A 109,707-nucleotide genomic window follows, 5' to 3' on the forward strand; every position below is an offset into this window, starting at 1 on the left:
GCTGAATCTGTGTCGCTCACCCATGTTTTGTTTACCAGTAAAGCCAACTTTCCATTGCTCTCCCTTCTAGCCACTTAAAAGCAGAGGCAGGCCAAGCAGAAATGGTCCATTAGAGAATATGGAAACTCTTGCTGCCTGGTGTATTGGTGGCTACAGGTCACAAACATCCCTTCCTAGCCTGCTTCATTTTACATCATAGCATGACATACTGGATGGCAACAACACTGGTTAAGATATCATTAGGTGAGGTTCCCCTGGAAAAAAACCCCTCTCCGATATGAAACTGCATCAAATCAGATAGCAGCCATTTATTTTGCGTGAATGGACGATAACCATATGTTTGCTTTATTTATTTTTATTCCAAAGCAAGTCCATGTAGGCTTGAAGCCAGAAACGCACATCCACTAGCAAATGCGAGAAAGCACATTGTGTTTAGCAAGATGCACCCAGCGTCCATTTTCTTTTCTCATTTCATGCTTTATTCTCTTTTCCAAAAGAAAAGGTGAATCAAATACGTTCACCTTTAGTGATTTATGTGGCTGCATGGAAAGTGCAGGGCATTTATGGACTTCCTGTATCACTGCTTCCCAGCTCCAGCATTAGAAATTCCTCGGGCATTTGATGAGGATTCTTTTCTCCTTCTGAGTGCAGGTTGTATCACTGAGAAGTAGCATTAGAGAAGTTCCCTTTGGAACTCTCCCTAGAATGTCTTATTTTAAATGAGGCTGCCTTGTACATTACACCCGATAGGTAGGTCCCTATACACATCCTGAACCCTAAATCAGGCTTTGGTTCACCTATATATTCTCATCTTCTCACCCATTCTTCAGTGCTTCTCTTCATTTGGAAGTGGTGTTCACAATGGCCATCATTTTGGCTCTTTACACAAGAGACTTAGCAGCACTGCATTGCATTCTTCCTCATTGTCTTATCTTCCTTGCAGAGAAGGTGGTGCTTAGGTCTGGTCCTAATTTCCTCCCCAAAGAGATGTTATCTTTTCACAAGAGACAGGACATCACCCTTTTCAGTATCTGCTCTCATTTTAAGGCAGAAAAAGAAGCTACTCTAACCCTTTGGGAGTATATCAATCAGCTCCTGGAATGCTGGACTGAGCCTCAAAGGGTGTCTCTACACTGCAGTAGAACACCTGGGGCTGGCCCACGTCAGCTGACTTGGAATTGCAGGGCTTGGGCTGCAGGACTATAAAATTGCAGTGTAGGGCTCAGGGCTCAGGCTGGATCCCAGGCTTAGGGACCCTCCCCCATTGTGAAGTCCTGGAGCCCAGGCTTCAGCCCAAGCCAGAACATCTAGTCAGCTGACATAGGCCAGTCGCGGCTCTTTTATTGCCATGTAGACATATCCTAGGGGCCCTAGCCTATGGACCACAACAAAATTGGCTCCAGAGCCTCTGGACATCATTTTCCAGCATGTTTAGAATCCAGGGCAGGGCAGAGTAAATGGAAAGCTCCTGCATTAGGAAGGCTTTTGAACATGGGGTGATTTATACAGACAGTTTTCTGGGCCAACAAGGAGACAGGACTGCTCAACCCCCTCAGGGGGAGGGGACAGCCTGGTTCAGAGACAAAGGAACAAGGCTTTTTAGTAACAGTTTTGGCTTTTAACTTTGGAGCAGAGCAAGAAGCAGAACAGCTCAGGGAGTCTCTGCTTAGCTCCCAGTCCCCACAAAGGGTGTGAACTGCTGTGGGATCTAGTGCATGGATCAGGCAGTTCCAGGCTTGTGGAGATCAGTGGCCAGAGAGGCAGTGAACCAACCTGGTGCCAGCTACCTAGAGCCAGCTGGGATCTCCACAAGGCTCCAGACCAGAGAGAGAACCCTGCCCATTCAAGAGTGAAAAGACTGTCAGAGGGGTCCTTTTGTTCTCTAAACTGTCCGTTTGCAGTGCTGATACATAAGAACATAAGAATGGCCCTACTGGGTCAGACCAAATGTCCATCCAGCCCAGTATCCTGTCTGCCGACAGTGGCCAATGCCAGGTGCCCCAGAGGGAGTGAACCTAACAGGAAATGATCAAGTGATCTCTCTCCTGCCAGCCATCTCCACCCTCTGACAAACAGAGGCTAGGGACACCATTCCTCTCATCTCCATACACTCATCTCTGGACTCATCCTATGCATTCCGTCTGCCTGGGAAGATGCCAGGGGAGAGCTGAGGGCTGTGGTACATCTGTGAATGTTGAGAGGTGGGGAATATGTTGTATTATTAATATTTAAGTATATATTATTTAACCATAACACATTATAGGATCTAGGGACCTAATGGCTAGGCAGCAGTTCTGCAGAAAAGGACCTAGGGGTTACGGTGGACGAGAAGCTGGATATGAGTCAACAGTGTGCCCTTGTTGCCAAGAAGGCCAACGGCATTTTGGGCTGTATAAGTAGGGGCATTGCCAGCAGATCGAGGGATGTGATCGTTCCCCTCTATTCGACATTGGTGAGGCCTCATCTGGAGTACTGTGTCCAGTTTTGGGCCCCACACTACAAGAAGGTTGTGGAAAAATTGGAAAGCGTCCAGCGGAGGGCAACAAAAATAATTAGGGGACTGGAACACATGACTTATGAGGAAAGACTGAGGGAATTGGGATTGTTTAGTCTGCGGAAGAGAAGAATGAGGGGGATTTGATAGCTGCTTTCAACTACCTGAAAGGGGGTTCCAAAGAAGATGAATCTAGACTGTTCTCACTGGTAGCGGATGACAGAACAAGGAGTAATGGTGTCAAGTTCCAGTGGGGGAGGTTTAGGTTGGATATTAGGAAAACCTTTTTCACAAGGAGGGTGGTGAAGCACTGGAATGCGTTACCTAGGGAGATGGTGAAATCTCCTTCCTTAGAGGTTTCTAAGGTCAGGCTTGACAAAGCCTTGGCTGGGATGATTTAGTTGGGGATTGGTCCTGCTTTGAGCAGGGGGTTGGACTAGATGACCTCCTGAGGTCCCTTCCAACCCTGATATTCTATGATTCTATGATTCCCTCCCTAGAGCCTCTGTTTCCTGTCACCAGTCAAGACCCCTCTTTGTTACACTGTTATTTTGGGTGTGGCATTTTATTTGTTGGGATTTGTATGACTGTATTTTGTTTCTTGTGTACTGTATCATACTCCTTGTTAACAGTATAGTATTAACCCTGGTCTACACTTAAAATTTAGATTGACCTAAGTATGCCATTCAGGAGTGTGAAAAATTCACACCCCAAGCCACAGTTAAGCCAAACTAACCCCCATTGTAGATGTAGCTAGGTCTTCTATCAACCTAATTACTCCCACTCCAGGAGGAGGGTTAATTATTTCGATGGAAAAACACCTTCTGTCCGTGTACGGTGGCACTATGGCAACATAGCTATAGTGCTACAGCTGTGCCATTGTAGAATCCGTAGTGTTGGCGGAAAATCCAGCCTGGGATCTTTGCCAGTCTTTTAGAGTACCGAGTATAGCAGCTGGGTCACATTAGTCCATCCCAGGTTTTGGTATTGACTGGAGAGGGCAGTAAGCTACAAAGGAAGAAGCCACATGCTGTGTTCTGAAAGTTGCAAGATTAAACCAGTGGTCTGTGGAATCTTACTTTAAAATGATATACGGGGTCTTTGTGATTCATTCCAGAAGCTCCCAATCAGTTAGGAAACAAGTTTAGTGCAGATATCCCTTAGTTGTTTCCCTGAAACAGCATGCCTTGTGTCCCAGGCACAGAGAAGAGTCACCTTGGGTGGAGGCACCAGACATTGCAACAAAGAACTCGGGACCCAATCCATGCTGGGAGGGAAAAGCCACTCTGATTAGCAAGATCAGAGAGGCGGCTTGTGCTACACCTCTGAGGAGAAACTACACTCCATTGCCCGAAGCTGGGAGGGAGGGTTCCTAGGGCCAGAGCCCATGCAAAGACAAATTGTCTCTGCATGGATAGTTCTTGCCTCTACAATGATCCCTGGGGTTCCGCCCTGCACCATTTTCCATGGAGGACAAACCGTGCACCCTACCTCCCCTCAAAGGGACTATGATGGAGAGAGTCTGCAAGGGATTTCCCGCCGAAATTCCTTCCCCAAAAGCTCTCTCTTGGGAATTTTACCGCAGCAGGGGGAGAGCCAGCCCAAGGTGTGTATAGTTACTCAGGTACATAAGCGTTTGCAGGATCAAGCCCTACATCAGTCTCAAGAACCAAGACAAAATAATACAGCACACTCCACGTTGATTAAGGTGAACTACTTAAATTTTAGTTTATTAATTTTATCTGGATACAGAGCTGTTTCTAGAAACACTGTGTGAAAAGACAGGATAAGCTGTAACAAAACTGTAGGGGAAACAATTTTGATAATGTAACGTAGCAGTGTACCTACTGTTCTTTACACATACTGTACATTAAAAAACAAAATAAACAGAGTTTTCAGAAGAAGTAAACATTTTATTTTGAACTAGTAAATTTGGTTTATTAATATGTAAAAAAATAAATCTACAATAGCAACAGTGCAAACATATCTGGAGTTGCATGGCATACAGAACATACATGAAAACAATTAAATTATTATACAAAGGGCCAACTGTTCCTAAGGGTACTGACCGTGACACATGCACTGAACAACAGGTTAAGGAATAGACTGCAATGTAAATAGGAAGATGAGATACATATTACTGGCTCTGTCCTGTATGGTCTCTCAATTTCAGGAGGTATAGCTGTCATGCCTTGGATCTACAATTAAAAAAATATTGAAAATGGTCAGATTTTCTATCATATAAAAGATAGGTAGTTTCTGTTTCATTAAGTAGTCCAATGTTTCCATCAGAAACGTTATTATTTAATATTTATACTGCGGTAGTGCCTCCACCTCTGTAGTTGTCAAACTCAATCAACGCATCAATATATTCTGGACCAGATTCTCAGCTGGCATAAATCAGCATAACTCCTCTGCAGCCTGTCCATTAAGGGCAACTCCACACAGAAGGGCTGGGGGAGGGATATTCTAATGTAGGGCTTTCTCAGTCTCTCCTGTTGAAGTTGTTCCACTTTAATTACATACTAATTGGGCCAGAGAAAGAATAAAAGTCTCTCCATGTAGCCCAATGGTTAAAGCACTCACCTGAGAGGCGGCAGATCCCAGTTTAAACCCCTTCTTCTCATTGGGCAGAGGGGGCACTTGTACTGGACATCTCCCACATCCTAGGTGAGCACCCTAATCATGGGGCTAACGGTGATGAGGGAGGGGCCTCCTTTACGACTACCCCTCTTCCCCCCCCCGACTGTTTTGTATAGCGCTAGATAGCCTCTGAGCATGCCTACTGGATTGGTCCCTATAGGCAGAAGGATGTCGATCTTTCACTGATTCGTGGATCAAATTGGGGCTCAGGTGGAAGATAGTGCCTTGAGTGAGGCAGCTGTGCGCATGCCCAGAGGCAGAAACTTTGGTATCTTGGGAACTTCCAAAACAAAAAATTTAGGGCACAAAATGAGTTTAGGCACCTACAGAGTTAGGTGGCAGCTGAGTGGGGGCTTTGTAGATTGGCAGTGGTGCTTAAAACTGGGCTTTAGGTGCCTAAGTCCTCTTGGGGCTCTAGCTCAGGTTTCTTCAGGAGCAGCAGCTTTCATGCTGTCCTCACTTGCAGTTTTCTCTGCACATCCCCCTCAAAGAGTGAAATGGAAGGGACTATTGCACATAATAAAGATGATGGAGTATAATCTTCAGAGAGTCCTCCTCGTCACCTCAATGTCATTGTGATGCAGCTCCCACAACCCCCATCTGCCCCTGCTTTGACATAAGAGTGGGATGGTATACACTGTTTGGTTGTGTGTTTCCTGCAGTGGACTCCCCATTAAGATGAGCAACAACTTGAATTAAAAACAAACATGAATATGTTTGAGATAAATAAAGGAGTTCCATGAAAAATGAGACTCCAGCAGCTTAGGACACACGTTTTTTAGCCTTTGGAAATGCAACAGATGGGTTTGTGGCTTGATGGGCTGGTTTTGAAGTTGCTCTCTCCTTAGAGTACTAGAAATAAACAGTCACTTAATCTTAATAAACACAACATTTAAAATTAAGACAGACTGAGATGACAACCCTAAAGAGGGATTAAATATTTTCAATTAACACCCTCAGAATTAAGATTTTCTTCCTTTCTTGTATCAGATCACTGACCTCTTGGCCATTCAGCCCTCATCAGGATTAAGGAATCTGTTGATTTAGACCTAAATGGCACACAGGATCTGGTCCAAGAGGAAACTATAGCTAAACTGCTCAGTAAAGGGGATCATAATGTAAATTCAACATAATTGTAGGGAAGATAATTCCAAAAAACCACCCCCAATCCCCACCATAGTAACATTTAACTTTAAAAAGGGGAACTATACAAAAATGAGGATGCTTGTTAGACAGAAACCAAAAGGAGCTGTCACAAGGGTGAAATGTCTGCAAGCAGCATGGGGAGTATTTAAAAACACCATAATAGAGGCTTACACTAAATGTATACCCCAAATCAGAAAAGACAGTAAGAGGACCAAAAGAATGCCATCATTGCTTAACAGCAGAATAATGGAGATTGTTAGAGGAAAAAAAGGCATCATTTAAAATTTAGGAATCAAATCCTTCTAATAGGGATAATAGGATAGGTGTGCAAACTCTGGGAAGTGAAGAGTAAAAGTAAAATAAGGCAGGCCAAGAAAGAATTTAAGAAGCAACTTGCTAAAGATGCAAAAATTAATAGTAAGAATTTTTGTAAGTATATCAGAAGCGGGAAGCCTGCCGAACAGCAGTGGAGCCCTCTGGATGACCAGGGTGTTAAAGGTGCACTCAAGGAAGACAAGGCCTTTGCAGGGAAGCTAAAAGAATTCTTTCCATCGGTCTACATTGCAGAGGATGTGGGGGAGATATCCACATCAGAGCTACCCTGTTTGAGCGAGAAATCTGAAGTATTGTCCCATATTGATGAGTCAATAGAAGAGGTTTGAACAAATTGATAAATGAAACGGTAAGAAGTCACTAGGAGCAGATGGCATTCACCTATGAGTTCTGAAGGAACTCAAATATAAAATTGCAGAACTACTAATTGTAGTATGTAACCTATCGCTGAAATGAGCCTCTGTACCACGTGACTGGAAGGTAGCCAATGTAACACCATTTTTTAAAAAAGGACTCCATACACAATTCTGGCAATTACTGGCTGATAAGCCTAACTTCAGTACTGGGAAAATTGGTAGAAACTATCGTAAAGAACAGAATGATCAGGCACATAGATAACATGATTTGTGGGAAAGAGTCAACACTGCTTTTGTAAAGGGAAATCATGCTTCACCAATCTATTAGAATTCTTTGAGGGAGTCAATGAGTATGTGGATATGGGTGATCCAGTGGATACAATATAGTTGGATTTTCAGAAGTCTTTGACAAGACTCTTGATGAAACTAAGTAGTCAAGGAATAACAGGGAAGGTCCTCTCATGGATCAGTATCTGGATGAAAGATAGGAAACAATGGGTAGGAACAAATGGTCAGTTTTCACAATGGAGAAAGGTAAACAGCAGGCTCCCTCAAGGATCTGTACCAGGACCTGTGCTGTTCAACAAATTCTTTAATGATCTGGAAAAGGGAGCAAACAATTAAAAAAAGTCTGTAGATGATACAAAATTATTCAAGACAGTTAAATCCAAAGATGACTATGAAGAGTTACAGGTGAATCTCACAAAACTGCGTGACCAGGCAATAAAAAGCAGATGAAATTCAACACTGATAAGTGCCAAGTAATGCACATTGGCAAACACAATCCTAACTATACATATATAATGATGGGTTTTAAATTAGCTGTTACCACTCAAGAAAGAGATCTTGGCATCATCATGGATAGTTCTCTGACAACTTCAACTCAATGAGCAGCAGTGGTCAAAAAGGCTAACAGAACGTTAGGAACTATTAGGCAGGGGACAGAAAATAAGATAGAAAATATCATAATGCAACTATATAAATCCATAGTACACCAACACCTTAAATACTGTGTCCAGTTCTGGTCACTCCATCTCAAAAAGAATATAGTTAGGAAGGATGTGGACAAATTGGAGAACGTCCAGAGGAGAGCAACAAAAATGATTAAAGGGCTAGAAAACATGACCTATGAAGGAAGATTGAAAACACTGGGTTTGTTTAGTCTGGAGAACAGAAGGGTGGAGGTGAGGACATAACAGTTTTCAAGTACACCTCTACCCTGATATAACGCGACCTGATATAACATTAATTCCGATATAACGCGGTAAAGCAGTGCTCTGCGGGGGGCAGGGGGGAAGGCTGCGCGCTCTGGTGGATCAAAGCAACTTCGATATAACGTGGTTTCACCTATAACATGGTAAGATTTTTTGGCTCCCGAGGACAGTGTTATATCGGGGTAGAGGTGTACATTAAAGGTTGTTATAAGGAGGAGGTGAAAAACTGTTCTTAACTTCTGAGGACAGGATAAGAAGCAATGGGTTAAATTGCAGTAAGGGAGGTTTAGGTTTGGAAAAACTTAACCTAACTTCCTAACTGTTAGGGCAGTTAAGCAGTGGAACAAATTGCCTATGTAGGTTTCAGAGTAACAGCCGTGTTAGTCTGTATTCGCAAAAAGAAAAGGAGTACTTGTGGCACCTTAGAGACTAACCAATTTATTTGAGCATAAGCTTTCGTGTGTGAGCTGTAGCTCACGAAAGCTTATGCTCAAATAAATTGGTTAGTCTCTAAGGTGCCACAAGTACTCCTTTCCTATGTAGGTTGTGGAGGTTTTTAAGAACTGGTTAGACAAACACCAGTCAGGAATGGTCTAGTTATTACTTAGCCCTGCCTTGAATTCAGGGGACTGGATTGGATGACATATTGAGATCTCTTCCAGTCTCACACTTCTGTGATTCTATGATCAAGGGTATGGAATGGCTCCATATGAGGAGAAACTAAAAAGATTAGGGCTCTTCATCTTAGAAAATAGATGATTAAGGGGGGATATGATATAAAATCATGAATGGTGTGGAAAAAGTGTACAGAGAAGTGTTATTTACCTTTTCCCACAATACAAAAACCAGGGGTTACCCAATGAAATTAATATGCAGCATGTTTAATATAAACAAGAGGAAGTATTTTTTCACACACTTCACAATTAACCTGTGGAACTCACTGCCATGCAATGTTGAGATGGCCAAAAGTATAACTGGATTCAAAAAAAGAACTAGAGATGTTAAATGGCTATTAATCAAGATGGGCATGGCTGCAACTCCATGCTTGGGGAGACCATAAACCTCTGACTATCAGAAGCCAGGAGAGGAAGAAAGGGATGGATCACTCCAGCTGCCCTGTTCTGTACACTCACCATGAAGTGCAGGTATGGGTTACTGTAGGGGACAAGATACTGGGATAGATGGACCATTGGTCTGACCCAGTATGGAGCTCTTACCTTCATCTTGTTGAAGGATGGCTAACTGCAATACTAGTTATGGAAAAGAAAGAAAGAAAGAAAGAAAGAAAGAAAGAAAGAAAGAAAGAAAGATATCCTGCTCTTAGCTTTAATGGATGTAACTTGGTGAAAAAAGAAACTAATGATAAAAATATAGAGTCAATCACCCTCAGATCCTACTGAGATCATCCTGACTTGGGTCTGTAATGCTGCAAATATTGCTGTCCAATAAGTGAAGAGTAGAGAAAATAGAAAATCCTCCCCATATCTGATATAATTTCCATATATGATTTCCAGTCTCTTTGCTAGAACCCCCAAAAAATAAATAATGAAATTATTTTGGCTGTGCATTTTGTGTTTACTATTGTTTTAAGTAAATTAAAGCAGCCAAGCTATTTAACCATGAACAGGGAACATTTTGCATGTAGTGTCTGTAATTACTTTTCATAGAATTTCAGTAGTACAGCAAACATTAGGATGAAATCAGAACTATTTTACAGACATCTCATAAAAATCTCTCACACACTATATAATTTCAATGAAGGTATCTCATAGTTCTAGTAATATCATACTATGCATAGTTAGAGCTGTACTGATAATGAACCATGAATTATTTCAGTTCCATCCTAAAGTCACGCCAATCTGATCAATGTTAGATTCTCTTATAATGTATGAATATGACAACTCTAAGAATTCTAGGGACATTGAAGGCTAGATTCTGCATTATACTCCTGCCCTTTTGAAACTCTCAGGAGGTATAAGGGGGTTGGATTTTAGTGAGTCGAGAATTCCCCTGGAGGATGGAAACTCCCCCAATGGCATAAATCTCCTATGCCAGTTGTCCCCACTCTTATTGGTGTGGGAGATGGAGGGAGCTATTCAGGGTTGGGGCGAGAGCACTGCTTTGCCAATCCACCACTGACAGCTCTGTGCTTACAGATCATATCATCAATGACACAGAACTGCATCTAGGCTTCTCTAACTCATGCCCATGCTGGGTAAGCACAGAATCAAGCACATAACTGGGTCCATGATGCACTCCCCTCTCATGCTCAGCAGAGCTCAGATACAGAGAAGAATTGATGCATGAATCTGTTTATAATGGAGTCAAATATGCAATAAAATGTCAAAGCACATTTATTTTTGCAATGTCTCCTCCACTGATGCTACATTGGTGTTCTAATGGTACTTTGTCAATGCAAGTTCAGGTAGCCATGCCATTCATTTTTTTCCCAGAGGGACTGTTAAACTGTCAATAGACATTTAGAGCTGCTATTAACTCAGTGGAGGATTACTTTTTACTTTACATTTCTAAGTGAATTTAGTGCTCAGGGAGAATCAGAAAGGAACATCCTTGGAGACTGAAATCCTGCAACAGGACACAGAGAAAATATGGCAAACAATGTGAATTTCCCTTCCCTGGCCTACTAACACACCTCATCACTGAGCTAGAAGACCAACTCCTAAGGTGAGAGATGTAGACTCCATAACCTATGGCCCAGAGGTGATGAAAGGCTCCTTATTCTATTACTAATTCCATGTACTGACTAGGGTCCTGATTTTTCAGTCATTTAATATCCTGTCAGTGCTCAAGAAAGGAAAATACAGATAGTATATTCCAACTTTTCCAAACTTTTTCAACTGTTTTTCAACAGCCATGAGTAGTTGGGGGAAAGGCATTTAACCAACTTCATATTCCCCATCAATTCAAGCACAGTAACTCCCATATGCTTCAATCAGAGAGAACCCCATTGTATTCATAGTATTGTTACGTCTTCAATAGCACTTGGACAGCTAATGCAGGATTAGACTTACCGACCATTCTGCATTGTCAGTCTTTGAGCATCTCACATTCACTGGCAGTCTAAGAACAAGCTCATTGTAGGAGAGACCTGCTGATCTGGACCATTTAAACTTGTTCATCGCATCCATGAAAGAGAGATTTTTATATTGCTTTGGACTCTTGATAATGAAAGGCCATGTCCTGAATAAAAGAAAAATTCCTCACTAAGTTATTAACATTCATAAGCAAAGGTATATACAGTACCCTTTTTACAAAAGCAAATTGATTATTAACCTTTTGTGCTATCATTATTTTTATTTAATTTTGAATGTGACTAATACTCAATTTATAGTCAATGGCAGAAAACTACATTAGCACAGAGTTAAGTTTGCTTGCTGGTATGTCATCCCGCTGCAGAATGTTGAGTTCAGAAAAACTCAAAACTTTTGAAAACCAGGAAACACTCAATTAGGGTTGCCCACACAACCTTAACTCTGCCCTCTTTCAGCAGTGCCCCAGTACAGTACACTGTTAACAAACACACCTTTTACTCTGCCAACCCCACAGTTGTTGAAATCATAAAATCGTAGAAATGTCGGGATGGAAGGGGCCCCGAGAAGTCATCAAGTCCAGCTCCCTGCACTGAGACAGGACGAAGTAAACCCAGACCATCTCAATTTGGGTCCCCAAAGATCTAGTGGGTGCCATGCACTACACTGGTTAAACTCAACAGGTTGAGACCATGTTGTCCTGCATCACGTCAACAGTTTTATCTCTAGTTCTAGGCAACAAAAAACACCTAGAAACGTTTTGAAGAATGGCTGTTTTTTTCAGATCTTACATCTCTGCAGTCTGCTAGCTTTGACCCCTAATTTGGGTCATTAATCTTACTCTGCATCCTCCTCAGGCACACCGAATTTCAAAGGAATCTCACTAAGAACGTGGATTTTAGAGGACTTAAAGAGGTCAACTTTTAAACAGAAGTCATGATACAACCTTAACTATAGTAGTGCTACTGCACCACTGTATTATGTTACCTGCAACCATGTGGAAACAGATCCTCAGATAATGTAAATTCTCAAAGCTCCATTGACTTCACTAGAGCTGTGACAGTTTATAGCAGTTGAGGATCTGCCCCATCAGGCTTTGGTAAAGGGAAGGAATTTTTCTCAAGTAAAAAACAAAAAGAAAATCACCACAGGTTCTAGATAAAATATCTGCAAACTGAAAAAAGGAGAAAACAAATCCAGTGCAAATCTTTCCACTGTTAATTCCTCAAAAGACAATGGGTCACATTTTCTGCTGCATGGAACAGACACTTGGCACAGAGGAGGAGAGGATGTGTGCTGTCAGAAAGCTAGTTACAGCTCCCTGATTCTCATCCTATTCCCAGCCTCAGAGGAAGTTAGAGCTGCATGGGGGCTGATTTAACATGTGCCAAAGGGCCCAAATGAGGACAGTCAGAGCACAGCAGGTTCTAGACACGTTTCCTTCCCTGCTCCTGATATGTTCCAAGAAGACCCCCAGCACACACTCTGCTCCAAGGACTGTGGGAAAGGATGGCGCAGAAGTTTGCTACGCTGGCTCTATGCCCTCTGAGGACTCTTCCATGCCAGGGGGATCCCCCCACAGAAGAGAAGGGCCTGATTCTGTCCTCTGTGCACAGTCTGAGATATGCAAAGGTGATAGAGTGGGATAGAAAATTTGGCCCCCAGTCAAACTGGATCTTCTGTGACTCTTCTAAGGAAGAGAGAGACAGGGTATAAGGAACTAAGAGGTAGGCATAAGGAAAACCTTTTCTATAACTTTAGCCTTCTTTAAAGGGATACGATCCCAGGTGCTGAGACAGAATGAGGGGAATGGAAAGTCATATATGGTGTATGGTATACTTTTAAACGGAAATCTGAATTTTGTTAGTGGAGAATTGATTGTGATTAAACTTTATTTAACACAGATTTATTAGTTCTTTGGATGAAGGCATGATTTCATCTGTTTAAAATATTTTAATCAGACCTATGCCTTCTACAATAAAGCTATATCCCATTTGTTATTAACACTGTACTGCCTCCTCTGCCGTACTCGCACCCCACTGCCATAGATGGAAGGTCACGATTCTGCTCTCACACCTCTTTTACAACAGTGTAACAGCTGATTTCACTTGAACTCCTCCTGATTTACACATATTAGGGACAAAGAGTTCTAATCTGAGCCATCAGAGGCTTGATTCTGATCTCAGTTTCACTGGCGTAAATCAGGAGTAACTTAACCAAGTCAGTGGAGTTATACTAGTAATACTGGTTTAAGTGAGATCAGCATCAGGCCACATATTCTTAGGCTGGTAATGCTTAATGCAATAAGAACTGTAGATTAGGTTATGAATACTAGGAGCATTAATAATCTCTTCTTTTAATGACTGTTCCATCTCAGGCAGAGAGTCTGCCTACTTACTTTATTCAAAACATCTTTCTTTCCTCAGGCCAAATGCGCATTTTCTTGTTAAGAACAGTGATATGAATGAACACTCAAGATAACACATCATTTATTAGAATATTTTGTTCATGAGATCAGAAAGCTGGTTGTGCTAGCACTAAATTAGAAAATGTGTTTGTTTAGCTGTCAAGGGAGATTGTGAATACTGACAGCGTGAGAGCAGCAGCTGGTATTGTATTGTGAGGTTCTTCTTATTCCTGTGCATCTGACAGAGTTTAGAACTGGGATCAGTAATTTTGTACATCAAAGCTCTCTGGAATAATAGTCTTAAAAGCCTTTGTGAGCGTTTACTGGATACTTTATATATAGTGAGATCACAAATTTTAAAATGTAAAGTTAATAGGACACTGTTGGGTTATTAATCATATTTTAAAATCCTTACCTGTATCTTAGATTATTGAAACTATTTTTTAATAATGGAAATTTACTTTTCACCATTTCATTATTTGTTTATTTTTCTGTAGTTCACTCAACTTGAGCAGTGTAACTAGACTGGACCATTCTCCCTTTTGGTTATAATCACTTTCAATTTCTGACCTTCAATTTTGCTTTTCAGATTTACACCACCACAAGGAACACTTAAATGTTAAAAAAACCTGTTTATTAATTTTTAAGAAATCTATTCATAGTAATTCTAGGAACCTTCCTTCCCTCTTCTTTTAATTACCAAAACCTAAAAGTTGTGTTGTGCTGGAAAACATATAACTTTAATTTCTGGAAGCCTAATTCTACCTTACTCCTAGAGAACAATGCTTTATCTTGCAAGTTGTCCCATTGAAATCAAAAGCTGTAGGAGTCAGGTCCAATGGGATTTTTAAAAATAGCTATTTTTATTTCAGTTTAAAAGTAATGTAGAAGTTTAGTCATGATGATGATTGGCTTTTTATAGAGAATTTCTTCCCAACACTAACAATATGTAGTGAAACTTTTTTGTTTTCTCTGATACAACCATAGTGAAGCAGGTAAGGGCCCTGCCATTTTAATGGCCAAACCACAATACATCATTTAACCTTACGAGTTCCACACCCACTGCAAATTCATGGGACAGGTGGTTTACTCCTCCCCCCCCCCCCCCCCCCCCCCCCCCACATATTCCAGCTGAGTCTTCAGTCTTGCAGGTTGTTTCTGTTAGGAGGAGAGACAGATTTCAGTTCACGCCAGGTATTTCTTTGGTTCAGTCCTTGTTTATTTACACAGAATATATGCAGAGGCCTGTTTCCCTGAACACAGGAGGAATCAAACATCAGGAAAACAGTTTCTTTGCTCACTGTTACAAGCCTCTTTTAGCCAACACTTTACCCAAAAAGCGCTCTCTCTAGCAGGGCCGTCCCTAGCTATTCTGGGGCCCTACGCAGCCCCCCCCCCAGCGGGGAGGGGGAGTGTGGGGCCCCAGGCCTCTGTGGGCGGGAGTGGGGGGGGAAGGCCTGCAGTGGACGGGGCTGGCTTGGGAGGCAGGGGGGAACCACCCCCAGCACTCACCAGCAGCGCAGCTGGGGCCAGGTCGCTGCACTTCCGGCGACCAGTCAGTGCATCCTCTGCCCTTGCGCAGAGCTCAGGGGAGTGGAGGCAGGGCTGGGGTAGAGCAGGGGCAGGAAGAGGTGGGGCGGGGCGGAGGTCCTGGAAAAGAGCTGGAGCAGGGGCTGGAGCAGCACGCAGCTGCGCAGGGCACCCCCTATGCAGCTGCGTACTTTGCGTATGGGTAAGGACACAGCCCTGCTTTCTAGGCTTTGTCTGAGGGCTATATTCCCAGTGTTTGTTCTTGCTTTCTCCTCGGCTGTCTGCTGTTTCTCTGCTTGCTTCTCTGGTGTTTCTGCTGCTTCTCACCCCACACAGTTCTAATCAAATCAATCCTCCGTCCCTGCATTTGTTATCAGACACCCAGGAAACTCCTTGCGCTGCATGGTTCAGACACTGCCCAGATTTGCATGCGATCTAGATCTTGGGTGATGATTTTCCATTGTTTCAAATGCCACTAAACAAAGGGGCATTTAGATGTTCCCTTATTTAGCCTGAATTGAAGGCATTTACTACTTCCAGCAGCTTCAATGTGGTGGTGGTGTACGTAACAGTATAACAGTAACAAATTGTGGCTTAGGGGAAACGTTATTGGCAACGTGACAAAAAATAACCTTTTCTTTCCTTTTTTCTTTTAATCTATTTTTATTCCTACAAACATTTTTGCTTTGCAACACTAAGTGTGCATTTTGGTAAATCAAGGCACAGTATATGCAGCACACACCCAAGCAAGTTTCATTTCAGAAATGGTTTGAAGAGGAACAATGTACACCAGCGACAAAAGGCAAGATTCTTGGAAGCAATATTTTGTCTTACGTCACTTGATTTGTCTCCTCCTTTTGCTCCTAAACTTCCTAATCCCTGAGTGGGCTGTTCTAGAGACAGTGCCACTTGGCGGTTTCTCTCAAGAGGCACTTTTTCTACTGGGATAAAAAAATACTGCTTTTTTTGTTTCTACCTCTCCTGTTTGCTGTTTTGTTTCATTCTCTTCCTGCTGTCTTTGATCTCTTTTCCTCTACCCTTTTCATTACTACTTCCCCTGCACTTCCTCTTACTACTTGCTACTGTCCTGCCCTCCTGAGCCTCTACCTTTTTTCCACATCTCTTTCCATCTCCATTTTATCCCCTGCTATGCACCACTCTCCTGTTCTATCACCTTTCTACCTTATTATCTTGTCCATCATCATCCTTTCTAGCCATTATTTCCAAATTGTTCTTAGCTTTTGGATGTAGCAGCAGTTCTAGGGCCTGATTCTCCTCTCTGTCAATGTAACTCAACTGACTTCAGTTTAACTTGACTTCTGATTTAATCCGAGGACAATCAGGTCCCCAATGCCTTACACTAGGGCCCCTAAACACTGTGAAAATGATCTGTGTTTTAATGGTTGTCAGCAAAAGGAGACCCTCAAACCCTTCTCAGCTAGTGTTGAAAACATTTTACCTGCTAGTGATAACTGACCTTACCATTGAATTAAGTGTAACGTGGTTCCATTAGGTTTTTTGTAATGACACTGAAAATGATTGTGTTCTGTCTACACTACCCGACAAACCTTTTTCAATACCAGTGGAGGAAGTGCCTCATGACTGACAAGCATGGTCAGCAATGTGTCATTTTTTCTACTCTAAACATACCTTAGAAGAAGTGCAACGATCATGAGACATCAAATGCTGGAAACACGTAGTAGCATTTCTTGTGTTTAATTCAAGTAGTGCCAGTGATACGAGATGAGACAACATACTGTGTTATTACAAGGGGTTAAAAAAATCATATGTGTGTGCAATAATCCCACAGACCAAAATGAATTAATGAATGAATACAAGGTGCACACCCCGTTATATTTCCCCTACTTACCTGACTGGTCTATATATTTCCTTCACTCCAATAAACTGGAGTTGCTCCATTATGTCTGGAATACTTGCACATCGGGTAAGATTGATTCTCGGGTAGTACAGTAGGTAAGACAGGCACATTTCGTTTCTGGTGCTCAGACCCCCCTGAAGATGAAGACATTTTAGCAATATAAGCTTATGATTTCTCAGAAAAAGCTAGTGATGATAATTAATATGTTAGCTAGTGAACCGTACATGAGAAAAGAAATAATGGACCAATATGGCAAGGTTACTCTGCATATTCAGTTATCAAGGAACAAAAGTCAGTAGTCCCTTTGTAACAAAATACATTAAAAGTCCACTCATTGCTCTGATCAGGTATAAAAATAAATGGCAGCAAAAGCAGCTATCAGTATGTTACTGACAGTGAAGTCAGAATAACCCTCCTGCTATTTCACACCTTTGTAGTCTTTCACGAACTCTTGTTTTGACACTATTTTCCAAAGTGAGATGGAAGTGAGGTAGGGTAAATTCACACTGGAGTGCAGTGAACCCTGCTGCACCAGGAAGAAGAGTTGGCAATGGGGATGATTCACGTGCAGCTGTGGATATTTTATATTAACACCCGTCCATTAGTTGCTTTTCCCATTGTCAACCACTTTTAACTCACTGATATGTAAGTCACACTTGTTATACTCAACCACTGAATGCCAAGTCAGTGGAACTACCGTTATAGCATCGCACTTGCCTCCTTTTCCTTCCCATACTATTTCTGTGACCAGAAAATCAAGAGAAGTAATCAAGATGTTGAAATAGAGAGTGCATATTGCCTGAATACAGGAAACAAAATGGAAGGGGTTGAAATCCATGAACATCAGTGAGGGTTACCAGATAATATATCATGAATCAGTAGCAAAGAAGATTGGAGTAGGAATAATGGTAGCAGAAATATTACAGGAGAAGGTACCTAGACATTCTAAAGAAGAGTGACCCGCTGATGAAAGTTAGAATAGCAGTGAGCAGAGAATACATATTTAATGTTATATGTGGATATGTACCACAGGTTGGTTGTACAATTCCGAGAAGGAGGAATTCCAGGTAGCACTAGATCAAGTGATAAGTGAAGTACCACAAGCTGCGTACTTGATTATTGGAGCGGATCTCAATGAACATGTGTGAGAACGCAGTGATGGCAACAACAGTTGTCATGGAGGATGAGGCTTTGAAACAAGAACTGAAGTTGGAGAGGATATCTTAAAGATAGCCAGAGCCTGTGGTCTGATTGTTGCCAATACAGGAGCCAACTTTCCAATGTGATTGGGGGTGCTCAACACCCAGCTCTGCCCCAGACCCCACACTGACTCCACCCCTTCCCCCAAGTCCCCACCCCTGCTCCACCTCTTCCTGCCCCCATCCTGCCTTCCTCCCACGAGTGCGCCACATCCTCGCTCTTCCCACCCTCCCCCCCCCAGAGTCTCCTGCATGCTGCAAAACAGCTGATTGTGGCGGGTGGGAGGCACAGAGAGGGAGGGGGAGGCGCTGATTGGCGGAGCCCACTGGCAGGAGGGAGGCGCTGGGGGAGGAGGGCTGATAGGGGGGCTGCCAGTGGGTGCTCAGCACCTACCATTTTTTCCCTATGGTTTTTTCCCTATGGTCAGCACCTATGGTTGTCAATATATACTTTGTAAAGAGGAAGGGGAACTTAATTACATACAAGCGTGGTGCCAGCAGGTCCCAGATTGATTACTTCCTGACAAGAAGAAGGGATTTAAAAAAACGTGAGAGACTGTTAAGTAATCCTGGGAGAGCAAATTGAGGAGCAACATAGACTGCGTGTAATGGACCTCTGGGTGAAAAGACTAGTGGGGGACAAAATATGAATTGAGGAACAAAAGATAAACTGATGGAGGCTTATGGATAGGAAAGTTAGTCTGAGATTTAAGGATGAGTTTCCATGGAGGCTGGACAATGACCAAACCTACTGTGATGATACCAATAAGGTTGGGGGGAAAATATCCAAACATATCACAGAAAGTGCACAAGCTGCTTGTGGCCAAACAAAAATAGGGAAATTTTACGGCAAGGAGACGTGGTGGTGGTCCAGTGATGTGCAGGAGGCACCAAAGAAGAAGAAAAGGCTTAAGCAATGGCAGAAAGTCAGAATGGAACAAAGTTATGAGGGATACAAGAAAACAGTAAAAAGAATGGTTGCAGAAGCTAAACATCAAGCATTTAAAGCCTTAGATGCAAGACAGAGGACTTCTAACAAAGGAAGGGGAAAAGGAATATATAAATTAGCCAAGACTAGGCAAAGAAACATAGAAGACTTGGGAGCTGTAGAAGTGTGTCAAAGATGAAAATGGAAAAGTACTGGTGGAAGGCAGTGAAATCATTAGGAGTTGGCAGCAGTTTTATGAGAAACTACTCAATGAAGAGAATGTGAAGAAACTGTTGAGGACAGTATGCGCAAACAACCGGTGGAGATCTCTCATCACGGTGGAGATGCAGACAGCACTAAAGATGATGAAATGTAGGAGGGCAGTGGGATCAGACTGTGTACCAACAGAGGCATTTAAAGTATTAGGCCAGAAGAACTAGTGATGATGATGAATTTTTTCAACTTAATTCTCAGTATTAGAAAAATGCCCAATGAGTGGAAGAAGAGCACATCAGTCTCTGTCTTCAAGCATAAAGGAGATGTGCAAGAATGTAGTAATTACAGCCCCATGAAGTTAATGAGTCACATGATGAAATGGATGGAAGGAATTACCGAGAAAAGAGTTTGGGAGGAGCTCGAGCTCATATAAGTGACAACCAATTTGGGTTTATGCCAGGAAGGCCAGCCATGGATGCAGTGTTTGCAACCCAAATATTGCAGAAGAACAGGGAGAAATACAAAGAATTGCACTTAGTGTTTGTGGATTTAGAGAAGGGTTAGGACAGAGTGCCTAAAGAATTGTGATGCTGGTGCCTACAGTCACACAGTCTGCTACAGATATATTTTCAGACGATCATGGACATGGATGAGGGTAGCACAATGGTAGTGGGAAGCAGCTGTGGCTACAGTGAGGGTAAGTCTACATCAAGGATCAGCCTTAAGCCCTTTCTTCTTTGTGTCTGTAATAGACACCCTGGGGTTGGGCATAGTGGTGCTCCTGTAATCCCTGCTACTTGGGAGGCTGAGGCTGGTGGATCATAAGGGGTTCTGTGTTGCGGTGCGCTATGCGGATCAGGTGTCCGGTGCCACTGACAGCCTGGCCAGCGGATGACTGAAGGACTGGCTAGAACAACATGAATGACACGTTGCGACTGGTGCTCTCTGTGAGGGCTGATGGACCAATGGACACCAACAGACTATTTCTGCTAAACAAGGTGTCAGCTCCCTGATATCCCCAGTCTTTTACCCACACATACAATCTCCACAGGACTCTGCCAGCCCTTACTTTGCCTTGCAGCTTAACACTTGGTGTATTCCAGTCCCTGAGCTCCTCTGAAGTGTACCCCACTAGTGTCCAGTCCCGGTCACTAAACACTCACAGTAATTACCAGGTCTGCTATTCTCAAGGAAAGAGTACACACACAGCTTCATTGATAAGGTCCTTTATACTACCAAAGCATGGAGATATAAATATAGTGAAACAATCGTAAGTTTATCATTAAAGATTAAGGTGTAAGAGATAGTTAGTAATAATAATGGAAACAGAAATGATTAAAGAAAACAAAACATGCTTCTTAGAGGCTAAACTTATCTGTAACAGGTTAAATTCCTTGTCTGAAGCAGTTTCCTTCCAATATTTCCAACAGGTCAACTTGGGATCCCATTTTCATAAATATAATTGTGCTGCCCAGCTAATTCCTTAAGTGCAGGATGACAGGGTGTTATCCCTGTCCCCATCTTATAGTCCAAGTAAACCTTTTAAGTGCACCCCCAAACAAGTCTTTTCCCCCTATTGTTCTCTTCTTCTTGTTAAATCTGCATTTAGCTCAGATTGGTGATTGTGAATGAAACAATGCTCAATTTACATTTCAACAGACAGACTGATTTCCTGACAGACCAAAGATGTTTATCAGTTTCTCACCTCTGCAGGGCAATATCAACTTGATACAAAATATAAGGACATATTCAGTATATAGACATAACTTTTTAAATATGATCCACAATTATATTAATGGCCAGCATGATCCTGGCTTTCATTTAAGATCTTACATGACACTCTATGGATAGATACTATGACAGCAATAGGTGTAGTGAGTTTGTCAACCTTGATAGGAGTTGCTGACAGGGAACAGGGAACCCTTTGCCAGATGGAACCAAAGGGCCTCTGTCTCTCATCTTGATGTGGGAGACGAGAGGAGAGGCTCCATGGAGCATGCTTTTCACCAATAACATTATATTGCATCATTAAGATTGTCAGGGTCCCCTCCCCACTCTGAACTCTAGGGTACAGATGTGGGGATCCGCATGAAAGACCCCCTAAGCTTATTTCTACCAGTTTAGGGTAAAACTTCCCCAAGGCACAAACTCTTTGCCCTTGGAGGGTACGCTGCCACCACCAAGTGATTTAACAAAGAATCCGGGAAAGGACCACTTTGAGTTCCTATTCCCCCAAAATATCCCCCAAGGCCCTTACACCTCCTTTCCTGGGGAGGCTTGAGAATAATAACTAACTAATTGGTTACAAAGCGATCACAGACCCAAACCCCTGGGTCTTAGGACAATAGAGAAATCAGTCAGGCTCTTAAAAGAAACAGAACTTTATTAGAAAGAAAAAGGGTAAAAGAAGCACTTCTGTAAAATTAGAAGGGAAGCTAATCTCACAGGGCAATCAGATTTAAAACACAGAGGATTTCCCTCTGGGCAAAAACTTTAAAGTTACAAAAAGAAAACCAGGAATACACCTTTCTCTCAGCACAGAGAAAATAACAAGCTAAAACGAAAGTAAACTAATGCATTTCCTTGCTAGTACTTACTAATTCTAATGGCGTTGGATTGCTTGCTTTCTTGATCTCTCTCTGGCAAGCACACAGAACAGACAGACAAAAGCATTCCCCGCCACCCCCATCCCCACCCTCCAAGGTCTGAAAGTATCTTGTCCCCTTATTGGTCCTTTTGGTCAGGTGCCAGACAGGTTATCTGAGCTTCTTAACCCTTTACAGGTAAAAAGATATAGTGCCTCTGGCCAGGAGGGATTTTATAGTACTGTATACAGGAAGGTTGTTACCCTTCCCTTTATTTTTATGACAAAAATAAATACGAATTAGAAAAGAATCTAGAACTATAAGAGGCTGCATTAGAAGAAAATGGCTAATGAATCAGCTGACAAAAGACAGAATACATGTGATGCTTCATTAAGAGGCACAACAAGAAGACAATAAAATTAGATGGTAAGAAAGTTAAAGGCTGTGCAACATTTAAATACCTTGGTTCATTGCTGAGCCATGATGGGAATGTGGATGTTAGGAGCCGCATGAAGAACACTTGATGTAAATGGAGGGAGTTGATGGGAACTCTCTGCGATAAGAATACGACACAAACTAAAAGCAATGTGTGTAAGATCATGATTAAGCCAGCCATGGTGTATGAGTCAGAATGCTGGCCAACAAGGAAGAGAGGAGAACTCCTACTTCACACAGCCGAAATGAGAATGTGCAGATGGATGCTGTGTAAGATGACAGCTGATAAGCTACTTACTGAAACAGTATGAGCCAGGATGCAGGAAGTCACCCTTATGGAAAAGAAGAAGGAGTATCGACTGAGATGATTGGGTCACGTGAGACAATAAGATGTGGAATATGTTGGCCAGACAGTACAAGAACTATAGTAGTCACAGGACAAAGACCACAAGGAAGACCTAGAAAAAAGGGTGGTTTGAGATGCTGAAGTAGGACATGAAGAAGGTTGGTATCTGCTTGGAAGAGGCACTCAACAAGAGCACCTGGAGACAAAGAACAAGAGCTACTGACCCTGATCGATGGGAGAAGGGGAAGACAAAGAAGACTATTTCTGTAACCTTTTGCATCATAGAGTTTGACCCAGAGACTTACATGGAAGTTGCCAGCACTTAGTTTAGGTTTACTCCAACTCGAATGTGCTCCAAATTGCATGTGCTCCCATGTGGCACTGTCATATCCAACCACTAACTTCAAATTATAAAGGACCCAATTGTACTTCCATTCTAAAAAACATTACTACATTTGAAAAGAACAGTTGAAAGTCTCTCTCTCTATATGGTCCCCCTTACAGTAGTATCTGAGCACCTTCCAAGTATTTGAAGATCTATCCTTAAAACACCCCTGCAAGGTAGGGTAGTAGTATTATCCCCATTTTCAGACACAGACAGAATTGAGATACAGAGAGATCAGTAATTCACGTGTGGCATTTAGCCCCAGGTTTGGCTTCGGATAGTGCAGAACTGATGGATTGGCACACAGCGGGACCACCAGAAGGCATTCAGTCTCAGTTGAACTGAAGTGGCAGCCGGGAGCACAATAATAATGTGTTAATTTGTTTTTTTTTTTAATTTCTTTTATTATTTTCTCAGGAGAAGTACAAAACTAAATAAGAAATGCCTCTTTAAGGCCTGCAAGATACTCCCCTATAGCCTGTCTGGCCAGCTCTGCTGTCCAGTGTATAAGTGGGGTAAAGCCACGGTTCCATCTATCTTCCTCCTGTATTTTTCTGCCAAGATCTACTGGGGGGACCATCTTGATAGTAGCCTCTGTGAACCCTAAGTTCAACCACTGCAATTCTGATCAGCCCTTACCCTGTCTGTTCAAGGGAGGGCGGGGTGTGCCTTACTCCCTCCCACCCCACTATGCAGCCATGTAAGGGACACCACAATCTAACTTCAAATGACTTGCTGAAGGTCACACAAGAAATCCCTATCAAAGCTGGAATTGAACTCAGCTATCCTAATCAGCAACAAGCAAAATCTACTTGGAATAACTAAATGTCAAATGCTGCTTGCAAGCACTTTCACGGAATCACAGAAGCTAGAGATGGAAAAGACGTAAAAGAGTATCTAGACTTCAGTGAAGTACACATGGGACTGAGTTAAACAGGAACTGGTCCTAAAACTGGTACATGAAGACAAACCTAAAAATATGTCCTAGGTGAATAATTTAATCTTGATTGGTTGCCTACAGCTGATAAACAACAAGATGATACTGACAGATTCAATTCTGTACAAAGATTAACAATGGTTTAGTAATTTTTCCATTTGACATTTTCTGTTCTTCTAGTCTTAAAGCCTTAAGCCATGTTTTGCTAAGACAAATTCAAATTGTGTAATTCCATACTAGCATTCCATTTCATATAGCTCCAGGTATGAATTATTACTATCTTGCTCTATGACATAATAGGGTGGAAGAATAGAATGCAAAATAAAATTGAAGTGTTCAGTCTAATGATGTATTTTCTCACCACAAAAGGGTATGTTAGTACCAGAGAGCATAGTTTAATCATTAAATAATTACATAATTATTAATTATTAAATTCTGAGTTAAGAGTGCAAAACCAAGGAATAGGTAACAGAGTGACTCATTACTTTCTAACCTTGGATGGTAGATATGGCTCAACTAAGGTATAGGCATCTTTGTAAAAGACGCAATTCTCACTTTTTTGTTTACTTCTCTTTCTACTGAAATATATTTATTTCACTTGTCACGGTAAACCATCATTCAATAGCCTAATGTCTACGTACTGCCTGGAGTGCCCTAACCAGGTTCCTAATTACCCTGCTCTACACACAGACATGCAGCTCCTCAGGTTTCAACTCTGGGAATTTCTGACTTACTTTACCCTCAGGGAGAGGGGCCAGTGCCAGAGCAGAAAAGGTCAGAGGTTGGCACCTGAGGATCTGTGGGTAGTCTCAGTCCTAATGCTGAAGATCTTAAGGCATCCATGTACAGTAGAAGCCCCTCTGGCACAACTCCAGGCCCCACACTTCCTTCATCTTGCCAATGATATCCCTGCCACCTTGTGTTCTGGGTCCCCCCTCTGATGGGACTCATAAAGCACAGGGAGACCTTCACTGGTGTAAAATCTTCTGGATTTGGAAGGCAGCATGCCCTCTGCAGTAGCTGCTCTTTGAGCTCAACCTCCATGACCCAACATGTCTCAAGAACTCATCCCCCTCCCGTCTACACAATAGTCTCATGTAGGAGTTTCCACAGGCTTTGCAGAAGGTTATCCAGGTGGTGCTCCCCACTTTTACATGCACTGGCCATATCTGGACCCAATCCTACAAAGACTTACTCAGGTGCTTAGGTCAATAGGATTATTTACAATGTGTAAAATTAATCATGTGAGTGAGTCTTTGCAGAATTAGATCCTTGGCCAGTATTTGCATGCTTTCACTCTCCTCCATATAGTGTATATTTGAGCCTAGGATGATACTTTATTACTAGGTTGAGCAGTAAACACAGACTCAAAATACAACAGTCTAACTACCAAGAATTTGTAGTACCGAAACATACATACACATTTAATTGTCTAATTACTATGAGTCAGACTCTGGCTTTGGAGTCCCTATTCAGTCTTTTTATTAGGCAAAACATCCAGATGAAATCAATGGGATTTTTGTCTGAGGACAGACTAAGTAAGGATTCCAGAATTTGACTCACATTAATTAGGCAGTTGCAAGCACACATATTTTCAAGCACTAAATAGACTTGGTAGTTAGGATTGCATATTTTAATTCTATATTTACTGCTCAACCTAATAATAAAATATTATGCCAATCCCCCAAATTTCTCACTTGTGTATTATATGGAGGAGACAAATGCATGTAAATATCATCCCACTGTGCTGATATATGGATGTTTTGCCTGGGGATAGATTTAGTAAGGGCATTAATTGTTTCTTATTTTAATGAGGAATAAAAAAGAGCCAGAACAAGCATTGTCCCATGAAAGATCAAACTTCCAAAGGGAAGACTGGTGCCTTAATTGCATGCTGTACAGTTACAATTAGAGAACGTTAAATTATATATAGTAATCGCTGCATAAATCCATAAGGAGCCTTGGTGCTATCACTTAATAATGCTTTACTCTTCACAATATCAAATTATTTTTGCTTACAAATGAGAACATATCACTTATGTATTTATTTCAAAGAAATATGCCTTCAGTGTCAACCCAAGCTTTCCTTACCCATGTCATACGTATTCGATCTATAGTGCTGTAGCGACATTCCGTGATTAAATTATCCCCCTGAAACATAAAATATAAGAAGTTCACAGTTATGAAGTTTTATAACATTTGGTTCAAGTGATGATTTACTATTGCAAAGGTTTAACAAATAATGGTCAGAACACTGGAATCCAGGGATTTGAATTTTTGAAGGAGCAGAGGATCAGTACATTAGCCCAGACTAAAACTTTGGTGGTTTAGTTAATTCATTATTCATTATCCTCAGCGGGTGTAAATTAGTGTAGCTACATTGACTTAAATGAAGGCATGTCAATTTACACCAGCTGAGAACCTAGTCCATTATTTGTACTGCATTACCACCCAAAAGCTCCAGTCACGACCAAGGCCCTCACACATAGGAAGATGTGGTTCTTGTTCCAAATTCCTTACACTCTATGAGTACGGATATTTTGTTTGTGATAAATCCTCTCACCAATTTCAATGGGACTATCCGTGTAAATAAGGAAAAGATTTTCCACATCATAAAAGCACCCTATTGTTTGCCATGATTGGCAGTCTCTCCTCAAGAGAACCCCGAGCTTGGTATGGCAAAAGGTGTGGCGAGATATGATTGAAATATTGACAGATTTATTTGGAGAAGGTTGCACATTTTTTGTCTTTAGTATGTTCAATTAATTCTTCATTTTCATGACTACTAAATTGCTCTACCGTGTTTTTAAATAATAAAAAGCAGTAGCTCACAGAGTAACTAATCTTCTATACCAAATCAAATACAGTCTACATGTCCCTATGCAAAGCAATATGGATCAGAAATTATAACACTGGATTTATGAGGGGTGCAGAAGTACTGACTGGACACATTTGTATTAGCCTTGTGGGCAATTCGTGTCTGACCTTTAATTAGAGGAGTTCAGGGCTCTCACGTGCTTGTTTATTCATTGACTGAGTTGTTTAATGATTACTAAAAAGAGGGAAGCCTACATTTTTTGAGAAATATTTTTTATCCCTTAAAGAAGATGGTGCCAGAGTGGCTGCAGCCACTGCCCCTCACAAAGTAGTCCTAAATTTGTGACTGAAAGATGTGAAGAATTCAGTGCCACACGGCATAGGCCTGCTACTTAAAGAGGTGTATTTTGTTAGACAGCAATAACCCCTCCCCCACCATCTCTCCCACCCCCAAAAAAGAGGGGAAGCTGAAGGGGTTGTAAATAGAATCATGGATTTATAAAACTCCTCTTCTGGCCTTAGTGATTTAAAAAACAAAACAAAAACAACAACAAAAGCCTACAACTTTCCCTGTAAGTGGAAGTAGAGAACAGGATTGAACTAGAAATATGATACTTTGGGGAATTTCAGAGCACACCAGTTCTGGGGATTTTTATGTTTATTTGCATATGGATAGCTGAGTTATTTAGCCCTTATCTGCTGATTTAATTTCTCTTGAAATGGTCAGGAGATTACCTACCTGAAGGTCTGAATCTCCCTCTCCCTATGTAGTTCTGATAGTGTGTACACCTTTACAGCTTTGTAATAAAATTATGTAATTAGTTGTGAAATGGAGAAAGTGGACTTATTGGTTCTAGGAGCAGTCATCATCTTAACTATACTCTGACTCTTTGAAGAAGATATATATATATATATATATACACACACACACACACACATACACACTTGTTCTTAGGTCCAGGAGGAAGTGGGAGGCAGACCTGTAGAGAGTCTCTGAATAAAGGGTAAAAAATAGGGGTGACGTCAGGGTAGGGATTTGCTATAGACCAAAGGTGGGCAAACCCCCGCTGTTCCCCCTCCCTCGCAGCCTCAGCTCACGGTGCCGCCGGTGCAATGCTCTGGGCAGTTGGGCAGCGAGCTCCTGGGGCAGCGTAGCTGCAGAGCCGGGGCCTGACCTGAGGCTGCATGGTGGCATGGCTGGCTCCAGCTGGGCAGCACAGTTGTAGCGCTGCCAGCCACTGGTGCTCCAGGCAGCGCGGTAAGAGGGCAGGGAGCAAGGAGGGTTGGATAGAGGGCAGGGGAGTTTGGGGTGGTGGTCAGGGTGTGGGGGTGCGGATAGGGGTCAGGCCGGTCAGAGGGCGGGAAACAGGGGTTGACTGGGGGCAGGGGTCCCAGGGGGCAGGCAGGAAGGAGATGGCGTGTTGGATGGAGCGGCAGGGGGCAGTCAGGGACAGGGGTTTCACGGGCAGTCAGGGGACAGGGAGAAGGGATTTGTCAAGAACAAAGCATGCCAGACCAACCTAATTTCCTTCTTTGGCCTAGTGCATAAGGGGGAAGCAGTTTACATGATATATCTTGATTTTAGTAAGACGTTTGACACAGTCCCACATGACAGTTTCTTAAACAAACTAGGGAAGTGTGGTCTGCATGAAATTACTATACGGTGGGTGCACAACTGGTTGAAAGGCCCTACTCAAAGAATAGCTGTCAATGGTTTGTTGTTTAAACTGGGAGGGTATATCTAGTGGGGTCCTGCAAGGGTCAGTTCTCAGTCCAGTACTATTCACCATTTTCATTAATGACTTGAATAATGGAAATTGGCAACGCTCCATTGATGTCAGTGGAACTATGCTGATTTACACTAGCTGAGTACCTGGCCCTTGGAGTACAAGTAGTTACAGAACATCCAGCAAAGCTTTCTTTGGTTGGTGATTAGCTCTTCAGGATTCAAATGCATGAGAAGCTTCTAATACTTGAGAACAAATAGTATGAACTCCACAACTCCAAGGAAAAGCACATGCAGGAACAGACAGAGAGACTGATAGGAATGTCTGAGGAGAATACTTTGAATTAATTGTTCTACCATACTGGCAATAAGCAGTATTATTAGTTATTATTATTATTATTTATATGTATTGTGGTAGCAGTAATATTGGAATCATTGGTAGCAAATTATGAGAATTTAGATGCAGCTGATTCATATTATAGCCGGCATAGGCCACTTTAGAGAAGGTTGAATTCCAACTTTCATTCCAGCCCTCTCTTTTTGAGTTGCTCATAATATACTCAAGCAAATGTGCTTTTCAGTCTCTTTCCTGTCTATTTCTGTTTATTCTTTAATCTAAAAGGGACTTTTCTCTATAATTTGCATACAAGCTTTTTTTAAAAAGGCATCCAAACCTCTAATCCTCTCTCAGCCTCCACTTTCTCCTTCCCAAACCCCTGTACTCCTTCTCTGGAGGTGGAAGTAGTGCTTTCTCTTTTGAAGTCCCACTGGATTGTTAGCAGTCAGACTTCAAAAGGAAAATGCTGCTCTCCCCTGCAAGCACAGCTCCACCTGAGAAGTGGCCAGGCTTTGCTGTAGAAATTGAACTGGAAGCTAGATAAAGGGTCCCATTTCAGTTTCTTACCTTAGAAGGGCAAGTATCAAAGAAGCCTGATGTGGGGGAGGAGAGATAGAGATGAAGAGAATTGTGAGGGGAAGACTGACAGTTTTAAGCTAACATTCAGTCACTTCTAGTGACCTTTTCTTGCCACTTTTAACTCACTTTCTGCAATAGGCTCATTCTGAAAAAATTACCAGGTGCTTAACTTTACCAATATGTGCCATCACATTGAAGTCAATGGGACTGCTCCCCCTGCATGAAGATAAGCACATGATGAAGTACTTTTCTGGATCATGACTGGAGTGCTCAGAGCCCTGCAGAATTGAGCCCTCAGTCTAGCCTCAATCGAGCCTCTCTGCCAAAAAAGGTGCCAGTCGGAGGTAACAAGAGCTGAGTGAATAATCTGTAATGAATTTAGACTCTTTCTTCTCGTGGAATGTCTGCAAATAGATGGTGATTGAATTGAATATATTTGTTATAAAAAAGTTGATGATTTTTGTATTTTTTTAAATTGTGCATTATTATTACTATTTATTTTACAATGTTCAGGAGTGTGCTAAGTGCCTCAGTGAAAATAAGACATCATGATTTCTTGCCCTAAGGAGATTCAGTTACTCAATGAAGGTCAATACAGAGCATGATGGAGTAATGAAGTTTTTCCCCTTTAGCAACAAATAAAAAATTTAAAATAAATGGAAGACTTAGTTGACTGATTTCCTGTCTGTGTGTGAGGTTGAACATAAACAGCTCTTTGCAAGTACTTGATAGTCAAGATGTGTTGTGTTAGTTACAATTGGTCAGAAAAGCCATATGGTATTGTTGCCTTTCCCTGACTGGATTAATGCGCAAAAAAACTGGCATACTCACATATGAGAGTTTAAAATGTGCTTTCCACAAACATTTGTGACAGTAAAATTCAATTGTTCAAATGTTTGTGGAAACCAAACACAAAAGAGATCAGAATATGGACAAAGAAAATTATTTAAAAATTTAGGTAAATATTCATGGGATATTGTTTAGAGTATTTTCCCAACTCTAATGTGATTTTGTGAAAGGCAGGAAGTGAGTAAGACAGCAAAGTCATTTCACAAGCAAAATTAGTCCTAACTATGAACAAAATATTAGTCACTGTGGCTCACAAACTATGGTAAGGGGAAGAATGAAAAGATTCATACAGGCAAGATAGTTCTTTCTTCCTTTAGATACTGAAACTCCTGAAAATTGAAGTCAAACTCATCGTCATAAGCAAGCAGCTTCTGTTCTTCACCCTTGCGGAAGTGACGCATCCTGATGGCTCTGCCAGCAAGATGGGCATGGAGAAGAACAGCAAACACATGAATCCCACTTGGCCTCTCAGCATCCAAGGCCTGACAAAGGGAAACCAACAAAACTGTCAGTACATCACAAGCACAAAAGGTAAAGAGATGTGTGAGAATGTTAAATATATAAATGCACTGTATGTTTCCTCAGTTTATAATAATATAAGCACTGTGCAATATGGAGAAACAGCAAATCTAAAACACCAAATGAAAACCAAATTGCCATTGTACAATAAAAACAATTATTTAAGCAATATTTATTAGTCTGATGTGCACTTGTACCTCTCATTAAAATTAACTGGAGTGCCACATCCAATGGAGTACACAGCCAATAGAATCTGACCTTTAAAAATACAGTTTTTTAAATGGTATGGTCATTTCATGGCTACGGGCTGCTGCTGCATATGAGTGTGTCTTTTTTGTGACAAATGATTTGCAGTGTTTTACCGCATTACTAGAAAGGACATGCATAGACAGGCAGTTTAAGATGAAAGTTTGGAAATACTGCTTAAGACGTTCTTCTGCCAAACTGCAGATGAGCTGATACCAGAATACTGCAGAATTAAGTCTAAAGTTTTCATTCCAAGCCAAAACAATTTTAAGGCATTCTTTGACAGATTAGCACAGAAGATAGGGCTGAATCAGATTTTACAAATCTGGCACACACATCCCCAAATTCCAAGTGGTGTGAGTGTTTCAAACACAGATCCAAACCTACCCTGTAGTTCTGATTTTGGTTTAGATCCAAAATTGGAAAGCACATGTTTTCCAGATTCATTTCACATGTGGCCTTAGATGGCAGCAACCTCTCAAGAACAGATCTTATCGTTTTTAGGCTGAAATTTGCTACAACCACCACCACCACCATCTTGGTACTGTCAGTTGCACACCCAAATCCTAGCTCTAGTTTGGCCTTAAACCCAAACCATAGCTTAAATTAACTATACATTCAAACTTGTCCCAACTTTAGATAGGACAAAATATCAACAAGAGTATGATATAATACCTTAATCACTGGTTTCATACCATATCTCAATAACACAAAGTGGAACAGAATCCTCTCCTCAAAACTACATTAAAGGTCTTTTAATGAAACTGAGACTGAACAATTTAATACTTTGGGACACACAGCAAAACCTCAGTACCTGCATCTTAACCAGTCTTCATTGATCAACCTAACACTGTTTTTCAGACTGTGACTTCAATACATAGAATCTTTAGCTTTTGCAAAGATCTTAGTTAATCTCTGTCTACAATTCTTCATGGTTAGCTTTCTATACAATGATGTCTTTGCTCTGCAGAGTGAAATGTTTTATCTAGTATTATATTAAAAAGTATATAAAATAATTTAATATTTTATATAATACTTCATTATATGTATCAATATATACAACTGGAATATTGAATATTACAATATCAACTTCATAGAATAATCTCAGCACAGAGAAAATCATAATTTAAAAAATACTAAAAATTATATTGTTTGAAAAGGAGGTACTAATGTCCAAAAAGATCCAAAGTTTTGGTGCCTAGTGCCTTTGCTCAAGTGACTTTAACTAATATTTGTTATTCTTCCCAAGAAGTTAATTTAAAAATGCCATCACAAATTAGTACTGAGACCGAAACCTAATAGTATTAGACAGGACACATACTTCTTCCAGACATTCCAGAGTGCAGTGACCTTCTGACATGAATTCAGGCATGCCTGGTGGGATATTGTGGAAGAGGCTAACCCAAAGACCGGCTTCAATAACACCAGCATCATATTTCCGTAAATCTGTAGTATAAAATAGCCTCAGTCCAGAGTTATCTATCAAACCTGCAACAAAAGAGCACTGTCAACTGTGGCTATAAATCAGGATTTAAAAAAAAGTCAATCACAGAGTTTCTCTCAGATTTGTTCATAATTTTTACATGAAAATCATGCAAGGGAGGTTTTAAATTGGAAATGGGTTAAATATTTTACAGGAATCAGGGAAGCAATAAATCAAGGTAACTTACAAGAAAGTTGTTAAATAAAGTATGTTGATATCTGAATCAAGTTAACCAGTATGAAAAATGTTTGTCATGCTCCTCTCAGTCGTTTACATGGAAATTGGAGGGCACAAAGGCAGATTATGGGCAATCTATGAAAGTGAATAATAAAATCTCAAAAGGCAGGATGTGTGATTTTAAAATAAAATATTTGAAAAGCAGTTAAACTCATTTTGGGTTTTTTTAGGTAACAGACATCTATTTTCCTCCAGTTATAAGTTTCTTTATCCCTTCACAACACCAGTGGTATTTTTCCTCTCTGTTGGTTTGACTGTAAAGAAGCCTTTTAAGATTGCAGCATGTCATTGGAGACCAAGCAAGCCTCTTTTGCAACCTCTCTGATCCCTGTCACCACAGGGAGCCTTTAATGATGAACGTGCTTATCCACTGTATAAATCCTAGAGAGAGGAGGGAGAACTAGATAAGGATTTTTTGGTGCTATAATCAGGGACATCTCTAGATTTTCGCTATACTCTGTGTACACCATTGTTTTCTGGTAGTGAATGTACTGTGTGTGTTGAGCTTTCTGTGGAAGTGCTAGGGACATGTTGTTTTTCTAGCCTAGCACATGTCTACATAAATATGAAGTCACGGAAGGAAGCTAAGCCTTATGTATAAAGACTGACAATTTATAAGAGTCAAACTGATATTTGTCCAAGGCCATTTCATACATCAAAATGTATAGTCACATTTATGTATTTTTTATGATCATTTCTGTCACTTCCTTCTTTGATTTCTCCCCCCTTTTGAAATATTTGCCTTAGAAAATTAAAAATCCAAGTAAATTAACAAGAATGTCAAAGAAGGCAAGAAACTTTCCAGGGACTTGTACAGTTCTTCTAAGAAACATAACAGACATGATGACTGCAACCATATATTACGTCAATACAATATTATTAGCGGGATATGTTAAGACAGATCTTTCCCTATCTCCCAATAGTTTTTCTAAAGTGCCCATTCACCAAAGTATGCAAGATCTAAACTGTGTAATTATTTGGGGACCTGGGGTATCATCTTGGGCACCAGTTCTGACAAGTTTGAGTTAGCAAACTGAGTATAAGATATGTACTGATTTCTCCATTTCTGTTATACATAACCAGTTACTATTGTTGATCTACAGTACAGTGCATGACTTACGACCTCATCAGAGGTGACAAGGGACCCAGCAACATATTGATTTTTAATACTTCTAGGACTTGGGACTCTAAATTGATTTTTCTTTCTGAGCTACTTGTAGGATCTCATCTCTTTGGAGCACCAATGTATTCTGGGTTTGGGTGGGTTTTTTTGGCCTCCTTCTTCTGAAGCATCAGAGATGGCTATGGCTGGAAATAGGACATTGGATAGGGTGGCCCAATGCTCAGAGGTGGGTCTGAGCATCCTCTCTCTCAGGGGCTTAGCTGGCTGGTTCTTGATCACATGCTCAGGGTCTAACTGATTGCCATATGTGGGGACAGGAAGGAATTTTCTCCCCAAGTCAGATTGGCAGTGACCTTTCGGAGGGTTGGGGGGCAGGTTCCCTTCCTCTGCTGCATAGAGTGCAAGTCACTTGCCAGGATTATCTGGGTATATCTTAGTTAATCATTTCCCTGCCACTGCAGGGGCCTCAATCACTCAGTGAAGGCATTGGCTAAGATTCTGTTCTGCAATGCCAGCAGGAACTGCACAGAAGATATAGTATAGAAAGAGGGAGGACAGATGTGACTTTATGACAACTCTGTGCCCTCAAGATTCTAGTCTGGTCCGGTAGCCAGGAGTTGTTCTAATTGACAGCATCCTTCCCATAGCATCGTGCACTATAGGCCCTCACCCCTTTGCTCTTTGCATGCCTCCTGCAGCAGGGCATGCAGTAGTGATGGGCAGGGGGCGGCGGTGGCAGCACAGGGCCACCTTTGGTGGTATCCATACTGTGCCTCCATTGGGCAAATTTTCCCTTGTCCCTTGCTGGCTGTTTATGGCAACATATAGGGGCCAAAGCAGGAGGCAAAATCCTTCCCATGGCTTCCAAAGTTAAATCATCAGTCCAGTCTGCCCATGTCCTTTTTTTTTTTTTTTTAACAAGTCATTTAGAATAAAAACATAAAATTACACAGTGTGGTTAATTAAAACAAAACAATGGTTCTGTGAGGAATAATTAACATTAAGTGCTCTCCTTGGAGCCTGAAATCTCTGATTTTCAGCTGATATTTAATGGAAAATCATTAAATGTCAATGATATTAATGTGGACTCTTGTATTCAGTGCAAACTGGTTTTCACAATATCTGAGAGATTTGCAGAGGTTTGCAGAATGGAGAAATTGCTCAGTTAAATAAATGTATTTTAGGTGGACTTGATTGTATTAATACAAAAATAGGAGAGAGAGGGTCTCTTAAGCTATGAGCAGAGGATTTAATGGGGACATGAGTTTACTAATGATGATTCATCTTTAGAGAATTAAAAGGGGCTGTGGTACATTTTACCCAGTTAGCATTTTGCCAGTTACAGTAAATTCTCAGGTAACTCAGCACATATTTGTTTAAGATCCAAAATGAATTACTAATCTTGTCAGAAGTTAGCTTTGAAATGTCTTAGATTATTCTGGAATGTCTCTGGTTTCACAGCAAAAATTCCCTTTGCTTCTATTTAACTTAAGTAACTTTCTTCAACTTTTTGAAAAAAATACAAAAAATAATACTACAAAAGGAGAGTAAATCTTTCAAGATATGCATCCTTTAATCTGTGATTTGTCTAGCACCCTGAATGTTCAGTTTTCAGAAACTGCCTTCAATTGTGGTTGCTGACTTATTCTTTTTTTAATCTTGTTCCCTGATTCCTCTACTGAATTTTTGTTTGCTTTTACATTATGTATGCTTCAAGGTCACTCGATGCAAGCGAATTAATGCTAGTCATCTTTCAGCAAGGCTAAAACTTATTAATGTAAGGAACAGGATACAAACAGACACAATATGAAGTATTTAGTGATAAAACAGTTATTTATCGGTCATGATGGGCCTGATTCAGAATTCTTTGTGCATCCAAAACTTCCATTAATTTCGATCGAGACTTCTGGTGTGCAAGGAATGAAGGATTGGATCTGATAATGAATAGGGACAATATCAGAGGAAAATGGATTTCTGTTTTGCTGTTAATTTGGTTTTCCTGTTCTGGTGAAAGGATGAGATATATCAACATGCAGTACATTCTGAAATCCTGAATATTATGGTTAGGGTGAATGAACATACCTTCTAGATATGATGGATTGTCATAATGGACTTCCATAAGCACATACTGAGGGTCTGTTGATGTGCCAATGGATAAACCAACATGAGGAGGATATGTAAAGGCCTGTAATTTGAAACATGCACATCTGGTTAATAGGGTTCCCGTTCTGACCACATGTCAGTTTTGTTTTGATCAATATACCTACTGATTTAAAAACAATGATATAACAATGTAAATAAGAATTATGTGAACTATGGACAAACAACAATTCTTTTTAAAAACTTACTGGACATGGCATCATGGAATGATATATCCCATTAAATAATAATGAATGCATAAACCAAACCACTAAACCTATATAAAATATTCAGCTCTGTTGCTCACTAGCAGATTATTCATCCTACATTTGTTGACTGAGCTGCAAAAGGAAATTAAATAAAAAAGTGTCAGTATTGCACGATCAAGCAGGTTAGTTGGAAAATACATTTTTTATGAACATTTGAATCTAAAGTAAAAATGTTCCCAATTTTTAAAAGCAACAATTTCCAGATAATATGCTGGCTATATGAGTTTAGACTGTTCTTAGACAAACTGCTGCATTCTCAGTAAAATTATTTGAGCCTTAAAACTGATCCTACACCAACTAGAAGAGGTCATTTATCAAACTTCAGACCTGTTGGAAGCCAAGTTACACTGTTTCTCATATACAAATAGTATTTTTGCACTTCGCATTCTAGGATCCCAGCATTCTAGTGGTTTACATTAATGAATTAAACCTCACAACACTTCTATGGGTAGCAATAAATATTATCATCCTTATGTTGCATATGAGGAAATTGAGGCACTAAGGGGTTCAGTGGCAAAGCCAGAATAGAACCCAGATCTTCCCTTTCCTACTCCAGTGCATTAACAACAGGATTATCCTTGCAAAGACTGTGATAAACCTTGTTAAACTAGATTTTATTTATATGGTCTTCTTACTTCACTTGGACCAAGGTAGAGGAAAGTTACAAATATGAGGCTAGAGTGTAGAGTTATGGCCAAAATGCACAAAGCACATGTCAGGGGTGATGTGCAAAAGTGGCCTAAAGTTGTCCATTGGACTGCCCTGATTCTGGTGCTAGACTGGGCTTGGTAGTTCCAGCTGCAGTGTGACAGTACCATTAGGACTGCCCTAACTTTAACATTTGCAAGGGGCTGAAAACATAGCCTAGGACTGGCATGACATCAGGATTGTGTCCTCTTTTCCATAGTCATAAGAACAAATGAACAGTCATATTGGGTCAGACTAATGGTCCATCTAGCCCACTATCTTGTCTTCCAATAGTGGCCAATTCCAGGTGCCCCAGAGAGAAGGAACAGAACAGGCAATCCTCAAGTGATCCATTCTCTGTCACTCATTCCCAGCTTCTGGCCAACAGAAGCTAGGGACACTCAGAGTATGGTGTTGCATCCCTGCGCATCCTGGCTAATAGCCATTGATGAACCTATCCTCCATGAACTTATCTAGTTCTTTTCTGAACCCTGTTATAGTTTTGGCCTTCACAACATCCCCTGGCAAGCAGTTTCACTGGTTGTGCATTGTTTAAAGAAGTACTTCCTTATGTTTGCTTTAAACCTGCTGCCTATTAATTTCATTGGGTTACCCCTAGTTCTTGGGTTAGGTGAAGGAGTAAATTACATTTCCTTATTCACTTTTTCTACCCCAGACCTCTATCATATCCCCCCTTAGTCATCTCTTTTCCAAGCTGAAAAGTCACATCCAATTTCCACAGCTATTATAGGTCACCAAGTCCAGCCCCCTGCTCTCAGGCAGAACCAGGTAAACCTAGACTATTCCTGACAGGTGTTTGTCCAAAAACCTCCAGTGATGGGGATTCCACAACCACCCTTGGAAGCCTATGCCAATACTTAACTAACCCTATCGTAAGAAAGTTTTTCCTAATATCTAACCTAAATCTCCCTTGCTGCACATTAAGCCAATTACTTCTTGTCCTATCTTCAGTGGACATGGAGAACAACTGATCACTATCCTCTTTAGAACAACCTTTAACATATCTGAAAAATGAACATATCTTCCCTCTTTTTTCTCAAGACTAAACATGATCAATATGCTTGCAGTAGAAAAAGTATGTGGCATAAGCGCCCCTATCTTGGCTTTACACTAGTGCAGGATCACCCTCTCAGTGATACGCCCTGGTCTAGGTATACCAGAATTACGGCCAAATTACACCTGCCATGTGGTGCAAAGTAACAGCAGTGCACACAAGGATCTGTGCCAGTGTGAAATCAATCTCTATGTTTATTTGGAGAGAACCCTCCTGTCCTTACCTAGTTTTCATCACTAACTATGGGCAGTTTGGTTTTCTCTATCTTCTTCTGAAGCACTAGGTGGTGGCCATTGCTGGAGGCAGGATTCCAGATTAGATGGGGCAGTCTGATATGGCAAAGCTGACATTCCCAAGTCATTTTTTCCACAAGCGTTGGCACTTTCTACATTATTTTCACTACTTTTAAACTTAGCACTTAATATCCCTATCATGTTTTTTACAGAAAAGGTCAATACAATTTAACATTGTATGGTGAGACACTTAGCTATTATGGCTATATATGCTTTAAGGAAAAGAGCTTAAGGCCTGGATCCATATAGGGACTTAGGCCTTCTGACACTGAGCATTGCAACACCTAACTTTTAGGGTGCCTAGAAAATCACTGGAATGCACTGCAATCCACAAACCCTGAGTTAGGTGCCTAGACTCCCTATCCAATGCAGGGGGAGAGATAGGCGACTAAGAATGGGCTCCACAAAAAGCCAGCACTCTAGGTGGGGAGGATCCTAAGTACCTTTGTAGTTTTAGGCCTAAGTGACCAGCTAAGATAATATGTAACTTCTTCCTGAAAAACTGTATTTACATCTTGGCTATCAAAATAAGAACCACGGGGCTCATGTTCTGTTGTGAAGGGTGTTGTTTATAACAATCATTTAATGACTTTATGAGAGAGCCATGATTCCGCTTGCTCCCCATCCCCACTCTCCCAACAGCTGCTCCCAAGAGGGAGCCATACTCCACCTAATCCCCATTCTCTACCAGTTGCTTCCTGGAGGTGGCATTCAAGGCAAAGCCCCGGCACATCCTTGAGTGCCAAGGCTGCACTTCATGTAAGGGGGAGCACACGTTCTCACTCCCTATAACACAACTGTGCAGGTGTGTAATGGCAGAACACAATCTCACACAATTTGCAAATATGGTAAAAGTCCTAGTGACCAAAATTCTGTAGCATGAAATCCAATTTACTAATTGGCAGCATGGAAAAACCTTCACTGTGATGCACATTCCTTTAAAGCTTTATTGATAAATCATCCCAGGTAGCCATTCATCCTACCTCTCCTCCAATGGCCCAAGCAAAAATGACTGTCTCACAAGTGAGAAAAGAATCTGGCATGTTGGGGTGGTAGCATTCATGGCCGTAGTCCAATACACTGTCATTCAAACTGCTGCTACACTGATAAAGTAGGATATGGTGCACCAGATTCCCATGGTCCTTCTGTATCAATGGTTCGACCTGTTAACACACACACACAAAAAGATGACATTTTGGATGGAATCATTTTCAGTAACAGAAAACAACTAATATAGATATGTAGACTGCATCCAAGAATATGGTGGATTCTTATTTTAATGGAGAAGGCTTTGTCATAAAATATAGCCTGGTTATAGTGTTATAGTGTATACTTCAGTGCTGTGCAACTCCAAGAGGCACTGCTGGTAGGATAAAGAACATGATCACTCAACAGTATCCATGGAACACTAGACCCATGACTGGTCAGTTTTGATACAGAATCTTCCATAATTTGCATACTTCTAGAGTGAGAGTCTTGGAAGCTGATTACCATGAAATAAACCCAACATCTTTCAGCGTGTAACCAAACACTTTCCAGTTACCATGGTATTTGTTACCCACAATGTTTTATATGAAGTCACCCATCACAGAATAGATGCTGCAGTATGTTTGCTGCAGTGATGTGCTGGAAGGTTCTCAGGAGTGCCTGGGAGCCCCTGGTTAAAATTCTGCCACTGAACTTAAGAGAAGGGTAGAGTGATTTCACTGCTGTCTAATGGAGTTCTTCCTCTATCTGGGTGCTATTAAATCATCTCTCTCAGAGATGACATCCCTGCGGAAAACATGAATGTTTCTGAAGAGCAATTTTTTTTGCTTTTTGAATAGACCAGATTCCACTAAAAGTCAGGCTATCCAGAAATATTCAAAGGGAGAGAACCTCCCCCACACTACCCTTTCAAGGTATACACCCCACTCCGTCCAAGCCTTTTTCAAATTACACAAGAGAAGCCCTGTGCCATGCTATCAATATATGGTATATATATTTCAGGGGCAAAAATATAATCACTTCTGGCATGTAGTGCTTAATATGTTTGTTTGCCTAGTAGTGTTGTCTCCTTTTAATAGTTATGAGAATACTTTTTTTTTTAAATGGGAAAACAAGTGAACACATTCCCAAGTCCTGCAATTTCACCTTGCAAACATATGCCTCCCTGTTACAGCTGGCTCATAACTGGCTGAGAACATTTTTTGTCAAAACGTCTTGTTAAAATATTTGGAGCACATTACCAGTCTCCAGAAATGTATGTCACTGGCCCTTATTCAAACTATTGAAATGAATGCATACAAACCAGGCCACACAGAGTCTGCACATACCAAAGCCAAGTCCCCTGTTGATGTAAATTAGCACAGTTCTATTGAAGTCAATGGCACTATACTGATTTACACCGGATCTTCAGGTAGTGTATGAGAGTTTACTATTGACGGCAAGTCTTAAAGTCTTCCTGGGGTGGAAGCATCTTCTGCATTATTTTCCCCTTTTCTCTCCACTTTGCCACTTCCCCAAACCACTGTACAAATATAAAATGTATTTATTGGAAAAGGAGCAATGGTAATGCAAGCAGTTTTCCCACAGTGATGAGATTTTCACCCCATTATCTTTCCAGGACTAAATGATTCCATTATGAGAATTCTACCTCAACCTGATGTTTCCCGGCCCCAGCTCCATGTAGAGTACCTGCATATCTGTCAAGAAGTACAAAAACCCAAAACTGCCCACACCGCTGTGGCTCAGAAGTTACAGAGGAGTAGGTGCCTCCAGCATTCAGAATCTCTATATAAATTATGAATGGATTCAGTGAAAAGCTTATGGGAAATGTTTTCTCTGTTTATGCCATGGAAATAAGGGTACTTGTCCAAACATGTGATACGTCCGCCTGCTGCTGCAGGACCCCAGCACCTGCTGTGCTTACACTCACTACTTCAAAAACTATTTCTCTTCAAAGCAATAGGACATCACTGAAGTTAGAAATCCACATCCTGTCACTGACATCTTGTTATCTAAACAATAACATTATTTCAAATAGATATTTTTGGTTCAGCTTTGAGCTTTTTTAAAAAAATCTTTCAAAAACAAACCATTTAAAAATCCTTCAGTTGTGTCTCTGCAGTGCATTTTGTGAGAGGTTTTATACTCCTCAGACAGAATTATGAATATACTGTACATTGTTAAAAGTGTCAGTGCAATGATAATTATATGCTTTTCTCATTACAATTTAGATAAATAAAAAAATAAGGATGAGCATGAGGTGGATGTCATTTAAAGTCAGTTATGGAGAAATAGGACATAAACACTGATGAGCAAAATTTTCAAATTTGGGCCTCAAATCCAGCAAAGCATGTAAGCATGTAAACAGTCCCATGTGTTTAAAGTTTAAGCATGTGCTTAAGTGCTTTGCTATAGTAGGTACATAAAGTTAGGCAGCTGAAACCGTAATTAGGCACTAAATAAGAATGGCCTGCTGAGTACTTGCAGCTCCCATGAACATCAGTGTTAACTTTGGTGCTCAGCACCTTTGAAAATGGGGCCATGTTTATTTAGATGACTAAAAATGGACTATAATGCCTAATTTTAGGCACCCACACTTGAAACTTTGGACCAATTAATTTATAAATTCTGATTTCCCAATTGTTTGAACTTTTTAAAGTGTAAAGTTAAAATTTGGTTCTATGCCTTTTAATCCAAAAGCCAAAGAACCTGAAACTAAGCTACTTAGGTTCAGTTCTACCTTTACAAAACACCGGTCACAGAAACAAACCAATTACTCCAGCAAAAGTGTTATGCTCATGAGTGTCGAAGGCTACTAATTCATTATGGTGAATATGAGAAAGGAGAAACCCAAATTTTGGAATAATTTAGGAAAAAGGGGTTTTAATTTGTCATAGTAAATTTGGGTAGAGGAGTAAAGTCCTGGGAAAACTTATGAAAAGTCAGTCATATTCTGTGATGACTAAACAATCTTTGCAGACCTATGTCACTAATTAATTTTAGATCTGATTTTCATTTACACAAAAGTCCTTTTACAGTGCTCTCACACTGTAAATGAGCCTTAAAATTGCATTTAGGCCCCACTTCCTGGTACATATGCACTGCCAGAGCCATGTGAAGGGGCTGTAGCATAAATGAGACTGCTGGCATTTATTTGTAACATTTTAAGCACAACTCTTGACTTGGCTATTTGGTTCCTTCACCTTTCCTTGCTGATTCTTACCTGATTCTTGTAGCAAGATTTGGCCATCCATTAGTCATTATTATTGAAAGAGAAAGACGAGATAGATGGGGAATTCATTTATAGTTATCTACAATGTTACCATCCCCACTTTGCCTATTCTTTAGTTGTTTATCTGTGGTATTTCAGCAGTTGCTGAAATGCAAGTGAGAAGCAGCTGTCAGAATTGATCTGTAAACTGCGTCACGAATAGGCCCGCAGGAGATATTGTACTATTAGAGCATGTCAGTCAGTTCTCTCCCCCAAGGCAGAGGAATTTTCTGCTTCACATACCCTACCACCAGAGGCTTGGGGAATGAGAGTCTCACATTTACCCCAAATCAAAATGCCTAAAACCCTTAGGAGTGTATAAAGTATTTTAAAAAGTCCTTAATCACACCTACTTTTCACAAGAATTAAAAAAAATTAACTGCCACTTGTTCATGCTCACTTCCTTTCTCCTCTTCTCCCCCCTGTAGCATGCATGTTTGGGCACAAGGTTTTTCTGAACGACCACACTAATACCCATGTACATGTTTTATACCCCACTACCTGAAATGGAAGGAATTGCTTTCATTAGAGGGATATGTAATCTCCCCCACCACCGGACGGACGGACGGACGGACACACACACACACACACACAAATGAAAGAAGGAGATTTTTAAAAAATGGTTAACTTTGTATAAAATAGAAAGTATATATACATAATTAAGTGCTTCCTTTTACCACCCATTACAAGTATTATTTGATATTGCAGTGGTTTTTCAATTGTTCTGATTTTTTTCTACAATAAACCATGGGAAGTTTAAGGCTCTGGATGGATTTATGCCAGCTACTACTGTAAATCAATACATCTTCAGAAAATTACACAGTATGTATCAGTATAATTACATTTATTAAGCTTCAAAAAGATGCTTTAGTGATGAGCTCTTTACATGCCACAAGGTATCTTTTCTGAATCTCACATTTTCAACATTTCACTAAAATTTCTTGATAATGGTTTGTAGCAAATTTTGTTTATACTGCGGAAAAAAAGGCTTATCTCTTTCTTGGGAGCTTTTCTGTGGGATGATCAAGTCTTGAAGATTAAAGTCTTTCAAGTGAATGCCCAGGGCATTCTATTTACTCTAAATATTTGGGTTATGATGTTTGACCTGCATGACCTGCCTTTATTGGGTAAATGAAGTTTTTTTTAATTGTTCACATAGCCACACATCTGAACTTTGTAAAAGTCCATCTTTGTTACAGGATTTAATAAGAATGGCCATCCTGGGTCAGAACAAAAGTCCATGCAGCCCAGTATCCTGTCTACCGACAGTGGCCAACGCCAGGTGCCCCAGAGGGAGTGAACCTAACAGGTCATGATGAAGTGATCTCTCTCCTGCCAGCCATCTCCACCCTCTGACAAACAGAGGCTAGGGACACCATTCCTTACCCATCTTGGCTACTAGCCATTAATGGATTTAACCTCCATGAATTTATCCAGTTCTCTTTTAAACCCTGTTATAGTCCTAGCCTTCACAACCTCCTCAGGCAAGGTGTTCCACAGGTTGACTGTGCACTGAGTGAAGAAGAACTTCCTTTTATTTGTTTTAAACCTGCTACCCATTCATTTCATTTGGTGGCCCCTAGTTCTTATATTACGGGAACAAGTAAATAACTTTTCCTTATTCACTTTCTCCATACCACTCACGATTTTATAATATACCTCTACAATATCCCCCCTTAGTCTCCTCTTTTCCAAGCTGAAAAGTCCTAGCCTCTTTAATCTCTTCTCATATGGGACCCATTCCAAACCCCTAATCATTTTAGTTGCCCTTTTCTGAACCTTTTCTATTGCCAGTATATCTTTTTTGAAATGAGGGGACCACATCTGTACGCAGTATTCAAGATGTGGGCATACCATAGATTTATATAAGGGCAATAAGATATTCTCTGTCTTATTCTCTATCCCGTTTTTAATGATTCCTAACATCCCATTTGCTTGTTTGACTGCCGCTGCACACTGCGTGGACGTCTTCAGAGAACTATCCACGATGACTCCAAGATCTTTCTCCTGATTAGCTGTAGCTAAATCAGCCCCCATTATGTATGTATAGCCCCATCATGTATGTATAGTTGAGGTTATTTTTTCCAGTGTGCATTACTTTACATTTATCCACATTAAATTTCATTTGCCATTTTGTTGCCCAATCATTTAGTTTTGTGAGATCTTTTTGAAGTTCTTCACAGTCTGCTTTGGTCTTAACTATCTTGAGCAGTTTAGTATCATCTGCAAACTTCACCACCTCACTGTTTACCCCTTTCTCCAGATCATTTATTAATAAGTTGAATAGGATTGGTCCTAGGACTGACCCTTGGGGAACACCACTAGTTACCCCTCTCCATTCTGAAAATTTACCGTTTATTCCTACCCTTTGTTCCCTGTCTTTTAACCAGTCTCAATCCATGAAAGGATCTTCCCTCTTATCCCATGACAACTTAATTTATGTAAGAGCCTTTGGTGAGGGACCTTGTCAAAGGCCTTCTGAAAATCTAAGTACACTATGTCCACTGGATCCCCCTTGTCCACGTGTGTTGACCCCATCAAAGAACTCTAATAGATTAGTAAGACATGACAGGTTTCAGAGTAACAGCCGTGTTAGTCTGTATTCGCAAAAAGAAAAGGAGTACTTGTGGCACCTTAGAGACTAACCAATTTATTTGAGCATGAGCTTTCGTGAGCTACAGCTCACTTCATCGGATGCATACTGTGGAAACTGCAGAAGACATTATATACACAGAGACCATGAAACAATACCTCCTCCCACCCCACTCTCCTGCTGGTAATAGCTTATCTAAAGTGATCATCAAGTTGGGCCATTTCCAGCACAAATCCAGGTTTTCATAGAATCATAGAATCATAGAATATCAGGGTTGGAAGGGACCCCAGAAGGTCATCTAGTCCAACCCCCTGCTCGAAGCAGGACCAAGTCCCAGTTAAATCATCCCAGCCAGGGCTTTGTCAAGCCTGACCTTAAAAACCTCTAAGGAAGGAGATTCTACCACCTCCCTAGGTAACGCATTCCAGTGTTTCACCACCCTCTTAGTGAAAAAGTTTTTCCTAATATCCAATCTAAACCTCCCCCATTGCAACTTGAGACCATTACTCCTCGTTCTGTCATCTGCTACCATTGAGAACAGTCTAGAGCCATCCTCTTTGGAACCCCCTTTCAGGTAGTTGAAAGCAGCTATCAAATCCCCCCTCATTCTTCTCTTCTGCAGACTAAACAATCCCAGCTCCCTCAGCCTCTCCTCATAAGTCATGTGCTCTAGACCCCTAATCATTTTTGTTGCCCTTCCCTGGACTCTCTCCAATTTATCCACATCCTTCTTGTAGTGTGGGGCCCAAAACTGGACACAGTACTCCAGATGAGGCCTCACCAGTGTCGAATAGAGAGGAACGATCATGTCCCTCGATCTGCTGGCTATGCCCCTACTTATACATCCCAAAATGCCATTGGCCTTCTTGGCAACAAGGGCACACTGCTGACTCATATCCAGCTTCTCGTCCACTGTCACCCCTAGGTCCTTTTCCGCAGAACTGCTGCCTAGCCATTCGGTCCCTAGTCTGTAGCGGTGCATTGGATTCTTCCATCCTAAGTGCAGGACCCTGCACTTATCCTTATTGAACCTCATCAGATTTCTTTTGGCCCAATCCTCCAATTTGTCTAGGTCCTTCTGTATCCTATCCCTCCCCTCCAGCGTATCTACCACTCCTCCCAGTTTAGTATCATCCGCAAATTTGCTGAGAGTGCAATCCACACCATCCTCCAGATCATTTATGAAGATATTGAACAAAACCGGCCCCAGGACCGACCCCTGGGGCACTCCACTTGACACCGGCTGCCAACTAGACATGGAGCCATTGATCACTACCCGTTGAGCCCGACAATCTAGCCAGCTTTCTACCCACCTTATAGTGCATTCATCCAGCCCATACTTCCTTAACTTGCTGACAAGAATACTGTGGGAGACCGTGTCAAAAGCTTTGCTAAAGTCAAGAAACAATACATCCACTGCTTTCCCTTCATCCACAGAACCAGTAATCTCATCATAAAAGGCGATTAGATTAGTCAGGCATGACCTTCCCTTGGTGAATCCATGCTGACTGTTCCTGATCACTTTCCTCTCATGCAAGTGCTTCAGGATTGATTCTTTGAGGACCTGCTCCATGATTTTTCCAGGGACTGAGGTGAGGCTGACTGGCCTGTAGTTCCCAGGATCCTCCTTCTTCCCTTTTTTAAAGATTGGCACTACATTAGCCTTTTTCCAGTCATCCGGGACTTCCCCCGTTCGCCACGAGTTTTCGAAGATAATGGCCAAGGGCTCTGCAATCACAGCCGCCAATTCCTTCAGCACTCTCGGATGCAACTCGTCCGGCCCCATGGACTTGTGCACGTCCAGCTTTTCTAAATAGTCCCTAACCACCTCTATCTCCACAGAGGGCTGGCCATCTCTTCCCCATTTTGTGATGCCCAGCGCAGCAGTCTGGGAGCTGACCTTGTTAGTGAAAACAGAGGCAAAAAAAGCATTGACTACATTAGCTTTTTCCACATCCTCTGTCACTAGGTTGCCTCCCTCATTCAGTAAGGGGCCCACACTTTCCTTGGCTTTCTTCTTGTTGCCAACATACCTGAAAAAAGAAAAGGAGGACTTGTGGCACCTTAGAGACTAACCAATTTATTTGAGCATGAGCTTTCGTGAGCTACAGCTCACTTCATCGGATGCATGCTGTGGAAATCGCACAAGACATTTTTTTGTCACTTTGTCTTGTGCGATTTCCACAGCATGCATCCGATGAAGTGAGCTGTAGCTCACGAAAGCTCATGCTCAAATAAATTGGTTAGTCTCTAAGGTGCCACAAGTCCTCCTTTTCTTTTTGCGAATACAGACTAACACGGCTGTTACTCTGAAACCGAACATACCTGAAGAAACCCTTCTTGTTACGCTTGACATCTCTTGCTAGCTGCAGCTCCAGGTGCGATTTGGCCCTCCTGATATCTTTCCTACATGCCCGAGCAATATTTTTATACTCTTCCCTGGTCATATGTCCAACCTTCCACTTCTTGTAAGCTTCTTTTTTATGTTTAAGATCCGCTAGGATTTCACCATTAAGCCAAGCTGGTCGCCTGCCACATTTACTATTCTTTCGACTCATCGGGATGGTTTGTCCCTGTAACCTCAACAGGGATTCCTTGAAATACAGCCAGCTCTCCTGGACTCCCTTCCCCTTCATGTTAGTCCCCCAGGGGATCCTGGCCATCTGTTCCCTGAGGGAGTCGAAGTCTGCTTTCCTGAAGTCCAGGGTTTTCTCACCCTCCACCCCCTCCCCACACAAACTCACTCTCCTGCTGGTAATAGCCCATCCAAAGTGACCACTCTCTTCACAATGTGTATGATAATCAAGGTGGGCCATTTCCTGCACAAATCCAGGTTCTCTCACCCTCTCACCCTCCTCCAAAAACCACACACACAAACTCACTCTCCTGCTGGTAATAGCCTATCCAAAGTGACCGCTCTCCTTACAACGTGCATGAAAATCAAGGTGGGCCATTTCCAGCACAAATACAGGTTTTCTTACCCCCCCCTTTTTTTCAAAAAAACACACACACACACAAACTCACTCTCCTGCTGGTAATAGCTTATCCAAAGTGACCACTCTCCCTACAATGTGCATGATAATCAAGGTGGGCCATTTCCAGCACAAATACAGGTTTTCTCACCTCCCCACCCCCATACACACACAAACTCACTCTCCTGCTGGTAATAGCTCATCCAAAGTGACCACTCTCCCTACAATGTGCATGATAATCAAGGTGGGCCATTTCCAGCACAAATCCAGGTTTTCTCACCCCCCACCCCCACACACAAACTCACTCTCCTGCTGGCAATAGCTCATCCAAACTGACCACTCTCCCCACAATGTGCATGACAATCAAGGTGGGCCATTTCCAGCATAAATCCAAGTTTAACCAGAACGTCTGGGGGAGGGGTGGGGGTAGGAAAAAACAAGGGGAAATAGGCTACCTTGAATAATGACTTAGCCACTCCCAGTCTCTATTTAAGCCTAAATTAATAGTATCCAATTTGCAAATGAATTCCAATTCAGCAGTTTCTCGCTGGAGTCTGGATTTGAAGTTTTTTTGTTGTAAGATAGCGACCTTCATGTCTGTGATTGCGTGACCAGAGAGATTGAAGTGTTCTCCAACTGGTTTATGAATGTTATAATTCTTGACATCTGATTTGTGTCCATTTATTCTTTTACATAGAGACTGTCCAGTTTGACCAATGTACATGGCAGAGGGGCATTGCTGGCACATGATGGCATATATCACATTGGTGGATGTGCAGGTGAACGAGCCTCTGATAGTGTGGCTGATGTTATTAGGCCCTGTGATGGTGTCCCCTGAATAGATATGTGGTCGCAGTTGGCAACGGGCTTTGTTGCAAGGATAGGTTCCTGGGTTAGTGGTTCTGTTGTGTGGTATGTGGTTGTTGGTGAGTATTTGCTTCAGGTATTTGCTTCCTCCCTGACTCTGAACTCTAGGGTACAGATGTGGGGACCTGCATGAAAAACCTCCTAAGCTTATCTTTACCAGCTTAGGTCAAAACTTCCCCAAGGTACAAAATATTCCACCCTTTGTCCTTGGATTGGCCGCTACCACCACCAAACTAATACTGGTTACTGGGGAAGAGCTGTTTGGACACGTCTTTCCCCCCAAAATACTGAACCTGAAGCAAATACTCACCAACAACCACATACCACACAACAGAACCACTAACCCAGGAACCTATCCTTGCAACAAAGCCCGTTGCCAACTGTGCCCACATATCTATTCAGGGGACACCATCACAGGGCCTAATAACATCAGCCACACTATCAGAGGCTCGTTCACCTGCACATCCACCAATGTGATATATGCCATCATGTGCCAGCAATGCCCCTCTGCCATGTACATTGGTCAAACTGGACAGTCTCTACATAAAAGAATAAATGGACACAAATCAGATGTCAAGAATTATAACATTCATAAACCAGTTGGAGAACACTTCAATCTCTCTGGTCACGCAATCACAGACATGAAGGTCGCTATCTTACAACAAAAAAACTTCAAATCCAGACTCCAGCGAGAAACTGCTGAATTGGAATTCATTTGCAAATTGGATACTATTAATTTAGGCTTAAATAGAGACTGGGAGTGGCTAAGTCATTATTCAAGGTAGCCTATTTCCCCTTGTTTTTTCCTACCCCCACCCCTCCCCCAGACGTTCTGGTTAAACTTGGATTTATGCTGGAAATGGCCCACCTTGATTGTCATGCACATTGTAGGGAGAGTGGTCACTTTGGATGAGCTATTACCAGCAGGAGAGTGAGTTTGTATGTGTATGGGGGTGGGGGGTGAGAAAACCTGGATTTGTGCTGGAAATGGCCCACCTTGATTATCATGCACATTGTAGGGAGAGTGGTCACTTTGGATAAGCTATTACCAGCAGGAGAGTGAGTTTGTGTGTGTGTGTGTGTTTTTTTTGGAAAAAAGGGGGGGGTGAGAAAACCTGTATTTGTGCTGGAAATGGCCCACCTTGATTTTCATGCACGTTGTAAGGAGAGTGGTCACTTTGGATAGGCTATTACCAGCAGGAGAGTGAGTTTGTGTGTGTGATTTTTGGAGGGGGGTGAGGGGGTGAGAGAACCTGGATTTGTGCAGGAAATGGCCCACCTTGATTATCATGCACATTGTGAAGAGAGTGGTCACTTTGGATGGGCTATTACCAGCAGGAGAGTGAGTTTGTGTGTGTGGGGGGGGGAAGGGTGAGAAAACCTGGATTTGTGCTGGAAATGGCCCAACTTGATGATCACTTTAGATAAGCTATTACCAGCAGGAGAGTGGGGTGGGAGGAGGTATTGTTTCATGGTCTCTGTGTATATAATGTCTTCTGCAGTTTCCACAGTACGCATCCGATGAAGTGAGCTGTAGCTCACGAAAGCTCATGCTCAAATAAATTGGTTAGTCTCTAAGGTGCCACAAGTACTCCTTTTCTTTTTAGTAAGACATGATCTCCCTTTATAGAAACCATGTTGAATTTTGAGCAACAATTTATGTTCTTCTATGTATCTGACAATTTTATTCTTTACTATTGTTTCAACTAATTTGCCCGGTACTGACATTAGACTTACCGGTCTGTAATTGCCAGGACCACCTCTAGAGCCCTTCTTAAATATTGGCATTACATTAGCTGTCTTCCAGTCATTGGGTACAGTATCTGATTTAAAGGACAGGTTAAAAACCATAGTTAATAGTTCCGCAATTTCACATTTGAGTTCTTTCAGAACTCTTGAGTGAATGCCATCTGGTCCCGGTGACTTGTTACTGTTAAGTTTCTCAATTAATTCCAAAACCTCTTCTCGTGACACTTCAATCTGTGACAATTCCTCAGATCTGGTCACCTACAAAAGACATCTCGGGTTTAGGAATCTCCCTAACATCCTCAGCTGTGAAGACTGAAGCAAAGAATTCATTTAGTTTCTCTGCGATGACTTTATCGTCTTTAAGTGCTCCTTTTGTATCTCAATTGTCCAGGGGCCCCACTGGTTGTTTAGCAGGCTTCCTGCTTCTGATGTACTTAAAAAACATTTTGTTATTACCTTTTGAGTTTTTGGGTAGCTGTTCTTCAATCTCCTTTTTGGCTTTTCTTATTACATTTAATTTGGCAGTGTTTATGCTCCTTTCTATTTACCTCACTAGGATCTGACTTCCACTTTTTAAAAGATGCCTTTTTATCTCTCACTGCTTCTTTTGCATGGTTGTTAAGCCATGGTGGCTCTTTTTTAGTTCTTTTACTGTGTTTTTTAATTTGGGGGTATACATTTAAGTTGAGCCTCTATTATGGTGTCTTTGAAAAATGTCCATGCAGCTTGCAGGGATTTCACTCTAGTCACTGTACCTTTTAATTTCTGTTTAACTAACCTCCTCGTTTTTGCATAGTTCCCCTTTCTGAAATTAAATGCCGCAGTGTTGGGCTGTTGAGGTGTTCTTCCCACCACAGAAATGTTAAATGTTGTTATATTATGGTCACTATTTCCAAGCGGTCCTGTTATAGTTACCTCTTGGACCAGATCCTGCACTCCACTCAGGACTAGATTGAGAGTTGCCTCTCCCCTTATGGGTTCCTGTACCAGCTGCTCCAAGAAGCAGTCATTTAAAGTATCGAGAAATTTTGTCTCTGCATTTCGTCCTGAGGTGACAGGAAAGGCAGTCAATATGGGGACAATTGAAATCCCCTACTATTATTGAGTTTTTTATTTTGATAGTTAGCATTTCATCATCACTATCACTGTCCTGGTCAGATGGTCGATAATAGATCCCTACTGTTATATTCTTATTAGAGTTTATTAATAATTCACTTCAAACCCCTTAGAAACCTCCTCTAGTAGCAAACTTCTTTAACTAGGGAGCCATTACACCTCTTTATAGCATCTTTCATCATAATGTATCCTCTTAGCAATGGCCACAAGACTAACTCCAAAGAACTGTCAGTGTAATATGAAACTAGAATTTGGGGCCAGATTCTGACCTCAATCACACCTGTGCAAATCCACAGTCACTTAATTAAAATGAATGGAGTTACTCCATGTTTACAAAGGAATAACTGAGACCAGAATCTGGCCTTTTGATTTTCCACTCATCAGGGCCCGATAATTATTCAGATAAATTCTTGTTCTCTTTTGCATAATTATCCACTCACATATTACAAACACAACCATACTGTTTTTCTTTCTATATCCTGATTTTTTTTAACATAGCATTATTAACAGGGGTTTTGGATTCAACTCTGTTGCAAACCAGCTTCAAGGTACTGATGGGATTAACATTAAACAGGATGAATTTTCAAATTGATCTAATGTGCCAAGATGTCAGGACTCCTATTAGGAAGAAATCTCACAAGAAAGCTTACTCTTGTTTATAACTATTTTCTGTTTCTTTTTGTTTGCTTTGCTTCCTTGAAGTTACAGCTGTAGCTTGTTATTAATGGCTGTTTCTCCAAATGATCCAAGCCAGAAAACTGTATCCCATCCTCCACCTCAGAAATGTCTCATTAGCAAATCTGGTCAACCAAATTTAGCAAAACAATTTTTGGATTTCTTTGTTGTGTAAAGAAATGTCAATCAGTTTTTGTTTTTGTTCCAGTGGTGTCTTCACACGAGCATGAAAACAACATCAACAAAAACTAAAGCTAGTCTATTCATTTCTTCAGATTCAAAAGCTGGTTTCCATTTAATTTTGATGTTTTAAATTCTTGAGATACAATGTTGTCATTATTGCATATTTCTGTAGTCACTTCTGGCCCAATTGGCGAGGAGCTAAGTGGTGGACTGAGTACCTGACTGGATGTAAGCGGAGGATGCAGGCAGTTTCAACAAACTTTGTCCAACAGACCCTGCCAAAAGATATATCTTAGCATAGCTCAGCATATGTTTGCTTGTAAACAAGTTAGTTTGTATAACAAGCATAAATCATACATGTAAGAATATAACCAGCTGTTGACCCCATGTAACCCCGAGATAAGTGCGAAGAATATAGCGCCGCAGAGGACTCCCCCCGGTGGAGTCCTTCCTGGTCAGCTGTCCCGAACGGCCAGAGTCCCCTGCAGCCCTGCTGCACATCCTAGGGGCTCCCTGCACAGATTGGAATGTAAGTTCTTCCTTCCTTCCTTCAATAAAGCGTAGTTTACTATTCTTAGGCCTGAGTGTCCTCCTTTCGCTGGTATCTCTCCACACACACCCCCGCCCCGCCCTCACGGGCACAGTAGTATTCCTAAAGCACCAGACTTGCATGGGATTCCACATTCATTAGCCAGATGCAGAAGCACCTCCACACTCCCTGCACTAAAGCAAGCGATCTTGACGATGCAGCCTTCAAAAAGGGGCTTTTCTTTTTGCTGTAATGGAGTCCACGCTGCACCCCTGGGTATTCAGCCCCTGTTCCTCCCTCCTCAATGAGTCAAGGACACTTCAGTCTGGTGCAACACCTATGCTCTTTATTCTCTAAAGGTTTCCCACCACCAGTTCACAACTATATACAGGTGTCACAGCTACTTTGCCTACAACAGGCTTGGCCAGCAACAGACTCAGGGGCTCCCAACTCCTTCTATACCTGACCTTTCTCTTTACCTTCCCCTCTTTCTTTGGCTTCCTCACAGCCTTTATAGCTCTGGGCTAATAAGACTGGCAGATGCAGCCAGTTACCAAGGAAGCACAGGGCAATTCACCCAGCCCCCAATCCATTCCCCTTGATTGGGGCTGAAGTGGCAGGAGCTGATGAAGGACTTCTCAACCAGCACCCTGCCACACTTGCACAGAATAGGTGTGTCCTGTGTCTTATGAACCATGAACCATGCATCATTGTGAAAGTGTGTACAGCGGTGCTTCAACATAGAAGAATGAATTCAGGTCCTTCCCTGGAGCAACAGTCCCTCCACAGCATCAAGATTGACAAGAGACCCATTATTCCATGGAGTACATAGCTGTATAAATCACCCACATCTCATTAAACCATGTAATACCCAGAACCACTGTTAGCAAGGCACTATAGGAGGATGTACTCTCCATGGTAAATGGCACTTAGCAAGGCGATGGCCTTACACAAAAGCTCTGCAGTGGATAGGTACAGTCATTTGAATGTGGTACCATCAGCTGCCCATAGTGCTCAGCTCAGTGTCCAGAATACTATTCTACGGTCTGAAAAATTGGATTAGAAAAAGTGACAGGAGATTTTGTGTACTTACTGTTGGTGTTCAGGATGGTTTAGGATAGTTATTTTATCTAATCAGGTTCACCAAACCCATGAATGCTTTTTGAAAATGAGCTCTGGCTAATTTTCACCAGACAGTTTCAATGAGAGACGTACAGATGTTTTGCTCTCCTCTTGCTTTTGACATCTAGTATTACTTTCTTGTTTACTTTTACCTTCTCATATATCAACAATATTTTTTTCATTATCTGTTGATCTGCCTGTCCAACTTAGATGATAAGCTCCTCAAGGTAAGGTCCATGTTTTCTCATTAGAGTTGATTGAAGATATTTTTGTTGAAACTTTTTTCAATGAAAAATTGGGTTTTAACTAAATAATAATTTTGATGGAAAGTATCTGCTTCCCTTGAAAGTTCTAGATTTGTCTTCAGAAAATTAAAACTGAAATGTTTTAGGGGTTTTTTGACAAAAAGTTGACATTTTCTGCTGAAAATTTTGATTAAATGTATTTTGTTGTTTTGGTCTAATTTTTCTGCACAACACCCCCTTCCTCATTTTCTGATCAGCTCCACTTCTTATACACATATGTAAAGCACCATGCAAGCCAGAGCAGGTCAAATGAGGAGAAGCCCTGTGTAGCTGGACCTGCAGAGCTGAAGTGGAATCCTGACTCTACTGAAGTCAATGGGAGTTTTGCCATTGATTTCAATAGGGCCAGGATTTCACCCCTGAAATCTATTTTCATGGCAGTTCCTAGGAATTCAAGGATTTTGGGGACCACACTCCTGTCCCCATTGTAGCCCTGCAAACACCTCCACCCTGTGGAGAGCATTTGTCAGAAGCTGTGAAATTAAACTCACAGAATAGCCAGGGCATCTGTCCATGTCCCATGTGGTATACTGAAAAACATGCTTCAATACTGAATTTTTACATAGGTCTGAATTCTGCATAGACTTAAAACATATGTTAATTTTACACACTGTGAGTAGTAGATGGGGTAAGATCCAAGTTACCCGGGAAAGAATTTTCTGTAGTATCTGGCTGATGAATCTTGCCCATATGCTCAGGGTTTAGCTGATCGCCATATTTGGGGTCGGGAAGGAATTTTCCTCCAGGGCAGATTGGAAGAGGCCCTGGAGGTTTTTCGCCTTCCTCTGTAGCATGGGGCACGGGTCACTTGCTGGAGGATTCTCTGCTCCTTGAAGTCTTTAAACTACGATTTGAGGACTTCAATAGCACAGATATAGGTGTGAGGTTTTTTTTGTAGGAGTGGTGGGTGAAATTCTGTGGCCTGCGTTGTGCAGGAGGTCAGACTAGATGATCATAATGGTCCCTTCTGACCTAAATATCTATGAATCTATGAATCTATGAATCTAGTTCAATGGATTAATCACTGTGTGTAAAGTTAAGCATGTGCATATGTTTTGGTGACACTGTCATGCAGTCCACATTAAATTCAGTCCTTATTTCTAACTAATCAGTTTTGTACTCTGCCCTCCAGAAAGACTTCCAGAATTTATGAGGTACCAAATATATAGGCAACTTTAAAAAGTGTGTGATTTTTGGAGTCAACAGTGCTAGGCATAACAAAGTCACTGTTATAGTTCCACTCAGACCTATTTATATATGACACTGAGCACCACTATGTATCTTGATATTTTTTCAGATTAAATATTTTCTTACATTAGCCATACCCTGGATGTGGGGAAAATATCAATTACATTTTGTTGTTACTGAAATAAATTGCTTCTTACAACAATTTAATTCAAAGATCGCTTAAATAGGAAAAGGCCCAGCCTGCAGGAGAAAGAGCCAAAAGATGAGATTAGGTAAATTTCCCTTGGAGGATGGGAAACTTTCCATACGACAACTCCAGACATTTAAACTTGAATGATTCCTTCTTAGTACATGCAGAGTGTATTCAGTGACAGTTTCAAATGAAGAACATAATCCTGAATTGAAATAACAGTGTTGTTTGTTTATTTATTTTATAAACTGTTGTTGAGTCTGGGTTTAACTGCTTCTGAGGGTAATTTAAACCATCTAGCAAGGTTACTGAACACAAATTCTGTCATCACCGTGGGGAACAATGTCCTTACCGTCTGAATGGAAAATGTTATTCAGAGCATTGACATTTCCTGTTTATGGTTAAAAAAGAGACATTTGTCTGCTGATTGACCATGCTGCTTAATGTAATAAGAGACACTTATTTAAATTTCACTATTATACCTCATTAAGACTTGATTACTGTACTGTAGCTTGAAACTGTACGATTTTCACTTGAATAAATATGCAGTTGCAGCTAAATGCTGCTCTGTATTTTGAATTTTCTAAATTCATGCTGTTCCCCCCATTTCCTAAATGATTCTAAATTCATGCAATCCCCCCCAAATCATCATAATTAAAGTAAAAAATCCTAATGATAACTGTTACACCTCCATATACCCAATTAGCAGCCATGCAACCATAAACTAAATAACTTTAATTGGGTAAGAAGAAACAAACAGAAACAAAATAGTAACAGCAAAGATTTCAAAATAAGCACAGGTGGACAACAATTACAACTGTCACCCAGTCCACTCCTAAATTTCTGCTTTTAGTTCCAACTAACCAGTTTGAACTTACTACCTAGAAAGAGTTTCAGAACTTAAAAGTCATTTCAATCCAAAAGAAACATACATCACAGTGAGCATTCAAAAAGACTTGTTTCCCCCTCAGGTATGTCCTCAGACTGTTAAGATAACAGATTGCAGTAACAGAGTAAAAAATGCAACCCTGAGGAGTAAACTGATAAAATGTTTGGGTCAAGAAAATACATGTTTCATTCAGTTATCTTACTTTGCCATCCTGTCATTTCTTTCTCAAGCATGAGGCATATTGGCATGGTAGCTGTGATACACACACAGTACGACCACAGAATCTTAGATTTCAGTGCAGCTCACACACACCACACAAAATTAATCTGTGAAAATAATGAAGCAATAAACTTCTTATGTTTCAGATCCAAAAACCAGTATTGTAATTTATTTGTTTGCTACTAAACAATATTTGACTTTTTTGTGGGGGGGAAACTTTTTTTTAAAAAAAAAAACTTTCTGGAATGACTGCTGACAGTTCTCTGTGATCAGTCTGTTTAGGCACATTGTATTTTTTCTGTTCTCTAAGCCAAAACTATTTCCCAAATCAAAGTGAATTCATGAACCATTTCAGTTGTCCTGAAACAGCATTTTTTGGTAAGTAAACTATTCACTTAAAAAGTTTCACCCATCTCTAATCTTTCTGTAACACCAAACATTTACTAGATACTGTTGCAAGTAAAAAAATAAAGACATGGGATACAATTTTCAAAAGCACTTGGGTTCTTGAACATGGGACTTAAACTCTATCCTCAGTCACTCAAACACTTTGGAAATTTTACCCATGGTCCCTGCCCTCCAAAGGCTTAAAGAGGTAACATATAGAAAAGAGAAAGGGCGCAAATTGTATGTGGCTCAGTAGTGTGGTAAAGCATGTTAAAGTTAATTAATGTTAATTAATTCCATGAAATTCACATTCTCTAATATTGGACCAGATTCTCATACCCTTGCATAGGGTAGCTCCTTTGTAAGTAGTCCCATTGACTTCAGTGGAATAAAGTACTATTCAGCATCAGTGGAAACATAATAAGGGTCAGCTTCAGATACTACTACTCTTTCAAAGTAATTAGTACTATTTGAATATTGTTATTATCATTCATAACTTTTTCAGCACCCAAAAATGTGATAGGCACCTCATTAAACAAAGAGGAAGACAGAGCCCATGCCTAAATATCTTAACATCTAAAATTAGTCCATACATAATAAGAAGGGAAATGAAAGAGAGGGATGGGGCAGAGGATGTAATGATGAAGGGTGCATCAGAAGCTTTATAGCAACTTTGTCTTTGTATGTTTCATCAGGCCAGAGGTAGTTTTTGTTTTTATATTTTTAAATATGTTATGAGCTAGAGTATACTTAGCCAGGTATAATTTCCCTTGGGTCCTGGTGCAAAGGACACTCAGCAGCCAACAGTGATCCAGCTGTCACCTGATGTGTATTGAGATGTTATATTTGTGTGACCTCAGCAGGAATTTGACTGATGTGGCAGAGTGGTTTTGCCTGAGTTATTTTTCCATGGTTATATTAATGTAGTTTTGTTTGTTCAACTTTAAGAGTTCATTGGAACATATGGATCCGCATTTCAGTAGCAGTTTCATTCACTGGCCCCTGAAATAAGCAGTCATTGGAAAGATGAGTTTACAACTGGATTTTGGGGTCACTATGACACATCATTCACAGGATACTCTGGAAGCAGCTGTTCCCATCTCATTGCTTGATGGATAGATGGGTATCCTCCGATCATAATTGTTCACTCTATGGAGAATAACCTGATACCTAGGATTTGACACCAACTGGAATTCCCCAGGTTGTGGTACCTATAAACCTGGAGTATTCAAAAGTGCTTCTAAGGAGGCTCTGGCAAGGATGCTAAACCTACCTGGCTTGTCTGATCTAGAAAATTGATCACCAGGGAAATAGGCACAGTATTATTAGGACTTAGGTGGGCATGCTATTCAGTATGGTCCAGATACAACCATCCTTACTCACGCTCAATTGTCTCATTCATTGGTATTTTATTACCTACTTATAGCCTAGCTATGCTGGTATTTACACAAAGAGTGGCATACACCTGTCCACTGCAGCATCATTTTGGCGGATATATATTTACAGACTATATATTTACAGGTTACAGGAATGTTTTATTACCTACCATGATGGGGAGAATAGTCAGACTAATTGCAGACATTCCTATAACAGGATTTCCTTGCACCTTTGGTGCATTGGTTCAGTGGTGTAGTAGTAAAAAAAGACATGGGTAAACCCCTAAACTAAACTCCATATTCTCCCAGTAAGAAATGGGTAAATTCTGTTTACCCTCAACTACACTACTGCATTGGTTAGTCCCTACCATATCCCTGTTGGAGAAAAACACAGTTCTCCCTCTCAGGTTGGATGCAGCAAGACAGATGCACTTTATTATCTCAAGCAATTGCACAAAGGGAGAGAGTGCACTCGGACTCAGGGTTTCCCCCACCTAGGCAGGTGTCTCTAAAGATAAACAATTCGAGCAAGCATTTATACCTTTATTGCAGACAATAATAACAGCTGCATATTGTTTATACATATTCCTTCATGATATCTTATTTTTCTCACCGATTTCTCTTATAGTCTACATTCTATTCTTAATACAAGGTCACAACAGCCTCTTTCACAGTTCTTTTCTATTCACTTTGCACTATCCCCGCTTCTACAAATCTCGCATTATTAAAGCTAGAGTTAGCCTGACTCCTGCTCATTTCAGAGGCCTGAATCCAAATTCCCTTTATCTACTTCCACATCCCCAAAACCATACACAGAACAGAGAGTGGGGGGAGGAGGGGAAACAGATGGAGTAGGAGATCAAATGTGGGAATGGAGCCTTAATATCAAGCATAGATAGATGATGACCCCACAAAGCAGACAAATTCTTCCATCATGGAAAGGGGCAGTTAGAAGATTTGGGGATTAGGGAGCTGAATCCCAGAGGATCAGGGCACACATACTTGTGTCCCTTCACTATGCTGGATTTTAAGAAAAAGTTTAAGTTATGATACTGGTCATTCTCTTAAGAAGAAGTTGTGGTCCATGTGAACCAGAAGGCCTGTATAGAGTATGTAATTGCCTTCGGCATGATCACATTGTGAGTGCATCAGTATAGAGCTTGGGTGATCATTTAGTTAAAAAAGAAGACCAAGGTGATAGGAGTGGGTGAATTCAGATGTTCATGTTCTGCAGCTAGCCACAATGGAATGAGGTATCAGTGTACAGCGTAATATGGGGCTAAATAGAAGGAGCTGCACCCTTTACATATTTTGTATTAGAAAGGAATACAGACAAAACTTCAGGGGAGGATTACACTCCACTGAGAAATGTGGAGTTTGGCTGCACAACCAACTCTGATGTGGCTATAGATGCTGCTATTTTTGCTCACAAGTCTGAGGCACACAATCACCTACAGCATGAAGGGACAGTGCTTGAAATGTGCCAGGTGTACATTTAAGGGGGTTTTCTTGGAAAAGTTTGAATCTCCTGCCAGTTCAGTGGAGTGATTTTTGACATTGCATAATCTAATGTGCCTGTTCAGGCTTGCAATGAAGCAAGAGCCCACCAGGTCAAAGGCCAGATAGCTTGCAAGCTTTGTGGCACAGGATGAACACTTTGCAGACAATCTAATTTTATAGGGTTGAAATTGTTGTGCACATGCAATGTACATGTAAAATACAGAACTTTTTTGTTTCAGACTGTCTGAAGCAATTTTCCAGAGTTATGACATTAAGCAAAACGTAAAAGTTCAGGCCAGAGAACAACAAGAAGTTACTGTCTGGTATCATTCAACATAAAAATCAGTGCCCCCATTTAGGTACCAAAGGCTACAAGCCGCCTCTCTGGCTTTTAATCAATCAGTCTCTTAAACTGGAGTCCCTTTGTGTTTTTCACACTGGAGTCTTTGGTATTACTAAAGCATTCCCATGTCCAAAAGCCCAGTCTCTCTTGGCAACAAGATTTTTGAGGGATTCTGCTTTCTAATAAGAGATTACTATGAATCTGAAAATGAAGTTTAACCAGCAGCTGTTAGCCAGCTCCAATGCAGATAAATCTTAGTTTAAAAGGCACTCCCTTCTAGTTGCAAGACCAGTATTGGAAAACTGGTTACATATGTTATGCAACAGTGTACTTCAACATTTTTCAGTGTTCTATAACCAGGCTTTTCCTGGTGAAATATATGGCCTGATTTGATTATTCTCTCACTTATCCTTTGATGATTAAAAGAAAAAATAATTGCCTGGGCAAAAAATCCAAACCTCCTCAAAGCAGACTTAAAAAAAACAACAGTTTTTTTTTTATTTTGAAGTAGGATACATCAATAGGACTCAAAGTGATTTACTTCCCTAAGAAATTTGAGTTAAAAATCCTTTATCACTACCTTCTCTATCACCCAACATATTAATAATGATGAAAAAGGTTTATTTGTGTCAATATGCTATTTGTTTTATTGTACAAGAGACACTCAGAGATACTTGATATTTGACCAACCAGATGTATTTTTGATTGTGTCTTATGTGTCTACCCATATAAACCCTAAACATTGTACTTTCTCCCATTCCATCACTGGTCAACATGTTTGCTCCATTCTCATGAGTGATACTGCACAATGAATGCAGACACATGAAAGAGATGGTTTGAGTACGTATCCAAACATCATCCATACTCTCTGAAGCTCTGCAGAGTCTGAAAAATTGTGCTGCAAATCTCATAAAAGCATGCTCTCTGATGGGATTTGTAATATTTTCTGGTGCCATTTGGTCATGGAAATAGCGCAGCCTTTCTTCCAGTATTTTGGCTATTCTGCTTCTGGTCCCAGACAGAACCTCCAAGCAGCATGAACATTAAAAATAATGGCAGGGGGGATGGGTAAGAAACACATTGGCTGATTTCTTTGTATCTTCAGCAAGGCTGGTTCAAAGTTCTGGGTGAAGGTTCCAAATTCTGGGTAAGTTAGTTCTTATTTTATACTACTTGCTTTGACTATCCTTAATACTAGAGAGACAAGGTGGGTATTGGACCAACTTTGTAAGCTTGAAAGCTTTTCTTTCACAAACTGAAGTTGGTCCAATAAAAGATATTACCTCACCCACCTTGTTTCCCTAATATCCAGGTACCAACATGACTACAACACTGCAAGCCATGGAAGATATCCTTAATACCAATATTCAGTCTCGGACAACTTTTTTCTGCCTATTACTACTATTCATGTAGAGATTATTATTACTAGGAGTTGCAAGATTGGTTCCACAAATTTAAAAAAAGATACTTTAAGGAGGTTAAGCAAATAAGAAGGAAAAATGGATTGGGTGTTGAAACAGGTATGGTCATATTACACTTAGTGCTGAAAAACCTTCAAGCAAAGTGATTCTGGAGTTCCAGGCTTCTAAAACATACATTCTTTCATCAACAGATGTTATAAATTGACAGAAGTGTGTATACACCACTCAAGTACGTGAAGGGAAACAGAGGTGTGCCAGGTGTGTTGGGAGAACATTTGTATAAAGCAGGTAATATTGTATTTAAGTTTTTTAATTGCAGTAGGAAATACAATGCTGCATTTGGGAGATCTGAGGTCAGCATTTATACCTAAGAAGCACAGGTTCAAAGTAATGTATAATATAATTTTGGCTGATGCAGTTAAATTAGTAAGTAATCCACTTAAAATAAGTCTTAGGGAGAAAGAAAGCACTGAGGCCTAAGCTAAAAACTGTAAAAAAAAAAATGTTACTGAAGAATCATGAACAGAAAGAGATAAAAGCACTAAAACACGCTTCAAAAATATAGTTTCTGTAGAAGTGTTTCTAATGAATTTGAAACTGTCATTTTCATGACATATGTATGGCAAACATCTGTACGGTGCAAGCTCAGAAAAAAAATGAAGAAATAAGGTCACCAGATAAACTGAAAAATAAGACAAAAAATAATAGATATACGAAGCATTAATAGTGAAAGCGATCTGGTGACATTTTTATATATTGTGACAAAGTCAGACCTGGCAGTTCTGGAAGGGTGGTTGAAGGTAGATATAGTAGTCTTAAAATGATTGAAGCATTTTTTCCTATGAACTGAAAGAGGTTACCCTCAAGTTAATTATCGACACCTGAGTTTAATGAAGGGCAGCCTGTGACCTTTAAAAATCTCTTCCACTGAGAGGGATAAGAGAGGATGGATGACAAACAAGCTGCAGAAGGGATGCATGCAGTGAAGGGAAAAGGTTTCTCGTAGTGAAGAGCTGTTTTCCTCTGTAAGCGGAAATCTTTTGTTTGGGGTGGAGGCCTTGGTTCTCAACATAGCTGGACCCAGAGAGGGTGGCTGGCAACTGGTAGTGACATAAAAAGAGGCAGTATTCCAGCTGGTGTTAGGAAATGTAATTTTTTTGTTTTTGTTTAAAGATGCTTTGGGGCCAACTCTGTAAATATTGTAAATAAACTATGTGAAATATTAAACCTCCAGTGTCAGCCTGTTTTACTCCAGGCCTCCTCAACACCACAGGGAGAAATGCTGAGACCTGACGTGACAAAAGAGATGTGTTGTCACACGATGTAGATAAGCAATGGAAATCAGAGTACACGATGGTACTTAAATGGATTTCAGAAGTTTCAATGTGCCTCCAGGGGAGAACTCTTACATAGAATGAGAAATAATAAAAAGAATTTTTAAAAAACGTAATCTTTGACCAGATAAAATGGCATAACCTAAACTAACCCTTTCATTACCTGCAGAAAACCTGAGTATTCAGGCTCCAGGCAGGTGGCATACAGAGCAATTGGGGGTGTGGAGCTGCTCTCTCTCTCTCTTACTGACATAGCTCCTACCCCAATCTAAGGGTTGGCATAGCACCAGTGGCCCCTCTAGGCCAATTATCCATGCACACAAAATCCATGCTCAATGTGGCTTATGCAGGACCGATGCAGAGACCTTTTCATAGGGCAGTGGGACTACCCTATCAGCAGACACCCCCCTCCCCCACTCATTCCCTGTGAGAAGCTTATGTGGTGCAGAGGACTTTGCCTTATGAATATGATACTCTTTGTGTACTCATTTCAATAAAAGCACATTTAGAAAAAGAAGTGAGACAAACTTTCATTTTCAAGAATGGCTAGTTAATAATTGTCTAGAGCAGTGCAAGAATCTGAATAATCAATAGACTTAAACTTATATTTTAGAAAGTCTTGAGTAACAAATACAACACAAAGCCTGAGCTCCTGCATTTGAGAAAACTCAAGGCTAATTTCTATGTATAGGAAAAATAAAAACGTACTGCATGGCCGCAACCCCCAAGCATATGCCACATCTTGGAGCTGCAAGCAACAAGACAGGCAAATGCACATCTAGCTGTAGGAGCTTTTTGCACGGAGGTGATGTACACTGCTCTGATAAACAAAGGCAGTTTCATCTTGGGGTTTCAGAGCTACTGTACAGCCATCTTACAGGTCCAGCGTGTGGATTAGATGATGCCTGACATACTCTATCCCCAACATGTCCCCTTCTTCAGTTCTACCTATTGCGATTTTTAAAATTGGCCTCTTGCACTGATATTTGGTTCTGCAGCCAGAAAGTTCATAATGGGATCGAGTGGGTGTAGATGAAGCCTGAACAAACCCTTAGAAGTTTAGTGAAACAAAAGGAGGAGATACTGTTCTCCTGTTTGAAGCTGTATACAAATACAGTTTAGTGCCTGGTACTGACTCTGGTTCAAATAGCTTCCTCTCTATGTTGTTGAAAGTATACTTTGTATTTATGACAGGTAAATTGATCATTTATTATTATTTATTATTATATTATTTGTATTGCAGTAGCTCCTACAGCCTTCAAACAGGAGGGTTTAGTAGAGCCTGCACAAATATATAGGCAGACACAGTCCCTATCTCAAGGAACTTAAAGTTCCAAGAAATATAAAATAAAGGAAAATTAAAATGAGAAATCATAACCCTGATTATACCCAGAAGTTACCTACTACAGGACAGGCCCAACAAAGAAAATAACAGACTGCCACTAGCCATCACCTTCAGCCCCCAAACTAAAACCTCTCCAGCACATCATCAAGGATCTACAACCTAACCTGAAGGATGACCCATCACTCTCACAGATCTTGGGAGACAGGCCAGTCCTTGCTTACAGACAGCCCCCCAACCTGAAGCAAATACTCACCAGCAACCACACACCACACAACAAAAACACGAACCCAGGAACCTATCCTTGCAACAAAGCCCCTTGCCAACTGTGTCCACGTATCTATTCAGGGGACACCATTATAGGGACTAATCACATCAGCCACACTATCAGAGGCTCGTTCACCTGCGCATCTACCAGTGTGATATTTGCCATCATGTGCCAGCAATGCCCCTCTGCCATGTACATTGGCCAAACCAGACAGTCTCTATGTAAAAGAATAAATGGACACAAATCAGACGTCAAGAATTATAACATTCAAAAACCAGTCGGAGAACATTTCAATCTCTCTGGTCACTCAATTACAGACCTAAAAGTCACAATTCTTCAATAAAAAAACTTCAGAAACAGACTCCAACAAGAGACTGCTGAATTGGAATTAATTTGCAAACTGGACACCATTACATTAGGCTTGAATTAAGACTGGGAGTGGATGTGTAATTACACAAAGTAAAACTATTTCCCCATGTTTATTCCCGCCCACCCCACTGTTCCTCACACGTTCTGGTCAACTGCTGGAAATGGCCCACCTTATCACTTTGATTATCACTACAAAAGGTTTTTTGTTTGTTTGGTTTGGTTTTTTTCCCCCCTTGCTGGTAATAGCTCACCTTACCTGATCACTCTCGTTACAGTGTGTATGGTAACACCCATTGTTTCATGTTCTCTGTGTACATAAAATCCTCCCACTGTATTTTCCACTGCATGCATCCGATGAAGTGAGCTGTAGCTCACGAAAGCTTATGCTCAGATAAATTGGTTAGTCTCTAAGGTGCCACAAGTACGCCTTTTCTTTTTAACGTGCCACAAGTACTTCTTTTCTTTTAACCCTGATTCAGTGACCCTTTATTGTACTTATGTTCTCTTCTCTGTTAGCAGATATGGTGTAAGGCATAGTTACTTGCTCCTGTCCTCATTGTAGCTAAGTGTTGAATACAGAAGTAGTCTTATCTGCTACATAATTTACCTGTTGTATGCAGTGCAATTGTAGCCATGTCGATTCCTGGGAGCTTAAATTCATAACTCTGCTAGACACTAAAAATCATGGACTGAACTCTGGATTTATGGCTTATTACAACCATCCGTAACCCACTAACTCCCTCTTTTTGTCCTATGACTGCAGAGGTGTTAACAGGTCACTCTACCTTGAATGGTCCCTTAAGATATGTGCTAGCTACTTATGCTAAATCTGTTCCACCTTGCATTTAGCTGTAACGCTCAGAGTACCTTTCCCAGACCTGAAGAAATGTTCTGTGTAGCTCGAAAGCTTGTCTTTCTCACCAACAGAAGATGGTCCAATAAAAGATATTACCTCACCAACCTTGTCTCTCATGTAATTTACCTGTCACTTGGTGCATCTTGTTCTAAGATATAGAGACAGTGGAGAAATGCTGATTTCTGAGGATCTGGCCCACAGAAAACAAAGTGAATGTTATGGGTTTTTTTTCTACATATGGCAAAGTACCAGATAATGAAAATAGTGCAGGTGGCATTTTACATTGTGTGTGAATCCTGAACTAATAGAAAGAACTGTTAGTTCACTAACATATGTTATTTCATTACCATACCTTGTAGTAGGAATAATGGCCCAATCCTGCAACACCTTACCCAGACAAACAGTCCCAATGGCTTCAATGGACTACTTGGATGAGTAAAGGTTTGTAGGATTGGGCCCTAACTTCCTTAACATGCAACTCTCCAAAACAGAACCTAATGCAGTCTTAAATGCCTTTGAACTAATAGCCACCACCATTCAATTTGGCAGGCTCTTCACCCAGAGAAAACCATATTTCCTAAAAGCGGTTAGGGGTAGATTGTGGCTTTCAGGCCTACAGTGGGGGTGAAGCAGAACTGCACTGCCTGGAAGGAACTCGTGAAGCACATAGCTTCTCCGGGGAATGCAGGGAGAATGAACACTGCATCTTTTAGAAAGGTGGAGCCTACTCACCACCAGCAGAGTTGGACTGCTCTGTGTGTGGGAATGGGGGACTGATGTCTCCTACTGTGGGTGACTAGAACCACATCCCAGGTTTCACAGGTTTTTTTTTACAATAATCACTTCCCTTTCTTTACCTCTTTCAACTCAACCATCTACAATCAGAGAATCTTAACATTCTTCACTACCTAGCTTTACTTTTATCTCTATTTCCCTAAGGTCTTGTCTAGAGAAAATATTGTACTTTACAATGAATATTAATATATCTGAAAATAAATTAGTCAGAGGATAATAATAATTAACAAAAAGAAATGAAAGAGAGAAAGAAAAGGTGTGCTATATGAACCAAATTCTACTTAACTTGGAGCTGGACCATCTTAAGGGCTTAAACCAGTAAAGTACTTAAGCATTTGTACATAACTAATTGTTTAGTCCTTCTGAAGTTGATGAGACTGCTTATGTACTTAAAGTTATGCACATGGCTTTTTCTCTTTCTAAAAGTGGGATGCCTTGTTTGTGCTGAATGTATACAACAGAAGAAACCATGAATCAACATCTACTTATGTATCCAAATAGCCCAATCAGTTTGTTGAAAGCAGATGATGCATTTGGCTTGTCCTTTGTCCATTTCTATCTTTGTTTGCATGGCCCATGACTTTTTGGAGATCCATAATCCCATTCCTTTGTGTAATCAATAAGCATTTGGAAATGCACAATGTGTTTGCAAGAATACATCTGTATAAATCCACAACAAGCCTGCATAAGTCAGCTATATAGCTTTGTGACATATCTGAAAATTCAAGTTCTACCCTTAGAAAGAAAAGCTAAAACAGGATTTTCACAATTCCTTTTCTCTCCTTCTCTCTGTAATCAGTTTAGCTGTCAGCGAGTACTACACCATTTAAATTACAACATTGCTTTCTTCCCCAAGTCAGAAAAACATTGAAAATAATATTAAAATTGTCAGCTATTTATAATAAAATATCAAACAGGAGACTTTCAAAGTTTATGAGATTCTAATATTCATTATAAATCACAGCATAAGTACAGAATATGAAACACTACACTTCTGTGAAAAAAAATCAACCAATAAGTGAATTTCAGCTTAAGTTCTCAAACTTCAACCGGCCACATACTACATTCACATGGTGCACCTATAGTAGCTGTCATGCAAAGCATCTTAAGGCAAGTTACACAGAGTCTTTTCAGTGAAGCATACATGTGTACAGTTGCTATTAAGATCAGCATTGAAAGACGTGCACAGGTGCTTAATATTCTGAGCCTATATCATTTGAAAACAGATAGCAAGGAGTTTTCACACATTAATATTGCAGGCCAAATTCTGTTTTACATATACCCCTGTATGACTGGTTACCACCTACTTCAATGGGATTTACATGCAAGTAACTGGCAGCATCATTTGGACCTAACGATTTATCCACTGGAAAATTGATTAAACCCATGGTACCGCAGAATAACCATGTCTCATATACACATTTGAGATAATGGGTCAAGTTCTCTTAGGGTATGTCTACACTGCAAAAGAACCCCAAAGCAGCAAGTCTCTGAACCCAGGTCAACTTACTTGGGATTGTGTTACCGAGATAAATATAGAAGTGTAGACATTCTACCTTGGGCTGGAGCTTAGGCTCTAAGATCCACGCCTGTCGCTGGGTTTCAGAGCCTGGACTCCAGCCAAAGCAGGAATGTCTGCACTGTTATTTTTAGCCCTGTAGCGCAAGTCCACAGCCTGACCTGGGCTCTGAGACTCTCTGCTGGGGGTGTTTTTTGCAGTGTAGATGTACCTTTTGTTTTTAGACCCTTGCAATCTCACCGAACTTATTGGAGATGCATGAACATAACAGAGAAGCCCAACAATAGTAGTAACATCTTCATGTTTTTACTTGAAACATCAATGGGTTTTAGGAAAAATTAAAACCTAGGGCCTGATCCTGCAACCCTTATTCATACATAATAATTGCATAGTGCCACTCAAGTCAAGGACTACTAACTGCAGGATCATGCTCCTTTTAACTAGCACCATCTAATTTTGTTTCCTCAAGACTGAAATTTCTCTCAAATAATTCTTACTTTGTTCTTTTAACATCTATTCACACTGACACAATAATTTTATTATTACATATTACATACCTTAAATTAATGAGGAGTGAATCTAAAAAATGTTTGTTGATTCAGATAAGCACCCAAACAGATGGATATTTATTTGAACTATCTACTTCACTTTGGTCTGGCAAAGTAGAACAGAATTATTGTGAGAGTGGGCTCTTTTGTGAAATCTAAGGTACATCACATTATTGAATCATAGAATCATAGAATATCAGGGTTGGAAGGGACCTCAAGAGGTCATCTAGTCCAACCCCCTGCTCAAAGCAGGACCAATCCCCAATCAAATCATCCCAGCCAAGGCTTTGTCAAGCCTGACCTTAAAAAAATTGGTTTTGTGAGGAAGAGTGTAAGCACCGTCTTTCTCAAAGTGTTTTTGTGCTTCTGGGTCCAGCCTGAACCAGAAGGTACAGAGGCTAAAAAATATATAATATAAGGAATAATGCTAACTAGTTGCAGTTTTGAAACCAGTTTGAATTTGCTCTGAGCTTTGTAAAAAAGCCTGTGGCTTTTTTTTTTTTTTTTTTTTACCCAAATTAGTTTACCCATTCTTTCTCTCTCTCTGTCACACGCACACACACGCACACACGCATACCCCCTTCCTTACTCCTGTTTTCACAAAAATAGTTGAAAGATCTTGTTTGTTTCTTTGTTTTTGTCCAAGTGCAGAACAAAAACAAATCTGAAAACCTTGAAAGTTGCTGTGAAACAGAATTGCTGTCCTCTGGACATCTCTAAACAGGAGGGTATAAATTGGATTCTTCAGACTGAGTCACATACCTTTATCACATGATGCTTTTCATGATGTATAGGTATCTTAAACATTTGGCACCAATAGGTTGTGTCTTTGTCCGGTATAGGCACCTGTCTTAATAAAAAGGGAAAGAAAACACTAATATAAAAGTCAAACTTTTTTCATGTTGCTTCAGTCCCCGCCTCTCACCCCCACCACTACGTATCTCCAAATAAAAACAAAACCCAAAGTAACTTACGTCTTGGTTTGTCAAGTCAAAGTATGGCAAAGAGGCAGATATAACATTCTTTTTCTCAGGGTTCAGTAAACGTAGACTCTTTGAGCCGCGATTTGATCCATGATAATTTTGGCCTGCTTCTCCTATGTCTTTGTGGTGATAGGCCCATATCACCCTTACTGTGCTCTCCTTGAAAACAAAATCTTTTCTGATTAGGTATAGGAAGAAGTCCTTCCTCACAGTTTAGTTCACAACATTCCCAGGGCAGATCCAGAGCTGTAGTGACTTGTCATTGCTCTGCTGGAGCCACTCTTTCCCTGTTTTTATAATCCACCCCCATGTATCTACAACGCATCTCCTCCAAACATGTTTCACAGAGATCTCCTTGCAGGGCTCAGCTGGTCTCAGTTGGAGGTTTACTCTGCCACTGAGAAATGTGTGCCATCAAGGTATATGTGTCTTTCCCACGAAGGTTAGTAAGTTTTATGCACTGCCACAGGAAGCAGAATAGATCCCTAAACAGCAAACAAACAAGCAAAGAAGACAAGTCTTTTTTTAGAGGGGTTACCAGTGCTTCTCCTGCGATCAGCTGCTAGAATGAGAATGTCTGCACCGCACTTAAAGCGGGGCAGATGTTGGCTGGGTTTGCCAAAGAAGGGCAGCTGTGCGGGGGGGTGGGGGAGTGAGGTCAGAGACTGCTGCAAAACGTGAATGGTGGTCAGCTTTGCGGGCGCTGACTCGCCCCCCAGGAATGTAAGGTCTGAAGGACATAAAGGTCAAGCCCTGGGCGTGGGAAGCCCCTTTGTTCCATGCAGCAGGCAAGGCAGCACCCACCCATCCTCCATCCTCTAGTGTCAAATATCAGGTGGGTTAGGACCTGCTGCGGGCATTGTGCTAGTCACTCCTTTTTAAGGGGGGCTGGGAAGGAATTTTCCCCACACTACGAGATTGGCTTTGGTGGAGTCAGGTTTTTTCACCTTCCCCACAGCAGACATCAGGGATGACCTTTTCTGGTAAGAAGAAGAGGGGGTAGGCTATATGTCGTAATTTATTTTGTAAGTGTGGGGCAGATGTCCAGTGCAGTTACCCCATAGGGAAGGTATCCAGTGACCAGATAAATGGCCTGGTAAAGGACTTAAAAGGAGGTGCTGGATAAAGGAACAGAGAGGAGAGGGTGGTTGGGGAACTCCCATGATTGGTACATCAGGGAGCCACGCCCCCACAACTCCCTTCTCATAGCCACCTTAACCCTCCTATGAATGGGTGGATGGTAAGATCCAAGCCACGGGTTGGCTGGGGGGACCTGGATGGAAAATGAAGGGGGGCTGGTGGAAGCCCGAGGTAATGATTTTAATAAATATGGATTTGCCTGCACCGTACACCTTATCTGCCGGGTAGTCCCAGACATCTATATAATAAAGTTGCAGCCTGATTAAATCCACATCAAGTGTCTCCTGTCCTTCTTTCGGTATACCCAGACAATGCATCTCGGTCCCTCCTGTTCTCTGCTTGTGGCACACAATAGTTTAGTGTCCTGCAGGCTGTAATACTTTGTTCTAATTCTGGTTGTTGGGCTCAGTGTGGGGATGACTGGGTGGTGTTTAGTGGTCTGTGATATATGATGTCAGACTAGATGATCCCATGGTCCCTTCTGGCCTTAAACTCTACAACACTGATTAAAAAAGCATTTCCTATCATAGCGAACTTTCTAGAGTTAGAAGATTAACATACCAAAGTGAATGACTTGATGCAAGTCTTTTGCTTGTTCAGTCATCTTTAATGCTATTGTCAGTGAGTACATATTTTAAAACTGCATAAAAAGAAATAAATAGACTATTGCAGCTACCATGCAGTAAATAAAAGAACTTAACTTGGACAATAAACATATTAAAAAATACTGCTCTGCTTAAAAAAAGAGAAAATACAGAAAATCAAATATAAAATATGTTTATCCTGCTATATGCACAAATTTTCCAGAAACTCTTCTTTCTGTACTGACGTCAAGCATGTAAGACTCAGTACAAAAGAAATTTGGGAAAGGTCTGAGAAACAGATAGAAGGGGAGGGAAAGAAATTCGAATTTGACTTTAACTGCCCATGCCTTCTAAAATACATCCAAATATTGAAATTTTACATGATTAATCGAAGCCCCAAAATGGAAAGTTTGGAAAGTCAAATAGATGGATAAATACATTTGGTAGATTAATTTCTGTAGTTCTTTTTCTTTTTTATAATCTGAGGAGTTTTTGATAACTGGCTTCAATATCATGGTACATTTTTATGTACTTGATCTATGTGTCTCTCTCTATATAAAAGGAAAACACCTTACCGTTATACTCTTATCATTTGTGTCACAAGTGTGCAGCTCTCTGCTAAAAGCCAATATTGTATGTGTACTATTTTCCATAGCATACTCAAGATGGTAATCCTGTTGAGAATCTTTCTTCAATGCTCTGTTTGCATCTGTAAAATAATCCTGTTGAAAATACAAAATAAAACCAACTTGCTATAATTCATTATAAAATGATCTGGTATTAAATCCAAAACATGTCTTTATGTAAAATATCGAAACTACAACAATTGTTTGCTAAAGGATTTATTGTAAATGAGATTGGGTAGTTTTCTGAGTAAAAAGTCATCTAAGTCTTACTAGTAAACAGCTGAGGCTCAGAAATTTAAAGCAGATCCTTCTTTAACAATGGTATAAATTTACTGCTTGTGCCCAGACACCTAGAAAAAACAAATAGGATACTTAAAAGATAATGAGCAAATTCATCTTTACTGTAACTCTACTGATTTCAGTACAGCAAGAGTTAATTTCACTTAATGTTTATATCAAAAGCACTTCCTTTTCCTCTCTCCCCACATTTTAGTATTTACTATTTTTTCTTACAAAAAATAATTGGAAAAAAAATCTAAAAGAAATCTAAAAATCTAAAGGAACCAGCAACTCTAGCTTTAACTAGTGTGGGTTTTTTTGGAAAATTATCATTAAACAGCAAAATTCATCTTACAATGGCATAGTCTTGTTTACACATCTATCAGTTTAAAAAGCCCACTCTAATGTTTGTAGTGACTATTTTAAAAGAAAGAAAGATCACAGTCTTCAGTGTAACAGATATATCATATAATTGCAGAAACTGCTTCAATAATGTCACATCATTAACCTCGTCACCCCTGACTTCTTTGCTGCCATGTGCAGCTGCTTGCTAGCTGTGCCTCATTCCCTCAAGATGACACAACCTCTCATATTGACAGAGCCCCAACCATGTGGTGTTCATAAAAAAGGCCTTCCGTAGGCTCAGGAACAAGGGGAGCAGGATATTCTTAGATGCCCTTCTTTGAGTTTTAGGCCTGTTCTGTGCAGATTTTTTGTTTTTTGCTACTCTGTGCACTGAACCTTGGCGGGGAGCAGCTGGTCTGTGGTTAGGAAAACATCAAGAGAAAACTGCTTTCCCAGCACATGCTAGTGTTCTCTCTGTTACCAAAGGATTTTGTTTGAAGCAGAATTTTTTAACTAGTAGATGTGCTTCTGGGGCTAAATGAGTTTTATGTGGTTTCTATGACTTGCATTCTCCAGTCTCCAGAGACAGAATCTCTCACCTGAATATGCAATTGAGAGAGTTTTAAAAGTGCACATGCAAGTGTTTAGAAATTATATTCAGTGTAAAATTTGAGGCTGAACTGAAATCCCTTTGACAATTTGGCTCCTGGTCAACAGCAACTAAATCAAAATCTTAAGTGAAATCTTGTCCTCAGAAAAACTCACATTTAATTAATGAGGCCAGGATTTCACCACTCATTTCTGAAGTGTCCCTTTTTCTCTCATTATCATCATAGCACCCGAGAGTGGAATTTGGCTTATTATGCATGTTATAGATTGATATGCATAAATATGTATGCATCTATAGATCTTGAATGTGGAGCACTCAAAAGTTAGGACATGCCAGATTTAACGCTGTCTGTGAAAACTTAACTGGTCCCTCTTGTGTGTATGCACTATGATATTAATTTCAGAAGCATATTATTTTTTCCACAGGACCCCTACCTCATTCAGTGCACAGGATGGACCACGTTATGGGGACGAATCAAGTCTGCATAGTGTTGCTCGTAGGAACCCTGCTTCATTTGTTACAGAAGTTGGATGGTGTATAGCAAATGTGGAAGAGGGCAGCAGGAAGAGAAAGGATGGTCTCTTGGTTAAGGAAGTTGAATCTTCCCTGGAGAACTGGATTCTATCCTTGCACGTGCCACAAAGTTTCCATGTGATGCTTGGCAAGTCAGTTACACCAAACTATTCACACATGGACATTGTTTTTTATTTTATGGTGTCCAAGTTGAGTCCCTGAGGTTGACAACTTGCAATTGCAACCGAAGTCAGCATAGCTGTGCTTTCAAATTAAAGTGTTTGATAATGGAGATAATAATGTTCCCCTAACCTCACAGGGGTATTGTGAAGATTAATTAATTAATGTTTGGAAAGCATTCAGATACTATAGTGATGAGCACCACAGATAAGTCCATGAAGAAATTCACAGTTCTGTATGCAGAGCAAGGTTTGAATGGTGTGCAGTAATAAGGCCTGGGGCCACACATTGAACAATGGGGAAAACACAAATTATGGAATAGCTGCTTTTTCATTGACCACTGTCCGTCCTGTGCACTGAATGAGGTCAGGGTGCAATCCACAATAAAAACAAATGTTAAAACCTCATACATTGTCACAAAATGAAATAGTTTTCCGGCCAGCCCTATGCATGGCTAGGTGCAAGTGAACGAGTATATGTTCAAAAACGAGTATGTGAGTGTGTGTGGATGAGAAAAGTCACAGAATCAGAAGGATCGTGAGCTGAGAAGAGGAGCAGAGGATGCAGCTGAGAAATCTGGGGCCTATATACATGTGCTGAGAGGAAGGGAATAGATGGATGGGTTGGGTTGGGTTGTGTGGTGGGGCAGAACTACTGGATTTGTTTTACAAGGTGGAATTAATGGACCTGCTTTGGGGTCTGTATTGGGGGAACAGATGGGTGGGTGAGTGTTGTGTGGAGGTTTGCTTGAGGAATTGGGGTGTTGTGTTCAGTGATTAATATATTTTTGTTGAGTGGAAACTATGTATTTTTTTCCATTGAGTCAGTCACAAGGGATTAGATGGATTTGCAGTAGGGTGGAGGTCCCACTTCCAAGTTTTGCTTGAGTCCCATCCAAATATTAAAATCCTGTCCTCTGCATCACTGAATTAGGCATAAAATATGCCAGTAAGGATAAATTATGATAATTTAAATGTCAACCTAACTATTTCATTCACCCTATATGAATGGAGAGGGATGGTCACAGATCTGCACAATTTACAGTGAGTGATGTCTCAGTTTGATTCTACAGGGGAATGGTGATTGGGTTAGTCTCTGAGGTGCCCCAAGTACTCCTTTTCTTTTTGCAGATACAGACTAACACGGCTACTACTCTGAAACCACCATATCAATGTGTTTTTCAGCATCTAGCAAAGGTGAGAAAAGCTGGTTTCAGTCATTACCTCTACAAATCCATTCACTCATTTACCACTTTTGGCATGTAAAAAGCCCAGTATTTACTAAACAAATGTATCCAGCCATTAGCTTGGGAACAATTTATATTTTTGGCTAAATCTTTTAGTCTCATTGCTCTTACCTTTCCAAACTACTGTACCCCTTTCAGGAGTCTGATTTGTCTTGCATACCCACAAGTTTCACTTCACTTAAAAACTACTTGCTTACAAAATCAGACATAAAAATACAAGTGTCACAGCACATGACATAAATATAAAGGGAAGGGTAAATCCCTTTAAAATCCCTCCTGGCCAGAGGAAAAATCCTCTCACCTGTAAAGGGTTAAGAAGCTAAAGGTAACCACGCTGGCACCTGACCAAAATGACCAATGAGGAGACAAGATACTTTCAAAAGCTGGGAGGAGGGAGAAAAACAAAGGGTCTGTGTCTGTCTGTATGATGCTTTTGCCGGGGATAGAACAGGAATGGAGTCTTAGAACTTAGTAAGTAATCTGGCTAGGTATGTGTTAGATTATGATTCCTTTAAATGGCTGAGAAAATAACTGTGCTGAATAGAATGAATATTCCTGTCTGTGTGTCTTTTTTGTAACTTAAGGTTTTGCCTAGAGCGATTCTCTATGTTTTGAATCTAATTACCCTGTAAGGTATTTACCATCCTGATTTTACAGAGATGATTCTTTTTTATTTCTATTAAAAGTCTTCTTGTAAGGAAACTGAATGCTTTTTCATTGTTCTAAGATCCAAGGGTTTGGATCTGTGGTCACCTATGCAAGTTGGTGAGGATTTTTACCAAACCTTCCCCAGGAAGTGGGGTGCAAGGGTTGGGAGGATTTTGGGGGGAAAGACGTGTCCAAACTACGTTTTCTCAGGAACCCAGATAAAGTTTGGTGGTGGCAGTGGAAGTCAAGGGTAAAATAGTTTGTACCTTGGGGAAGTTTTAACCTAAGCTGGTAAAAGTAAGCTTAGGAGGTTTTCATGCAGGTCCCCACATCTGTACCCTAGAGTTCAGAGTGGGGAAGGAACCTTGACAGCACACTATTACTGAAAAATTGCTTACCTTCTCATTCTACCACATAATTATAAAATAAACCAATTGGAATACAAATATTGTACATACATTTCAGTGGATAGTATATAAGCAGTATAAACAAGTCATTGTCTATATGAAATGTTAGTTTGTACTGACTTTGCTAGTGCTTTTTATGTAGCCTCTTCTCAAACTAGGCAAATATCTAGATGAGGTGATATACCCCCCCGAAGATCTCTGTGTACCCCCAGATCTCACGTACCTCTGGTTGAGAACCACTGTTTTAGTCAATCCTTTTGCCTTTGGAAGATCTGCCATCACAAACATGGAGGACATATGGATCTGAAGATACACCTCTTTGGGGTGGGAGAATAAGAATAAACAATCTAAGGCCTGTTCCCACATTACCGCTAGAATCAAAATTCCCATTGGCTTCTCAGGTTACTAGTGTGGAGACTGCTCTGTAGCACAGAATTTGTCCACACTTACAAGTTTACTGCTACAATTATGTCAGTTAAAGGGGCGTGATTTGTACCTACCCCTTGTGTGGATACAGTTATAGTTGTAAAAGGATGCCTTATACTGATATAGCTTATTCTAGTTCCCAAACTAGAATAAGTATACCGATATAAGCACTTTTATGCCAGTATAATTGTGTCCACAGTAGCGGGGTTTTACCACTTAACCTATACAGCTATAGTTAAAGCAGCTAAACTTTCTATTGTTGACAAGCCCATATTGGTACATGCTATTCTAAATTTTAGAGAGCTGAAGCACAGATCTGTAGTCAGAATCAAGCTCTCAGTATAAAATTTCTGTATCAATCTTAACAGCATGGAAAAGATATGGTCTGGTTTGCTGATTCTACACTTACTATTCATCCATTATAATAAGGACTTAAGGCCTGAGTCTCTATTTCTTTGCACCTCTGGGGATATTGCCATGCAAAATAAGTGAAAAGTGCATATAAAAACACTATCAAATCAGACTGGTAGTGTTTTATACCCACTTTACTAAGTGTAAATGACTGTAGAAGGAGGAAGCAAGTGGAGAATCAGGCCCTTTATTTCTTCTGTGAAGTCTAGCTCCCTTGCCCAATGGTAAACCAAGTTTTGGTTGTTTATAGAATTTCTGTTGAAAACTTGCAGTACTATAGATGAATCCTTCGGAATTAAATATTATTAGTCTTGATACGATAGCACAGACTTTTCTTCTTTGGGATATTTTATACCCTTTAACATAATTTAAAGTATCTTAAATATAACACAATTTTCCTGCATTTTCTATAGTAATATTGCATAAATCAGTCTTAGCAAACCTTAGCACAGACTTTACATCAGTCGAATACTTAGATAGCATTATCACAATATGCTGTTTAGAAATTAAAACAGTTTATGGAAAGTTAACAATCACACAGATTATACAAGTTGTTGTGTATCATTTACAACAGATGAAGGCAATGATGTTAAATTGGTTCTCACATTCTATTGACCTGTATCACTTTCGTATAAGAGCTTTGCAACAGACATGTTTCTGATTGGCACTATACAAAACAGTATGGAGAGTAATTTCTTATAGATGTAATAAAAGCTGCAAATAGGCTGTTTTATCCTTGAAGAATGTAAGCACAGCTGCACAAGGAATCTTGAGAAAAAAATATTACCAGCTGTCATCACACACTTGAACAGGTGTTTAAAGAGATAAAAGCAACCCTCAACATCTTTACAATGTCCAAGACTGTTTTGTTTATGATATCCATTTCCTATAATAAATTTTACATAGCACCTTTCAATCCAAAGGATCAGAAAACAATTTACAGACTATAGCCCTATCCATGGGTTCAATGTGTGAGCAGACTGCACCATTTATAAAAGTTGCCATGTTCTTCCTCAGAGATCACCAAATTTCAATGTTTATTAGACTAGTATAGGGGGGCATGTCAGGGTCAAGTGATAGGAAAGAGGCATGGACAGAGCTAGATGCACTCCAGCTATTCCCAGCTTAGAGACCGTTGTTAATTAGAGATTGCTTTATCTTGGGACAGAGTTGGAGATGAGCTGGGGAGAGAAGCAGGGAGCTATAACCTAGCAGGAAGTAAGTACAGCACAGAATCTGGCTCAGAATATCTAGGAACAATAAACTGCTCCAGAATAAGTAAGAACTGACCAAAACTTTTGTCTTAAATCTGCAACAAACCAGCCCTTTTTTTGGAATTCTAAATCACATGGTTAATCTTTTTATTATGAATTACTATTACTAATATTTTTTTTCATTCAAATGGAATCCTGGAGTTCTTGGTTCCAGCAGCCAGTGGATAATATCACAAGAAAAGCTGTTTTCACATGGCATCTGACAGGAACCAAATAGAACATAATTTTACAAATAAGCAAAACAAACTTTTTTCAATCTCACATGAGTTCCAGCTTGAATTTAGAGCAATGACTCTACTCAGTTCTTATTTTATTAAAAATAAAGTAGAGTGACCAACAGAGAGCTAACAAGAAGGAAAAGTCTGCAAGTCTCAATTACAGTAAGAACATTATGAGATCATTCTGGTTGACTGACAATGATGTAACGGGTCCCAAATGAAAAAGAATATTCCATAGAAAGCCTAGACTGACAACAATCAAGCAACTGTAGGAGGTGTCCAAAGTAACTGTCCAATAGCCAGTTCATTTGCCACCCATAACCAGTTCGTTCATGATTAATTATCGATGGCTGTTTACAGAAACACTAGATTAAATAAACTATGCTTCACTACTACAAAAGCCAAATCTTATTCATATGAGCAGTCCCAGCAGGCTACATTCATTACTGGTATAACTCTGATTAAGTTAGTGGAAGTATACCAAGGTGAATGTGGCCCACCTACTTCAGCGGAACTATCATTTGAGTAAGGAAAGATTTTCCCGCAAATAAATATTTTTTTAAAAAAGAAAGAGAGAAAAAGAGATACATGCACTTCTTCCAGTTTTTAGGGTTATTTGACATATTAGAAGGATGTTTATAATATGTATGTGTGTGTGTACACACAGACACAAACACAAACAAAATATAAACAAACCATTCTTATTTGTCAAATAAACCTACAAACTGGAAGGTGTCAATAATTTTCATTCTAAATCCAATTTCTTTTATCGAGGTAAGTTCTGTCAGGGATCTGCATACTCTGCAGCAAGATGGGCCTAAATTCTGCAGACACTCCTTGGCTTCTGTGGAACCCTGTGGCAGTTGATGAAATTTTGCATCAGACTTAGATATTTTGATTATTATCTACACAGAGGGAAGATATTGGATACTGGAGGGCTCTTTGATTTAGCATACAAAGGCATAATAAGATTCAGTGTTTGGAAGTTGAAATAAGACAATTTTTTAACATTGAGGATACTTAACCATCGGAACAGGTTCCCAAGGTATTTGGTAAATTCTCCATCACCTGGAGTCTTTTCATCACGATTAGCTATCTGTCTAAAAGATATCATCTTGTTCAACCGTAAGTTATAGAGCTGGATGCAGGACTGTCATTAAAAAAAACTAGACTAGACAAAGCATGTGACAATATGCTTTAGGGGGAAAAACTTCACTGGGTGGGGATGCACGACAACCTAGGATTCTTTAGTCTGCAGATGAAGTAAATGCTAGTCAAATAGCATCTGAAGTGACTATCTTTCAGGTGGACTTAAGGTTGGAGATTTATGCGTACCTCTCAGCTGTCCCTTATCATTAGGAATATCCCCCATTATGGATCCAGCTTTATAAAGGTAGATGTTGTATTGTTTTTAATTACTTGAAATTATTATGAGGAAGACTTTCAAAAGCACCTGAGGGATTTTGGAGCACAGCTGTCAATGAGACTTGTGCTCCAAAACTCCTTAGGTGCTTTTGAAAATCTCCTCCATATAGCTAAAATCCTTATTTTTAATGCTAACTAAATCATATTATATATATATATATATATATATATGATATCATATCATAACTATATTTCTTGTGTTCCCACTTAAGTGTTTTTGTTCACATTGTGTCCTACTTATGAAACTGTATGGGTTAATAAGGAACTGTAAGAAAAATCTCATCTCCTCCTTGTTTCATAAAGACAACAAAAGTACTATAAATAAGGATACAATTTGATCATGGAGGATATGGAGGTCACTAATTCTGTAACTTTCCGGGACCTCCAGGACTTCTTCCACTGCGGCAGGACTGAAGCAGCTGTCAGCCCCGGAACAGCCCCAAAGCTAAAGCTGCGGCTGAGGTTAGGTCAGCCCCCTCCGGGATTGTAGCAGTGGTGGTCAGCCCCTGCCACAGGAGCAGTGGCGGGGCTGGAGCAAGTGCAGGCAATCAGCCCCGGGGCACTGGTGCAGATAGCTGGGAGTTGGCCCTGGGGCCGCCAAAGCAGTGGTCCTTAGGGCTGCTCGAGCAGCTGGCCAGTAGGCTGACTGCCGGAGTAGTGGTCCCCGGGCCACTGGATCAGTGACCCCAGGGCTGAAGTAGAAACTCAGGTGGGGTCAGCCCCTGCTGCAAGAGCAGCAGCAGGTGCGGAGCAGCTGACAGAGGTCAGCCCCTGGCAGCATTGTGGTTGTTAGCCCTCCTCTCTCCCCTCCCCCCCCCAGGTTTTTTACTAAAAGTCAGCAGGCTTCCACCAGTTTTTGTTTATTGCCCGCGATCTGTCCCTGACTTTTACTAAAAATACCCATGACAGAACCTTACCCTTCATTATAAATAACAAAATAATCTAGGTCTGCAAGGAGGAGAATGGAGTTGCATCCCTGACCATGTTGCTTAATAGCCATTGATGGATGCATCCTCCATGAATTTAGCTAATTCTTTTTTTTAATCCACTTATAGTTTTGGCTTTCACAACACCCCTGGCAATGAGTTCCACAGGTTGACTGTGTGTTGTGTGAAGTAGTACTTCTTTTTCTTTGTTTTAAAGCTGCTGCCTATTAATTTCATTGGGTGACCTCTGGTTCTTGAAGAAGTAAAAAACACTTCATTGTTCACTTTCTCCACTTATTCATGATTTTATAGACCTCTATCATCCCCCACCCCTCAGTTGTCTCTTTTCCAAGCTGAAAAGTCCGAGTCTTTTTATCTCTCCTTATATGGAAGCTGTTCCATATCCCTAACCATTTTTGTTGCCTGCTCTGTACCTTTTGCAATTTCAATATATCTTCTTTGCAATAGGGCAACCAGATCTGAATGCAGTATTCAAGATGTCGGCATGCCATGGATTATATAGTGGCATTATGATATCTACTGTCTTATTATCTATCTTGTTCCTTACATTCTCTTAGCTTTTTTGACTGCTGCTGCACACTGAGCAGATGTTTTCTGAGAACTATTCACAATGATTCCAAGATCCCTTTCCTGAGAAGTAACAGCTAATTTAGCCCCCATAATTTTGTGTGTATAGTTGAGATTATGTTTTCCAATGTTCATTACTTTGCATTTATCAACTTTGAATTTCAATTGTCATTCTCTTGCCCAGTCACCCAGTTTTATGAGATCCCTTTGTAAATCCTTGCAGTCTGCTTTGGATTTAACTATATCCTGAGTAATTTTCTATTTCTATTTTAGTAATTTTGCAAATTTTGCCACTTCACTGTTTATCCCTTTTCCAGATTATTTGTGAATATGTTGAACAGCACTGGTCCCAGTACAGATCCCTGAGGGACACCTCTATTTAACTCTTGCCATTCTGAAAAAAGACCATTTATTCCTACCATTTGTTTCCTGTTTTAATCAGTTACTGATCCAATCCATGACTGCTTACTTTACTTAAGAGCCTTTGGTATGGGACCTTGTCAAAGGCTTTCTGAAAGTCCAATACACTATATCCACTGGATCACCTTTGCCCACATATTTGTTGACCCCCTCAAAGAATTCTAATAGATCAGGGAGGCATGATTTCCCTTCCCAAAAGCCATGTTGACTATTCCCCAAAAAACTGTGTTAATCTATGTGTCTGATAATTCTGTTCTTTACTATAGTTTCAACCAATTTGCCTGGCCCTGAAGTTAGGCTTACAGGCCTGTAATTGCCAGGACTGCCTCTGGACCCTTTTTAAAAAACTGGTGTCACATTGGCTATAGTCATCTGGTACAGAAGCTGATTTAAGTGATTGGTTACATACCACAGTTAGTAGTGCTGCAATTTTATATTTGAGTTCCTTCAGAACTCCTGGGTGAATACTGTCTGGTCCTGGTGATTTACTACTCTTTAATTTATCAATTTGTTCCAAAACTTCCACTATTGACACATCTGGGACAGTTCCTCAGATTTAAAAAGAATGGCTCAGGTGTGAGAATCTCTCTCATCCTCTGCAGTGAAGACCGATGCAAGGAATTCATGTAGCTTCTTCACAATGGCCTAATCTTCCTTGAGTGCTCCTTTAGTACCTCAATCATCTAGTGGCCCCATTAACTGTTTGATAGGCTTCATGTTTCTGATGTATTTAATTTTTTTTTTTTTTGCAGTTAGTTTTTGTGTCTTTTGCTAGTTGCTCTTCAAATTATTTTTTGGCCTGGCTAATTATGGTGCAGTGTCTCCTTATGTCCCAAACTCAAGCTAAGAGGGGCTTAATAATCATCTGGAGATTTTTCCACATTGCAAGAAATACCTTCAACAAAGCAACAACTGAAATATGTCAGGGTGGTACACAATTTGCATCTCTTTTGCTGCCTTTCAACTTGTTTTCTAAACACATTTTTGTTGCTGTTGGCGTGAGTGCACTTAAAAGCAGCATATCGTTAAGCACAGAGAATGCTCACTGTTTTTATCTTTTAAAATCCATTCCAAGCACTTTCCTATAAGCAAATAAGCTAACTCTATGGGATACATTTGATAACAGATATTCTTTAGTTTGGGTGAGAGTTAACAAGCAACTCTGTAATGAATAATGAAGTACTTTTTAGTGACACATAGCCACTATTCACTAATGATTTACACCCTGAGTAAGGACTATTTTTGTGTAAGTTCAACAGATGAATCTTACAATGCAACCCTCTTGTATAACTTGCATAAAATAGGCATTCATCAAGGAGGATTACTCAAAATGGGGCTCTAAGCTGCTACGTGCTGTGGGTCAGGATGCACAATTCCAGACAGGGGTGGAGACCAAAGGAGAAGGCTTGGGTTTAGCATGAAAATCCATGCTGTGTCAATTCATGAGCACAAATGAGAGAGGCGCTTTTTTTAAAATATAGCTAGATGCAAAAGTTAAGGCTGCCCCAAGCACTTTCATGGCATATAATCCAGGTTGAAAGTGACCTTGGCAATATTACTGGGGTAACATTTTTACAGGTTCAACAGTTTCTCCAATGGAGTCATAAGGAGCTCCCAGCCTTCCTACATCAGGCACCATTGCTTTATTTTGCTGTTTGCTGTTTTTTTAAAACAAGCATGTTCATTGTAGTCCTGTGCAATCTGCAGCTATGCCACTGCAATGCTCTCTGCAACATGGCGGAATACGAGCTGTAACATTCTTATTGATAACCACAGTTCCCCGCCTCTTCTACTGCCTTCTCTGTATCTCTCTCCCCTTTCTAGTTTTCCAGTCCCTCATACAAGTATACTATTGAGTATGCTAAAGTGACCATGCCATGAGACTTGTTCTCTGCACATTCCCAAAATTGTTTATTAGGCTCCCACTCCAATAGCTGAACTCCTGAAATGCTTGGCCACTAATGTATTATTGCCCCATCATTCAAATCACGTAGCCAAACTTTTTCAAATCATGTTTCCTTCTATGATATAATTATACTCTTCAGCCTGATTGATCTACAGTACTTAGAGAGAGTTAACAGAATTGTCTTTCAAGTCCTTTTAGTGCTACCCCACCATAAATCCCTTCTGTTGCATTAAGGCTCAGGTGAAACAAAAGTTGTAACGTCAAAGTCCAAGAGACATTTAAAAATATACAAAGTAAAATCTATGTTGAATAGCCAGGATTTGAAATGCTATTTTTCAAAATATATATATATTTTTTAAGGAAAATGCTTCCCAGTGGTGGGGTGGTGCCTGTGGAGTGCACATGTAGGAATGAAGATTGTATGGCAGGCAAAAGATTTTTTTCTGCTCTCTGGAAACCCTCTGCAGTCTTCTTCCACCCCAATGAATTGATTTTTCACATGGCAATAAACAGAACCTGGTTTTACACTTATTGACTACAGTCGTTTTGCTATGCTTCTAATGTCTGTTCTCAAACAATGACCTCTCTCTTCCTGAAACACTTTCTTTAAAAATAGAAGGGAGAGCAAAGAGGGTTAAGGGAAAAAAAGATAAGCACCAAAAATTTCACAAGGGACCAGTGATTCTGAGTGCCCACATTGAATTCGAGGAACTGTCCTAGATTGAGGGGTCATTGGAGAAGACTTTGGAACAAATTGATAAATAAACCAGTATTAAGTCACCAGGACCAGATGGTATTCACTCAAAAGTTCTGAAGGAACTCAAATATGAAATTGCAGCACAACTAACTGTGGTACATAACCCATTGCTTAAATCAGCCTCTTTACCAGAGGACTGGAGGACAGCTAATGAAAAGTCAGTTTTTTAAAAAGCTCCAGAGGTGATCCTGGCAATTACAGGCCAGTAAGCCTAACTTCAGTGTCAGGCAAATTGGTTGAAACTATTGTAAAGAATGGAATCATCAGACACAGAGATGACCACGATATATTGGGGAAGAGTCAACACGGCTTTTGTAAAGGGAAATCATGCCTCATCAATCTATTAGAATTATTTGAGGGAGTCAGCAAGCATGTGGACAAGGATGATCCAGTGGATATACTCACTGGTTTGAGCATTGGCCTGCTAAACCCAGGGTTGTGAGTTCAATCCTTGAGGGGGCCATTTAGGGATCAGGGCAAAAATTGGGGATTGGTCCTGCTTTGAGCAGGGGGTTGGACTAGATGACCTCCTTAGGTCCCTTCCAACCCTGATATTCTATGATATAGTATACTCAGACTTTCAGACAGCCTTTGACAAGGTCCCTCACCAAAGGCTCTTAAGTAAAGTAAGCTGTCCTGGGATAAGAGGGAAAATCCTCTCATAGATCAATAATTAGTTAAAAGATAAGAAACAAAGGGTAGGAAAAAAGGTCCAGTTTTCACAGTGGAGAGAGGAGAATAGCAGGCTCCCCAAAATGATCTGAACTGGGACCAGTGCTGTTCAATGTATTCATAAATGATCTGGAAAAGGGGGTAAACAGTGAAGTGACAAAGTCTGAAGAATATACAAAATTACTCAAGGTAGTTAAGTTCAGTGCTGACTGTGAAGAGTCACACAAAACAGAGTGACTGGGCAAAAAAATGATAAATGAAATTTGGTGTTGATATGTGCAAAGTAATGCACGTTGGAAAACATAATCCCAACTATACATACAAAATGATGGGAACTAAATTAGCTGTTAACACACAAGAAAGAGATCTTGGAGTCATCAGGGTAGTTCCTTGATAACATCCACTCAATGTGCCAGAGCAGTCAAAAAATCTAACAGACTGTTAGGAAATGTATATACAATAAGACAGACAATATCATAATAATACTAATATGTAAATTTATGGTATGCCCACACCTTGAATACTACATGCAGTTCTGGTTGCCTCACCTCAAAAAAGATATAATAGAATTGGGAAAAAGCACAGAAAAGGGCAACAAAAATGATTAGGGGGGTGGACCAGCTTTCATATGAGGAAAGATTTAAAGACTGGGTCTGTTCAGCTTCAAAAAGAGACGACTCTGAGCAGATCTAATAGAGGTCTATAAAATCATGAATGGTGTGGAGAAAGTGAATAAGGAAGTGCTATTTACCCCTTCACAGAACACAAGAACCAGGGGTCACCCAATCAAATTAATAGGCAGCAGGTTTTAAAAAATCATAAGGAAGTGCTTCTTCACACAAAAGACACAGTCAACCTAAAGAACTCATTGCCAGATCAAAAGGAAGTGCTTCTTCACACAAAAGACACAGTCAACCTAAAGACAGTCAACTCATTGCCAGGGGTTGTTGTGAAGGCCAAAACCATAAGTGGATTGAAAAAAATCATTAGATAAGTTCATGGAGGATAAGTTTATTAATGGCTATTAGCCAAAGGGTCAGGGATGCAATCCCATGCTCTGGATGCCCCAAAGCCTCCAACTGTTGGATCCTGGTGCTGAGTGACATGGAATGGATCACTCAATAATTGCCCTGTTCTATTCATTCCTTGTAAAAACACCTGGCATTGGCCACTGTCGGAAGACAGGATACTGAACTAGAGAGACCATTGGTCTGACCCAGAATGGCCATTCTTATATAAGACTCTGCCCCATTTTACAGAACAGTTATAGGATGCAGCACTGGGGAAAGGATGAGGGAGAAAAAGAGATGCTGTCAGCAAGCTGAATAGATACTGGCATTTCAGCAAGACTCTATTTCATACTGCAACAGAATAAGTCATTCCACTTGGCTTAGCCTAGGTTTATGAATAAAATGTGCAGTTCTGAAAAATATTAGGAAGTTGCTTAGATCATTTTTTCATCTCAGTTGTAATTTATTGTGCATGACAGTGAACACACTCTTTTAAGGTTTACTGGAATACTGCATATAGTTCTGGTGTCTACATTTTAAAATGGATATTGAAAAATTAGAAAGGGTGTAGAAAAGAGCCACATAAATTATTTCAAAACTGGAGAAAATGCCTTACTGTTAAAGACTTGAAGAGCTCGATCTGTTTAGCCTATCGGAAAGAAGTTTGACCAATGACTCGATAACAGTATATAAACACCTTCATGGGGAGAAAACACCTTGTACTAAAGGGCTCTTTAATCTACTAAAGAAAGATATAACAAGAACCACTGACTGAAAACTGAAGCCTGACAAATTCAAAGTAAAAATAAAGCACACATTTTTAACAGGGAGGATTATATTATATTATTATTATTAATTATTATTATTAACGGGGGGAGGGATAGCTCAGTGGGTTGAGCATTGGCCTGCTAAACCCAGGGTTGAGAGTTCAATCCTTGAGGGGACCATTTAGGGATCTGGGGCAAAAATTGGGGATTGGTCCTGCTTTGAGCAGGGGATTGGACTAGATGACCTCCTGAGGTCCCTTCCAACCCTGATATTCTATGATTAACCATTGGAACAGACTGCCAAGGAAGTGGTCTTGAAATCAAGACTACTGGATGCCTTTCTGGAAGATATGCTTTAGTCAAACACAAGTTATTGGGTTCAATTCAGGGGCAACTGGATGAAATTCAATGGCCTGCGTTATACAGGTCTGTCTAGGTCAGGGGCGGGCAAACTTTTTGGCCTGAGGGCCACATCAGGTTTCCAAAATTGCATGGAGGGCTGGTTAGGGGAGGCTGTGCCTCTCCAAACAGACAAGCATGGCCCGGCCCCTACCCCCTATCTGACCCCCCCCCCTGCTTCTTGACAGCCCCCCTCCCCCCGGACCCCTGCCCCATCCACCCATCCCTGTTCCCTGACTGCCCCCGGACCCCCTGCCCCTGACTGCCCCATCCAACCCCTCCTCTCCTTCCTGACTTCCCCCCCCCAGGACCCCTGCCCAATCCAACCACCCCTTCTCCCCGACCGCCCCCGGAACCCTTGCCCCTGACGGCCCCCCACTGCCCCATCCAACCCCCCTCTCCTTCCTGACTGCTCCCATTCAACCTCCCCGTTCCCTGCCCTCTGACCACCCCGACCCCATCCACACCCCGGCCCCCAACTCCCCTGCCCTCTATCCAAACCCCCCACACCGCTCCCTTACCGTTCTGTCTGGAGCACCAGCGCTGCCCCAGGAGCTTGCTGCCCCGCCGCTCAGAGCATTGTGCCGGCAGCGCGGCAAGGTGAGGCTGTGGGAGAGGGGAGACAGCAGGGAAAGGGCTGGGGGCTAGCCTCCTGAGCCAGGAGCTCAGGAGCCAGGTGGGAGGGTCGTCCGCAGTTTGCCTACCTCTAGTCTAGGTGATCTAATGGTCCCTTCTGGCCTTAAACTCTATGAACCTAGGACATACATTTCCAGATAACTAAACTGGTCTCTTTTGGTTTTGTGTTTTATTCAGAGACAGATTTTATGTAAATCTATCTTCAGTTTGAAAGAGCAAAGAAAATCCCTTTTTACCTGAAATTATCAATTAATATATGCCTGTACTTCATGCAGTAAAATAACAAAATATTCCTAATGTTAAACATGTTACTAATATTCCAAAATTTAGTTTAATTTTAGAAAATCTGATTATTATTGGATTATTGAGTTGATGCAACAGAGAAATTTTATAACTTGGTTTCTACTGCTGAAATTTTAGAGATGCCATATGCTTAAAATAAAAGCACCTCCGATTTGTATGAAGTCACTTCAATGATCAAATGCTTCTAGTAAATCCTGGAGGAGAAAAGAAAGGCTATGATTATTACTCCTAGGGGAATTCTGCACCACTGTGCATGCACACAATTTATGTCCCCTGTAGATTTCTTTGCTTCCCTGCAGAAAAATGACTTTCTGACAGGGAAGCAATGGGAAGCCACAAGAGCAGTCATGTGACCCTCCCCAGCAGTATGTTTCGGGTGCCCAGGGCAGCCAGCAGAGAGGCAAATCACTGTGGGGCAGGAGGCAAGACTGGGGAAGAACTGGCTGGTAGCTCCTACCCTGTGCCAGACTCAGCTGCTAGTCTGGGCTGGGGAAGATGGGACTTCCTCTTCCCCTGCATGAGAAGTCCAGTCTTCCCCAGCATGATATCCTGGGCCGGATCAGACCCATCCCCAGATTTCTCCCCCCGGCTGCAGGAAGCTCTGCAAACTCCTTCCTCCCCCACTGCTTCCTGCACCCATCGCTCCTCAGCTGCAGGGGAGGGATCCCTGTACAAGAAGCTGCTCCCCCATTGCCCAACCCCCATGCATCCAGACCCCCTCATACTCAGACCCTCCCATTGAGCCTCACCCCCACACACACTCAGAACCCCCCCGAGGAGACCCACTCCCCCTGCACCTGGACCACCCTGACGAGCCACCCGCACCTGGATCCACACCCCACCAAGCCCCAACCAGTTGCACCTGGATCCCCACCCCACTGAGTCCCACTCCCCTAGCATCTGGACCCCCCTCACCCCCAGACTCCCCCACCTCTCGCTGAGCCCCAACCACCTTCACCTAGACCCCCCTGCAGAGTCCCATTACCACTACATCCAAAAAACCCCCAACAATCTCCTCTGCATCCACATCCCCTCCTCACCCAGATCCCCCACTGAGCTGCCCGCACCCAGATTGCCCCACACAAAACCCTCTCAACCCACATGTGGATCCCCCCACACTAAGCCCCTCCATACTTGGATCCTGCATTCCTGAGTCTGCCTGCTCACATCAGGTGCACCTGGCATAGAGGGGTAGGGCCTTTGGGTGTTTCTGGGGCAGGCCCAGTCCTTGCAGTGTGTCAGGGTTGGGTGCAGCCTCACCACTGAGTCTGTGTCCCGGGGGGTGTGGGGTACTGCACAGTGTTCTCCCACCTCTGTGCAGCCAGTGGCCTGTGCTCCCCAATGCCATGCTGAAGCCTCCACATTTATTTGACAAATAAAATTTGCAGAATTTTGCAGAATTTTAAAATATTATGCACAGAATTTTTAATTTTTTGGCACAGGATGCCATCAGGAGTATATTATAGGGCTTGATTCTTCCACTCCTATTTCTTTGGCTAGTACTTTACTCCATGAGTAGTCCCTTTAAAATCAATGAAGTTACAGGGAGTATAAATTACTATTCAAGGCAAGTAAGAGTGGCAGAATCTGGCTCATCATTTGTAGATACCAGGCTTGATTCTCCTCTCACCCCAATTTTACATCATCTAACTTCATTGGGTTCAAAATAGTTCCTTCAGATTTACACTGTTGTGAATGGATTGTTGTTTGCATTATAAATCGATCAGATGACCGTTTTGCAATAATTTTTGATACACTTCTATTAGTTTGCAAACACCAGTTACGTTAGGGGGATGTGGTCCTGGACTTCTGTTTCAAAGCCAGGCCTCTTAGCATTACTTAGCAAATGTTTCCACCAGGCTTATATTAAAACAAGTGGACTGGAGAGATTCACTGAAACCATCTTGGGAGCTTGTCTTACCAGGAGGTACATTTCACAAGTACAAATACTCATATAACATAAAGTTGCTGCTGTTGAACCCCGTTGTGAGAACAAGGTCAAAACATTACTGTCTGCTTCCAGCACATAACCGCACGAACAGAGATGGGCAGAGACAGTTTATGCTCCAGTTGATGAGGCTGGATCTGGGACTAAAAGTTGGGGAAGTTACATCCCGATTATAAGGAGGTCATAATGTCGGTGGGGTCCCCTAGATTGACTAGAAAGGAGAAACTCTAAAGGCAGGAAGATTATAATACACGAAGCGTGCGCCACCCGCAGGAAGCATAGTTAACTGTCGCTCAGTTAACTGTTCATGGGCAGCAGTGTGCCAAGGAAAGCGCATCCCGCTGGAAGAGGCCCCGCCTTTGCACTTCACGTCTCCAGGCACAGAGCTCAGCCCCGAAACGCAAAGCGGAGAAAGTAGGAAAGGGGGAGAGAAAAGGATTGTTACCTATTCTTGATCCTGGGGCGGGGGGGCGGGAGGAGGAGGACCCTGACAGCTTTAATAAAGGAAAAGTTGACAGAGGGACAGAAGGAAGAAAGAAAGAAAGAAAGAAAGAAAGAAAGAAAGAAAGAAAGAAAGAAAGAAAGAAAGAAAGAAAGAAAGAAAGAAAGAAAGAAAGGCTGGAAAGCCTAAAGCAGAGGAGCGTGGGAAGAGGAGAGACCCGGAGAGACGGAAAGGCTGGAAGGGGAGGGAAAGACCGAGCGGAAAGGGAGCTCAGCGAAGGGAAGGGCAGAGGGTCGCCGAGCAAGCAGGGTGTGTGGAGGGAAGGGGAGAGACGCAGAGGCGAGAGAACTAGAGCGGGCACAGGCAAGGGCAGAGCGTGACTCGGTCCGCAGCCCTTCGTCCTCTCCCGCTGCCTCGGGCTGCTCCCAGCGCCGCAGCAGCGGGCGGTGGTGCGGGGCGCCCCGCGAAGGCAGGCGCAGCTCGCAGGCTGGCTGGAGCTGGGGCCGTCGGCCAGGTGCTGGGGGCGGCGCGGTCCTTACCTGCAGATAGGGCTTGCCCCTGGCCACGCCTCCCACCACGATGTCCGCGGACGCCATGGCCCCGGTGGGGGAGAGCCCGAAGCCCACGTAGCCCTGAGTGCGCACCTCCAGGCGGAAGGAGATGCTGCTGCCCTGGTGGCCCCACAGCAGCCGGTATCCGGCCGCCCCGTCCAGCACGGCGCTGTGCGGGTAGCGCCCGGCGGCCGCGGTGGCGGGGAGCAGCAGCCCCCACAGGAGCAGCGGCCAGCGGAGCATCCTTCCCGGGCGCCGCTCGCTCGGGCACAGGAGGGGCTCGGTGCGGGGACGTCGCCGGGCTCCAGCCAGCCCCTCTCAGCCGGCGCTGGGCTCTGCTACTGCTGCAGCCGCCGCCGCGCACTGGCTGGGGGGGTGTCCTGCTCAGCCCGCCCCGCAGCGGGCGGCACCAGCCCTGGCTGGGAGCAGGGGGCGGGCTTTGTCCCCCCCTGGAGCGGCGAGGTGATGGGGCGGGTGGGCTGCAGGGAGGGAAGGAAGGGCGGGGGGCGGAGGCGGGTCACTGAGGGGAGGGCAGGGGCTGGACGGACGAAGGTGGGGCTGGTGGGGGCGGGACGCAGGGGTAAGAGGCAGGGCCGGGGGGAAGGGGTCAGGGAAAGGGAGGGGCTGGCACTCGGGGGGAAGGGAAGGGTCCTGGAGGACAGGAATGGGGGAGAGAGGGGTTCAGGGAAGAAGCGGCTGGGGACCCACGTGGAGTTTTGTCCCCCCACCCTTTGAGTCGGTGAGTCAGGAGCCCTAACCCCCCCCCCCTCAACACCACACACACACACACACACACACACGCCCAGCGCATGAGCCCCTGGCCGGCCGGCTGCGGCTTCTCCTTCTTTGGGAGAGGCCGGGCGGCCCAGACACTCTTGCCAGTGCCGGGGCAGCCCGCAGGCACCACACGTGCGTGAGCCGCCTTGCCCGGCTAGCCACCAGCCCCGGCCTGACAGGACAGATCCCAGCCTCCCTCAGCCCCGGCGCCTGCCCAGGCCCTCCCGGGCTGGAGCCTCCCTGCAGCGGAGCGGATGGGTGATCCTGTGAGTGTTTGCGCTCTCGTTTACCAAGACACGCGCTCTCCGCTCGAAACCAACCTGGTTTACACAGTCCCAGCCTCAGAGCAGCCCCTCGGCCGGCCACACACTTTCCCCTGCTCCTGCTAATAGCTTGTGTGGAAGCTCATCTGATACACTGGGGTAACAGCGGCGAAGCTCCAGGCACTGCCGAGACTCCGGGATAAGGCCACCAGCTCGTGTAAATGGGAACGCTGTTCGAGTTCCGATGCTTACTGGTCACTGTTCAGGGCTGCGACAGAGTGACCGAGCAGCGGGGAGGAAGGTGGATTCTAAAGGGGCCCCGCGAAGCTACATAGCGGCTGGTGCTCAGCGGGTGCGGTCGCCTGCATGCAACGCCTGCTTAAAATGTGCATCTAAATATCTCCATAGTGCCGCCCCTCCCCCCATGAAAAGCTTGTACGGAGACAGTAGAGAACATGCAAGCAAGGTGGAGAACACGACTCTTATGCACAAGGTGAAGGCTTCTGTGTTTGAATGGAAAACACATGCCCCTATTACCATGTACACATTTGACGCCCGATTCGTCAAGGAAACCCAAAGGACAACGTGACACGCCCTTGGAAAGGTGCGCAGGTTGAAGAATAGCATGACTTGACGAAGTGGCAGAAGCAGGGAAATCGTTCGTCTCCACCGGGGAGGAAATCGGTGGGTACTCTTACAGGGAATGTGCCTAGGACCTAACCCCCTCCACCCGCCAACCTTATGCCCCTTTCTTATTTATGGCTAAAATGAGGCATGAGCAATAGGAATGCCTGAAGTCACGTTGTCATGTGCCCCTTTAACGCAGAGTCTAAGTTTTTGAGTTCGTCTTGTTTTTCAAAAGCTGCCCAAATACATATTCCCATATAGGAAACGTTCCTGTTCCAGGGCAGCTCATTTTCAGCGTTCTTTATCTGAAAGCGATAGTGCAGGCTCCCTTTTCTCGCGGCTTCTGGTAGGTTCATCACACAGGGCAGATGTTCTCAAATGGAAGTCCCATGAGGCTGTGAAGAGCATTGCCTCCAAGCTACCAGGCTTGCGCTCACTTTTAAAACTCCATATCCTTCACTGGCCATGTGTGTTAATTCGTTTGGAAGTCAATTATCATGCAGAGAAGTATCCAGAGATGCGGCAAAGAGACCTCTTAAAAGAGGAGACTGGTAATTTCAGGCCGTGGGGGAGGGAAAAATTGAAAGATCGCATCAGAACTGGGCCGGCATGCTAGTACAGGAAGGTAATATACTTACTCATTCTTACTGTTTTATCTTTTTCTTCTGTCTTTCCTCAGCAACATTCCAGATCTGTTCACATAGAGGTGTTGGGAGATATACAACAGCCATGACTTGACTATCCAGGGTATAAGTCCAAGAATACCTATACAACCAGATTTCAGATCACTCTCCTTACAGTGTGTATGGTAACACCCATTGTTTCATGTTCTCTGTGTATATAAATCTCCGCACTGTATTTTCCACTGAATGCATCTGATGAAGTGAGCTGTAGCTCATGGAAGCTTATGCTCAAATAAATTGGTGAGTCTCTAAGGTGCCACTAGTACTCCTTTTCTATACAACCAGACAATAACAAAGAAAATTAATTTAAAAAAAACCCAAACCCTACCCCAGTTTTACTCCAAAAAGGGAGAAGAATCTGAGACTCCATGAGGTTCACTAGGGACTTCACTACTGCTATTGATTTTAAACATTCTAAGAGCTCAGATACCAGGATGATGGGCAGCAGTTTAAAAAAATTAAGAAAAGATAACTATATTCTACTTTCATTCCCCCACTACTCTCCATTGTCTAGTATCTGTGCAGCTTACACATATATTACTGGATTTATCCATACAGCACACCAGGGTGCATCATTATCCCCAATTAAATGGTGGGAAACTGATGAGGCACAGAGATTGTGTGACTTGCCCAAGGTAAAACTGAAAGTCTGTTGCAGAGCCAGAAACTGAACCCCAATATTTTGAATCCCAGGCCAGTACCTTACCCACAAAGCCATCCTTTCTCCCTAATAAAAATCCCAATCCCAACGCTGTCAAGTGAACCTGGATGCTTTAATTACTCCACAAACTGCAATCAGAATAGAGTACTGGTAGATCAACCTCCATCCCTCTACGATTAGGAGTGTCTCAGAGATTACAAAGTCTACATTTCTCCTGGAGACGTGTTACACCCACATAAAGGCAGAATTAAACAGAAAAGAAAAAAAACAAAAGGTCAGATATGGCAAAGTCTACACTTGAAATGCTGCAGCTGCGTCACTGTAGATCTTCAGTGTAGACCCTACCTATGCAGAGGGAAGGGGTTCTCCTCTCAGCATAGGTAATCGATCTCCCTAATAGGCAGTAGTGCTATCTACACTGGGGATTAGGTAAATTTACCTGTGTAGCTCAGGGATGTGGATTTTTCACACCTCTGAGTGACATAGCTGGTAGACCTAACTTTTTAGTGTAGACCAGGTCTTAGTCAGCCATATAGTCCCATCTGGCCTTTAATTTTCTGTTGCTAGAAAATAAATTTAAAAATTGAATTATTCTATTTTGTTTGTTCGAAATAGTTTGTATCTGAAAATGACAAATTCTGAAAACCCAGAACAGAGGATAGGATATTACTGTAGAGAGACACAAGAGAGTACAGGTAATCCTGCGCAACACAGTGAGTATATGTAAGGTTTCAAAATCTTTTTAGACAACCGGTGAAATGAAGGAATCCTTTTTCAGAAGTGTAGGGGTCAGATCTTGAAGTTAGTGTGAGTTTAGACACTGACTTTAATGGGAACAGGACTGGACTCTTAGAATCTCTATACAAAGCTCCATGTACAATCACATGGTTGAAGAAAACATGAAATCACTGTCTACACCTCTGGTTGACTCCCCAGTCAAGCCAGAAAAAATGAAAACAGTCACAGCGCTCACCACAACTCCAATGAACCCAAGAACTGGGCCCTCTCAGGTCATCTCAATAGACTCAGCCAACACTGCTGCAGCATCTGGAGCCTGAGACAAAATGCCCAAACTCATAAGAACAAAAGAACAGCCATACTGGGTCAGACCAAAGGTCCATCTAGCCCAGTATTCTGTCTTCCAACAGTGGCCAATGCCAGATGCCCCAGAGGGAATGAACAGAGCAGGTAATCATTAAGTGATCCATTCTCTGTCACTCATTCCCAGCTTCTGGCAAACAGAGCTAGGGACACCATTCCTGCCCATCCTGGCTATTATTATTATCCTCCATGAATTTATCTAGTTCTTTTTTGAACCCTGTTATAGTCTTGGCCTTCACAACATTGTTTGGCAAAGAGTTCCACAGGTTGACTGTGCGTTGTGTGAAGAAATACTTCCTTTTGTTTGTTTTAAACCTGCTGCCTATTAATTTCATTTGATGACGACTAGTTCTTGTGTTATGAGGTGTAAATAACACTTCCTTATTTACTTTCTCCACACCAGTCATGATTTTACAGCTATCTAAACTCAGATACAAACTAATTCAAACAAACAGAATAGAATAATTAGGTAAATTAGGGGCTGTAAATTAAGTATAACATTGTTTGCCCTCTACCCAGTAGTACTGAGAGGCAAAATTAGTTAATGTTGGTAACATTAAGAAGAGTTCTGTGTAGCTCAAAACCTTGTCTCTCTGATCAACAGAAATTGGTCCAGTAAAACACTTTACCTCACCACCTTGACTAATGTTAGTAAAGCACTTCAAACTCATTGGATAGAAGACACTATGGGCCTGATCCAAAATCCAATGACTCTTTCAACTGACTTAAATGGGCTTTGGATCAGGCCCTATACAAGTGCCAAATATTTTTTTTTTTTTTTGACAAAAAACAATGTCAACAGGATCAATTTAAAATCCTTAAAAAAAAAATTCCTTCATATTAGCCAATCTTTGAAGTGTTTTCATATTTTGAAAATGAAAACATTTCTCTTCACAGGGATAAATCAAATTGTATGATTTTTCCAATGTAAGATTAGGGGTGGGAGCCTATTTTCACTTACCAACAGGGAAAAAAAAACCAAACAGACTATAAAAAATCATCAGAGACTAAAAGATGAAACAGCAGAGCAAATTTAAAACAGAACAGATTAACAAATGAAATTTATGGGATCCTGTATCTCAAGTACATTGCTGTTTCTGCTTTTAGATGGAATCTTTTCTCCACAAACTTAAAGAAGCCAAATATTTCTCCTCTCAGAGCTAGTCAGTGCCCTCTTCAGAACAAAGGTAGCAGCTAATGGGAATGTAATATATATAAATAAAGTTGATTACATACAACATATAATAATGTGGCAATGTAGTTTTTCCATGTTTAGTTTTAATAAGCTCTGTTATAAATCAGTGTCACACCCTTTTCCATTCCCCCAGCCAGGCAGAATTTTTTGGTAAGTTGTTCCAAACTGCAGGAGATTTTCTTTAATATTAAATAGCTTAAACAATTTTCTGACAAATTTCCTAATTTCTATTCCCAAGGCAGCTGGGAGCTAATTTGGCGATGGTGTAAATTAAAATAGTCTTAGGCCTCCTCTGGTAGTAACAGCCTTGAGGAGACTTCCTGCTGGCCCAGCATTGTTGGAAAGTAGAGCAATGTCCAGCCATATCCCTTCCTCCTCTTGTGATATCCTTGGCAGCTCCTTTATGTTGGTGAGGGCCAGGAGTAAATATTATAGAGTTAGCTATGTTGGCTTTACTCCACCCAGGGGCTCCTCTGTGCAACATAAATATCCAGCAGGATTTTTAAGATGGTTCTTTATCCCCTTTGCATCACCAAAGTGGTGCACAAGCATCAAAATCTGGCTTGATATAGCTAATTTTGTTGGGGGAGACTAAGTGTATAAAGTTAAAAGGGTAATGAAAGGTGTAATATAGTATTTTGAAAAATGTTTACCCTAATAATCTAGGGTCACATCACTGCTAGAGCAATACAGTTATTTGGTTAAATCAATGTGCTTCGATTTTTTATTTTTCTTGAACTATTCATGCTAATATGTATATATTATAGCTAGCTTGTGGTTGTACCAGCTACTGCGTGCAACCAGTGGTATGTGCATAGAGGGCCATCAGGCCAGTGGCAGCAGTTGGAGGCATTTTGCCTGAGGAGGAGAGAGGCAAATGAAATGCATCCAGTGTTCTGTGGAAGTATAGGCAAGTGCTACACTTATTAAATGGGTATCTCAGAGTCCAAGATAGTACAGAATGCAGAAAATGAGTAGGATGATAGGGCTGCAGGCCTGTTTCCCGAGCCCAGGAAGGATTAAACCCCACACCCAGAACTCTTTCAGGCTCTCCCCTTAGTGCAAGTTTTATTCATTGAAACAAAATAACTCCAAAGTTACACAAAACAAATCTATTACCCTCAACAACACAGGCTGCAGGGCACAGAGACAGGCTGGCTGCCCAGACCCCCACCTCTGTCTCTGCTCCAAGGCCAGTTATAGGAGTCAAACTTGCACCTGCAGTTCCCCTCCAACTGAGGTGTCTCAGTGAGTTACAGGAATCACATGACCTCTTCCCAGCTGGGTCTAATATTCATACAGGACTGGCTGGCCACAGGCCCTCTGACCCTTAAAGGAGCAGACCACCCTGTCACTGCCATGACCTCACTTAAGTACATCCAGCCACCTCTCCTTGGGGCACACTAGTGCTCCAAACAGCATTATTAGTCTCCTGTACCTTGTAGTCAGGATACTCAAGCACCAGAGTTCTAGCTGCCCTCTCTGTGACTGAGCAAGGAGGAAAGACATAAGTGCATCCTCTCCCCCTTTTGTAACAACATACAAGAGCGGCCAGAATGTGCTTATTAGCATGCAAAACAGCTAGCATCAGAGTTGGAAGAGTTTTTATTTTTCAAACTTTCATATTAACTATTAAAACTAAATTAAAATATTCCAGGAAGTATTCCACACAGCACTAAATATTTGCCAAATTTAGTTTACGTATGGCAGCTGCCAGTGCTGGCCCTAGACCAAATGGCACCCCCCTCCATTTGTTAAAATTTTGAATACCTTATTTTTTTTATTGCATTTGTAGCCCATTTCACCACTTTGATGCACAATTTGCCCTTTTCATATAAGATGATACATTTGCCAGGATCTGTAAATCTGTATTTATTCATGCCGTATATAATCAAATAAATAATTGTTTCCTCTAAGCTTATAGAAACTTTTTAATTCTAAGAATAACTGAAGCGTACTAACATCAAGAAATTGAACTGTGCATCAACATTGGGTGGACCAGTCAGGGCCGGCTCTAGGATTTTTGCCTCCCCAAGCAAAAAAACGTTTGGCCGCCCCCGCTTTTTTTTCATGTCCCTCCTGCCCCCAGCTCCGCCCCTTCTCAACCCCTTCTCAACCCCTCTCCCCAAATCCCCGGCCCCACCTCTTCCCCCGGGCGTGCCGCATTCCCCGCCCCCATTGCTTCCTGCGGCAACCGCCGCCCTAGCTCCCCTCCACTCCGCCTGCTCTCCTGAACACACCGCCGCTCCGCTTCTCCCCCCTCCCTCTCAGGTGAGGGAGAGGCAGCGCACTCAGGGGAGCAGGCGGAGGTGAGCTGGGGCAGCGGGGGCACATTTCTAGGGGCGGCATGGCCGGCGCCGGAATGCCGCCCCTAGAAATGTGCCACCCCAAGCACCTGCTTGTTTTGCTGGTGCCTAGAGCCGGCCCGGGGACCAGTATTAAATAGTGTTACAGTAGGTGACAACCTTAGAATGTTAACTCTAGTCCTTTGGTTCAAAAAGTAGCTTTTCTCACCTTCAAGTCTCAAAACACAAGTATACTTTCACAATTACACAGTAAAATAAGGCTCACAATATTGCAGCTGCGCTCTCACTTCATTTCAATTCGTTCTTATATCTCACTGACTGACTGGCGAGGGCGTGGCTGAGAAAATTCTAGGAGGTTTGAGGAAAATGTAGTTCTCTAAGTCTGGAAGGTTCCATGAGATTCTACAAAGGTCCAGAACATTCTAGGAGGTTTGTGAAAAATGAATTCACATACGGAATACCTGAAACATTTTACTTCAAACATTCTATTTTCCCTTTTGTCGTTAACAAAAACAACACCCCAAGCCCAGCACCCCCCAAGCCTGGATCACCAGACCCTAAATCCAGCCCTGGAAGCTGCAGATGTAATACGCAAGGTTAACGAAAACTTCATATTAACAGGAGTGTCATACGTAAGAGGAGATAACTGTCCTGCTGTACTCAGTACCAGTGAGGCCGCAGCTGGAATACTGTGTCCAATTCAGGGTACCACACTTTTGAGAAAGATATGGGCAAATTGGAGAGTGTCCAGACAAGAGTAGGATAAATGATAAAAGGTTTAGAAAACCTGACAAAAGGTTTAGAAAACCTGACCTATGAGGAAAGGTTTAAAAAACTAGGCATGTTTAGTCTTAAGAAAAGAAGTCTTAAATATGTTAAGGGATGGGGATCAATTGTTCTCCATGTTCACTGGCGATAGGACAAGAAGTAATGGGATTAATCTGTAGCAAGGAAAATTTAGGTTAGATATGAAGGAAAAAAACCTTTCCAATTATAAGAATAGTGAAGTAATGAAATAGGCTTCCAAGGGAGGTTGTAGAATCCCCATCACTGGAGGTCTTTAAGAGCAGGTTAGACAAATACCTATCTGAGATGGTCTGGGTACACTTGGTCCTGCCTTGACGGAGGTGGCTGGATTAAATGACCTCTCAAGGTCCCTGCCAGCCCTACATTTCTATGATTCATATAAAAGGAACTGAAAGTTTGCAGTTTAGAGGAAATTTCTAAAATATATAGTTTTAAAAGCACACACAAAATTAGGTGAAAATTTTCACCACACTCATAATGCCTATATTTTAACGTTAGAACCACATGCTTTAAATTTTCAAAAGTAACTAGTGATTCTGGGTACCTCAATTTTTGGGTGTGCAACTGATTTTAGGGGGTGACTCGGTGCTTTCTGAAAATTTAGACCTCTGTAAGTTGTGTATCCAAAATCACTAGTCACATTTGAAAATGTAGGCCACATAACTTTAAGTAGCAATAAAAATGTCCATGGAGAATGCTTAATCTCTGTGTGAAACACTATGAAGATGTCCCTGCCATTGTTCCATTCCTACATATAAAATTTGATTCCTGTACTATCACTTCTGTGCAGTGAGAGATGTTCATTTTCAACATAAAATTCTGAGTAAAGGAAGCCAGGCAGGGTAGGAAGAAGAGTTGGCCGCCAGGTCGGTTTTCCTCAAAATGAGACTGGGGAGAGAGGGGAGCCAAATCACTATAGGGGACTTGTCATGATTAATTAAATGTTATTTATTGCTGCTCACAGGTAGTGCTGTCCTTTAAGGTTCTCTCATGATCTAAGGCTTTAACTGTTTACTAACGACACAATATTAAAACCTCTGTCTTAATTTTTTTTAAAATGCTGGTTGGTTGTAGTCAGATTCATGATAGAGGCGTAGTTTATTCCTTGGGCAGGCAGATCTCTAGTTTACCTGAGATCAAGTTGGAAAGCTGGATCAGAAGTAAGCTCCATTTGTTAGACACCGTTTCTTCCCCTTTTCTGGTGGTGGGAACTAGCAGAGACATTGTTGGATGAGCAGACAAAGACCAAATCCAGGATCACCTAGGGTATATTATTGAACCCAGAAAGATTGTCCGTTTGTGCCTACAGAGAAACCTACTGCCTTAGAGTCATTCACATTCCTTGTCTTCTTCAGATGCTCACTCTACAGGTTGCTGGCCAAGGTCTCAATCCAGCAAAGCTCTTAAACCCATGCTTAAATACTTTGCTGGCTCAAGGCCCGAGACAGCAGTTGTCAGAAGTCTCTCCCAGTGCTCTCTGATGATGCTGTACTGCAGTGAATTGATGAATGGCTTTACTGAACATGAAGGTGTGTAACTTTAAGGTGATGGAGGAGGACATCTTTTCAGGCTGTGGCCATCACACGGTTTTATGAACATCTACTTTTTTTTTAAAAATGGACAATCAGTGATTCTTGTGTTTACTAATAAAAAACATATGGACTGTTAGCTACAGATTTCCTCTGGATTTGAGTTTCCATGTCTTATTTACACACTACAATTAGTAAGGTTAAACAAACAGTAAGGGAGGTTGAATTTAGGTATATATTCTCTTCTGGAGAAGCCAGAGGAAATTATATGCTTTATTACGCAAGAACTGTGAATACGCCTGTAAAATTGTTTGAAAGGAGGAATCATAAGTTATTGTATCCCTTGGACAAAACTGGCAGCACCTGTCTTACTGACAAGTTAAGAAGACTAACATATAATTAGTCTGTCACATAAAAGTTTCCAGATTATTTTAAAAGAAGGTAGCATTGCTCACAATCCTGCTTCCAATGAAATCAATGGTAAATCTTCCAGTGCAAACAAGTATGGAACTTTCTTTTATCTCTGAGGACAACAACATTCTAGAAGATTTTGTTTTTTTTTAAACTTTCAGTATCTGTTGCACTGAGCACTTTTTTTCCTCCAAAAAAATTTATACAGTACATTTTGCCTTCTTGATAAAAGGACAATTGGGGGACAGATTACATTTATGGAAGGAAGGAAGGAAATAAGGAAATATGGGTTTAAAGGAGAATTATATAGAAGTGCATACATGTTCATGAGAGACATTTGTCTGCTGGCTTGAAGGCATGCTTACTTTAACATATCCGAAAGGTGGTATAGGCCCACATGCAGTGTTCATCCCTAAAAAGTCAACCTTCACTGTCCCAAGTACTTGCAGTAACTTGAAATTTTCAGGAGGCACATGGTCATAGGTGGTTCTGACAGGTTCCTGTTTCAAGCCAAACTGTTCACCCACTTCTGCAAGAGAAAGTAGAGTAGAAGAGAAACACTAAAAGTGACACCGGGTTCTGAAGAGTTAGAAACTGAACAACAAGAGAATCTAAGCAGACAGCCGGCAAACCTATCAATGCAAGAAGGAAAATAGGTTGTTTGAACAACAACAGATAAGATAGAAAGAAAATGAGTGAGTGGCTGGGGGTGTCTAGTAATCTGCATCCATTACAAATTCTGGATCTGACACTGAGCCCTTCTGTGAAGCCGGGGAACTCACTTATCCTTCTTACGTCAGTTTCCCCATTTGTAAAATGGGGACAATATTAGTTACTGGCCTCAGACAGCTGGAACTGCGGAGAGGCATAGGTGCTGACTCTATGGGTGCTCTGGGGCTAGAGCACCCATGGGGAAAAGTTAGTGGGTGCTCTGCACCCACCGGCAGCCAAACTCCCCTCCTCCCCACCTCCTCCTCCCTCCCATGAGCGTGCTGCGTCCCCGCTCATCTGCCTACCTCCCAACGTTTCCCACCCAGCCACTGCCAAACAGCTGTTTGGTGGCGTTAGCAAGCTCTGGGGGGTCGCAGGGGAGGAGCTGGAACATGGCATGCTCAGGGGAGGAGGCGGGGAAGAGGTGGGGCCAGGGATTTGTGGAAGGAGTTGGAATAGGGGCAGGGAAGGGGGGGAAGAAGCAGGGCCTCATGGAAGGGGTGGAGTGGGGATGGAGGGGTCGAGCACCCACGGAAAAGAGGGGAAGTCGGCGCCTATGCAGAGAGGTTTCATTAGCATTTGGATGATTAAAATGCTAAGCACGACTATTAAAACGGTAAAAATAAGGCAAAAGAAGAAAACAGTCAAACAAGTTAAAATCCCTAAAATTAAATAAAAAAGTGACCATCTGTTGACATTGACTGACATAAATAACATCTCTAACTTCAGGACTGGTAAACTGGGCTCATCTGAACTACATGCATTTTAACATAGCTAAACATGAGGTCATACATCTAAAGGAAAAAGAATGTAGGAAGATAGGGACTGCAACCTGGAAAGCAGTGACTCAAAAAGGGACTTAGGCGTTGTGACAGATAACCAACTAAACATGAGCTCCCTGGGTAAGGTGGCAGCAAAGAGAGTCAACACAATCTTTGGATGTAGCAACACAGGAAAATAAAGTAGAAGCAGGGAGGTGGTGACCGTATTACTAATGTGTATAAGGCTGAAGGCATTATGAGTGAGACCATTACTGGAGCACTGTATCCATACTTTAAAAAGGATATTGAAAAAAGTTCAGAAGACAGCTACAAGAATTATTCAAGTTCTGTAAAACTCTTATACTAAGAGACTAAAGAAACTACCATGAGAGGCTAAGGAAGCTCAATCTATTTTGCCAATAAAAGGCCTAAGAGATGAGTTGATCATAGGCTGTAAATACCTACAAGGGAAGAAAATTTCTGATAGTACAGTGCTCTTCACTCTAGCAAAAACATAACAAAATCCAGTGGCTGGAAACTGAAGCGATGCAGTTCAAAACTAGTTCAGTCAGAAGTTGTGTGCTAGATGCAGGAATTAATGGGTGGTAATCTATTGCTCTCATAGTCCCTTCTGGCCGTTAAATCTGTGAATGACATGAAGACTTCAATATTTAATTCAGAATCCTTAATTGAAAGCTGAATGCAAGTTGGTATATCAACTTCATCGTTACAAAACATGTTTATCAATACAAAAATTGTCAATTTACACTTCGCTTTAGATTACATTTTCTTAGCAGGAAGGCACTGTAGTACAGGGAGTAGGGCACTGACTAAGGAGGCAGGAGACTTGCATTCTGCTACCAGCTCTGCCCTCACCTGCCATGTGACCATAGCCAAGTCCCTTTCTCTCTCTCCCCTCCTACCCTTTATCTATTTTGTTTGTTTAGACTGTAAGCTCCTCAGCACAGGGACTTTTCTCACCATGTGATTGAGAGAGGGCTCCAATCTCATCTAGGGTGGCACAGAAGAACCTAACACAAATATTGGTGATATGTTTTTATTCTTAATATTTTATGCTACAATTTTGATAAATGTACTGACAAATTTGTATACACTATTTTAAGAATCTATATAATATTTTGAGGTCCTGTAGCAAGAATATTAATAGAGATGCTATGCAGGGAATGATCTGAAACACTATCAGGAAAATTAATCAAAATTCTAAACAACAAAATTTAGACATTTGTGGAGAATAGGAGAAAATTCTAAATTTTATGAAAAAGATGAGTGACTCAGTTTACCCCTCTCTTTTCCATAGAGACTCCTTGTGCTAAGACCAGGGAGGGGCTACTGAGTGTTTATCTTTGAAAGAGAGTCATTAAGGACTATCAACAAGTCAATAGGCTGGGCTCTGACGGAACAATAAGAAGGCTGCAGCCTCTGTGAAACTGGATCTCTGTTCATCTGTAGAGAAAAAGTGGAAAATCCCCAAGAGGGGAACAAAGGAACTGGTGTTCATACAGCCCTTTAAACCCACAGAGGCTGAGAAGTTTGGGGGAGGAATAAAAAGGGGCATATTTCCTGAGGGAGAAGGAACTTTCTGAATGCTGGACTATCTGGGCTGAAGGACATTTGGCTGCAGGGCTCAGAGAGAAGACTCCATGTTCTAGAGGAGAAGGGGTAAGAGGAGGATCCTGGACTCTCTGGAGGACTCTGACCAAATCCCAAAGAACGTTCAGGCGTGGTGAGGAAACGGAGGCAGGGAAATGGGTACATGTGTTCGTTTTGCATGGATCTATATATCTCATGCTTTATAAAGTAAAAAGTGATTGTTTTAGAAATCTATTTGCAAAGTCTTTGTCTATTTACTTCAGTTATCATAAAGAAAAGGAGTACTTGTGGCACCTTAGAGACTAACCAATTTATTTGAGCATGAGCTTTTGTGAGCTACAGCTCACTAAATTGGTTAGTCTCTAAGGTGCCACAAGTACTCCTTTTCTTTTTGCGAATACAGACTAACACGGCTGTTACTCTGAAACCTTCAATTATCATGTGTCCTTGAAGGGATAAACTATAAACCAGAGTGCCCACAAGACTGGGGCTCTGGGAAAGGGTATGTTTAAGCTTTTAGGAGGCTCAGCACTGGTCTTGGGATTGAGGGGTCCCACTTCCAAAAAGGGACACAGGGCAGAATCTGTGCCCAAGAAGTGTGTCAGAAAAGCCAACAACAGTGCCTGGAGCCCACTGAGGTGCAGGGGAGCTGTTAAAAAAACCCAACCAAAACAAAAAACCAAAAGTACATGGACCCAGCATAAGTCCAAACAGAGCAGCCTGGTGCCTGTCCAACAGGAGGAGCTTGACCAGGGATGTGACAACATTTTGCTAAAATCAGAAGAAAAGCAGCTGTCTAATGTTGCGATAAGAGCACTGAGGAGGCAGGTGCACATCTTTAATGTTCACAAGCACAAATATTTTCCAGTCAGGGCTCAGCCAAAGCCAGAATCTTCCCAGCAAAACTAAAAAAAATGATTGCTTGTAGGCACACAATATCAGTCCAAAGCATGAATACATGCTATTTCATTTTTCAGCAAGGACAGATTTTCTGGTTTAACTGTTGAGTAGAATCTTGCAACTCTCACACAGGTATCCTTCCCTATGTGACTATACCTATTGAAGAGATAAGGTGCGTAAGGAAATATCTTTTATTGGACCAACTTCAGGTCTGACCTGAAGGAAGCTCTGTTGTGTGGCTCAAAAGCTTGTATCTTTCACCCACAGAAGTTGGTAAAATAAGAGATATTACCTCACCCACTTTGTGTCTTGAATATTCTGGGACTGACACAGCTACGACAGTGCATATGCCTATTGAAATCCATCTGGGGATACTTATATTTGTAGGGAGTGCTGAGTTGAGCCCGTATTTAATACTTTGTGGTGGAGATGTGAGTTGATTTAGGTCCATGTCCATTGTATAACCCATCAGATGACTAACCACAGAGAATTGCAGGGGGAAAAAAAGATCATACAGAGGAAATTGGCTATTTTGCTGGCTGCTGTTGTAACCAAGGCTTTAAATTCTTCATATATTAGTCATAACATTAACAGAGATATCTCATTTTGCCAAAACACTGCAAGGTTGTGGAGAAAATTCTGTTCTGGGAAGAGGTGGTTCTGACTTAGAAGTGCCAGGGCCTGCAGTTCTTTTATATAAGAAGCCAACAAATAAAAAATAAAGATTGAATATTTACTTTCCAAGAGGATATTTACTTTTAAAAATGCGTATCAAGAAGTTATGGCTTCGGGTCAGAGTCTGCATGGTCCCTACATGATTGGTAATGGGGACTGAGGCAAAGGAAACAAGGATCCTCTCCACTCCTGCTCTCTTACATGAGGATCGAGTGTGGGGACTGTCCTTGCTTAGGGCAGTATGGGAACTTGTATCTCCCATTCCCCCGCACTGCAAAAACGAGAGAGAGAGAGAGAGAGAGAGAGAGATACACACAGAAGGCATATGGTTCCCATCCCCTTCCCTCTGTGCACCTGCCAGTGGAGCAGGCCCTCCTTGCAGTGGAAAAAATCTGCACCCTACAAAAGTAGTTGTAGGAGCAAGGTTGCGGAAGATTGGCGAGGAGCTAAGTGGTGGACTGAGTACATGACTGGATGTAAGCGGAGGATGCAGGCAGTTTCAACAAACTTTGTCCAACAGACCTTGCCAAAAGATATTTTAGCATAGCTCAGCATATTTTTGCACGTAAATAAGTCAGTTTATGTAATAAGCATAAATCATACATATAAGAATGTAACCAGCTGTGACCCCATGTAACCCCGAGATAAGCGCGGAGAATATAGCGCCGCAGAGGACTCCCCCCGGCAGAGTCCTGCCTGGTCAGCTGTCCCGAATGGCCAGAGTCCCCTGCAGCCCCTCTACGCTGCCTAGGGGCTCCCCACACAGATTGGAGCGTAAGTTCTTCCTTCCTTCAATAAAGCGTAGTTTACTATTCTTAGGCCTGAGCGTCCTCCTTTTGCTGGTATCTCCCCCCTGGCCCTTGTGGGCACAGTAGTGAAATGCTCCCTTTACACAGCCAGAAGCTTCAGGGAGGCACTCCAAAAAATGCACGTTCAGCTGCACGCACAGTCACTACAACTGCACATGCAAACAGGTATTTCAATTTCAAAATATCCATTGTGCATGCAGATGTAGGCATGAAAATGCAAAAGAGAGTGGGCATGTGTAAGTGGGCCTCTATCCACTGGAAAAAAAAAAATCCCTAAAAACTGTATGAACATTTTTCAAAAGGGCTTTCCATTGTCCTAGACCAAAGTGTCTGCTTCTCTCATTCCTGTGTAATGTTTTCACTTCTTTAGCTTACGCCCAGGCTTGGCAGAGTTGGATTTGATTTTTTGATAATTTTCACAGATAATATTGATGAGACAAGGTGGCTGAGAAAACATTTTTTAATTGGACCGACTTCTGTTGGAGAGAGAGAAAAGTTTTCAGGCTTACACAGAGCTCTTCAGCTGATCCAGTAAAAGAGCTCTGTGTGGCTTGAAAGTTTGTCTCTCTCACCAACAGAAGTTGGTCCAATAAAAAATAATCCCTCACCCACCTTGTCTCGCATTTATCTTGGGACTGACACAGCTACACCACCACTACATACAAGTAATATTGATGTTTATTATTAAAGATTTTTAAAGATTTTTTTTTATTTATATTCTCAGTTATGGGAAATGGGGGGAAGACGATTTAATGACTATAGATGTTGAGATTCCAAAAGTTAAAGCTTTAAACTATTGAAACATGAATTGTCAACATCACATGTCAAAATATACAAAGTTAATATCCTTAATTCAAACGAATACTTTTTTTTTTTTTTTAAAAACTTGGCCTGTCTGTAAATTTAGATAATTATTCATGGAATTTTTTTTGTTGATTTGTTTGTGTGCGTGGGGGGAAATTACATTTATCAACATTTACAAATAAAAATCTAATCCTTCCAAGCCTGTTTACAGTCCAGAGAGGCTGCATTTCATTGGCCATGTGTGATAATATAGCTTGTGAAGTATCTTGGAGACAACAGACTCTGTAAGAAAAGTAGTTCATGCAGTACACGGTGGACAGAGCAGAATCTGTCACAGCATGAGAGAAATGACAGAGTCAGCCTAGCTACAGCATTTAGAAACCAGTTGCAATGGGGTGCACAGACCCTACACTGGGCCAGTGCAGGAGAAGGTAGCGGCTTAGGGCTTGTCTACAGTGGCAAGCTTTGTTGGCAAAAACTGGCTTTTGGCAACAAAACAGAGACAGGAGGGTAAATTCTTGGCCCCATTGAAGGCAATGAGAGTTTTGCTACTGATTTCAGTGGGACCAGGATTTCACCCATGGACTTACATCTGCCTTGTCCTACAACACCTACCAGAAGTGTCAGTCCTGGAGGAAGGTCCACCTAGCTGCAGTTAGTAATCAGGAAGGGAGAAAGGCAAGCCTTGGAGGTGACTGCCCTATCCCGGGGAACACACATCACTAGAGAGTGTTTGATTCAAAGGCCTGGGGACCAGAGTCAGCAAGCAGGACAAGGTGCTTTCCTGGAGGACGGAAGGGTCCATCAACAGACTGACCATTTGGTGTCCAGCTCTCCCTGAGGAAAAAGAAGGCCTAGATATGGACTAGATGGATTCCTTGCCCTCCCCCACACTCCAGAGCTGATACCAGTTGGTTGCTCAAGTTGGGCACTGGTACTTCAACTGTTTCAGTAGAGAAGGTTTTCCCCCACCTTGGCAGAAGTGGTGTTTTTGGGCTGCAGCTTTGGATAACTGGCACTGTACTGCCATGACACCTGCACACCAACCCAGACTGGTTCAT

General features: G+C 41.5%; 1 protein-coding gene across 1 annotated transcript; it reads right to left on the minus strand.

The window, feature by feature from the left end:
* Nucleotides 1-4,203: 4,203 nt before the first annotated feature.
* Nucleotides 4,204-92,378, minus strand: MOXD1 (monooxygenase DBH like 1). Its single transcript, XM_007062244.4, has 12 exons — nt 92,004-92,378; nt 72,658-72,804; nt 70,350-70,517; nt 70,138-70,221; nt 39,446-39,625; nt 36,082-36,184; nt 32,478-32,644; nt 30,682-30,873; nt 26,175-26,234; nt 17,044-17,186; nt 11,219-11,387; nt 4,204-4,692 (listed from the first exon to the last, which is right to left on the minus strand). Exons 1-12 carry the CDS (start codon nt 92,256-92,258, stop codon nt 4,528-4,530), a joined length of 1,833 nt encoding a protein of 610 aa, XP_007062306.2. The 5' UTR covers nt 92,259-92,378; the 3' UTR covers nt 4,204-4,527.
* Between the last annotated feature and the right edge of the window lie 17,329 nt (nt 92,379-109,707).

Source organism: Chelonia mydas, chromosome 3, assembly GCF_015237465.2.
Source record: "Chelonia mydas isolate rCheMyd1 chromosome 3, rCheMyd1.pri.v2, whole genome shotgun sequence".
In the NCBI taxonomy this organism is placed as follows: Eukaryota; Metazoa; Chordata; order Testudines; family Cheloniidae; genus Chelonia; species Chelonia mydas.

Excerpts from the sequence above, each read along its gene's own strand:
- MOXD1 (XM_007062244.4), bottom strand. The coding sequence starts at position 92,258 with ATGCTCCGCTGGCCGCTGCTCCTGTGGGGGCTGCTGCTCCCCGCCACC. Across the intron at positions 70,518-72,657 it reads CAAATGATAAGAGTATAACG|GAGAGCACAGTAAGGGTGAT; the intron begins GTAAGGTGTTTT and ends TTTGTTTTCAAG. Across the intron at positions 36,185-39,445 it reads CTTGGGCCATTGGAGGAGAG|GCCTTTACATATCCTCCTCA; the intron begins GTAGGATGAATG and ends TTCAAATTACAG.